General features: G+C 39.3%; 4 protein-coding genes and 1 long non-coding RNA gene across 5 annotated transcripts; 2 read left to right on the top strand and 3 right to left on the bottom strand.

Annotated features, from left to right (window-relative positions):
- Positions 1 to 2309: 2309 nt before the first annotated feature.
- pacs1 (phosphofurin acidic cluster sorting protein 1) lies at positions 2310 to 64406 on the bottom strand. Its single transcript, XM_032582746.1, has 24 exons — positions 63835 to 64406; positions 25638 to 25725; positions 24804 to 24893; positions 23960 to 24085; positions 18803 to 18947; positions 18603 to 18694; positions 16244 to 16321; positions 14163 to 14222; positions 13313 to 13473; positions 12340 to 12433; positions 11614 to 11697; positions 11427 to 11548; positions 11118 to 11256; positions 10675 to 10776; positions 10481 to 10587; positions 9776 to 9930; positions 9566 to 9676; positions 9378 to 9480; positions 9233 to 9275; positions 8885 to 8927; positions 8647 to 8788; positions 8196 to 8434; positions 7043 to 7162; positions 2310 to 6965 (listed from the first exon to the last, which is right to left on the bottom strand). Exons 1-24 carry the CDS (start codon positions 63987 to 63989, stop codon positions 6847 to 6849), a joined length of 2718 nt encoding a protein of 905 aa, XP_032438637.1. The 5' UTR covers positions 63990 to 64406; the 3' UTR covers positions 2310 to 6846.
- A 471-nt stretch (positions 64407 to 64877) lies between these two features.
- LOC116733502 (uncharacterized) lies at positions 64878 to 65629 on the top strand. Its single transcript, XR_004342036.1, has 2 exons — positions 64878 to 65207; positions 65295 to 65629. It is a non-coding gene; the product is annotated as an uncharacterized LOC116733502 (long non-coding RNA).
- Positions 65630 to 67113: 1484 nt separating this feature from the next.
- sf3b2 (splicing factor 3b, subunit 2) lies at positions 67114 to 78906 on the bottom strand. The gene is made up of 21 exons (XM_032584352.1): positions 78777 to 78906; positions 78340 to 78386; positions 78146 to 78193; positions 76873 to 77106; positions 76661 to 76730; positions 76409 to 76509; positions 75979 to 76087; positions 74674 to 74765; positions 74338 to 74592; positions 74118 to 74243; positions 73956 to 74036; positions 73551 to 73778; positions 73310 to 73459; positions 72896 to 72985; positions 71096 to 71203; positions 70852 to 70959; positions 69714 to 69856; positions 69177 to 69278; positions 67936 to 68035; positions 67621 to 67806; positions 67114 to 67523 (listed from the first exon to the last, which is right to left on the bottom strand). Exons 1-21 carry the CDS (start codon positions 78904 to 78906, stop codon positions 67452 to 67454), a joined length of 2580 nt encoding a protein of 859 aa, XP_032440243.1. The 3' UTR covers positions 67114 to 67451.
- Positions 78907 to 79622: 716 nt separating this feature from the next.
- On the top strand, positions 79623 to 112452 carry capn1 (calpain 1). Its single transcript, XM_032584353.1, has 22 exons — positions 79623 to 79758; positions 85330 to 85977; positions 88865 to 88934; positions 91942 to 92060; positions 100427 to 100560; positions 102326 to 102494; positions 103575 to 103658; positions 104358 to 104443; positions 105364 to 105438; positions 105558 to 105718; positions 106220 to 106380; positions 106470 to 106481; positions 106645 to 106856; positions 107827 to 107866; positions 107950 to 108015; positions 108098 to 108155; positions 108274 to 108338; positions 108464 to 108532; positions 109330 to 109408; positions 109508 to 109624; positions 109798 to 109856; positions 109950 to 112452. Exons 2-22 carry the CDS (start codon positions 85720 to 85722, stop codon positions 109974 to 109976), a joined length of 2121 nt encoding a protein of 706 aa, XP_032440244.1. The 5' UTR covers positions 79623 to 79758; positions 85330 to 85719; the 3' UTR covers positions 109977 to 112452.
- A 1755-nt stretch (positions 112453 to 114207) lies between these two features.
- Positions 114208 to 117174, bottom strand: pnp5a (purine nucleoside phosphorylase 5a). Its single transcript, XM_032584354.1, has 6 exons — positions 116705 to 117174; positions 116042 to 116211; positions 115847 to 115950; positions 115571 to 115746; positions 115279 to 115469; positions 114208 to 114859 (listed from the first exon to the last, which is right to left on the bottom strand). Exons 1-6 carry the CDS (start codon positions 116725 to 116727, stop codon positions 114642 to 114644), a joined length of 882 nt encoding a protein of 293 aa, XP_032440245.1. The 5' UTR covers positions 116728 to 117174; the 3' UTR covers positions 114208 to 114641.
- Between the last annotated feature and the right edge of the window lie 255 nt (positions 117175 to 117429).

The raw sequence follows: 117429 nt of genomic DNA, 5'->3' as shown, positions 1-117429 counted from the left end.
GGTTATGAATACCAAGAGAAATAGCCGGCATTAGGAGAGCAAGCTGAGTAGTATAAAAGTTGAATGGTGAAAATAGAGCAAAGTATGCAGAAGAAGAAGTGAGGCGAAATTTACGGAGCAACCAGAAAAGTGGGACTCAATAGTGTGAATGAATGCCTACAGCATTCATTCACACTATTTTTATTTTTTTTATTAATAGTGTGAATGAATGCCTGCAGCTTTCATTCACTCTATTAATAAAAATGTGTAGGGGGGTAAAGTGGAGGGACCAATGGTTCCCTGGCCCAACCTGTTCTGGCGAAGCTGCCCAGGTCACTTCCAGTTCAGACTTGTGGGAAAAATGTATTTAATGCCCACAGATTAATTTTTTTCATAAGCTCACTGTGTGCTATTATTACCCCCTAGCAACAGTTGCCATGCTGCTGACAATGATGTCATCAGCATGACTTCAAAAGATGTCTGTGTCATGAGGCCCTTCTAAGGATGCCTTTGTGATGTCATAAAGTCCATGACATCACCAACTGATCAGTAAATTCTTAACTGATTGTTGTCAGTCAACAATTGTCAATTGTTGACTGACAATTTTGTTGTCAGTCAACAAAATTGTTGTTGACTGACAACAACAATTTTGTGTTGTCAGTCAACACAAAATTCATTTGGACATTTTGGACAGCGCAATAAAGATGAGTGACGAAAGCTCCAGGAGTGACGTTTATGTGAGATCTAAGCTCTCCTTTTGGAAAAAGGTAAAGAAGACTTGCTCCAACAAAGTTCGTAATAGTTGCGCCCCTGATTGGAACAATTTATATACATGACAAAAACACAAAAATATCACTTCCTTCATCAGAATATCCTATCCGTTTAAAATGAAAAGCTATCGCAGATGTTTGCGCTATTCCCTACCTTTTAAAAAATATTTTAATTACATAGGTGTTTGTAAGAATGAAACGGCATCAGAAAACTTATTTAATCCGATCCTTTATCTCAATTTAATGACTTGCTTACAATGCCCTAATAATAAAAAAAATTGTAATTAAAACCATGTTATATTATTCATGTTCCTGTTCGATAGTTTATTTGTTGCTAAAGAGCTAACAAATAAACTACATTGCATAGACAAAATGGTTACGAACTAACTCATAAGACGAGAAAAATCTACAGATGCATAATAGTAATAATGGCAATTTTAATAACAATCGGACATTGAGCCATAGAATAATTACCAACTCCTTGCCAATGTACACAGATAATTTCTTCTTAATTAGTGTTTAACCATTACTCTCTGGGATAAACAGTTAATTTTCCCTAGTTAGTGTGGACTTCTACAATACATACTATAATTACTAATTGCAGTTGTAAATTAAAAAGGTAAAAATTTGTTACTTTCATTCATGAATTATGATCCTTTGTGTCAGAATTTTTTTTCCATTTTTTAAATTTTTTTTCTTAAGGCATTAAAAAAGGTAGGAAATTTTTTTTGTAAAAATAATTTTTTTTTATTTTCTTTTTTTATGTGATCAATTGTAATTTTGTCCAAATACAAAGTTATTTGAAAAATACATCAGTAGTATTGTTCCTTAGGGGTTATCTGATGTCACAATATTTTTTTTACTTGCAAGAGTCGTCTACAGTAGAAGGAGGGACCGGGTCGGTTCTCGTGCTTTTTTGTCTGTCGGCCATATTGTATTTAACAAAAATAATTTCTTGCATTTGCAGCTGATGGCCAGCAGTTGATGGTATATTTTATGATGCATTAGTGTCCACTTCAGTGGTCTGTGTGCATTTATAACATAAAAATCCACAGGAAGCACAAGAAAATGGCTTTTAGATAGCTGTCCACTGTAGTGACCACTATGCATGAAAGGGTTAAATTAAAAACACTTTAAGGTTCCTAGATTTGCAGACTTGAAATCAAATTAATAAATTGTGTGAAAATGAAGTTGCCCCCAATGTTTATCTACAAAGTTTAACATTGTTAAGATTTAGCCACCAGTGGTTATCGTTAAGTCTGATGTTTAACATTCAGTGTTATCGCGGCTGTTTAATGCTGTCTGGGATGTTTAACTTTATATTTTTATAATAATTTAGAGAAACCGCAAAATTTTACATTTATTTTTTTATACTGAAGATTTTTATTTTTTTTTTAATTTTCAAAATGTAAATTTTTTTCTAAGAACTAATACAGTTTTAGAAATAAATTGAGAAACCCTAAAACTATACGAGGGATAAACTTGCTTTTTATATTTTCATAGCTTAATACCAAACTGCTGCTCCAGTATGAATAAAAAAAAAATAAAAAATTACACAGCTACAAACGAGGAATATCTTTATTTAAAAAAACAAAACAAACATAATGAGCACTTTCACTGTTGACCCCACATCTGTTCTACCGACAGACGCAATCATGGAAAAAAAAGCAGTACTACAAAACATGTAGAATGAACAAAAACATAACTAAACAAAAATATATATCAAGTACTATCTTGTATCTACAAGCATAATAGTTGGTTTATCATAACTGCTGTTATAGGCAGAAGGCAAAAAAAAAAAAAAAAAAAAAATCGCTGCTGAAGAAAAATGGTATGTGCAAAATATTCTTCACAAGTCCACAAGCTCAGGAGGCTCTGCTCTCAGCAAAACCTCTTCAGGCAGAAATCGACTGCTTTGAACAAGCGAACCTCCTCCCCCGTTCCTCTGAGGACAGATGGGCGATTTACAAGTTGCGAAGGAACGGGGGACAGTGTGTTTTTCCCAGGGAGGTGAGCCTGTGGAGGCCTGGTGAAAAAGACATATCTGCTGATCACACAGAGAGAGAGAGAGAAAGAGAGATTACAGACACACGGAACGGCTCGTAATCTCCAACCACAGACGGAGGAACCACGGCGACAATCACTGGTTGACACAAACACAGAGGTACAGGTAAAGGAATCACTCGCAGCAACAAGTTGACGACTTACACACAGAACAACCAGCATCTCCAAGGAGACTGTAGGAAACATTAGGTGATGAGGCAATTTGCCGTTCGCTGAAATGATGGTAAACACTGTTTTGGACCAAATCCAAGAAAATATAACAAACAAACAAAAAAAAACAACCCTGAAAATATTACTATTATAATTAAAACGTTCATTTTTGAGCAGTATTCAGTGAGATATTTCCAATTTACATCGACCTCTGGCCTCCCTCTGGGGGTGCAAACAGAGGACTGATCAATAAATAAGAAAACTAAATTGTTGCAATGACCTCAACACAAAACATTTTTGACAAGAGTACAAATTGTTGCTCTCAACTGGGCTTTAGGTCATAAATCTCCAACGGTGATGCAAAAACACTGACAATTTCATTCCAAATGCACACATTTTGTCCCAATGTCTCAGATTTACTAAATCTTTAACAGCTTAATCTAGACTTGTAAGAAGTAGGAACAGAATTGGAGAAAGTTGTTAGAAGGCATAATGGTGTTCAAGTTTTAGGCTTCCCTGTTTTGGTGAATAATTCTCTCATGTTACCAAGAATTGACTGACCAGTTTGGGGCAGTGAGAAGCAAGCTGAATATTAGTTTTTAACAATTGTCTTGCTGTTGCTTTGTGAACATAAAAGATATCTGCATAATTTAAAAACTAACAGAGTGACAAAGTAAATAAAGGTACTAAGGAAGATGGGTTATGCAATTGAATGCTACTTCAAGCCTACCAGTTAATTTGGCTAATTTGGTTTAGCTAGTTTTAGCTCGTATAAGAAGAATTAAATTACTTTCTAGGACACGTTACAGCCAAAACTATTGTGGGTATATCAGCTTTTTGATGAGTAGAGCTTTAAAATCTATATAGTAGAGAATGAAGATGTCCTGATGTGGTTTTGATCAATGCTCCGCACTAAGTTCAACCCCCTACGCTGGTTGTTTGTGTGCCGTCCGTCGACTACAATTTGTTCAGCCACTTTTTAAAAATTGTGACCATGAACATTCAGGTGCTTTGAATCTTTTACAACGATGCTCACAGTGAAGAAGAAGAGACTGCACTGGCTGCTGCAGCTTCTTTTCGGTCTGCTCGTTGCATCTACAAGGATGTGGCTTCAGGGAAAACTCAGTAGAGAGCAGCTGAAACACCATTCATTAAAATGTGTGACGATCAAGGCAGAGCGCTCGGTTTCTAAAGCAGAAGGGTAACAGCTTTTCAGTATCGTTTTATGTGTAGACAATTAACTGGATTCACACTGAAAGATGTGACCAGCCAAGTCAAAGCAGATTACAGATGCTAACCTTAGCCTAGCCCTTCAGCAAACCCGCCTACAAAATCTGCAGAATCGTCTTTGGGGCAAAACATCTGTTGGCGTCAAGAAAACTGAATATTGCAGTTTATGACACTAAAGGACATCATATGGTGTGTTATTTTGCTGTACTTTAAAGTTACCCAGTTTTAAAGCCTGTACACAGCATAGAGTTTAATAAAGTGTTAGTTTGGTACTGTGTACAGCCGTAAACTTTTTCTTAAATGATTTAAAAAGATAATATTAAACAAAACACACACATTGCTTGAGTTCAGAGCTTGAGGATCCAAAACTTGTTTCCATTAATTTGCTGCAAACTTTAGATCTTGGTTATTATTATAATTTTTTTTAAATTTAATGTAGTTTTCCTTTGAAACAACACATCAGAGCCTAGTGTTTCTGCAGCTTCAAGTTCAGAATAAAACTTTGAGCTCAGGTTCAGTTTGAGCAACATCTAGGTCAAATCAACAGTACAACAATATCTGATGGACGACTAAAACCGAGCCGCTAACGTGCAACTCTCAATCAAAATGAAAAAAATAAAAAAATAAAATAAAATAAATAAAAAAAATCAAGTTCAGGAAGACTGGCTTGCCAAAATCATAGTCTGTGGGATATTTCATTTCTAAAACTCAGTGAAGAGCAACCAAAGAAGATACATTCAGATATGAAGAATAACTTATTAAAAATCGATCAGGAGGAGACAGAGTGTGATCTGTGAACTGAGAAGATTCATACATCAGGTGGCGCCAAACAAACAAACAAAAAAGACGCACGCTACCGACATCACAACTGTAACACTGTAACATCAACTCAGAGAAAAAAATATAATCCTCTCTATTGTCAAATAAACTATTTTAAATAAAGAGATCAGCGTTAACACTATTTTAAAAAACTATTTTCTGTAATACTTCAGTGGCGATGGAGAGTGTCACGCTGTAGACGACACAAGGCGATGTGTTTTTCCGAAACATGTCACAAGTCAATCATTTGAATAGATAATCATATTTGGAGAATTTCTATAGTTTATATTTGCTGGATTTATATTTATTCATTTTAAAAAAGGTCAACCCCAGCATTTTGCCTTGTGTGCAGCTACAACGTGAACAAGATGACCACTGCAGCTTCTGCAGCCCTAATCAGATAATCAGTGATATCGATAATCACCACATCACAAACACACACACTACACGTCTCCCAGCACATTATAGAAAACTGTTTATCACACTTTTTGATTACTGTTATTATCTTTTGAAACCTTTAGGTTTTTGACCATGTCGTGTTTTATTCGTCACGTACACATTTGTTACCTCTTACTGTACAGTCGAGTCACTAATTACCTCACGACGTCCTGGAGAAAACAGACCTGCACTGAAATAACTCAATGATTTCCCCCGATACGTTGTCATTAGGAAGTCTCAGGGGAAGTGGTGGATGCGCACAGACTGATATTTTCTTCAGGTCCATTTTGTTTTTTACTGTTGCCAAAAAAAACGTGGCATACTAAATCAAGCTGACATTTGTGCTTCTATCTAGAAACGGATACGGTAAAAAAATAAATAAAAGCACACTTTTTTTTTTTTTTTTTCTCCACATATTCCCGTCGATGCTGTCGAAGCATGCATTTTGTTCTTAGCAGTTGTACCTGCTGCATATTTCGTCAGGTTATTATGCTTTACCGCCAGCTGAAGTCATTCAAATGGTCCGTGTGTGTTCAGGAGTGCATAGCGATTGAAGATAAAGAAAAACGGCACGTCAGATTTACCACTACGCGTCACGATACGGTGTTAATAGGAGGGAAGGTTTTACTGGTTTTCACAAGAGCACTACTTTAAAATAAAAGACACGTCCCCCTTGTATCTATGTAGTTTTTTTTTCTTTCTTTTTTTTTTGGCATTTGAACATCTAAATAGTTTTTTGTTTTGCAGGAAAAAAAACTGCTAAATGGAAGCCCTTGAAATGGAAAAAAAAAAAGAAGTACATTAGTTGATAAATTTTTGTGTAGAAATGACTTTTTCATGCCTTTTGAGCGATGGAGCCTTCGTGGTTTGACTGCCCATGCAAACTGAAGCGGAAGTGAACGTTTCTGGCACGCAGGTTGTGTGTCGATCAGGTGGTGTGATGAGAGAGTTTAGGGCTTAAAGTGGGTTGTTTTTGTTTTTTGTTTTTTTTACATGCTGCTGCATTCCTTAAAACGGAAACATAAATGGCGGCTAGCTAATAAACTTGTGCTGTGATATCCTTGTAAACTCACGCATACACACACACACACACACACACACAAACATTATGTACATTCACGTGTGCATGCGCACCTAATCCGCACACACACACATAAAAAAAAGAGCATTAAAGTGACTTGTAACAGCGTTGCACTCCAGCACCCTCCTCCTCCTCCTCCATAGAGAAATAAGACGAATGTGACTTTTTTTTTTTCTTTTCTTTTTGGTGGAATTGAAGAAAGAAAAATGGTCCGGCTGCTTGCTCCCCGTCTTCTCTGCAGGTCTTTTGTGCAAAAAAAAAAATGGGGTGAGGGGAGAAGAAAGTCCGGCGAGGTGGAGGAGTTGAAGCTCGGTCCTACGACGGGGGCTTGCTGTAGCCGAAAAGTCCGACCGGTAGGTACTTGACGTGAGTGGGCCACTGCGCGGCCAGCTGGAAGAACTTGACGTCGTTCCACTCGACGCCATCTATGGACACTGGAGGCAAAAGCGGCGGGGAGTGAGTGAAATGCAGACGCAGATAAGCGACGGCAAACGCGGCGCGGTCGGGTCACCTTTCAAGATGGTCTGCTGCTGCTTCGCGGAGCAGATGAGGCGGCTGATGCCCTCGATCATCTGGCTCTTGGAGTCCATGTCCTTCTCCTTGGGCTTCTTTCCCAGGAAGATGGTGGGAACTGAAGGCAACGAGACGAAAGGTTTAAATGTGAACCTAAATGACCGTAATTACGTTACGTAATTTAATTGGTGAATAAGAAGTGTAGGGCTGAAACAATTAACCGGATTAATCGTGATGACTAGTCAGCTAATTTAGTAATCATTAACTGGAGCATACAGTCTCAAAAAAGGCAATTTGCTGACAGGACAACAAACTCAGAGCAGATATTCAGTAAAAACTGTACAAATTATATTTTCCATTTCAGATGAAAAACCTTCTTTGTCTGCAAATATGTTCTTCTCAGAAGTCCTCAAGTAGTTTCACCATGCATGAATTCTTAAAATAAAATAATCCTATTAAGCACTTTTCCTATCCAATTATTAATTGATTAGTAGAAAAAGAGAACAAAGATTAATCCTGCACCGTACTGATGCTAAATCAAGCAGAATGGGCTGAGATGTTGACGTCAGTATTTTTTTAGCTCCAGATGAATCCTTGCTACAAATGATCCAGAGTACATTAAAGAAATGCTGCTCTATCGCATTTAAGGCAATTAAATGTTTTTCTTTTTTAAAAAAGGAGTTGAATTTTTGGCTTATTTTCATCACTTAATGATTTTTCTAATATTGTTTAAAAAAATCTTAAGCTGTTAAACGAAAAATATGCAGAATGTGACAATTATTTATCTGATTATGAGATTAATCAAAGAAATAATCAATTACTAAGATAACTTTAGTTGCAGCCTTAAAGAAGTGTTTACTAATTATGACAGATGTGTATTTTTTCCTGATCCATCTACAGTATCTTCCCTGCATTTAGACTTTGTGCATTTTTCTTTCAGCCAGTGCTGTCAGCTTCAGCTCCAGCATCTGTGAAGATCAAACTTCTAATTCTGAATCCTTCATGTAAGAAATATTAAAATATTCACTTAGTTCACCTAGAATTTGAGACTCACCTTTTCCTGACTGCACAAGCTTTTAAAAAAATGATCCAGGTTCAGATATGATCATGCAAAAATGATTGTAAAATAGAAAACAAGAACCTCGGCTGACCTTTTTTGTTCTTTTCCTTGGTGACCACGGTCATGGCCATGGTGTTAACCAGGGTCTGTGGGTCGCTGCTGCCCCCTCCTGGTAGCCTGCAGACCTGCAGTGAGCGGAAGGCGCTCTTCAGCGTGTTCTTGCAGCCCGTGTCGCGTCGCTCGCCCTCCCGCCGCTTGTCCGCCAGCGAAGCCAGCCAGTAGTCCACCTGCAGGCCGATGGCGTCCACACCGTGAGGCATGCTGGGGCTCCTGGGAACAGAAAGACGTCATAAACGAAGACAGAAACCAACCTCACACAGCACCCTGCACATTTATCTGCTCTTCAATTTGAGGCACCACACTAGCTTTTGTTAATTTAATTTCTAGCCAATTCAAAGCCTGTTCTCTGGTTTAGAATATCTGATTTTAAATCCAAACAGTCGTCGGGTGAAATGAAGATTTAATCAGATTAATCGTCTTACCCTTGTACTGTGAGGACGCTGCCCATGGACGGGGACGAGGGGGGTGTGGCTGCCTCTTTGATCAGTCCTGAGGGGGAGCCGTGAGACGGCGGAGACGTCGACGGGACGGCCAAGCTGACTCCAACACCCTCCTCTGGATCTCCTGGAAGAAAAAAATATTAATCCCCGTAGACGTCAGCTGATTAGGGTCGAAGTGGATCGTCTCTGCACTCTTTCAAACTCTTTAACAAACCCTCACCTGTCGGAGAGCTCGCAGATTCGATGAGGCCGACCTTTACGACCTAGAAAACAACAGATTAGGATTAGGGCCGCAACTAATGATTATTTTAGTTGATTATTCTGATGATTAATTGATAAATCTGGTAAAAAATAAATTACACATTCTGTTGATTTTTCATTAATACTTTAGAAATCCATTAAAAGATGGAAATAAATAACTAAATGTGAATATGTTGGGGGTTTTTTTTAGTTTTTTGAGTTTTGACACTCCAGTTAATGATAAATTGGTTACAAAATTAGTTGACAATTATTTCAATAATCAATTAATCGTGTCAACTACAGTTTTAGCAGAAGATTAAAATCTCACCCCGATGAAGGGGATGAACTTCTGGTAAGATTCTTCTTCCCGCCTGAAGTAGAGATGAAAAAAAGAAGTCAGGTTATTTATGATAACCTGTGATGCTTCCAAGTTTTTTTATTTTAAATGTTTTTATTTTAGGACCTTCACTCACGTTTTGTGCTTGCAGGTCAGCATTGCTTCTGCGATGGGCAGCTGGTGAGTGACTGAGGCGCCGCTGATGTACTGACTGATTCTTCCAGAAATGTCCAACTGATCTGAAGGTCAAAGAAGAAGAATATTCAGGCGTGAGATCTGCCGGAAGGAGAGGCTCAATTTGAAGATCTAAGTAGCGGCTATTACCCGTCTGAGGCGGCTCAGAACGGCTGAACACGTCTCTCCACGCTCCGTCCAGGAAGGAGGAGCTGTAGCGGTTGTCAAGGGATCCGAGGTGTTTAGCGACTGGATGCGATCCTGAAAAAGAGAGACAAACAAACTGAGCACACAGAGTCACTTTTAAACCTTTTTCTCTGAACGTTTTAAGGCTCATACTGTTGGTTGAGCCTTCCTCACCCAGAGGAACCACCAGGAAGCGCATGTGGTTGAGCCAGTCGGAGGTTTTGTTCGCCAGCTGAGTGACGAAGAACTGCAGGATGGCTCCCAGGTAACTCTGGCTGCCCACGGCCACCACCTTCACCGCCCTGGGCATGGAGGAGTTACAGTTACAGCTGCAGGGAAACGGGAGACAGAGACAGAACGCCGTGTAAACTTCAACAGCTATTCAGTCTGATCAGCTTTAAAGTATGATTTCTGAAACGATTAATCGGATTAATAATGACTAATCATGATTAATCTATTAACAAAGTCAACTCATTTCGTAATTGATGAATTGCTAACTGGAGTATACTGACGCAAAAGGGGCCATTTGGTGAAAAATCTAAATATTCAGAACAGTACTTCAACTATAAACCTTTTGGATTTAAGGTAAAAACCCCTTTGCCTATAAATATGTTTTATCCAGAACTCCTCAATAGTTTTAGCTTCACTCACTTCAGCTTTACTAAAGAAATGCAATGAAATGTTTATTTTCATATTTAAATAAATGAATTAAATTGTTTATTTGCATATTTTTAACGTAGAAAAGCTTCGGTGGTTAAGTGAAAAACTAGCAGAATGCGCCATTTTTTATCAGAATAATCGACTAATCATCAGAATAATTAATAGATTGATTAATCGCTAGTTTCTGCCATGGACTAACAGATTTTATTTTAAACTCACAACTTCTGTATGCGTGTGAGCACAGCAGAAAGTACCGCCTGGATCTCAGCGGCTGAACACGTGCAGACCACCGGGTGTCTCTGTCCTTGAAGCTGCTCTGCAACAAACTGCACCAGAGAAACACAGAAAAGGTAAAGCTTGCAGTGGAAACAATGAGCACCATGTTGTTTTTTTAGGGGAACTCTGAAGGTTACCTGCCCTTGCCAATCTGTGGCGTTGACTAAGATGAGGCTCTCAGGAAGGGCAGAGTCTGATAAAATCTGGTTCAGCTGATCGTACACGACTTTCCTCAGAGCCTACACACACACACAGGCCCCCGCACACACACAAAGAGAAATATCACGGGTTTAAAATTCCCCCCACAGAACCACATTTACTCTTCAGATGATTCATCTGCACATGCATAATTTATTTCTGAGCTCCAAGGGATCCTGCATCAACAGACTGCCTGACTTTTCTTTACTTTTAGGAACGGTGCACTGGTAAAAAGAGGACAAAGAACAAAAGCAGTTGTTTTATGTGTAAACCCCACATGGGGACACATAAAGCCTGAGGGAATAATGCTGCCTACGATAAGAACCTGGAGAGAGAAAAAAGTCATTAAAATTCTGATGGGAGAGGAGAGCTAATCTTTTACCGCCGTGCTGTGTCCCAGCTCCGGGGATCGCTCCGAGTCGGAGCTGTTGGTGCGTTCGCTCAGAGGCTTGGACAGCTGCCTCTCCTTCATGGGCGTGTTGCTGCTGCGCTTCTGCCTGGGCGTGTGGCCTCCATCCAGTCTGAACACAAGAAATAATTAAAAAAAAGATAATAATAAACCAAAGCGGAATCAGAACCTGGGCAGATTAAATCACAGACAACAAGATCTACATATTTGTACACTTTTAACATTTTGCCAGGCTGAAACCACAAACGTCAATGTAGTTTAGTGGGTCGTTTTATAGGTTACCTTGGAGATGCTATAGGCTGCATTTCATTTTTGCTGCTTTTCAGGGGGGTACGGGGTTTCTCTGCCACAGACACTGTAATGCAAGGACCAACTTCGGCAAAAAGCTCCTGGTCTGTCAGCTCCTGCAAACGATTTTTAATTAATAAAGTTCTAAACACGACTAACAGAGGCGGGGAAGCGCTCGTACCAGTGTGTCCGTCTCTGATGGGATCTCGTCCAGATTGCGACTGCGGGAGGGTTTCATCTTCTCCAGGGGAGGCTGATCCCCCTGCTGGGAAAACGAGAGGAGCAGTCAGATCGGCTTAATGAAAAGTCAACACCGTAATGAAATAAACACACATTTATCATGCAACCAAGGTATTCTGCTTTAGGAAGAAAACATCATTAAAAAAGCAAGAGAACAGAGGGGATGTCTTGCAGGATCTTGAAATCAGAAGGAGGTAGGAAAGCCAAGTCTCCATTAATTAAAGTGAAAGCAGTTGTTTCTTTTTAGTGCATGTTGTATAAACAGGAACGCTGCAGTTGATGCTTTTCTACACCAATGTAAAAAGAGAGACTGCAGCACAGACAGCAGGGAGATGCTGAACTGAGACAGACAGACTGAATCCTTTCTATTAGGCAGATGGTGGCTGTCAAAAAGGCTTACTGGATTTCTGAGTCATAGAGAAAACACTGGAAGAACATTTCTCTCATTATTTATTCTAAAAAGGCTTTCTAAAAGCTTTGAAATGTGGATTTTCCCCCACATCAAGCCAAAGTTATGTTTTTGGGGGGTTTTTTCACGTTTTGAACTTCATGTGATTCTGGATTCTTATATTTAAATTTGAATATATAAAGAACATCAATCGAGCTTTGTTGTTGACTTCCTTTAAGCAAAAGTTTAAAACCAAACACAAGATGCTGGGGTACTTACTGGACTGAACGTATCTCGACCCAGACTGCCTTTACTGTTTAGACTGCCGATCTCCGTCTGCGAGCTGGACTGAGACATTCCTTCAAAGAACGGCCTAAACAAAGGAGACATGAAAAAAAAAGATATTTTGTTTCATTTTTCAAGATTATGGCAAAGAACCTGCAGACAGGAACTGAAATATTAATATGTTTTTTTTTTCTTCTTAGCGCAAGGACACCTACTGCAGACAGGATTCCTTAAATATTTCTTCAAATAAAACATGCCAACAGTGAAAAACCCTTACAGAATACGGATTACCTGCTGTCAAAAAATGATTGAAAAGGTTTCAACATTTGGTCCTGTTCCTTTCATCGCTCAATAAGGAATAATTATTGGGATTTGTCTCACAAACCCAATCTTTAGGATTAGACAACCAAACAATACATTTTAGGAAAGCAGATTTATTTCACGAATCTACCAAATCTGTTATATGATTTAATTTAATGTATATTAAATATTTTTCTCATGAAATTTGATCAGAGGTAACTGGTGCAGATCAGATAATCTCAGGCTTTTCACTATAAGTGCAAGTAGTGTTTTTCACCAACAGGGGGAGCTCTGAATTGCTACTGAAGGGTGAAAGTCAGAGTGTAGCTGGTGTTCAGTGTGGCTTCTGTTGAATCTATTCAGTTCTGTATTTGAGCCACATACATATATTGCGGTTTTGGAGGCCTACTGAGTTTGCACTAAATTTGCTCCAGGATTCTTGAGTACATTTCCTCCCAGTCCCTGACGTTGCGTAACACTTGCAAGTGACACTATGGGGGGAAAGTGGGTACTGGAGAAAATCTTTGGGAGCAAATATTACCTGAACAGGAAGAAAAAAAGAGCGAGCGGTTATTTTATACTCTTCCTGGCTTTCATTCTGTCGCAGTAATAATATCAACACAAAGACTTCCTCAGTCCCTCCTAAATATCGCGTCTCTCTTGTTACCTCAGCTTGGGTTTGGGTGTGCTGAGGATGCTGTCGGTCTCCTCCATCTCCGGCCCGCTGTCGCTGGGGTTGTACATCTCCAGGCTGTCGTAGAGCTCGTCCAGATCCTCCTCCACCTCCTGGATCTGCTCCCTCGACACGTGCTCCAAACCGAAACCAACCTGGACGAGACACACACGACACAGACACTCTCTCTGCAACGGACTTTTAACTTTTCATCGCATCGTATACCTCATATACTCACATCTATCGATAACACGCATACACAGAGAAGTGTTAAGGCTGTGAATGGACCGACTTCCATGAGAGATGAATTGCACATAAAGTGCTGAAAAAAAAAAAAGTGTGTAAATGCATAGACAATGCCGGTTTTGGATTTAAAGATGTATCCACATCTTTTTGATTGATGCTTAGTTGCTTATGTTGTTTAGTTGTTATGGTATAGCGACCTGATTTTTGAGAGAAATAGAAGATAATTTTTTCTTTCTTCCAATTACTTCTTTTAATTCAAAACTTTTGGTTTTATCAGCATGTGGCATGTTCATTTTAAACTGCAAATGAAATAAATTTTAAAAAGTACAGACACCAAAAACAACTTTGAGTACGATGCAAAACACACATTTGTCCATTTAGATGCATCTGGAACATGTAACGCGCTAAGCCAACACCCCTTTGTCCTGATAAGTTACTCTTTTGTCTTTTTTGTCCTTCCATCGATTTCTCACACATCCCTGCAAGTCAAAGATAAATTGAAAAACGCGCCGACTCTACAGCAAATTGCACCTATAAACCTTGCTGGAAAAAGCGCAAGAGGGCATAAAAGAGAAAAGAGCAGAGAAGAAGAACATACTTCATCGGAGACTTTAAACCTCTTCAGCAAGGCGACAAATTTCTGCTTGATGTTGGGTTGCTGCGAAGGAACATGAAAAACAAAGAGCAGAATAAGGCACTAAGGACATGTATGTTCGTTTTATGAGTGTACGAAGGAGTGAAAGAGAGAAAAGATAGAAACCGGCAACATCTAAGGTCACTTTTCATGCTTGACGACTCAAAGCAACACTTCATGGAAACAGCATATTTTAGAGGAGGACATTTCTGTGTCGGGTCTTATTAAAGTCAAACATTTTGGAGCGAGCAAATTATTGGGGTTATCTAGTTAACGCCTTTCGCCGCAGATGTTTTGGCTGAATTATTGCAAAGCATATTTTATTTATGTAACATTCAAAGCCATTTGGAAAAAAAGGGAGACATGGTTTATGTAATATTTAAAAGGAATGAGTCAGCAGCTTGGTTTTAACCCAAAAAACAGGCTTTTACTCAGACCCTGTTTAATTGTAAAAATAATAAAGATTTTCTCTTCATATTTGTATTTTTTTTCTTGTGACTTTTGCCACAGATATTTTTCAAAACATCTCTTTCAAGTATTTTTATTTAAAGAGGCAATGCACAATAATTAACACGAGGAAAAGGTTTTAAACTAATGTATAGTTCCTGACAGGTTGACGGGATAGGAACAAGATTTAGTCATTATAGTTTATGATCGTTAGATAACGAAATGACAAGAAATGTATCAAATAAGGGAAAATTCAAAATCAAAATAAGAAAAAAAAATACCACAATAGATTATTGCTCATCGAACACAGCATCTTAGATGCTCATTAAAACAGATTTCAGAGCACTGAGTGTTGGAAGTATTTTAGACTTTAGACCATTTTACAAGCCTAAAGCTTAACTATATTGCACTCTATAATGCATAAAACACACTCTGAGCTGTTTCGGCAAGCTTAAAAAAAATCAACTTCGCTTGTAAAAACACACTAGTCTGCAGACAGAAGTTGTCTAATTTAATAAAATGTTCATTTTAGCATATTTTAAAATTCATTTTCACAGTTTTGTGAAAATAATTTAAATTGAGGATGAATATGCACAAAATACAGTTTCATATTGTTACATAATGCCTAGTAGACTGTGTGGAACAACAAGAGGAAATCTGGCTGTTATTTTCATTCCCATTTCATAACAAAACTCCAGTCAACAAACATTCATGTTGATATTTATACTCATGAAAAACTATGACATCCCTGGCTTCAACTTTGCCTGAACTTAACCTTAAGCAGCCTTCACTTTTAATGTCTTAACCTTTTGTTGCAAAGCAGGACTAAAGGCTAAAAAAGGGACATCATTCAAACAGGTAGAAATGTAGCGATAACCTTTGGGTAAAAATGTTCAATCAGAACAGCAAAACTACATTAGCGTTAGAAGATTGAGTCAAACTAGGTTTCAGAGAACTGGAATATTTGAAAGGTTTTGTGCCAGCTTCCTGTGATGAAAAGACAATCAACTTTGTCTTAGAAAATGTGAGTTTTTTTTTATGAGTGCTTCAGAGGGTAGATGTGGCGTGCAGACAGTAAATTCAACATGTTCATGTTTTGTTATCGTTTGAGGTGTGTGAGCTTTTCATTATAAAACACTCTGATACTCCTGCTACAACGCACACACACTCAGAAAACAAAGCTTACTACTTCTTAAACTGCAAACAAGCGTTGTTTGTGCTAAAATCTGCGTGCTACGAGTATGCAAGACTGTACCCGCTCAACGCAGGATTTGATTATTGTTATAGGTTCTTCCTGTGATTTGTGTAAATCTGTTTTTATTGTTTTGTATGAAAATTGGCTGGAATGCCGAGCGTGGAGAAGGAGCGGACCTATGAATAAACCATGAAGGCGAGAGAGGCGAGATGAGTGAGCCGATACGAGTTAGGGCGGCAGGGGGGAGGAATAGTTTCGTGGAGTCAGTCAAGTCAAATCAGATTTGTTTGAAAAGGCTACTGCGCGAATCGGGTTAGCCGCAAATTGCTTTAGAGACAAAACAAGCCAGGAGACGGAGAACACGAGCGACAGGGGGCGGAAACGAGAGCGAGGTTCGTCTTACCCTGGTGCTGCCGGCGTTGGGAGGGAGCTTACGCCGCGGCTTCTTCTTCCTCACCTCGTCGTCTTCGTCATACAGATACTGAGGGCGAATCAGACAAGCAGAGGTTACTGCTAAAGGATCACATCGTCAGTACTTCCAGTCTTAAAATGTGCCGTCTTTCCCTTCTGAAAGTAATTTTAAATTGTCTTACTGGCAATGTAAGAAATGGTTCGCCTGCAGTCAATACCTTGTGCCAAAATGGTAGCACTAACTCTTCTTTAACATTTCTTAAGGTTGGAGAACACATAGTGAGGCATCTTTGACCTTTCCTCTTGGCACAGTCTCTCTACATTGCCCAGAGTCTTGGGTCTCCTCTTTTGATATCCTCTCTCTATTTCACCCCACAGGTTTTCACGAGAAAGGTTGTCTTGCGAACAGTTTCTGCGTAGCTACGTTTTGAATCATTATCCTGCCAAAACATCCGGATCTGTATTAAATATGTCCTGATATTTTAATGAGTTTATGTTGCCATGAACTCTAGCAAGGTTCCCAGAATCTTGGAATCAGGGATTCCCATGAACATGGTGTGCTTTTCCATATTTACTCTTCGTTTCTTGCCAAGCCCAACCAAGCACAGTTTTAGTTCCAGCTGACCAAAGCAGGCGGTTCTTACTAAAAACCCAGCAGAGGTCAGCAAACTTAGTTTCTGGGCATCATTCTCTAACAACTGGTTAGCGATTGGAAGCAACAAATGGTAGTTTGTAGACTTGCTCACCTTAAGGTGACTCTTTTTGCTGCAATTCTCAAACAGTGAACTTCGGGAATGTTTTACCTCCCTTACCATTCTGCTCACCGAGCCAGCAGGATGTGGCTTCTCATCCAGCAAAGCAGCCAGAGGCTAAAAGCCACGGGCCAGTAATTTTTACAGCCATGGATTACTAATTAGAAGTTAATAGGAAATTTTATCAACTAAAAAGTCACGTATGAATGAAAGACAAACATTCTGTCACGTTTATTTGATAGGATTTGTTTGGGATACCAACAATTGTGTCTGTTTTGAAAAAAATAAATAAATCAATAAATGTGTTAAAATAATACCTTAAGATAAGTCTAAAGAAACAACTACATTAGGTCTGTGAAAATAATCCTTTATGGGAACAGAAACTATTGTGATAATGAAAAAATGACAGCATGAACTACTTATTACTTCGTTTTCAGGTAACAGTTTGACTGTGGCTGAATAGCACAGCAATCAAAACGCCACAAACATAAATATTGCTACTAAAAAACATTCCAATTGTAATATGCTTCTTTAAGACATTAGTCACATACAGAAAAGTAATATATATCACTAAGCTGCACACAGTAATGGCATTTAATCATATTTTAGAAATTAATTGATATTTATTGATGATCTCATTGAACAAAGTGGACAAAATACCAAAAATCAACAATAGAAGGAGTTTTTCTTTGGAACTCAATAAATATAAAGTCCTTATTAGAAATGCATCATGATATATGATAAACAATATGATAAATGCAAATCCCTACATGAACTTAACCTTAATGATTAATGAATGTATTGTCCTGGTTATTTCTGATCTGGACACGTTGAGGGTTATTCCCATATAAACCCAGGAACCAAACGGAGGAGTTACCACTTAAAGGCAGCAAATCACACAGCAGGGATTTCATACAAAAGTGAATGCACCGCATTGTGGTTATGGTACCAGACCACATCCATCCACCTGCGGATGACTCAGCATCGATTGCTCACCATGTCTATCAAATCTTGCTTTATTTTTCTAAATGTTAGCTTAATTTCTGAATAGAAACCAGTCGTTTTCCCCCCTGGGACGGAGGTATAAAAACACCTGATATCTTCTGTAGTTTAACCCTTTTCCTCAGTCGCTCCTGAACATTTAATGTGCGTCTCACTCTGACACCCCCAAAGGATGAGGAGATGATGGAAAGGAAAGTATGCCGCTGCATAACTACCCCGCCCTCCATTCATCCTCTCGCTTCTCTCCATCCCTCTACCTATAGTCTTTTTAATTTGCCAATACAAAGCTGCACCGCTCCTGCCTGATCTCCCTCTGCTGTGTGTCTGGCCCCGATAGCCACAGATTCCCTCCACATAGTTCTCTGCCTCTTTGTTTAGCCGTTTTGTTTCGCTCTGAAATCCAATTGGGGTACATGTCTTTTTTTTTCTCTTTTTTTTTTGCATTGCATTTGCTTTGAGTGCTCAGACTTCAGAGTTGTTTTTGAACAAGAAATGAACGTACATAGTTCTGGTAATATATTGCTGAGCTTCTTGGTGAGCTACGGTTAGGATTTGTCAGAGTAAATATATATTTATTGTTTTTTTACTGAAACACACCTGCCCATGAATAGGGTCGTCGCTGCCCTCCTGCTCGGATGAGTAGCTCTCTTCCTCTTCTTCAGAATAATTGTCAATGTCTGGGGAGCGATCTAGAGAAAGCAGAACGGATTGTAACAGCAGCTGGAAGATGAGAGCAAAACGGCAGAGCTGTTTCAATTTCAAAAAAGGAACGACGAAGTTAAAACAAGCATCCGTACCAGACATCTTCGCTTTGGGTCCCTCATGGTCGATGGGCTGGCTGGACAGGGAGTAGACTCTGATCTCGGCGACGGGGACAGAAGCATCCTTCAGCTGGCTGTGGAGCCCCAAAACCTGGGCCCCCTCGCTGGGGTGCTGCATCACCTGCAGGGTGACGGAAGAGGGAAGAGAATGAACAACATTGTAGTTAGTTTGTGAGTTCCACCATTTATCACATTAAGCTTCTGCTTTTTTTGGTCAAAACACAACTTTGTTCTTTTACCAACAAAATGGAGGTCACAGTGTCTTGCAAACGTATTCACACGCCTTGAACGGTTCACCAATTTTGCTGCTTTGCAACTGCAAACTTAAATATGTTTTATTGGAATTCTATGTGGCTAGTAATGAAAACATTTAATCATTTGAATTGTGATTAATCGTTTATTGAAATAATCCTCAACTAATTTAGTAATTGATTAATTGTTAGTAGACTGACTAAAAAAAAGCTATTTGCTGAAATAACAATACTCAGGGCAGTTTGCAAAAATATCTAAATTTTTCATGCAATATAAAAAAATTAAAATCTTTGTAAATATGTTCCAACCCGGACTCCTCAAGTAACATAGTTTAAGCTTTTCCCAGTTCAAATTATGTAAAAATAAATAAATAAAACCAAAACAAACACACATAAACCCCCACAAACAAAATCCCTTTGGCTATCCATGCATAAATTGGTTAATCCTAAAACAGTCTGGCGGGAAGAACTGAACTTTTTGTGTTGATGTTTGAAGTAGTTTTTACCTGCAGATGCATCTTTTGCTGCAGATGATCATGCCAACACTAAGGAATAAAATGTTAGTTTTTTATTTTAAAAAAAGAGTTGAATTATTTGTTTATTTGTATTTTTATGCATTTCTAATCCTGTATAAAATGAGCTTAAATGGTTAAATTAAAAATCTGCAGTTGCAATTTTTATATGATTAATCGCCAATGTAATCAATAGAATATTCAACTGCTACAGTAATCTTTAGTTGGATCCCCAAATGCGATAAACAAACACAAAGGAGTGAATAATTGAAGCGGAAGCCAGAGACGCCATTAATTAGAGAAGCAGCTAAAAGGTGCATTCAACTTTAGAGGAACTGCAGAGATCCACTAAAGTGGATCATCTGTTGAAACTGAAATCTTTAGTCATGCATTCTGGAAATCTGGTCTTTACAGACAATAAATGCCCACTGTCCTCCATCCTCTAGCTGTGCCTCTGTTCCACTGATTCAGATTGCTGCATTGCAAAGCAGTCAAGGATTAATGCAAACCAAAACAAAAGTGGAGAAAACACAAACAAGCGATTCATAGATTTTCCGCATGTCTGCGGCCAACAGCGGCATTTCTTCCTTTCCGTTTGGGAGTGTGTGTGTACCGAATGACACCCCGTCTCTCTCAGCAGTCTGGTCACACTGACAGAGTTAATGAAGTCTGAGCAGCTTATTATGGAGACAGCCGTGGCCACAGATTAAAGAGAGACATCACAGCTATACATCCATCCGCTTGGCTCGCTGGGTGCCCTTCACATGTATCGAATGCTGCCAGGAGCTCGGAGAACCTTGCTGCTGTTGCTAATTTTAACCGGTTTTCCACGCCGAGGAACAAATTATGCAAATCTGACAAACCGCACAGATGCACAATGTGCATAGTTAATGAAAAATACTCCCAAACATCCGTCTGCTTTTGTTGCTGTTGTTGTTTTTAATTCACCGTCCAGAGGCCGGAGTCAGTGATGGATTTGCTGCAGGTTCGTTCTTTGAAAACGACGGCAGAGCCTCTTAAAAATCCATTAAATTTCCACCTCTGCCATGGCTGCTTTAGTCCATTACGCTGAACCGCAGCACGTAACAAATTCTCCCCTAAAATACACTTTTTATCCCGCCGATAATTGCGGCATTTAAAGTAAACCTCCCTCATTCTTTTTACTACTGGCACAGTGCTAATGGTGAAGAAAAAGCAGAACAAAACAGAGGCACAGATAGCCGAGGCTGCATGGAGCACGGCAATAAAGAACAACCTGAGCTTTGCGCGGCTGAAAACCCCTTAAAACTAGGCATAAAATAATCACTTTTGATATGATTTGAACTTAAATGGAGCAAGCAATTACAGATGTTTAGGGTAACTGAATTCTGAATTAGGTCAGTGATTGAGTGATCAAAATATTAAAATTATTTGAATGTGTGTATATGTATATATATATATATATATATATATATATATATATATTTCTTTGACGTTTTTCTATGCGTCTTCCTATAATGTAAATGACGCAGACATAAAAGGATTCTGAAATAAATTAAATATTTTCCTGCAATTTAAACAAAAATAATTCTTAAATGGCGGTTCTATTTAATTAAAATGGTATTTCATTGCAGCTATCAAAACCCAAATCAATGAGCTGTATCCATCGAACGGTGACTTGCAAACATTACAATCGCCAACTCTATTCATTTCATGAGGATTTTATTATTTAGAACTGAGAAGTGGGAGTAATCATGTGGAAGTCTGGGGGAGTCCAATTTAAAAGTTTGCCATTAAAGGGACACCATGAAGATTTGGAAGAAGGTGCTCTGGTCAAAAGACACCAACATTGAACTTTTTGGACAACATATAAAACCATGTGGGCATTACAAGAACCATATCATCTGTACAATGAAACATGGTGGTGGCAGGATTATGATGTGGGTTTACCTTCAGCAGGAAGAGGTTAGTCTTAATTGATAGAAAGATGGATGGAGCAATCCATCACAAGGCAATACTGGAAATAAACTTGATAGGAAATTACCAACGACTTGAGACTGGGGCATAGGCTTAATACAAGAGCATGCCACACTTTTCAGATTGTATTTGTACAAAGAGGTCGAAAACAATACTGTACATCCTTTTCGTCTCACTTCACAATTCTGCCTTATGTTGCGTAAAATCTCATTGGAGTTCATTTTTGTAGCGTAACACAATGTGGGAATGTTCCACAGGCTGTAAACATAATGAGTTCAAGCCTTTCTTGCAAAGCGAGTTCACATTTGTGGCTCTTGCCCTTTGTGGAACACTTTGCGGCCAACTTGTCAGTTGAAAGAGCTTCATGCAGAAAATTTGCCTTTATTTCATATGCAGAGACGACCGGAGGCAGAAAGCAGACAGTAGAGTAACCCTCCATTTAGGAGGGGGACGGCCTCCCATCTGAGCTGACAGTGGCATGTACGATCTGAGCTTATGCCACTCTTGTAGTTTCATGCACTTGAAAGAGTCTTGGCTAATTTTAGAGCACGTAAACATCCTCAGGAGCATATCTATTACCTGATGAAGTCTGCATTTTTCCTCTTTTCTGGGCTTTCTGAGCTGCGATCTGAGATATTACTATTTGTTCAGGAAATTTCCTGCAGTGAATAATTTTGACTTTTACTTTTACACCCGGCCTCTGAAAGCAACATCCAGACATTTATAGGAAATAATGAACCTCCAAACGCAAACACACATGTACACCCCAACACGCACACACACACCCTCACACACACACAGTAGATCCAATCCCTTTTGAAACAGCTTCACATTGCAGGAGGGAGACTACACAGGGAGCTATTGGCAGAGGAGACTTAAACCTAATTGGAAGTTTGATGTATGGTGACATTTGTTGAGGCCATAAAGAGACAGCCAGGCCAAAGATTGAAAACTGCCGTCTAATTTTTAGTGCACTAGCTTGAATTGAGTTACGACGAAGGTTAGCATTAAATAGGTTTCAAGAGGCCGGAGGTAATTGAAATTCTCCAAAGGTAGGAAGTGGAGAGAAGAAAGAAGTGGGTGTAGATGACAGTATAGCAGCAGCCTTTGCCGTGGCTTAACAGGGTTTCTGAAGGTTTCACTGACTCAAATGTAAGACTTTATAAGACCGCTAGGAATGAAAATTAAGATGTGTATCACGACTGAAATGTACAAAAGAAAACGGCATAATTTGTACTGTAGTTGTGTCGAACATTTTTGCACAGAATGAGAATGAATGTAAATGTAAGAACAAATGTAACATTGCATGGCTTGGCAACAGAAGTTTGCTAGCAGCTGTGATGGAACACAGCCAAGACGAATGTCGTTCAGCTAATTGGCGATGATGCAAAAATGCTAACCTGCTAGCCAACGCTTACTAGCAGCTAGTTAGCGTTAGCCTCAACAGCTTCCTGTGACAGAATGTAATGATGTCTTCGTGTGACTCAAACGTTTTGCTTGACAGAAAAGTCCTACAAGAAAAATAAACTAAATAGAATATATGTCCTGCGACGACAAAATATAAGACCTGTGATTAACGTATTCAAGGCCAACTTACATATTTTCTTATGAATGTAATACATTTTGAGGCCTTAGTTTTAGGTACATACACCCTGATTAAGTGTCCAAATTGACCAATGCTATGATGCAAATGTGAAATAAACAAATGTATTATTTTTAAGTTCAATTTTCAACAGCAAAGTTCAAAGAAATATTTATCCATCGGCATGACACTGCAAAAATCATTTTTTCAGACTCAAATCTCCAGTTTTCAATTATTTTTAGTAAATTTTATAACCACATAAAAAAACTAAATGTATAGAGAATTAATTTCTGATAATTCTACAGATATCAAGCTTGACATGTGGATGGTTAGATGGGCAGACTGATAAAACTGATACAGCTTTAATAAATGGAAAGAACTAAAATCATAAAGATAGATTTTTTTTCCAAATTGTGTATGAACTCTTTTATCAATGGAAAGCATCATAACATAATATTGACATCTGCCAGAAGCTCCACGCCAGTCAAGTATCATCTTTCAGATTGTTGGTGGAGCAAATATTTCAAAAACACTTCTCAGGAAAAATGTGATATTAAAAAAATACAGCACATGGCAGAAAATGTAAATATTGAAACTACAAGAAAATCTAAAAAAAAAATGTAACAAGTCAATGGACCATAAAAAATGATCAGCATTCCTGAGGCGCCTCTTCCTGAATGCTGGAAAGTGACACTTTCTAAAATGAGCGCTGAATGTTTTAGGGTACATCTTATACCCTAAAGATATAATAAAACAAATAAAAGTAAATAAAAGGAGTGAAAGAGCGAAAGAGGAGAATCAGAACTCTACTGTCTGATTTTGATTGTAATACCTCGGCCATGTTGATGAGCCCCAAAGCCAGGGTCTTGTAGCCCAGGATGGTCCGGTTCTTGTATCTCTTCCGCCGCTGCAGCATGATCTGAAGCTTGTTGGCATCCCTCTTCAAGAAATGTGGGTACTGCAGATACAAACACACACACACACACACACACAACTTACAGGTGAGCAGATTAACTGCTATATGGGTACATAGCGATAAAACAATTACACTGATGCCTGAATAATTAGATGGATCTTAATGGGTTGTTGCAGGAGACTTTATCACCTCCTGAATTTCTCCATGTTCTCCCCCAGCACCAAACCACTTAGTCACATCCAAACTATGACATAACCTGGCATTAAGGATCTCACCGGCTGAACTATAATTGGAACAAACTGGCTCCTGGAACAACGTTGAAAGCCATGACAAGACTCTGCTGCTCAGTTTTAATAGGCTTCTCCGCTGCTGCAGCGCCGCGGACGCTATAGCCGGTTTAATGTATAATGTATAATGTCTGGCTCAGTGCGCACGCCACAATCCACAGGGAGACACACTCTGACCTTTTCGCAGCGTTCAGCACCGGGAGAATAAGGATGGGATGATTTGGAGCAGAAGAAACGCTGCGGGGAAGTAGATTAACCGTTCTCTGTGTGAGTGCACAGAGTATATGTCAGAGAGAGGCAAATGTGCATGATCTCCATATAAATAACACCGGATTTTTTTTATTTATTTTTTTTAAGTTTGGAAAACCGCAGCAGACTGGTCACACTACTAGCAGGTGCTTTTTTTGTTTTCGATGAATAACCTAGTGGGGGCGCGGCGGTTCCCTGATCGGTGTGAGTGTTTGAGTCTATACCTGCAGGGAGAAGGTGAGCTGTAAGTCGGTCTCCGTCAGTCCTGCAGAGGAGAGCAGGATCTCATTGGAGCGCAAGATCCGTTTGGAGCCCTGATGAGGAGACGGAAAGAGGAGATGAGTGAATCTGAAGGAAACGACTTACTGCTGCACAGAGAAGGTCCTAAACTGCACAATAAAACTTAGTGGAGAGAAACAACGCTGGAAAACAGAATATATTGGCTTATAAAGATGGAAAATGAGGCAGACATCAACAAGAATATATCAAGTAGAGAAAAGTACAATGCTTTGAAAAAGTAAGACAGACAGAGATCATTTCTGATTTCATGTACGTTAACTTTACCTTCCTCCCTGTCTGAATCAGCGGCCAGCTAGAAGTAAGGGCTACACGCACTAAGAAACAAAGCCTTTCAGCTCTGCTATGTCTCTGGGTAATTTAAAGTAAGCGTCCTTGGCAGAGTGTCGGGGAGGAAATGCATCCAGACCCAATAACCTGCCTGGAAAAAAAACAATGAGAAACTTTCCAGAAGGAAAAAAATACGAAAACAGAATACTTTTTTTTTTGGTTTGTTCAGCAACTTGGGCTACTTTTTTTTTGGCTCTCTCAATAGAAGAGCTCAAGCCTTCTAGTCCTATAATTGGATTCTCCTGATTAAAGCGGCAGACATAATTGCTAAATGCAAGCTACAGTAAGTTAACTAAGGAGAACCTTGTTTGTAAGATTTACAAAAGACATGGCCATTTTTTTTCCCTCAGAGTTTTCGCCTGGTGAGAAGTTTGGAAGTAAACCGCAACACTTTCTTGGTTTCGACCCTGAAGCTGTTGTTGCCGTCGTACCTGCAGCTTGACGGCGATGACCACCGAAGTGAGATCTTTGTCCAGCTCCTTCAGCATGATCAGCTTCTTCAGGGTCAGGTTGAAGAGCCTGCAGGAACAACAACAACAACATGAGATCAAATCCAATATTCAGCGTACTCATGGCGGCTTAGCCTGAGTTCACAGCAAAAGCGAAAATGATCAACAAGCCAAAAGCGATCCATTTGTTCCCCACAGAGCCCAGCCCTTTGAAGAGGTTCTTTGCGAGAGAGATTAACCACTTTGATGCCACTTTTATCAGCCTCCCCTTAGATTTCTGTCTGGCTTATTGCTTCATTTATGCCAGCGGGCATCTTCTGACTGGAAAAGAAATTGCAGCATTTTCTGAAGTAAAAAAACAAAACAAAACAAAAACAAAACTGATGTACAAAAAGATGGATTCTTATTTATCAGATTATCTAGAATTGAAATAAGGACTAATTTTCAGGATGAGTTGCTCCAATCTTAAAATTGGGTCAGATTTTTTTTTTTTTACATTTACAATTTAGTTACAAACTTAGCAAAGATGCACCTTTAACAAGGTCTACATATACATATATTACAAAGCTATATAACCACTGAAAAAATACATCAATTGATTTTTATTATATTTACTTAAAAAAGAAACACAAAAAAAGCATAATTGCAAAGTGTAAAAAACAAAAAGTACAATGTTCTTTTTGCAATCATATGGGATGATTGGACTTTGACTAGACCATTCTAACATATGCATATGCTTTGATCTGAATCCTTCCACTGTAAACTTGCCTGTATGTTCAACATTGTCAGACATACATGAGAAAATTTGTCACTTTGGTTACTTGCCTTTTATTTCATAATTATGTGCTACTTCTTACATGGCGGTTAAATTCCACTAGTAATAATATTTTTAAAAATGTTTCTGGTTATAATCTGAACAAAGACACGCTACCACAGGTCAATTCAACCCCCATGTTACTGAGATTATGAGACATTTTTATCCTAAATACATGAAACTCACCAAAGTGAAGCCTTAAAGTCTATATCTGTTTAATTTCAGGGTGAAGTCTAACAAACTGTTCTGCTGCGGTGCGGAGATTTTAATTCCTCCCTCCGAAGAAGCACGTTTGACTCAAATGAAAACTGAAATTAAAAGGAGGCGTCGAAGGCGGCTCAGCAGTTTATCTGACGACAAGATTTTGCAAAGATTCTCTCCAGCCCACGACTCGGACTGAAAATAGTTTTGCTATTTTTGTTGGGAAGTTAAGTCTCTTTTATTTCCCCGACTGAAGATGATAATTAAGTCAGAACACCGAGAAACAAAACCCTCGGGTTGAAAGGAAATGAACTGAAGGCCAAAGCCAAGCTGAGACACTTGAACTGTTCAAAGGCACAAAGAGCGTCTTCTAAGATGTACTGTAAGAGCTGAAAGTGAATCAGACAAACCCGAGCTGAGGAGCCAGGGGGTCAACAGTGAGGAGCGAGACAGAAAAAATACACATAAAATCATAAAGAGAAAGACAGAAAATTTATTAGAGAAAAGATGGGGAAACCAAGAAGAAATAAAGAGGGAAGATTTTAATTTTAAGTATTATGTATTTATTGGTCTCTTTATTGTTCACTTTCTTAGTCTTGCTGGCACTTATATGTTTTTGATTGACAGGTTTTGTGTTTTTAACCTCCATTGGTTAAAGCATTGGAATTTCGCATCACACAGTTTAGATAAATATTAATCGCTGTTGTTTTTTTATTGTGATTTGCTGTAAAACTTAATTGCCCGTCGGGACATGAATAAAGATCTGAATATGAAGTCGTCAGACAAAGAGAGAACGAGACATCAAAACCAGGAGAGATAATAAAAGAAGGGGACGTGGCAATGATGGCTGACAGTCTGAACAATACGAGAAATAAAAAGGAGGGGAAAAAAATACTCCCTTTTCTTTTGCCTTAGAAGTAACAAAAACAACCAAAAGACCTACATGGATACATCACCCAGAGATGAAAAGGTCACATGATGACATATGTGGAGAACTTCTGAAACCCAAACACACGGAGTCAACATTAATAACCGCTATGAAGATTAAAGGCAGAGCGAGTGGACAGAAAACTCACTCTTTTTCATTCAAAACACATCTCTCCCAATCCTCCGCTGCCTCTCATCTCACCCAGACCTTCCAACAAATCCTCTCCGCTCACCCGCTTTCATCCCTCTCTAGGTGCTCGCGTTCCACGCGCTGGAAGGGGCAACTTTTCTTCGACCGCTGATGAAACCGCTGAGACGACTCAGCTGCGCACACTCTGAGCCTCTCTCCTTGAAGCCGAGGCTTTCCGGCTCACGATAAAAATGGACAACAAAAAAGGGGACTGAAGCTTTGAATACAATCAAGTCAAATCTTTGCTTACTGATGGAGACGGGGAGAGTTAAGTGTGTATCCAGCACCGGACTATCTTTAAGGTGCTTCAGTTGGGTTGTAGCACTGCATCATGGCTTATGGGCATTTCTTCCAACTCTCCATAAGCAAAACACCTTAAAACATCTTTGAAGATAGAAAAATAAAATAAAAATCACATATTTTAAAAACCTCAAAGCTATCTTTTACAGGGTTTCTGCAGGTTTCACCAACTTAAATTTAAGACTTTTTAAGACCATTATGGATAAAACTTAAGGCCTGTTTCACAACAGAAATGTACAAAAACACGGCACACTTTATATGGTAGCAGTGCCAAGCTTTTTTGCATTGAATGTCCCAGAGTAAAGACAAACATCATCCAGCTAACTGACGATAAATTTGAACTTACTCCTGATAGATGCAAAAACGCTAGCTAGCTAGCAGGGCTATGTTAACAGGTAGTTAGCGGTAGCATCAACGGCTTTGAGTAACGGAACAGAATGAAGATGTCTGGATGCGACTCAAACATTTTTCTGATAGCAAAGTCCAGTGAGAAAAATAAACTACATAGATTGCAGTTTGGAGCAAACTGTCCAGCAACAACAAATTTAGGATCTTTAATGTCTTAAATTACGTATTTAAAGCCAATTCACATTTTTTATGTAAGTGTCTTCAAGGCCTTGATTTCAGATATATGACTTAAAATTTCTTTGACGTTTTAAGGATACGTGGACACCCTGCTCAAGTATCAGGCTCCAAGGTGTAGATTAAACCCAGGATTGATGGCTTCCCGACAGACATCTGTTTAGGTGCAATAAATCTTCCAGTTAATATTATTGGCCTTATATCATTTCCATTTTGAGAGGCAGCAAATGTCGTCAGCGGAAGCTGCTCGGTAAGATTTTTTTTCATCAATCACAGCCCTGATGAGACAGTTCATGTTTACGAGACTGCGGGAAGCTTCATCAGGCTTCACAGCTGTGAGTTATCACCGCTGAAAGTTCCTGAAACTCCTTAAAAACTGGATGTTATTGCTGATGTTAAGCATCTGAAATGTTTGCTGAGTCAGGGATGGAGAACAATTTAAAATCTCTGAAGAACATCTTAATTTATTGCAACAATTCCAAGTGATGTTGCACATGATTACTCCAGCTATGAGTGCTTGGATGATGTAACGGCTGGTAGTTGGATAAAAAAAAAAAGGCACATTCTACAGATTTTACATTTAAGCCTTTTTTTATACAATATTAGAAATACAATAAATAAAACTCAAATAATCAAGTTATTGTTTATAATAAGAAAATAAACATCTTGTTGTCTAAAATGCAACAGCACAGCATTCTGAACCAGGTGATGCTAAAACTTGAAAAGTTTTGGTTATCTTAAATAGCCAAATAGAATATACTTATCTTAAATAAAAATTTATGTTTTCTTAGTTTTTAATGCTCTGAATATTATTTTGTTCTCAGCATACATACTCCAGTTAACGTTTAAACGATTACTAAATTAGCTGATGATTATTCCAATTATCGATTAATCACGATAAATTTGATTAATCGTTTCAGCCCTAAAGGCATGTCATCGAGTTAAATATAAATGTATTTTGAAAAATTCCAACTATGAGTTAAAATTGATTTCCAACTTCCCTTGGACTTTTTTTTCTTTCTCTGTTACTTAAATCTCTTCCCAGCCCCCACTGCCACACAATCGGAGTCTGGTCACCGAAGCCGCTGGAGGGGAATCGCATGGTAAAGGTCAAAACAGTCCGCCAACACTTCCTTTATGGTCCAGTTCTCACTTCTGGCTCGTCTCCTCAGGATCCCGTCACGGCGCCTCAGCGGCAGCCACTGCACATCATTATCAATCAGAGCAAAAGAAATGCCAAGGACAGCTGAGGATGACTCAAAGACAGATGAATCATTGTCTGATGACAACGGGAACAGGAGCACCATCCTCGCGTGTGGAGGGTTTTGACTAGAAAATGCGAACCCAGGTTCTTTTTCCTTTCTTCTGGCACCAACAATTACGAACCACCTCGTACACAGCAGCGATATAATTATAGGTTGCAGAGTGTAAATGGCGAAAAACAACAAACCCATTTGTCTTTGTGGGAGCAAAGCTAATCCAGGATTTTGATTAATTCCCAACAGGACTGAGCCCTGTCGGAGCCAAATCTATTTTTCATGCAGATAATTGGATCCCAGCCTTGGATACTGATGGTAAAATTCTGCACTTGTTGGTGTGCAGCAAATCTATTGTTGCCCTCTTCCAAGGTTCTTCTCTTTGTTTTCTCTCTTTCTTCATCTCCATCTGTTTTTTTGCTCTCAATTTTGTCACTCGGAACGGAAATTTGCCTACGCAAGACAACTGAAAAAAGTAAACAGAAAGGATTTTGGGTAGATTTCGGGTGCTGTCCAGGGACATAGAAGAGGAAGAACTATCTCTGTTTGGATCCACGTGATTTCTTGCATCTCATTGTTAGAACAACTGTCAACAATCTGATGGCCAAACCACAACTAAATGGGAACATAAACTTTTGCTGAAGTTCTTCTAATGGCTACTTGTTCGACTCCAAAAAAGTAAAATGCTTCCCCTGAAAATCGTGTGTTTACAGTTTTTCCTTAGAACACATTAGTTTCACTTCCTCTAATGACAATCGGGAGGATTTTGCAAGCTATAGTTCCAAAGAAACAGTAAACTAGAAGTACACTAGATTTGGAGAAGTTTATTAGGGAGAACAGTGGAGAATAAAATAGTTTATGCTCATCAAAAATAATTCCTTTTGATTAAATAATGTGGATACGAATTAGTTCTCTGGGGTTAAATCTGAAAATGAACGAATTGAAATTTCTAAGCTCTGAAGGGTTCATATATTGAGTTTTAGGTTTTTGCATCAATCAGACTTCTCCCTCTGAAAATAACTAGGGTACTGAGATTTTGTGCTGATTTGGTTGAGTAAGGTAAATCTGGGTGTCATGATGACTATGCCAATAATACAAAATATTGGAATAAAAACACTTGAGTTTACAGTAGATGCCAAGAATTTATTGATCAATAAATCAACCCGGTGCATCAGGTGTTAGTCCCTTCACTGTTGCAAGTCTTCAGCTTTTATCTTGTCAAACCAGGTCACTTTTTTTTACAGGCTGCACAATGAAAAGCAAGCACAAGGGAGAGAGCTTGCTGAAGAATCCATTAACTGTGTGTGTGTGTGTGTACGTTTATGTTTGTGTTGTTTACCGACTGAATACGTTTGTCGTAAAAAAAAAAAAAAAAAAAAGAAGAGAAAAACTCTCTATAAATCTATAGGACAGGCAGAAAAAAGGCCTCCCAAGTCTGAATCACTGCAGCTGAATAGATGCTTAATGCACCTTTGACAGATAACGCCTCGTATTTTCCCGGCAGTAGCTGATATTTGATTGTTTATTTGTTTAGAGAAAAAGGCCTGGGCAGATGAAACGAGGGGGCTGAAGGAGGCAGAGAACGGTTCGATAATGTCTGTGGGCAGACTGACCTATGATATTCTAGAAAGGCCCGTCTCTCGAGAAGCAAAAACAGCATGCCTGCCCAAGATGAAAAATCCAACACACACTCTCGAAAAGACAACAAATGACATCTAGTGTGTGTCATAAAAGTAAGACTTATTTAAATGATTTATTCTTTAGTCGTGGCATGTTTAAATAATGAACGAGAGTACCCCTGGTATAACAAGCTTCAAGATTAGCAATAGACTTAGTTTGTTTCTCTTATAATTTAATCAACTAGATGGAGAGGAAATGCTAATTTTAACTGATACGCTACATATTAGGTAGCTTTTCATGCCTAAATAATTCATAGAATAAGAAGGGAAGTGCTGTATCCTCCAAAAGTACTCTTGAACCTCTTCACATCTTTGTCAAGCTACAACAAATAAACTTACATATTATTAAACTCTAAAAAGTGTTCTTTGTATTTGTATTAAGTCCCATTCAAAGTCCAAAGCCCAACTTGATCTAGGACTTGATTGCTGTCCATCAAATCTGACTGAACTTTGATTATCTTGCAAAGAAGAAGGGGCATAAACTTCAGTCTCCAGATATGCAGAGCTAGTAGAGCCATACCCCAAAAATGAAAGGTGGTTCTACAAAGTACTGACTAAAAAGAGCTGAATACAAATCCATACCAGTCTGATGGACTGGTGACCCTAACCAACTTGTATAGTGCAAGGTCTTGCCCACTGACCACTAGAGGTAGGTACTCTACCTTGTTAGAATAAGTGCGTATAACAATGAACAGATTTTTTTTAGTCAACTTTATCTTTTTTTCTCCCTTCTATATTCTCCTTGCCTGTCATTTTTCTTCTTTACGGCCTGTATTTTCTATTATCGCACACCAGCCATCTTCCTCCTTTCCTTCCTTCACACTTGATCCAACTCTTGTCAACATAACTTCACCTCTTCCCTGACTTAAAGACTACAAGAAGACAACTGCTGTCCTCCCTCCCTTACATAACAGTAACTCTCCTTCCCCAAAGCGCCTGCTTCATGTCGTCTCCTAAAGTAACACGCCGTTCCCTCAGAGGTGCTGATCAATGGCGGTGTCGGGGCCCGTCACCGTCCAGCCTTCCCCTTTTTACGAGCTGCTTCGGTTCGTCTCCTTCAAACTCATTATTATTCCATCACATGGATTAGTCTGTACGGAACACAAAGCCGGGCCAAGGCCGTTTCTCATTCGGACAACAGAGCAACACACACTCACTTAGGTCCAATGTCTTACAGATGATAGAACGCACAAGTTGCAGGCCAGATAACAGAAAAAGAAGTCAAAGTCTTCAGCTTACACCAGTTAATTAAAGCAGTTTACATGAGTAACTCCAACGTACCACTAAAAGCAAGTAAGCTACATTAAGACAGACAAGTATTTACGTCAAGTTATACCAAGGCTTTGAAACAATGCATATTCAGAACAGATAACGTACTCAGTCATATCACTCCTGCATTTAAAATCCTTTAAATGAGGTACGAACGGAAGTGCTAATGTTAGTATAGTTTTCTCCAGATGCATGGACAAAAGAGTAACACAATGCTGCCCCTCCCCCACCCGTCACTGCACAATTAAATAAGTTAAATAAGGGGAAATTTCATGATCAAGGTCACTCACTGTTCTTGAAGAGCAAAGCATACATCATTTTTCCAACACCAATGAGTAAACATTAAACATTTCCTTCCCAATTCAGCCCTATCTACCACTGTTATTTCTATGAAATATAATAAAAAGGTACAAAACATTAATTTACTCTGCACAATAAATACCTGATTAAAATACTATAAAATTCAGCAAATGTTTATTTTATATATTTGCTGACAAGATCAAAATAAGAATAAATAAAAGGAAGTCAGCAGTGTTAATTTTAGTCTAATGATCAGTTTTGTTATCTTAGTAGTAGGAAAATGACTTTCTCTCGTGTTTTGACAAAAAATTGTCAAACCACATTATACAATTTTCATTTTTTTGTTAATACTGTACAAATCTGATATTACTTTAGGTTGACAAAGAAACTCATGTTTAATGCCCAGTTATTGCAGGTTTATAATTGTAGAAATGCATAAAGTTTGGCAATATGTTTTAGAATAATCCAGCGAAGCAGCAACTTCAACAGTATCTCTGATTACCATTTTAAACTTCACAGTTTGTTGATCAAGTTCTATAAACCCTTTAATGGGAAAAAAACAATTCATTATAGCTAATGTCCAGAAAAGAAAGAAACTTTAGAACAAGACGGGGGGGGGGGGGAAGACCTCCTTCAAAACCGTCATTTAGAGCGCTGATAAATAACTTCTGCTGCAGAGCACATTTGTACTGTAAGTTCGCCATGAACCTTGAGCAGACAAACATTTCATTTTACGACAAACTGATCCAACTCTCAAGGTGAGCATCATTGCTACAGGATAGAAGTTGTTTTCACCCCCAGACCAAACAGCATTCAGCTGTCTCTTAGGGAGAATGTGTGAATGTTGAAGAGTTTCATGAGGCTCCATGTCATAATTACACAGAACTCAGAAAACATTGTTTTTAGTCCAGTCCACATAATTATGGTTACCACTGGTTGGATGGTATGTGATGGTTTGTTGCTAAGAGAAATAAAAGTTACATTTATGGAAGATATTTTGGAGGTGTTGACTAACAGCTTGTGAAGTCTTAGTGATGCTCGAAGACATGATGCCCTTCCTTGCATGCTCAATTCAATTTTACTTTTGAACTACTGAAAAATTATATATAATCTTCAAATTTCACTGAATAAACCATTACGTGCATGTGCTTGTATATGCAATATGACTGACTTTTTTACTTTTATGCAAAAAACAGTAACCGCTTTTGTTTAACCAGGTTTAAAAATGGAACATTTATTTCAACCCTGCGGCTCGCACACAATCGAAAACTCCTAACACATTAATTGCAAGAGCTGCCCTTATTAAAAAAGATCAATGACTTAATAATATTCATATTAGACTGTATGCGGTGTGGGATCTGTGTAAACACCTTTTTACTCACTCTGCCTGTGCTTCACCTCGATTGAAAACAAGCTAAAGGCGTTAAAAGCAAAGAAAATTTCTGTTTCACTAATTACCATGACAAAATCTGCCAAACACATGCAGACAGACACTAAAACAGCAGGTAAACCAACACTGACAGAAAGCATAGTTTAGGCTTTGATCCTCGGCTGCTGTGCGTTTGTCTTTGAAAGTGGATGTGTGTGTGTGTGTGTGTGTAAAGCTTAAAGTGAGAGTCAGAGCTTATGTGGCTCAAAAACCTCTAATGGGCAGCTTTTGATCCTTGAGGGCATCAATAAGTTCATCGGCAGTCTCCACAACAAAAGTGAACACACAAGGACTCATATAAATTAACCTGCCCATTAAATCCAGAAAGCACTCCGACAAAGAGAAACACTTTAATCAAGGCAGCGACAGAAAAGAAAACAAAACCAAAAAGAGTTTCGACCGAGTACAAAAGGAATAAAAACTACGACAGAATAAACATCTAGAGTGGATGCTTACAGGCAGCCAAAATAACGAGCACTTGGTTCATCACAAACATTCCTAAAATAGCTCCAGGCTGAGTGGATCCAGCCTCTAAAGATGTCAACATAGCTGGGCAGAATGCATTTCCCTCGCTGACTTTTATAAGACGTTTTTATATCAGACGACATAACTTATGCCAGGCTCTCAGTCTGTATTATAACCAAGTAGCATGAGGAGTAGGACTTGAGTCTCTAAAACATAAACAGATTCTGTAGCTGCTAGCTTGAACCGCAGATTGCTCATTTAGCCAGAAAGGATTCTGCAACTAAGGTAATAACTTAGATGAAATTCTGAATAGCTGCGAGTCCACGAGAGCAGAAAATAGGGCCCTGTTCCTGTCATAAAACTTAATGTTCCCGTTGGTTTTTCCAATTTGTTTTCTTCATTTAGCTTTTTAATATTAGACAACCTATCAAAGGATGTTAAAATACAGAATACAAAACAACTTGTCTGTGGCGATCAGTGTTGAGGACATGCTGAGGACAGAATTAGCTTTAAAAGCAGAGGGAGAATTAGGGCGCAATACACACTGTTCAAAACACCAAACAGCAAAAACATGCTCTCCAAATAACTAATTTATATAAATTAACAGTGCATTACAAGCAAACATGGTAACTTTTTAGCTTGGGTGGACATTTAATCATATTGTTTATCATTTATCATGATAAATTTCCTGTCAGGATAAGAATCTTGACTTACGGTCACAATAAATTCCGATTAATGTTTTAAAAACCAAAACTTTGTTGCCAGGATTGTTTTTCACACTGTTTGTTCATTGAGAGTATTAATAAATACCAATAAATTTTATGTGACTGGTGTCTTAAGGAAGAGTATTATAAACCGGTATGTTTTTTCAAGAGTAGTATTTGTTTGTGGGGATTTACAATCCAGTCATGCAGTTACCTATAGGCAAAGTAATGCAGAGATATTAATGCCATGTTTATTGTTACCACAAAATACCATGCTAAAACTCTAAATCCATATTGTACACCCCTATTGTTTAGGTCTATGAGATTTTTGAATGATCTTATCTTGAGTGTGAGAAAAAACCTCAGATAATCGTACATTTCAAGAGAGAATAAAGTCAAACATTACAAGTTTTGGGAATTCCTCTAAAACCTCTGGAGATCATTGGGCAAAGAAGGACTCTTCATAAAATATATCTCATAAAACTGAGTATCCTCCTCATAAGATAGTTTTAAATGTCGTCAATCAGGAGCTTCTTCTAAATCGCTGTAATACAGGCGGCTACAAAAGATCCTCCCTTCCAACAACCACAACCATAAGCCTCTACAACAAGTCTTTGAAGAAACTTCCTTCCTTTGTTTCAATTCAGTATGGATCTCGTTTTTAAAGCCACGGTTCAGTGCTTATCCGTCAAGGTCAACAAAGAGGTGGGCGATGAAATCTATTTTTCGATGCACTGACATTTTGACATGGACAATTTTGAATCCTTTAACATTTTTAAATATTTCTAAATGAGCTGTTGCAGAATGTAGCAGACAAATGGCAGATCAGTGGAGAGATTTAGCTTTAGTTACAGAAGAAGTGAAAGTACAAATTCCTTTCAATCCCTCTTCTCTGAACAACGGGACGCAGCCAAATTATTCTACATTGGCAGCAGGGTGAATGTAAGTAACTGTGTCTTTTCTTGTCTAAATTGAATGTTCGACCCCTTTTATTCCTATCCTCAATGTCAGCTAGGACAGACTCCCCACTTTTGCAATCTTTCACAAGATGAAGTGTTTACAGATAATGGACATACGAACAAGTAAATCAATGAAGTGCCATCATTAAAGGCAAGGATAAGCGCTCTCCTGTATATGGTAGGATAATCTGCATTTTCAGCATCAATACATGCCTGGAAAACACTAAAAACACTTTGCGGAACAGGACAGGATGGACATTCTGTTACAGTTCGGGACCCCGGGATGGCCTTCCTTCATCCGAAGCCCTCTCTGATGAAATCCAGCCAGGCTGCAGAACAGAATGAGTCAGAAAGCTTGGCAGTCTGCTCTGCTTCTCTTCCACAAGCCCCTGACAGTTTTGTGACAAACAATGAGCTTCAGGAGGAGGCCAGGGACTGGGGGAGGTTTTCTGCATATCAGATACTTGTGACACGGGGGGGCGAGAATCTGTGAGGCTCAGGCATGGAGCATTTGGCAAAGGTGATTGCACATCGTCGGGCTTGGAGTGTACGTGCAAGTGCAGGTGTTACAGCCTGAGCAGGTGATTGGGATGCTGGTCACATCAGCATTCAGACTCCAGTGAGGCTCAGGCTGCCCTCCATCCTCACTCGGAGTGGTGCAGCAGATTAATGCTGGAGTATCAGGAGCATTCTCCTATTTATGAAGACACTTTTTATAATATCTTCTCATGGTTAATTTGCCAGTAGTCACTTAATTTCCTCATGTATGTCTTCACTTAGCTTTGTATATTTCAACTTTAACTGTATTGCACAGCCAGGTGAAGGATTACATATGTGTTGGTCCAGCCTAGATATGTATTATTTAGGCTGAAATGATTAATCGCGATTATTCAGCATAACTGTGCTTAATTCGTTTAATTGTGATTAACCGATTATTGAAATAACCATCACCTAACTTAGTAATTGATCAACTGTCAACTGGAGTATAGACTTATGAAAAGGTGTACAAAATCTATACTTCTCACTTTTAAGATAATAAGAAGAACATCTTTGTATATAAACATAAACCACCCAATAATAGTGTAGTTTTAGCTTCACTCCATTCTAGTAGACACTTTTTGTTATTCAATTATTCAATTATCCAAAAGATAAACAGATTAGCTATGTTATTGCATTTTAGGCAATATAATGTTTATTTTCTTATCTTAAAAAGCAATTTAATTATTTGTTTGGCATTTCTCAAAGTGTTTCTGATATCGTTTAAAAAGACCATAGTTGTTAAATGAAATATCTGCAGAATGTGCCAATCTTTTAGTCCAATTAATTGATTACTAAAATAATGGTCAGTTGAAGCCCTAATCCAAAGAGAAGTTTACATTCAACAACTGTGACTCAGTGTGGAATAGAAAATGAATCATAAGACAGACTGGGCATTAGTGCCACATCTGGCTGGGCTCGTTTATTAAATAGCTCATTGTTATTAAAAAGTTATATTCAGAAACGCAAATGTCAGGCACAGGTGGGAAGAATCCATTCAGAATGGTCTCTGACGCATAAAGTCAGAGATATTGAGGTAATGTTTGATAAACTGATTTGTTGCCAAAAGAACCACAGCTCTTTTTTATTCTTCTTTAACCAACCTACTGAAATCAGATGGAAATGTACAATTTTGTGTCACATATCTGCCCCCAGAAAATGTTTAATTAAATCTGTTGAATTAAATGCAAGTCATTCCCGATTAGAGAACAAGCTGTTGCTGTTTCGACAACTCCTTTAAAGAATTCAGCACCATAAAAATCGATTCAAAGCAACATTAGATTGAAGTCGGATAGTAAGGGTTGTCTTCTCAAAAAAAAAATTTTATGTGATTGTTGAATCTTTAACCTTCAGGATACTCAAACTATAGTTAGAGAAAATAATTTTGGATCTTTTCCTTTTTATAGACGTATCTGATCAAATTCCTCCCACAGCTTTTGAGACAGACTTCAAAATCAATCAGCACAGTCTTGAAGCATTGAAGGTCAAAAGTTATCAAAGGATTTTTCGTACATCAAAGCGTGTGGGCGTGGCTTAGTGTCAAAGTCTGACTATTTGCCATAAAACATCAATAACTTCTACATACAAGGTCACAGCTGTATCAGACTTTCTATGTCTCACTACAGACCAGTCCTGATCACATTCACATGGTCAGTTGGTGACATCACCTTAGCCCCGCCCACTTCCAATGGGAAGTCACCTGTTTTTTCTGCTGGATGTCTTACTTTTACGCTTTGATTCATATAGGTTTAAACCTGTAAACCCTAACCTAATCATATAATGACATGATGAATTCTGTTATCGGAACAGTGTGGGCGTGGCCAAATGGCGAATTTCAACAGCTTGCCGTACGCATACGGGTGTCTCTAAATCGTACATGTGTCATCGGCTTTGCACCAAGCGTTTTTGATTGACTTTTGTGAACCTCTAACGTGTCCAGTAGCTTTAAACTGTAATTTGCCTCCACTGTGACCCACTGTTATTCCATCGGCTATATCTCCTTACTACATCAGTTGTTCTGCACCAGAATTTTTGTGCATCATCAGGGAGTACTACTGAACACTTCGATGTGCACCGCCTAGAAGACAGGTTCAGGAACTGCATAAGAGCATCGGCGGTGGCGAGCGGATGGCATTGCTGAACCTCCGGCGGTCGCAGTGAGTTCCGAGCGGAGCTGAGCTGCGAGGGCCGTACGAGGCTGCTTGCAGCTTTAATTCTCTGTTTATTTTATATAACAGCTATGGTTTAAAAGTTTTACACCAACTCCAAACTGTGTGAAAATGCAGAGGTAGAATGGATTTTTTTATGAAACTGCCTCGATCTCGACTCCTGACCGCAGGAAGAAAGGAAAGAAAAGAGCAGCAGCTCCAATCCTGACATAATTTATGACCATTTTAAAGCGGTTTGGCTCTAAAGCTGAATTTAAATCACTCCTTACTCTAAGGAAATCTATATGAATTAAGCGAGATGTGTTTCATTTAAATTAACCATGTGGATACAAACAGCCGTGGTGTGTCTGCCTCATTCAGACTTAAAATCAGCCACCCTGGACAGAAGCATTTGCTTTAATCTCCATCTCAGAACATAAATACTGACAGATATTTTAGCATTAGTGGTAAAATTCTGTTAAAAAGGATTTGACAAATATATATAAGGACTGTCTCTCTCCTGTGAAGATGCAGAACGAAGTCGTCCATGCTTCCTTTGATTGAGGACTTAAATAAAGATTGGTGGGTTTTATTATTTGAATGCAAACTCAGTAAAAACACTAAAATGCAACTGAAGTGTGTTTGACAAAAAACTATCACACAGGATTGAGCAGTGTGTTGTTATCACAATAACATTGTACACAATATGCATTTAGCAAAGAACTGCTTTGCAATTAATCAGTTGCTAGCATTAATTATGGTAGTTTTAGCCAAAACCATAGCAAATCATATGTTTTCAGAGTATTGTGCCTCCCAACTGACATGTAATTTAACAGAAAATATTAACTACAGAGTATAAATTGGAGGATTAATGGATATATACAATACTGAGGATACTGAACCAATGAGAAATGCTTAGCATCCTCCCACAAAAATGCTCTACATTTAGTTCAGATCATCTGAAAACTTCTGCTTCCTGTAGTGGATACACAGGGGGAAGGAAAAACTCCCCCCAAAAAGTCCTCCCTAGCAGTGGAAACGTACCCAATATGTTCAAGCAGCTTAGCAGCATTAGGATTATTTAATGCGCTCCTGTTTTAAAAAAAGCTGTTTTTATTTTTTCACATAAAGACCATAAAGCCGAATGTTTTATCCAAGGTTATCACACTGAGAATCTCAAAGCAACACAACCCAGCATGCAGCTAATCATTTTGGGTCTCCCAGTTTAATATCTGATCCTAACTTCCTACTTAGCTTCTAAAACTCTAAATCCCTGAGCAATATCAGCATCCTGATGCAACCGCACTCAGCAGAAGCTGCTTTATGAGGCAAACCCAGTGGATGATATCAACATGCGGCCACATCGCAGCAGCATTAGCAGCGACAGCCCATTGGCATGATATCGCTCCCCCGTCACGGTGCTGTCCCAGTTCGCGTCTGAGCAATGTTCATGCAAACAGTGCACAGCCTCTAGTCCTGCTGACACACATTGAAGACTGATAGCGCTGCCTGCTCATCACTCACTACGAGGGGAAGCAAACATCCACGCTGAGTCGCAGCTTATTATGGTGCAGGTGATCAATATTTATGAATGGTTTGGAATTATCTCAGAGGCTGACAGTGGAAAGGGAAATTAGAGGAAAGAAGCAGAGCATCAGTGTATGGCAACCCAGTCCTAATCCAGCAGCTTTTAATATAGTGCGTATTGATCCAAGCTGCGTCCCTCCATGTTGTGAAGCTGCAGTCTGTCTGACTGAATGTCTGCTGGTTAGGTTAATATCAGGGATTCCTCTACATGTAATTATTCGGCAAAATAAAAGCCACCACATTGTTAGAATTAGGTGTACAAAACATATACGTTAAGACAACGTAAATATCTGAGATCTACATATCTATGTAGCCTATATTTGAGCACTTATTCTAGTCATAATCAGAGTTTGAAATTAATTTAAATATCCCAGCCCAACCCCACCAGCTCCTGACTGGCTGTGACGCTGGCTACTGTGAGCTGCGTTGCTCCCAGGAATGAAGTAAAACTAGGGAGAACAATTTTACTGAGCAAAAAGCAAAAGAAATGTACCTAAGGAAGGTAAAGTTAAATGCATTTTAGTTCAAGCCTGTGAAAACTACCCTAATATTAAAGTACGTTGCATTTGAAGAACTGTAAGTAGCTAATTAATATAGTTTGGCCTTCATGCATAATGTTTCAGGTATGTTTTGAAAGCTCCCCGATTACGATATTTAGTCTGGAGTCATGCCTGAGAGAAAACCTTGAACATTGCAGATAAATAACAGTGAAGGTTCCAATCCATGTTCAGGAGCTAATAAACCCTTTGGCTTTTGGGAATATTGAGACATAAAACAACCACTTTCTGACTCCATCATATTAGGATCCCACTAGCTGCTGCTGTTATTGAGGCTTGTAAAAGAAAAACTGCTTAATGTTAATAAAAATGCAGGTGGCTTTGATCAGTCATAAATAACAGTGGAAATTTGATGTGATGTTAGCTGTTGCTCATTATGAGAATATGTTCATTTTGCATTTTGCACGTAGGCCAAAATGTTTGGTTTTGGTACAATCTGACCAAAGCACCTTTTACTACAAGTTTGCTCAGTCTCCTCCATTGCTTGTGGCAAATCTCTTATGGCCTTCTTTCATATAATTGTTTTCTTCTTGCTACATTTCTGTAAAGGCTAAATTTGTGGAGAGCATGACTAAATAGATTAATAGTTTTCTTGTCGACTTTTTAGCTCCACCAGAGTTACTCTTAATGCTCTCCTAAATCACAATAAATTACACTTAAGTTTCTGGTTGGCGCATGCCAAAATGTGTAAGAGGCTACTGGCCGTACCATCTATTAAAAGGTTTAGGAAAGAATTATTCTGTTTGTTTTCAATATGAATAAACTACATTATATGGAAAATCTGAACATTCATGCCAACCAAGTCCATCATTCTGGGGATTAAAGGGATAAAGATGATGCATGGAACAGGCAAACTGTGCTCAGGTGTTCATATTTCCCTAACCCTGATATCATAAGAGGACTTTTAATAGGGCCTCCTGGGATTAATTTGGATGCGTTCATTTACAAACATTAATGTGTCCTAGAGTTTCCACACACTTCTAAATGGCTCCACCGGTGTGGGTGTGTGTGTTTATGTCGTACCTTAAGGAGCAATCGGGCGGATTTTGACGTATAAATTTTAAAATCACATACGGCTTAAACATCAAAACTCATGTTTGTAGCTAATTAGAGACGATAATTCATCATGTCTGTTAATGTGTTTTATTTATATAAAATTAAATTAGTGGAAGCAACGTCTCAAAAGCAGAATAACTAAAAAATAAAAAAAATACCTTCCTGTTTAAGTAACCAGCATTTGTTTGAGTTAAAATGGGGTTTCGATGTAAATGAGTGTCCTCTTGTGATTAAACCTACAAATCCCAAGGCGGACAAATAATAATAGATGCAAGTATCACCTTGATACAGAAGGTGAGTTCTTTTATACAAACAGCAGACAGTGATTACATGAAATGTCTTTTCATTAGCTAATGGAACCGGTCCTAATCTTTCAAACCACATCTGCTTTTTGTCGTTTTGATTTTTTAGACGTCAGCTTTGAGGACAATCCAGTAAAAGTGCATCGTAACTTACCGACTATAAATAAACGAGCTGTGTGACATGAGTGTCAAGCAGCAACTGGGGCCTTGGTTGTTTATCAGAGACTCTTGTCATTTAGTTTTTTTTATTATTATTATTTTCAGACATGAACTGAAGCCCTCTGTCATCATGAAAGGCTTTTTCTCCAGCTCTGTGGCATTTCACTTTTTCAGTGTCTTTGTGCTTGGATGTGAAGGCGGGAGTCAACATTTGCAAGTCGGATCTAATAATAAATCAGCCAGCTAGAGGCTGACATTAAGTCTTTCTATGCGTGTTGGAAATTCACTAAACAAATGATTCCCTGAGAAGCAAATTCATGCACATTACGGTTCCTTAAAACAACGGCACAATTTTCAACAATACAAAACTCCTGTAAGTGTCTTTCTAGTGTGCTTCTTGCTGTGCCGTTTCCCTTTTTTTGTCTTTTTTTTTTTAAACTCTCTCAAGCTGTCCACCACTGTCTGCCAACAAAAAGCAGAGCTAGCTGTACCCCTGGCTGTCATCTCATGCCCACTCCCTGCCACCTATTCAAGGCCTGTTCCAGTTTTCCTCTGGCTATCCACAAATCTCCATCTGTCTCTTCTGATAGCACCACTGTTTTCCCTCCAACCCAAAGCCCTGCTCTCCCTTCTGCTTCTCGTTACTTTTTTAAGTCAACTTTTAGTTTCGGTTTGATGTCGAACGTACCAGTTGCAAATGTGTGCAGTCTAATGCAGTCCATCAACAATGTGTCCTGAATTAGGGCTGCAACTAAGGGTTATTTTAGCAATCGATTATTCTGACGATTAATCGTACATAGTACATAGGAATAAAAAGACAGGAAAAGCCATCTGTGGAATAATGCATTGTGCAGACTAGAGTGTAAATTATGTTTTCTGTCGAGCCCTCATCTAGGGAAACGTGATCTGAGTCAAACTGAACAAACTGATTTAAGAATCCAGCTGGGGGAGTGAAATGCAGCCTACAGAGATGGAAGAATAATCTGAAAACTACCCAGCAAAAAAAAAAAAGCAACATGCACACACTACACGTGATAAATGGACACTTCTGCAGTGATTCTATGATTGGTGCAGGAGGTCCTTTGTGCTTACAATGAACTGGTAGAGTAAGCTGGAGTGCCTTCCTGAAATAAAAAAAAACACTGAGTGGGGCTGCACAATGGCGCAGTTGGTAGCACTGTTGCCTTGCAACAAGAAGGTCTTTCTGCATGGAGTTTGCATGGTCTCCCTGTGCATGCGTGGGTTCTCTCCGGGTACTCCGGCTTCCTCCCACAGTCCAAAAACATGACTGTCAGGTTAATTGGTCTTTCTAAATTCTCCCCAGGTGTGAGTGTGTGTGTGCATGGTTGTTTGTCCTGTCTGTCTCTGTGTTGCCCTGTGACAGACTGGCGACCTGTCCAGGGTGACCCCGTCTCTCGCCCGGAACGTTAGCTGGAGATAGGTACCAACACACCTCCTGACCCCACTAGGGACAAGGGTGTTAGAAAATGGATGGATGAATAGAAATGAATGTTGATATTTTACAACAACTCTGATCTAATCCACCATGGCTTCACTTTGAGTAATTTTTGACATTCCCAATATTAAATAATTTATTTTAACTTCTGTAAGTTTCACCAACAGTACTAACAATGCTATTATCGATTTAAAAAATGACCAAAAAACGGAATCCATGGACACAATATATTGGACACAATATACAGTACAGACCAAAAGTTTGGACACACCTTTTAATTCAATGAGTTTCCTTTATTTTCTTGACTATTGACATTGTAGATTCACACTGAAGGCACCAAACTATGAATAACACATGTGGAAATATGCACTAAACAAAAAAGTGTAAAACAACTGAAAATACCCCTTATATTCCAGTTTCTTCAAAGTAGCAACCTTTTGCTGTGATTATTGCTTTGCACACACTCTGCATTTTCTTGATGAGCTTCAAGAGGTAGTCACCTGAAATGGTTTTCACTTCATAGGTGTGCCCTGTCAGGTTAATAAGTGAGATTTCTTACCTTATAAATAGTCATGAAAATAAAGAAAACCCATTGAATTAGAAAGGTGTGTCCAAACTTTTGGTCTGTACTGTACATCACAACCGACTGGCTTCAACAAATGTCTGCCTCTGTGCCAAAAACACTTTAAACTCTGATCGCAGTACTGTTACTGCGGATAAAGAGTCAAAGTTGGGTATTTTCAGTATCGCAAGCCATATTTGTTAGAAGATTTAAGAAAGTATTTAAAGATAAGACAAAAGTGTATTTTCTACAATTCACTGGGGCTGTGAAAGGGTAAGAAAGAGCAAGACTTCAGCAAATAAGATGGACAGCTAGTTACATCTTACAAGACAAACAAACAGCTGTTTTTAAAGCTGCACTAATCAGGCTAATTGTTAATTAAACAGTTTCCACTTTGTGTATTAATGTATATTATGCTGTATTTGGTGTTTAAACGAATAAAATAGCACATGTAAGCATTTTTAGAGGAATCTTGAGTATTCAATAGGGGCGCACTGATTGTAATTTTTTGGCTTATCGCCGATTCACGTGTAAAAATCAACCAATAACCGATCTCCAAAAATGAAGGAAATCGGTGACGATAGATCGACTGTCTGATAAATCGGTGCACCCCTAGTATTCAAGCATTTTACCTATTTGGGGACAGCTGTAGCCTCTAGCAACCCCCACAGACACTGAATAGTCACTGTATCTTACATTATTCTTCCAAAAGGAAAATCTAAATTTGCAGAAATTGTCTTGGATGGTAAAATCTGACAGGTAGCTCTTCCTTGTAAAAGGAAGAGCTACGGATGGTCATCGTTTATTGACAACAGTACTTATAAATGCAAGCAGAAGAAGAAGAACAACTACTAGAACATCATCACAACAAATGCAGTTAGGTCAGATGTGAGGCTATTCTCAGATTCAAGTTCTAACTGACAGGTTGGAGGGGAAAGAAATACAGTCTTGCATAACATTTATACTACTATAGCCCGGATAATATTCCATCAAGGTAATTCTTTGCGACTGCAGAGCGGCACACACTGAAACTGTGATGCCGATTGTGATTTGATCTGGCGGACAGTTCCACTTGACCAATGACAAAACTCCTCCAAACAGAAAGTTGCAGCTTCTGATTCATCTGTGGAAAGTTTATTTTCCCTGTTTTTTGAAATGCCACCACAGTCGATAACTTCAAACATCAAAGGTGTGAAGATTCCCAGACTGTGTCGAGATATCTGAGCGGCGACCGCACAAAATCCCCAAGACTTTTTACCCTCTGAGCAGCTGGGCTTGCGTGTACACACACACACACACACACACCCCTCTGCTCTCAGAGCTGCTTGTGCCTGCTTAGCATTCGGTGATCTCCTACGCAAGCATGTGTGTGTTCATCGATGAATAAGCACATCAGTCTGCCAGCACATGCGTGTGGGTGCTTCAGTGAAAAAGAGTGTAAATGTATGTGTCAGTCTGAGAGCGTGGGTGAAACAGACAGAGAAACAGAGTGGGTGATTGAACACTGGCATAAGTAGGTTACAGGTTGTACATAACGTAGTTGAGGTCTCCATTCGTGCCACTCAACCACATGAACAATGTGCGCTATACGGGCTGCTGAATGTGGCTTTCCTGTGCAGCTACATGTGTGTTTTCCAGTGACTCATACATAACAGCAGAAGTTAAAACAGATGAACTGAGTGTGTGTGTTTCTTTGCAACATGTGTAGACTTGAACTCTGCCGTGGCTCTCCACTGTGTGCTTTTGCCCACAGCAGGGGGGAACTATTTGAGCATGCGACTGCGTGTAGGTGGCCGCCCGATTCAGTTTTTGATGTTTTTATACGGGGATATCTAGTACGCGCATTTCTGTACGTGGGCGGGAGCTGATGCTGGGTTCTGAAAGAGATAGGAGTTAACTGTGCTCGCGAGTGAGCGTCTTTTGGGAGATGTCAGCTGACAGTCGAATCCAAGGAGAAAGAACTTGGGATGGAGGGAAAAACGAGGGGGTCGTTGTAGAGTGATAAAAGAAAAAGTAAACATCGGTAATTGGTATCCAGGAAGGGAAACCTTGCAGAAGAAGAAAGGGAGGAGACAAAAGAAAGCACAAGTTTTGAAAAAGAATCTTGAGCAAAGTGAATGTGTTGAGTCACAGCTCATGAATATAATGGTGGTGAGTCAGTGAACAGGAAGAATGGAGCAGAAATTGAGCAGAGAGAATATATGAAGATGAATATGTTTGCACACTTACCCCAGAGGGTATTGGAAGCATATGTACACTTAACATGTAGCTTTGATCTACTTCTGGACTGGGAAATAGAAAAAAACCAAACAAAAACAGAATCTCCAATCACAGCTCCACTACACACTTACACAAAGCAAACAAGGAACCCTTTTCTGCAATAAACAGAAAAGGGTTCCTTTGAGCAATAACGACATATTGCAGCGAATGGCCTGAACTCAACCTGTGGAACAGCAAAGTAGGATAACCCAAAATGACACAGACCTCATGTTGTGTTTAAGGGCATGTGTTTCCTGTTCATTTGAGGAAAAGAGGACAAAAAAAAGTCTAACAATGTGCTGACAAGAAGCCAGCTTTTTCATTCTGCCTCTGCTCAGTGTAGCCACGAGGCTGAAAGATGATAAAGTTACATTTTCAAACACTTTCTACACAGAAAGATTATCAATAACAATAATAGACCTTATACTGAAATCTTGATTTGCTGGATTTTCTTTATAATAGAAAAATCAAAAAATCTAAAAGATAAACCAACCTTAACCATACTATAGGAAACAGTTCATGGACCGGCACCATGAAGCTAGACTAGTGACTTTTGTTGTTGTAAATTCCAGTTTCGAAAAGCCAGTTCACTTTCTGTCTGTCACCATGGTCTGTTACCACTGTCTGTCTGTTACCACTATGATGGTAACCTAACTTGCTCCAGAGCAGGTCAGAAAATACAAGATGTCAACAACTTACATGCATAAGAAAATAAAAAATAAATAAAAGTGGTGTCTGAGCGGTTTCTCTTCTTATCTTCCCCTCATTGAGCTAAACTTGAACTTTTCACTGTCAGCTGAAAAACTTTGAGAGAGACCTGTCAGCAGAATTGATATTATGTACCCACAGAGACTGATTACACTTAAGTTTGTTCCTGTTTGTAACATTGATTGGAAGTCAATGCTAATTACATTTCCTAATGAAAATGCCAACCTATTAAAAGATAGATTCACTTCTCAAGAGTCAAAGTGCAGAGTGCATCAGACTCTGAAGGAGGACTTCTATTGTCCCTCGTGAGCAAAGTTTATTATACGTTTATCGAATATCTGGATCAGTGGCTATATATGGGCAGATGCCCAGAGCAGCATCAGAAAGGGTCTTGCACTCAACAACTAAAAAAATAAATAAATAAATAAATGTGCACGATATATGCAATACAGATGCAATTAAAAGTCTAGGTGCACATGAACCAATCTGTCTATGATTGCATGAAACAAAATGTTGAAGTATAACCCGAAATCACTGTTACTTTTTCATTATAATTGAAAAACAAAAAGTAAAAGTCTTTGAGAGAGTTGCCTTCAGCGTGTCCAATCATTAACTGGAGGTTGGTTTGAAGTAGTGGAGGCACAGAGTCCACCAATAGGAAACATCCACCGTCATCTTTAATATCACATGGTTTTTCTGGCCGTTTGCAAACTGAGACTGAAAGAAAAAAAAGAGAGAAAAAAGGAGGATGCTAAATAGAAAAAGGAAAGCGTTGGGCATCTCCTCTGTTTTTGTTATCTCGAGAGTGAGCGTACTGTTAATTGTCTGCTTTGTTTCACTGATATTCAAGAACTCCTACGTATATCATATTAGCTTGTGAAATCCTTCCTCACAAAAGCAGAAATAGCTGCTGCATTGTTGTCCTCGGCTCTCTGATAATTATGTTTTTGGCAGACGCATGTGACAAAGATTTGTTTCTCCTTTGAACCGAAAGAAGTCATTTCAATAATAACAGTGTATTTTTTGTGTTATTGGGTGTAACGGGCGAATTGACACTTTGATTTAGTAAAGGTCCAGAGCATTGTGTTGATTTACTGTGGCCTAAAGAGGCAAGGCCATGAAGCAGCAGATCTGGGAAGGAAGCCATGACTAAGTCTATGATAACGGATGAAGCTGCAGCAGCTCAGAGATCCAAAAATTGACTGTAAGAAGACAACAGCAGCAGCCACAAAAGTGCTCTTAGAGGCGGAACCATTGTATCTGTAGGAACCATAAAGGTGCCTTTGAGAGGGAGAAAGACCAGGAGGGAATGATTGGAGAATAGGGTTTATGTCAAATTTAAGACTTTTCAAGACCATGATGAAAAACAGTTAAGACATACATGTATATCATGACAGAGACATACAAAATTAAATCAGAAAACCAAAACTGTAACATTTCTGGGGTCTTTTTGTGGCTCTTGGCAGCCACTTTGTGCTCTCTGGCTAGCTAACTAGCAAGAAAGTAAGCATTAGCAACTCGTTAACAATAGCCTTAACCACCTTTAGACAAAGATGGCTGCGCACAACTAAAACTTTCAGCCAATAGAATGGTCCCACTAGAAAAAAAACCCTACATAAAATGATAATAAAAATCCTACCACAAGAGTTAAGACCTGTGATTAGAGTCGTTAAGGCTAGCTCCATTTTCTTTAATGAATTTAAGACATTTTAAGGATGCGTGGACACCCTGTGAGAAGGTGGACAGAGCACAAGACAAATTGCCTAGATTTAGCTTCCTGCTGACATCATCAGCAACATATGTTCCTATTGCAAGGGAGAGATAAAGGAGAGAGGTAGAAAATTGAAAACAAACGGAAGCAGGCAGGAGAAAGGTGATGAAGTGCGCTCAAGAGGGAAAATTAATGGTGTGAAGGAAAAAAGAGCACTTGGCGCAAAGCTAATTTCTCCATCAGCTCATGTGTCTCTGCCCCAGCTGCTCCCCAAACCTTCGCTAAATCATCCTTTGATGTGCTCCCTTTCCGTTAAACCCACTATTTTTTTCTCTCTCACCTTCATTCAATCCGACCCATCCTCGCTCCTCCTCATAGACTAATACTATTCTCTCCTCTCACACCATCTTGGCTCTCCCACCCTCCCCCCAGACTTCTCACTACATGCCCTCCTCACCCACCTCCATCTGTCTAGCTTCATGATCCATGGATGATTTACACAGATTTTCTTTGCCTTCCACTCATTCAGACTGAATATCCATTTGGTGAAAGCGCCATCATTCAGTGTAAAATAACCCTCTCTTTAGCCATAACTAATCACTTTTAACTAATGCCTCGTATGATTTTCAGCTGTGTTAGCCAGTAAGCTAAATGCCAAATAAATATGTAAATCTTCTTTATCATATACAACATGATCTCTTGGATGGATTTTGTCCACTATAAAAAGGGGGAAAATTGATGATTGATGGTAAAATAAGTTAAGCACAGCTCAAACGTCTTTTTTTTATTTTTTATTTTATTTTGGAGCAGTGATCTCCAATGTCTGATCTCTAGGATTAAAGTCCTGCATGTTTTTGGTGTTTCTAAACACACCGCAATCAAATGATTGGTTAATTAGCAGGCCTCTGCAGACCTCGATGACAGACTGAGGAGGTAATTCAGAACCAGCTGTGTTGGAGCAGAGACACGTCTCATTGGGTGAATAGGACCATTCCACTAAAATGAGGTTAGTGCTTAACCAGTTCAAGTGAATGTTTGATTCTCCTGCTGATGAATTATGAAAAGTTGATAGATAATAGTAAAGAAAATTAGAATATGTTGGTGAAAAGGGGAAAATATGACGATCTGCGTCTAGCAATAATAGCCCTAGAGGTGATCGTTGATTGGTAACAGTCTTGCAAACTGGAATTACCGGTACACAAATCACACTACCTTCTGATATTAAAGGGGCCAAAAACATACAGTCTAAAATGTCAAGTGGAGGAGATGAAATTAGCTGGTAAGATGATTTGTGTTTATACATAAAAACAGACACAAAAATTAATTATTTGTCTTCTGGAAGATTTATTTAAAAATACCTGACCTCGCCCCTACTTAATTACATAACTGTCTTTGCACGCTAGCACTGACACAATCATCTGTGGTGAATTGCTTGTGCCGTTCTCAAAGCCAAGCTCAAAATTAGTCTGTTGTCGTCACCGAAAGTCAAACCACTCCTTCTGACTGAGCCGATTCTCGAAACCAACATCAATTAACTGGGACAAGGCCGAGCCTTTTTGGAAGTCCCTGACAAATCTGAAGTGAGGGCAACCTCTCAGACGTCTTGAACTCAACCGACCCTTCACTTCATCATCTCTCGTCCCCTGAAGATCTATGTTCCCTCTGTTCCCATTTCCTTCTTGCTCGAGTCGTTCTTTGCCGAGTTTCTGCAGAGAGTAGAAAAGTCACTCAGCTGACATGAGCTGACACATCGCCTGAAGCAGGGACGCCATGGCAGGACGCACGGAAAGAGAAAAGTTAGGCATGATTCAATAGAGGCTGCAATGGAGAGAGTAAAACATAGGAAATGTAATACTATGGCATCAATGAGTGACAACATGCAAACCAACTAACACACAAGCTCAACCACTTTCCGATCCAAGTGTGCATGACCTAATTGAACGACACAGGTGAGCAATTCTCTGGATGGTTGTTCTCGGAAGCGAACACAGACCAACACGAAACTTTATACAGTTTTTATTTCCAAAACAAATGTACAGCAGAACCCTGACTCAACATCTGAACAGGCAATATTTACTTTCCAGTGCCATGAAAAGTGTGTTTCCTATAACATATTCCTACTACATCACAGTATTGCAGTTGGATTTTGATAAAGCCACTCCAAAACCTTCATTCTGGTTTTTTACAGCCGTTCAGTGATACATTTTCAGGTGTGCTTTGGATCATTGCCCTGCCTCTAGGATTTTCTACTCAATGACAATTTATCCTTCCATCAATTACAAGTCTCAGGTTCCAAAGCAGCCGTAGAACATTAGCCTACCACCACCGTGTTTAACAGGCGCAACCAACACAGCATCTTTTTCCGGAGATGCTGTGTTGGTTCTACTTCAGATGCAACAGGAAGGACTCTTCCTAAAAAGGTCTATTTTTATTTGTAGTCCACAGAATATATTTGTTCTTTTGTGACTCGTTTGTCTTCACTGAGTCTTTGATGCACTATGTGGAACAGCCATCAATGTTTTTGTCTTGCTTTATAACCTGTGATGAGTCTGTCTGAATTTGTGTCAAACTCAAAAGCTCATACTGCCATTTCTGCTCTTTCAGCCTTCTTTATGTTGGCCAACAGGTTCTAAAGTACCTTCTTGGTTCTATAGGTCTAGCAGTAGTAAGAGTTGTGCATGGCTAGTGAAATTGAACCTAAATTGTGATAAATCCTACTTGTTCAGTAATATAACAAAGGGAGCAATTATTAGTTCACATACAGCCATGGAGGTTTGGACAGTCTTTTTTCCTTAATAAATTAAATTGTCACTTGAAAAGTACTTTTGTGTTTACTTAGGTTTTATTTGTGTGACAAATCTGATGATCTGAAACAACTAAGTCTGGATTTTTTTTTCTTTTCTTAAAAAAAAGCAGTTTGTGGTCACTTGATAAAATTATTTTTAGAGTAAATTAAGAAACTGGAAAAAACAGGAAGAAAAAAAATCTGCACTGTTGAGAGGTTTCTCTGACACCATAAAAAAAACCAAAAAAACAACTAAGCAGCCACCCAGCAGTTTGTGCAGTTGTGCTTACAGCCCATAAACAGAACAAAACAAACAGCTATGCCTGTTTTATCAATATAGTGCAGCGCTGATGGTGGGTCAGAAAAGAAGGTGACTGTTATCTACAAATATTGTACAAAATTCAACAAACATTATTGTAGTTCTTAAATATAGGTGATGACAGAAATTGCAATAAAAGCATGTGCACATTTTTCCATCTGCACAGAACAACTCTGCATGGCGAGCAGAACTAATTTGACAGAAACTCAATGCAACATGTGAGAGAGAGAGAGAGTACTTATTGCATCAAACATGTAGTATCACAACACCTTTATTTGCAGAAAGCAGCTGAGGGAGCACAGACGCAGATCCAAACACAGCGAGGTGGTTTGTTTTGACTTCTGTATTCATGGAGCGTTCCGCTCTAAGAGCTGTCAGCCTACATAAACATACAGGATACAGAATATTTAATTCATAAATGGAAATTGTTTTGAAACGGACCCAAACATGTGATTGTGGGGTGAATTGAGAAACCCACAGAGCTTTTTTTTTTCTCCTTTTCCTCAACAACACACTCTGTCCTCCTTCCTGTTTCTAAGATACTTAGTGTCTTGGGAAATCACTTAATATGGCTGCATAAATCACCACAAAGAAAGGCTTGGTTTTGTCATTTAGAGTAATTTAGAAGCTCAGAGAAAGTTTTATCATGTGAAGAACTGCCCTGAGAGAAATGTGTTTAGCTAGTACGAGTTTTTGACAGTTCAACTCCCTGCAGCTGTGGCTTGGTTGGCAATAGTTTGGCCTGTTGAGTGCACTAAACCGAAACTCTTCTATAATGTTAAAAGAAACTAACACCCAAAAATAGCTTGTCTCCCAAAACGAGTACTGTCTCTATAACAAAATCGACCAATTCCTGTCTTTGAGCACTGCTGTCCTACATGTTCAACTGAATAGCTGAATTATCTCCTCAGTCTGTCATTACGCTGTCAGAGAGTTTTTGCTAATGACCCATTCATTGAAATCAGGTTACTTCAAGAAGGGAAGCATGTAAAACACGCAGGACGTCGGCCCCGAGGACTGGAACTGCAGACCCATGCTCTACAATGCATCTCTGTGAGGAAGTCCAACGCGATACAACCCTCCCATTACACTCGGCCCAAAGTGTGTTGTTTGATACAAGAGCAAAATGTTGCACTTTAGCTTAGCATTTATGCAAACTTTACCTCGCTCCATTCCTCCCTTGTTTTGCAGCCTGTTTCCGTCTGTCGTCTCCCTCCGCCGCGCTCTACTTCCCACAGCCACAGGCAAGGACACACTGTGGCTTCCAAAGGAGGGCAACCTATGCATACACATTTACTCCAACACATATGTTGCATATTTAACCCTGTCAAAGCTCATTAGGTCAGTCTGCGAGAATTAACCAAACGGATCCAAGAATTTAAAGTGAGCATGTACTCTATTCTATTTGTGTTTTTTACATTTGCATTTTCTCATTCATGTCGGGTTTTTGTGTCAAGTGTTTACGGTATAAGAAAGAAAAAAATGGCCCACCAGCAGGCCTGTTCTAGTTTGTTGATAGTGAAAATAAAACATTCTTTGATAAGATCTCATTCCAGGAATGTCGGACAGAACCCCCTCTTTGCTATCACACATACACACACACACACGTGCACACTACTACCCTTCATTAAAGCGATTACAGATTAATGAGCACACCGCCTGCCTAATTTAGTTTATCTTGAGACGGTGAAGTGATGCCATCGTGGCTCGATGCTCGCTGGCCTGCAAAGCAGCGTTCAGCTGCGCTCCCGCTGGGTTGATCATATTAGGTTGTCAACCAATCAATCACAGCTGTTCCTGCCCAGATACAGCCATCATAAGAGGCAGAGAGATCAGACTGGCATTATGAGAGGAGCTTGGCTTCTTCCTAAACAAACTTCTCTTTCTTTCACCGACCCCAACGATCGACAGATGAACTGTCACAGAAAGGCATTGCAAATATACACATCACCAGTAATACTTGGACGAATGCACTGTGTCAAGGTCAATCTGTGTTAAATGCATTACAAGCTTGTGTTAGCATCTAGGGGGAACCATATGTAAGCTGAGCTGAAGAGGATTAAAGCATATGCATGCATTATCTGCATGCACCACATGTACAGCAGCAGCAGCACTACGGTAAAGCCTGCTGCAACATTTCTGGAAAGCTGCACAACTTAAAAAAACAAAACAAAAAGAAACAACAAAGCTTTGCAGCAAGATTAGAGTCTAACCAGTCCGGCTTGTTGTTTTCAAGCTTTCATCTGCAACAAGCTCAAGTTTAAAAAGGAGGAGAATTTTTCAAACGTTATCCGCTCTCGGTGTGTGTGAGATCATCCATCTTTTGTCAATATGTTCTTTTATGTAACTCTATGTCACTGTACCCTTAAGTCTTAACACATTACATGAAAATGAGGTGAATGTAAGTGACATTGCCCATGAACATGAGTCACAACACCTTGGAAATGATATTATTCAATGTGTGTGTGTTTAAGCTGCCATATGGGAAGCTATAACCCTCCCCTCTTAAGCAGTGTGACCTCTCCAAGAAGGAAAAAAAGCAGTGCAGCTCTCAAATATGCAAACCCATATTAGAATACCGCAACAAAGGCCTGCTCAGACCACAGCGTTTTCATGACCCCGATCAAGTCCAACCTCTACAGCTCAGCAGCATGAAAACAACTCTGCTAAATTACATTCTCAGCTGCTTTTTCTTTTTAACTCTGTGGACAAGAAACAGAAAGCAGCCATAAAGCCAAACAACCTCTGTTTGAGTCCAGCTGGTTTCTTAAACTCAGCAGCTGTCAAAATGTCCCTTTTTGCTCAGAATTTACATTAAAGATCTAGTAATGTATTGCAACTTGAAAAAAAAAAATGTCTAAGGGTTTTGAGTATTCTCTAGCCCAAACTCAAAAATCCAATATTCTTTTGATCATTAAATGCACCGTGTGTAAGCGCCATCAGGCCATACTTACAGCAACCTGACGGTCCTGGCATTAACATTGCCACATTAATCGCTACTGTAAGATGATCAAGACAGTTGAAAATGTCAACTCTGTAATGGGAGGTAATCGGAAATATAGAACGCTGTTCTTATATTATTCTTGCATGCAGCAAGAAAAAAAAGACATACCTCAGTTTTACAGTCATCCTTATAAAAAGGCTGAAACTCTTTGTCATGGATGAAACCTAACTGAAATTTTACCAAGATGCCCAAGACATGGTGGGGTTTTATCCGGTCACATACATATTGCATACATACAAAATAAACAGCCTGAAGAATCTCTCCACATAAAATTAATTTAATTACTGAAAACTATGACGGCATAAGTAATTTTAGAAGGAACAACAAAGGTATTTCTGTTGCCAAATAATTAAAATTCATTGAAATATACTAATGACTAAAGGGGCAATATAAAGCTCAAAAAGTGGATTTCACATAATACTGCCCCTTTAAATTGTAACACATCATTATAATTTTGTTGTAATGCCTTGTTCTTGCTTAAGGCAGCACCACTGGATCTCCATAGAAGCCTGTGACTCCAGCAGAGAAACTCAACACTGTATTTTTTATCTTTGGATCTGAGAGCAAAGAATAAGAGAGGAATGTAAAGACATGAAGCTAAGTTGTTCGCCCAAGTCAAGAGTGTAGAGGTTGTGCTCCATTGGGCTATAAAACCACTCTGAGTAGTGTGTTAGAAATGTTTTTCCCCCTCACCTCTCTCTGACTTTACCACCTTGAACATTTCAGTTCTAGAGAGGTCCATGAAATTGCTCTCATTTGGGAGTTCTTGCACAGATAAGCATACCAGTAAAACCCTTTAGTGTGTGATGGCAGGGTTTACAACGACAAGGAGTTGACAGGCATCTGTGACTGTTTTCACACGCGTCCGTTTAGGATTGCTGGAGACAATTTGCTTTCTGGAGAAGCAGCATTCAGCTTTATGCACCACAAATCTGGAACAAACTTCCAGAAAACTGCAAAACACCTGAAGCACTGAGTTCCTCTAAATCAAAGCTAATAACCCATCTGATGCAGCTGCCTTTGATTAGTAGCAGGTGGACAAACATCAATATATTTTATGTGTATTTGCTTGATGATGGCTTTTGACAAAAAGTAATGTTTATTGCTCATTTCATAATTGGTTACTTATGCTTTTATGGCGTAAAGCACTTTGAACTGCCTTGGTGCTGAAATGTGCTAGTCAAAGAAACTTGACTTTTACTGGTTAGGTGTTTCAACTGCAACAAATTTAGAACTGAAGGGACAGATGAACTCCTCCGGCCAAGGGATAAACGGATGATAAATGTCAATAATGTTCTCAAATTAATATTACGTTTCCCTGAGGACTGACTCTGAAAGGTTGCGAATAAAAACAGTAGAAGACAGAGAAGAAGAGAAGATTTTATATGCTGCAACACTTCAGGCTAAGGCACATAGCAAAACTCAGAACTCAGTTGAGTACACGAACAAGCAGAAATGAGGCAAGTGGCACAGCAAGCGTTTCTTAATGATCAACCCTCCCTGAGCGAGTATGCATGTGTGTGTGTCTATATTCTTGCATAAATGCAACAGCCTGCTGCTGCTCTTTCCATCTCTTTCCATTTGTGTGCGCACACAGAAGACCGTGTTTTTGGGGGTAATGCGATGCTGACACTCGAGAAGCGATGCGTGACCACCAGCTATTGTGTGGCAGAGCAATTACTGCAAACCAGTCAAACAAATGCACGATGTATAATTCAGAACATCCTGCATTACAGCACAGCGTTTCCTCACGCCAGCAGTATTCCTTACCAAAGCTCTGGACTCATTTTCAAAGCATTCAACGGCGATGTCTTAAGTCCAAGGCTTTCAGCTTATCCTAACTATTTAAACTACTGGTGTTATGAGGCACAAATGTAAGAATTCAAACATAACTTATTTTTTAAATGAACGAGCTAAAAATAGCAACGCATTCTCTACAAAAATTCAAAAACAGTAGAGTCAATTAAATCAATTGGAAAAGGTCTTAGACTTTGGGAACCAGCGAACCGAAGCGAGAGCCGTAATCCACAACTGGAGAAAAAACATTCAGCAGTGGTGAACCTTCCTCCCAAGGGAGGCTGGTCAACCAAAATTATTCTGGTGATTCCACCAATAGGTCACATGACCACCCAGAACATCATCTCCCAGCGCCGCAGACCTCACTAGCCTCCGTTTAAGGTCCAGCATTCAAGATCTAACAATAAGAAAGAGAGACTGCGTAAAAATGGCATCCGAGGCCAAAACCGCTGCTGACCAAAAATAACATACAGGCCCGTCTCCCGTTTGCCAAACAACATCTTGTTGAGTCCCAAGACTTTGGGGAAATTGTTCTGTTGATTCACAAGACAAAAGTGGACCTTGTAGGAAGGTGTGTGCCATGTTACATCTGACCTAAAATTAACAAAGCATTTCAGAAACAAGCCATCAAACAAAAAGTCAAACATAGTGTTGGTTTTGTGACTGTTGGATTCCTAAAGACTGAAGGAATTGGTGGAATTATGAATTTTGCTCTTTAGAAAATGAAATCATCACTTGAAAACTGCCTTTTGTACATAGTCAGGCTATCTTTATCCAAAACTATAAGTTGCTTGGTAATCTGAGACATTTTAAAGCAAATACAGAAGAAATCTATAGGGGAGTAAACACTGTCGCAGCACTCTACATCCAATCCCCAAGGTGCGTGTACTGAGTGTATCCAAGAAACCTTGCTCCATTTGTGTCACAACCAGTGTTACTTTTGCAATGATATGTTGGGTAAGACTGGCAAGCTCATGTAATATTACGTAACACACCTTTAAAAGCAGACACTTGAATAAAGTGTCAAATTCTTGGTCAAGCATGTATTTTTCAAAAAATGCTAAGAAACTACTTCATAAAGAAGATTAAACTAAGTTGCTTCATCATTTTTTAAATACACCCAAACTTAGCTGGTTCATTTCTTCTATCAGATCCCAGTCTGAAAGGGCTGAACCACTGATTCCAATGTCTGAGGAGGTATGGGCCAGTGTGAGACTCATAACATAATTAAAAGAAAAGGTTTTACTGCAAATCTACAATAGTAAACGTGCTTATCTCTAATTAATACAATAAAGCAACAATTATTCCATCTGATGATGGAACATATTAATAGTAAATCTACGTTAGAAGATCTTGATGCGCACAGGTTGCACCTTTTTACTGCTCTTCATAGAGCAACACTAGGAGTGTATGGTAATAGCTGGATAAATTAACAGGCATTCTGTTCAGCTGGACACGGCTGCCTAACAGACATGTTCGTTGTAGTATTTGAAAACATTTTCATCTTAATAACACTGAAGGGGAGATGCTGCTGCTGTAGTTTTTCCAGCATGAATGTCTGTGTTCTTTATTTTTCTTAGACCAGAAATATTTCCCAACAGCTGAATTTGTCCTTCTTGTAAATGACTGTCTTTCAGTCAGGAGACAGGAAGTGTGTAGCAACATTATAGCAGAAGGCGCCTTACAGTATTGAATGTTTTAAACAGACAGAAAGAAATGTAATCTTTCTGGCACTTTCTCTGGCATCTCATTAGAAAGATTTCAAATTGTAGCTTGGAAAATGTAAAAAGTTTTGAACCAACAACTGTTGTTGAGTCCATACCAAAAATGTTTCTTCCTGAACTATTTTAGGGCAAGAAATAAGTGCGTAAATTAGCTTCCTTTTTATCTGAAATGCAAAATTCTTGTCTTACTGGCCACCAAATGGTTAAACAACAAAACAAAGATTCAGTTTCCACCTCAGGATTTGACTCGTGGGAATCTTCCTTCATCTTGTTTTTTGTTGTTGCTCAGGAACCATCTTTAAAGATGGAGGGTTTTGAGTTCTGCTCCTGGGTTCATTCCTGACATACCCGATGCAGAGCAGCAGCCACAGAGCTAAAGTAAACGCTGCTGGATTCAGGAATCCGAACCATGTGGCAACGACTGCTACGGTCGACATTCCGCATGACAGGAAGCACATCCGAAAAACTACTAATCTTTGCTCTCTCTATATTTGTGAGGTGAAGTGTCAAACGAGGGAGCAGAGTTTCTCTGCTCATCCCTTGGATTATTTGGCTGCAAAAAATTCACCGCCTGAGGTGAGGGATGCGAACCAATGAGCTGAGTAGGGAAGAAGGATGCCAAGCACTACTTGCGAGAGTGTGTGCTTGTGACACTGCAGAATGGAAAAGCAGACACCAAGAAGAAGAATCGCCCATCACTTCTCTAAGAATTAGCGAATGTGGAGCCAGAGAAACAATCCCATCTGCTGTTTGGGGAGACAGAAAAACAAGGTTGGGGCTTCTGATCGGGGAAATGACCTCGGATTGAGTTGTGTTGTAATAATCGTTTCTAGATCACCTGCAAAACAAACACTTGAGGTTTGCTCGTGCTTCGTGGAAGGATGATATTATCTCCCGCTGTCTGATATTTCCTGTTGATTGACAAAAGGCAAAAAAAAAAAAAAAAAAACAATAAAAGAAAAACATTTATGTGTAGATATTCTTTGCTGTTTCTTTTCCCCCTGTTTCTTTTATGAGTGTGGATTTGGAGGAGGCAGCTGAATACATGTTTGTGCCTGTGAGGGAAATTTCAGCCTACAGCACAGCGTAAACAACATACCAAGTGGCATTTTGGGTAGGCAGGAAGAGGTTTGAGCAACAACACCTCGACCGAATAGGAGGGGAGCTGTCAGTACTTGCTGCAGTAGCAAAGAAAAAGCGACGAGAAAGTTAAAATGCTTACAGAAATGTATCACAACATCTGATTTGGATGAGTGTTATTTCAACGCTGGCAGCAATGTTTCTGTAGTCATTTCTGCAGCCCATGTCTGTGAGAAATCCTATTTAAATGCAGATGACAGAGACTGCTTCTCCTCCCATCCCTGTCTCCATTTCTCTCCAAACCCCATTTTCTTTTTTTTTCTGACTGAGTGTCTGTGTAGCTGCAACTGCAGCCGAATCGAAGTTATTTGACGGACCGTGGCGACTGCGGGGAAAAGCTCCCAAAAAACAAAAAACAAAACAACATTTTGTAATCCAGTTTTAGGGCACGACATATTCCAAGCCAGCTGTGTGCATTTGCACATCTACTTAAAGGATAAACCGTCTACAAAAAGAAAATAGGTGAGGAAGTAGGATGTTTAAAATGCACATAGAATGATGCGTGATTTATTCACGTGTGTACAACGTAGCCACAAACACACGCATTTTGCTAAAAAGCAAAAACACACCCTTGAGGCTGTGTCTCAAACACACTAATGGCTCAAAGCAAGCTAAAGAAGCAACATTAACAAGTCAGCTTTACCCTTTAGGGTGATAATGAATGCAGTGCATTTAAATGCCGTCGGTATTCCCACTTGACTTTCAGTTCACTCCAATAACCTAAACATCAGGGCCTGCCTCCACATGTGATGTTCCACCGAAAGAGGAACATTTTGTGAAGGAAATATGTGCTAGTGGGAGTTTGAAGAGCTGCTGTACTACAGTAAATTATCCGGACAATTTTGAACTTGCCCAGACAATCAGAAACTCAAACATCCAATCTTTATCACCCATCAGTAAAGTCAATGCAGCTAAAAGCTAACAGGTTGCACTGAGAGCAACACTGGTTTTTTTGATGTGGAAGTTGGTTCTGGGGGAAGAAAACCAACAATACGAGACCGATGTTTAAAATTAGTAATGCTAACCGCACTACCTGCTACTGTAAGATGCTTAAACGCCTTAAAATGTCAACTCCACTATTATTTTACCTTTGATGTCAAACTGTAAAACTTCCTGTTTACAGAATCTGCTCTCTCTCACACACACAGTGTGATGTCGCCTCCTCTCTTTGTGTAAACAACAAATGACAGGAAGGATGGAAACAAACGTTTCCAGTGCTGTTGATTAAAAATGCAAAGATCAGGCTCTTCCGGTTTTTTGACGAGGGAAGATCCACAGATTACCGTTTTGATCCATCACCGACTGAGTCATAAAAATAAGAGAATAAAAGTGCACAAATGTAGTGGTTATGTCGTACAGTAAATCCAGAAGACTTAAAAAAAACAAAAACTCAAAATAAGCCTACCATTAAGGCTGTTGTAATAAGATATAAAGCAATTAATTGCATGATAAATTAAAATGGGCTTCATAATTTTAATTTGCCTGATTGTTTTTCTCATGCCTCTTCTTCTACCAAGAACTGGGCGACAAAGTTTTCAGACTGGTCTCAATTAGCTCCTTTGCTAAAGGGCCATTTTGTTTTGAGACTTCAGTATCCATTTTATTTTTGTTTCAGTTATGTTGTTAATTTACATGGGATATTTAAGATCCCAGATTTAGTGATAATAGCTCATTAGATATTCTGTCGCAATGAACAAGAAATCAATTGATTGCACAGTAAATTAAAATGGGCTGAATAATTTCTATTTGCATGATTTATCATTTTTCTCCGTTCACTCACTCCTTCCACTAAAACTGACCTTCAGTTCGGTGCGTTGGTCTCAACTAGCCCACTTTTTGAAGGACAACTTTATTTACTTCACAATTCACTTCATTTGTTGTTTTGTTTATTTACTTTGGATATGAACTTAAAGTTTATTGATTTTTGAGAATGTATTCCTGCATTATTACACCATTACCATTATATTACTTGAAAATTATCTCAGAACAACAACATTATCGTTAATCGCGATAACGTCTGGGCCAATTTATCGTCCAGCAGATACGTATCAGAGTTCATTCTGCTCTATGGCATGTTGATGAAATGGAAATACTAGAATTTTTCATTCATTGTGACGAATTTAACAAAAACAAAACGCTGTTTTCATCAGCGCTCATATAGGAAAAACTGGCCAGTTCCTATCTCTGCCCCATTGACTGGGGCATCTGTGCTGTTATCAGCAGTCAAAGTAACACACAAAACGTAGATTGGTGATCAGTGCTTCAATAGTATAGATTTTCACAAATCTATAGATAATTTATTATGAGCTTGTATGTGCATTAAAGTTTGAAGATGACATGAAATCCATAACCGTCTGTCCACCAACAGCACAGCAGCGTTTCCATTACACAGCACCTTAGACCTGGAATTAAATCCCAATTTGTGGTGCAAGGCTATCGATGAGGCATTGTAAATATGGGTCAAACCACAGAGCATCAATCTGATGCATCTTTTTACAGCTCACACAAGAAAGTGCAAAAGCAGAAGATTTCCATTGAGAGCCGGACTCTGGACCGCGTTCCCACAAACAAAGCAACACAATTCAGTCTGTTGTCTGGGAGTGAGCTTAGGTGGGAGAAGGTGTCTCGCCTCCAGTGTGACCTTGCTGCATTGCCCTTATGGACACACACACACACACACAAAAATCAAATAGAGCCACCACTGCCTATAATCAGCATGTGGTAGAAGACAGCAGATAATCTGTAGAAAACATAGCATCTCAAAACGTTTTAGTTCTCCTTTGTTTACCAGAAGCCACCAGTCTGTGTATTTACTGCCTCTGAACAGTTGCACAGCGAAGAAGTCTTCATTTCTTTTGTGTCTGCAGGGATCAAACGTGTGGCAAACTGAAGAGTGGCTCAGAAGAAGAAAAAAAAACCTTTGCAGCTGCCCCCACTGCACAATCATATTGAGATAAAAGATAGGCAGGAAACATGCCTGTTCATGTTATCTTTAGCAATGAGGCTGTAAATGCTACCGGGCATGTGATTATTATTTTTTTTATTAGATTTGGTGGTCGCCAGGTACATTAGAAAGTGCAGGAGTGGTTTCCTTTTAATGTGAGCCGAAAGGTTAACTCTACACAACAGCAACAGCCATAAATCCAAAACGGTGGCTCTCTAAACTAGGCAACCCCTGGTGTGTTTGTGTATTTGCAACCTTCCAGTGTAAACACAGACTGGGTCATTTCCCATTCACAGCCAGCGCAGAAAACGACAAGTCATTGCCCCCCCACCGCCCCCTTTTTCGCATACCTCGGCACGCAGCTGGGCGAGGATCGGTCGACCTCCCAGGTGGCGTAGAGGTTCATATGGACGGGCCGGTTGGAGGTGATGCTGACCGGCTTGGAGGGCTGCATGTGCGGCGAAGGGACGCCCCCAGTCCGCGGGAGCCCTCCTCGCTCCGACATCCTGGAGGCTGAAAAATTGGGGGTCTTTCAGTCGTATATAACGATAGCGGTGGGGTATGAGTCGTCCTTCTTGAGAGTGTCGGTCCTTCTCTCCTTTGTAGGGTCTTAAAATGATCTAACCTCCAACTGCAGCAGACGTGTTAACGCTCGCGAGCGCTAACGGAAAGTTGTTCCGTGTGGCGCTAATCAACGGCAAACAGCGTAAAACATGCCCGACGTTTCTGGCGGAGTTTGTACCCGAAAAGCGGGGTCGAGCGAAAGCCTGTCGTCTCCGTCCTCGCTTAAACTTCGCGTCGGCTCTTGTGTGTGCTCGGCTCCGGGTGTTTATCGGTGCAGGAAGCGGAAATTTGTGACGGTGGAGTCGCAGAGTGAGCGAAAACCAAGAGGAACAACGCCTCTTCAGTCTGGGGAAGGAGCGCGGCTGTCAGAGCACGAGCCCCACTACAGATGAACTGACCAATAGAAAGCCTGCATGGTGTTATTGTCTGACTAAACTACCCGCCTCATATATATATATATATATATATATATATATATATATATATATATATATATATATATATATATATATATATATAATATTCATATAAATATATATATAAATATATTCATATATATATATATATATATATATATATATATATATATATATATATATATATATATATAATATAATATACAGGTTACAGGTTTATATATTATATATATAAACCTGTAACTGTATCAGCTGTTGTCGCTTTTACAGGGATTGGAGCTGTAAAATGAACTTACACATACAGTGTAAATTCTTTAAAAATTATATATATATATATATATATATATATATATATATATATATATATATATATATATATATATAGATCCGCAGACTGCTTATTAGACAAACTACTTTGGTTGTATGCAACAAATAATACAACCGGGGCTATGTTATTAAACGTAAACCACAAGAAGAAAAGAAACACTTTAGCCTTTTCATTTTGATCAGTATGGGGAAACAGTTCTACTGTAGGCCTTAATTGCTCACTCGCTTTAGTGTTGCTGGGAAGATCTCCTTTAGTCATACAGTGAGCTCTAAGTAAGCTGGCCCACACAAAGGTGCAAAACCGGTTAGTTAAAGACGTGCTGTGCTTGCAGGTCGTTTCAAAGCTGTGCTGTAGTTCCCTATTGGCTATCAGATGTGACATCAAGACGTGAAGGGAACTCCATACTTGTGGACAGGTAGGGGAAAATTTAGCTGGACTCTTACTGGTCAATCAACATAAAAGAAAAAAAAACAACTCACACACTGCTTCTTTTTCCCCCCAGAATTACCTGCTCAGCCCCGCGCAGCTTTAAAATCAGGTGCAGCATTTCAGCCCTCAGGTGACAAAGGCGCGGCTCTGACTACAACCTCAGAATCTGATTATGAATCAGAAGGTGACCTAATGACAACGTCGCAGGCTACGTCACATGTGGCCGTCTGCCATCGGCTCAGCAGATTATCACAGCTGTGATCAGAGAGCTTACATCAGCCTCATGTGTGTGTTTCTGGCAGCCCGGGGATGCAGTCATAAGAGGGGTCTAATGAAGGCCTGACAACCATATGCTGCATATTTAAACACCAAAAACAATATAAAGGAAGATGATTGCAAATTGTTAAACATCTACTTTAAATTTATTATTTATTAGTATAATAATGCAAAGATCAATTATGTTTTTCTTTTCTGCAAATGACCCATTATGTGTTGTTCGGTGTTAAATTATTAAATTTGCAATTTAACACTAACATGTCCTCAAAAATGCCTTACAAATAGGTTATACATACTTTATTACACATTAAATGCCAAACTTAATCCAGGTAAATTCAACTGTTTGAGTTTCGCTCAGTAAACAAAACATAAGCCTTTTGATTTTGGTATGTTTGAAGGTGATATGAATGAGCTTAAGCACATTCTTCCCGCTGCTCTTTTTAACATGCTTTTCTTACTACTAGAAGTGGCTGCCACTGATAAGCAGATTAGACTCAAGCAGATTAAAACATGGTCACGGGATAATCCTGGGCCAAATTATACGCAGCGCTCCAAATCTGCACGGTCATCAAGTGAAAGTACACAGAGTAAATATACATCTTTGCTGTGTCTTATCCAACAAAGTAACACTTTTAAAAAATATGAAAAATCATGCAGTTGGAATACAGAGTATTGATAGGGGTGGCTGGATTTCTTTTGGTGTTGGTGCAAATAATGCACCAATACAATTTGAGTTTCAGTCACAAATCTGAAACATGCACCTGTCAAGTGCATCAAGTAACATTTTACAGCTCCAATCCCTGTAAAAGCGACAACAGCTGATACAGTTACAGTTATAATCCATCAGCTACACTGTTTTGGCACTATGGGGAAATGTCGCAGCCCATTTCAGGATGGTGCAAAGCGTTGGTTTCTGAGCAAGGCTGATGCTCTGCGTGTGTGCGTTTGTACCAGTGACCGAGTCAACATGCAGCTGCTCCACTTATGTAGGTCACTGTGCTTCCCAGGCTGGGGCACGTGACCGCCATATTCAGAGTCCTCTGCTGCCACCCGGCGGAGGGAGCAAACACTGCATGCAGCTTGCGGCAACTTCTGTGAAAAGGTCATTTCAGAGTTTTCCTCTCTGACTTTCAGATGCTGTTTTTCACAGCGATTCCACACTAGCCCTAATGAATTTATTAACCTGTAATCAGGTATTATGTTAGAGATAAGCAATTATTATATTTGCTCCCCTTACAGATTTGATCTTATTTTCTCTTAGAAGAAACCATAGAAGCTTTAGGTAAATAGTTATAATCGCAACACTAAGCTACAATGACACTGATCTTAAAAACCCCCCATAAAATAAGCAAAACTTAGGTTCTTCTTAAGGTAGCAAAGTTGCTTTGAATATTAACATTAAGTCCCTCCTCCCCATACAGTGCAAGTTCTTTAAAAACTATTGTAAATAATTATAAAAAAGATAAGTTATCTGTTTTCAAACGGTTATGTAACGTGTGGCTTTAAAATTTTATTTAGTTGGATTGAGGGCATAAATGTCAAAAAATAAGATTAAAAGTAAGGATTGTAAAGGCTAAACATACAAAATATATCCCAAAATAAGGATTACTGAAATGTCGATGTTTGTGACATCACATCATTTATTTACAAAAAAAAAAACTGAAGGAAAAAAAAAAACCCAAAATGGTGGAAAAATAGCCCAATAGACCTAAAAAGTACAAGTTAAACAGGAAATGCACATGACACCAATTACATGACATGTTGCCAGACGACATTGTTGATGCAAAAAAAAAAAAAAAAAAAAAAAAAAAGGGGGAACAAAAAGTCGGTACTGATCTAAACAGTCGATTGGTGCTGTTGTGTACATCCTCCGAAACTGAAACCGGAGCACGTCTCTCTCCGTTTCGCATCCTGCTGCGGCCGGCTCGGTGCGGTGCCTGCTGTTGGAGTTTCTCTAGAACTTGAACTCTTTGTACTTCTTGGCACCGCCTCGCGTGTCCTGCGGCTGGGCCTTCCGCTTTTTTTGCTGTTTCGAAACAAAACGAGGCGAGAGCGGAAGAAGGGGGCTATTAATCAAAGTCCACCGTGATGTAAAAATAAATAAAATAAAACAGTTTATGAACCTTCTGCTTGGCGGCGTGCTCGGCCACCATGTCGCTGAAGTCCTCCTTCTCCACCTGGGCCTGCTGCTCTCTGACATGCTCCTCGTATTTCTGAGTCATGGCCATCGGGTCCAGCTCCAACTCTTCAGGGGCCAGGGCCACCTCCACACCCTGCGACTCCTGCCCTCCACCGGTTTTGCGTCCAGCCTGGAAGCAGCAGAAAGTAAGATTTTTTTTTTTTTTTGTCCCCAAAAAGAAAATGACATAAGGTGAATTTCTCAACCAAATAAGGCGGGAGGACATTTTGATTTTGTTCTGAAATCCATGGCGTCTCACCCCTGTCATGTCGTAGATGTGCGTCGAGGCCATCATGGCCGCTCCTACAGCCCCAGTTCGTCTCTCTGGTAGAACGGTGAAAAGCTGCGGTGTCTCGTTTCTACAAAACAAAACAGGTTTTTTTACTTATTGTTGTGACTTGCAAAAACATTCAACTCTTAAAACTTTCCTCCCCTTCGTCATGATACAGTCAAACTAGGATACATTTTTATTAGAATTTCTCATTTGGCCTCAGATAGGCAACGTTTGACGTTTAAGTAACGTTTTGTATTCTGCCCCCCTTATTTGGGGCGGGGGGGGGGGGGGGGGGGGGGGGGGGGATACAAAAGCAAGCCACACTTTTCAGAATTTCATGTATAAAAAGCAAACATTTTACTTACATTCTAACAAAATGAATCACTTTATGCAGACATTAAAACACAATAAAGTTTGTAGTTACGACGTGTTAGAAAACTAACACTAAACATCACCCAACACGGTGATGGCAGTGTTATGCTGTGGGGACGCTTTGCCATCTATTTGTCTTTCCAGTTCACAAATATGCGCTACTTTTATGTTGGTCCATCAATAAAGAACATTAAAGTTTGTGGTTGTGAAGTGAAACTTTGCAAAATAGTTCAAGGTATAGTTAAGGCATTGTAATAACTAATTAAATTACAACTTTAAAAAATATTTTCCTAAGATATTCTATTTTTATATGGTGAATACAAAAATGCTTTTAGAAGATTTAATGCTACATAGAACAGTGTAATGGAAAAAGATGAATCAGCTGCTGATGTGACTAATGTATAACAAGTCATTTCAGTTCACAAAAAAATATATTGAAAAATAATTATTTGTAATGCGAATTGTCAAAATAGTACATATATGAAGGCAGCACAGAGTGATCTACCAGCTAGGAGTTGTTTTTAATGCAGAAAGTCAGGGATACCATTCAGTATTTATTTTAAGTCACGTTATTCTTATAGTGTTCATTACAACTCAACATTATCGCATATCGCACTTTATGCTAATATCGTGCAGCCCCATTAATCCCCAATAAATCTCAAAGGGCCAGTTTATTCTTTAGTTTGGGACACTTTAAAAACCAAGCAGCGAAACGTTGTTTACCCTGAGCAAGACGACTTTACCTCTGGAAATGCATCCATAAGAACAAATGTGTCTAATTTCTGACAAAATCTCATCAAAAAAATGGAAAAGGTGACACGAAATTAAAACAGCAGCGTAGCAGCGACACTCACCCATCCATGGCTTCCTCGATCTTCTTCTTCCTCAGCTCGATCAGCTCTGGAGTCTCCATGCCGGCTGGTACTGAGGAGATGCCTCCGGGAGTGATTAAGCCACTGGAACGCACAAAACCAGACAAACGGATTAGCTCAGTGTATCCGTCTACAGGCCAGTGGGGGTTTTTTTTATGCTGGGATTAACCAAAGAGATCTCAGAAACTCCTCCAGATAAACAATAAAGCCACAGGTCATTCATTTAGGCGGTAAAATCTGCTTGTTATTTGAAAGGTCAACTCTGTGATAAAGACAGTAAGAGAAACAAAAAAACTGGCTTCGAATTTCACAGCTTGCTGTTAAGAATCATCTAAAATGTCAAAATGATACACAGCAAAACAAAAACATGTTGTTTCAGCGCGTTAACACTTCCATGCTTCAGAATTTCCTCCCAAGAAACAGCGAAGCGCATATTTACATCTGAAATCCCCTCAACACTCCTCGAGAATCAGGCGTTCGCACTTCGCCGATACTTGATTACATTTGCATGCTGAGCACCTGTCTGCTGGTGTGAAGAATCCGGTTTCATCTGGCTTCTCTTCGTCGCTCTCCTCCTCCTCTTCCTCCTCCGACGACTCCTCATCCGAAGGCTCCAGCTCCCCCCACGGCGTGTGGTCCACCTCTTCCTCCTCCGCCTTAGCCTGGACGCAAAAATCACACTTGCCTGTTAGCCTGTGCATGAAATTTTCAACAGAAACTGCAAATATTACATATATGCAGTAAAAACTTCCATTTTATGTATAAAACAAAAAGATAAGCAGTCAGCATGTGTTCATATAATTAAATTTAAACCAGGAATTCTAGATATTGACATCAACATTGAGCCCTCAGGCAGTACTTTATTACTCTTTGTCGTAAAGGACAAACATTTGAATTCTTGAAAAAAAAAAGGAATATCTCAAAATTATTTCAGAACAGATGTCTTAAGTTTGATTACTTGATGCAACGGTTAACAAAAAGACAATATAATAAATGGCTGGATGGATTAAAAAAGTCTATTATGCAACAAATTCATCTAAATATAGCCTTTTATGGATTCTTGTGTCTGTGTAATATCTCATTTAAAGTTCAACTCTTTAAGGAAATCAATCTTCACTTTAATTTTTCCTTTGATTTTCATTAGTCTTGGTTAAACTAACAATGAAAAGTTATCAGGATTTTAACCTATAGAATGACAATTTGATTAGTGACACTAATGTTTAAGTTAAAATACATATTTTCCATATAAGACGTGATGGCTAAATAGTTTTTTTTTCTATTTTAGTTTTTAATAATTCTTGATACTTTAAAAATATGATACTTATTTAGCAGCTGATTTAAAATCAGATGCTACAAAAAATATTTGCATGCAAATAATGCTACTGATTTAAAGTCTGTTATAAACCTTTCATTTGAATTGTGAATACTTTCAAAAGGGTTTGTTTCTTTGACTAAAATGAACATAATGACACCAGGTGGTTAGGATGTAAAACAACAAGATTCTACAAAGGCCACCGTAAACAGATTTTGTCCTTATTTACTTTTTAATGTTAACATTTCTGCTCTATTTTGGAATAGGTTTTCTTTCACTAGGGTATGTATAAAAAAAGAAGAACCAAAGCAGATGAGGGTGTTCTTTTCAGTTCGTAGCTCTGACCTGGAAATCTGTTGCATTGGTCCCAAACACGTCGCCGTACAGAGGTTTGCCCATCTCGTCTACTGGGGGCTTCCCCCACCCACCGGCGTGGTAACCGAACGTGCAGTTCTGACCAACAGAGACAAGACACACAGCACATATCAATAACCACAATCATTTTTGGGGGAAAAAAAAAAAATTGCATTCTTGCAATTTTTATATTTTGACCAAAATGTTGAGCATCCAGCATGTTTTTTTTTTTTACCTCTGGGATTGGGGAGTTGAGTCCGGGGATCTTGAGGTTGGGGTAGGAGGGAGGGGGTCCGTACCTCTGCATGGCGATCAACCAGGGAGGCGGCACCTTGTGAGCGTTCTGGCAATAAACGGGCGAAGGCAACAAATTATCACAGAGTAAAACGTGTTTGCTCAGTCAACAGTAAAACAGGCTCTCTGTTTGCGGGACCCGCTGAAGGGGATAAAAATATGAAGCGATAATCATTTTCACTGGCTATAAAATTAGCTACACGAGTAAATATTTACTGGGCTTTATTAACAGTTATCTTGCGATGTTCCTTGTTAGCGTGTTGGTGTGAACACGCCGTGCCGCGTCTGGGGAAACAACATGCATTCTTACTGCCTGCACATTAATTGGAGCAGCAAACAGACAGAATGACACATAAACACAACAGTGTGTCACATCTAATAAGTGTTACGCCTCTCATCTACCACCACTTAACTACGAAAATCCCTTGTAAATTTTGTTACTTTACTACAACAAGCTCCAATGCGTCCAAGTTGGGATTTTCCCTTCGAATCCATAGAATAATAAGAAAGTTTGCCCCCATAACCTGAACACATCTACTGAGTGAAATGTTCATCAAGTCAGAGTTGATAGAAAGATGGATGGAGCGACAGTTGCACCCAAACTTATGCACACAGAGGTAGATTTAAAGTAAACGTTTATTTTACCAACAGGTTTCTGCTGACAGGAAGTAATAATAACATTTAGATTTTTGCTTAAGCAGCAACCCAAATTGAACATAAAAGAGAATCTGCAGAGGAAGCTAACTTCAAACGATTAATCGACTATTGAAATAATTGTCAACTAATTTAGTAATCAATTTATTGTTAACCAATTACTCGGCAACAGCAGTAATTGAACCAAAACTATACCAAAAATTAAAAAAAATATATACATGTTTTGTATTTAAGATGAAGACCCTTCTTTGTCTGTAAATCTGTTCTGCCCAGAACTCAAGTGGCATTCTTAGCTTTACCCCGATTGAAATTCTGTAAAAGAAATCTCCCATTAAGCACCTTTTGAAATCCAATTGTTAATACAAAAAAGAAACGCATTAGTAGGCAGCATTTTTTTTTGCGGCAGATTCATCCTTTGCTACAAATGATCAACTGTTCACTAAAGGAATCCTTTATTGCCTTTTAAATAATACTATTTTATTCTCGTATTCCAAAAAGTAAAGTATTTAAATAATTGGCATCTTTTAATGAGTTTCTAATGGCGTAAAAAGTCTTAAATGGTGAAATGAAAAATACGCAGAATCGACCACTAAAGTAAGCGTTAGTTGCAGCCCTAAAACATTAGGGTGATGGCAGGGAGCTTTTCTATCCTAGATAAATCTTCAAAATACTGGCGAAAACATCCAAAAAGGGTCTCAGCAATAAGACGTTGCTGACCGCTGTAATGTCGGCAGTTTGATTGCTACAATAATTAGTGAGAAGGGAATGAATAATTTTATATTTTTTAATTAAAACAAAAACAGTTTTTATTTTTAAAAATTATGTTTTAAAAACTTCTGAGCGATGCATGTCTCATTTCCTATCAAAGACTATGTTTTGATAAAAAAAAATAAATATTAGAACGAAATCTGCCAAGAATGTCTAATTTTGGATTTAACTATAAAGAAAACCAAATTATTTAGCAAAGTGTGTAATTTTATCCAAATCTACCTCTCATGCTTGCAGGGTGATTTGTGTGCAAAATTTCCACTTTCACTTTAAACTTGTGCTGATCTCTAAGTTTTTGCTGTAATGTTTCTGAGCTTACAGGTCCAACTGGCATGCCCAGAGCAATCCGCAGCTCATCTGACAAATCTCCTGGCTTTTTCTCTTTCAGGCGGGTTTCAAACTCTTTACCCTAAAAAAAAACAAACAAGAAAAACACAATTAGTAGTAATTGCCGGCCCAACATAATGACAAATATAAAAAAGAAAACGCTAACTTTCAACCTGATAACCATTCAAATTTCCAAATACCACTGCTTAGTTTATTTATTTATTTTTTAAATAAAAATTTCACATCTCCAACATGCCAGTGTTTTTTTCATATGGTGTCCTCTACTGTATAGTTATTAGAAATAAAATACAATCAGACAAAAATCTCTTAAAAAAACACCCATCCTGGAATCAGTGCATTTCTAACGTCCTCAGTTCATCCCTGAAGGAAGAAAACTGTGTTGTACCTCGTAGTAAAGGTCTCCATGGATGGTGAGTTTAGGTTTGATTTGCCATTTGAAGAAAGCATCGTGGAGCTTCTGGTAGTCGATGTCAATCTTCCCCATCTTGGGTCGTACCTTCTCCCTCATTTTGGTTTTCATGGATTTGGCATCCTCCTAAATAGACGTTCACGAAACTTTAACGCCGTTAACAACTCGACGCACTCTCAGCTAAATCCTTTCTCCAAGAGCGCCGAGGGCCACCCACCTTCTCTTGCAGGGCCTCCCTCATCTCCTGGATTCCTGTCCTCCGGATGAACTCCGGCAGCTCAAACGGAGGCTTCTCGATACCTCTCTTTCCCTGCAGGTACTTTCTTTTGAAGCACCAATGGCGCGGCACTGGCACCGTGTTCCTGGTGGCCTTTAAGTGGACCAGCAGCTTGGGCTCCTGCGCCGTCACATCATGCATCTCCACCACGTCTGGACGGGCCACCAACTGTGGAAAGCATCAGGAAAACCAACAGAGATAAACGTAGGATCGTTTTATTCCTACAAGTAAATAGATCCAAAGCATTCCCACAAAACAGGGATGAAAGTGTTCAAGCAGACGTCTAGTCACAGATTCAAGTCACAGTCGTTATGAGTTCATTTAAAAACACAGGTTGGGATTCACCTGTTTGAGTTCAGCCACCGTCAGCCTGTTCATCCTCCTCAGCTTCTTCTTGGACAGTTTTGGTACATCTGGTTTGGCATCCTGCAGGTAAAACACGGTCCAGATGTTCAAAACAAGCAAACATAAATAAATCACTTTTCCGCCATTGGACAGTGTCCGTACATCATCGCTGTCGTCGCTGTCCTTCCTCTCCAATTCGAAGCCTTTTTTCCGCAACATTCCGACCGCCTCCTGCTTTTCAGCCTTCTCTGGCTCCTTTTCTTTCTCCTTCTTCACGTCGTCAGTCAGCTACATATAAGGAAAGAGAGGATAACTGCTATATAAATTAAACACTAAAAAGTAATTCAACTTCTAGTCTAAATTATGAAGCTGTTGCAGTCACCTTAAACGCTTCGAAGATCCTCTTGAAGAAGATGAAGTTTGGGTCGTAGATCTCCGGCTCTTCGGTGACGTACTCGATCTCCACCTCTGGGTCTTTTCCTTTGTCTTTATCTTTGTCCTTCTCTTTCTCCTTCTCGCTGCCTTCCTTCTTCTTCTGCTGCTGCTGCTGTTGTTGTTGTTGTTCAGCTTGCTCCTTCTTTTCCAGCGCTCGCTTCTTCTTGCTCTTCTTTTTGCGGTTCCTGCGTTTGCGGTTTTTCTAGTGAAAACATTTAGTTTGTAAATTTTTTTTTTTTATTGCTATTCAGAAGAGCAGATTGTGAAGGTTAAAAAAACTCACATCTTTTTTAGACATCTGGCCGTCTTCCGTTTCAGACATCGCTTGAGCGGAGGAATTGTTAGCATCCATCTCTCCATCATCGTCATCCTCCTCTGGAGCAACAGAGGGTAGATGATGACATTTAGATATTTTAAAACGGTTATGTGTTCAAATGTTTTAAACCAGATTAAGTGTTGCCGTATCTCCCAAATACAGCCTGGCTGTGGTATAGTCTTTTCTTTAATTATGTTTATTTACGTATCTCCACCATGTATCTAGAGAACATAATCACTGAGAAAATAAGATTATATACATATATATACATATATATTTGTTTTTCTTTTAAATCAGGACTTGATCATCTACCAGCAAGATTACAACTTTCAACGCCTTCATTAAAAAAAAAATCTCCAGATTTCATTTTTAATGTGATTTTAAAGACACGCAGAAAAATAATCCAGATTCAGCCACTATACTGTTTCATACGACAGAGTACCGTATTAGACATAAGATAAAGTTGCAATAATAGGAGAATAAAACAATTTGAGAATAAAGTTGAAATATGGAAATAGTCGTGTTACGAAAATAGTCATAATATTATGACTTTATTCTTGCATTATAACCGTATAAAGGTGTTCTTGAAACATTACAACTTTATTCTGTTTTTTATTTTCTTAATACAGCCCTAATACTCTGTCGTACTTTGAATGCGTCACTTATTAGTTTTAGATAAATGATCCCATTTGTTTTGAAATGTTTTGTTAAATCAAAATAAAGGAGCAAACATCCATCCGCTCAAGCATCATCATCATCCTAACCAACCAGCTTCCCTCAAACACAGAAACAGCAACACACAAGCTCCTTTAGATCAAACAACCTGCTCTCACCACGCAACCAACATCCAGCCCAACTAAGGTTGCAGTCATTTAATAGTTTAGTTTATTATCTATCAAATAATTCCTGGATTCATCAATTAAGCGGATAAACCGGTGCTTTTTTCGTCTGTTGAAGATTTCTTCCATGATGGTAGAACAAAAAGATTTTTAAATCTGCCAAGGGTATGAATAATTTTTGAGCTCAACTATAAATGTGGTCTGATCGGCTCAGAAGAGAACTTGGTACTAGGCTTGAACAGTCACGGAAAAATCCAGAATCCGATGTATCGTACTTGCTTTAATGACCCAGATGTAAAAGAGATACATCCCAGATTTAAAAGATTTGAGCTGTAGCGACCGAGCCAATTATTCAGAAGGAATATCCAGCAACAAGGATAAGAGAATCTCTTTAATCAGCGTTTCTCTTTCAGCAGCAGATAGCTGTGCTGACCTGGTGCGTCAGTGAGCTGCTCCTGCCTGATCTCCTTCAGCTGGAGGATCTTCTCCAGGACCTGGGGGATTTTAGGCCCGCCGACACTTACTTCCTCATTCTGCCAGAGCTGGAAGGGTTTAGATTCAGAGACTTTAATCAAGATAAAGATAAATCACAGACTCCACTTTCAACCAGCAGGCTGACGAGTTCTCCCAAATGAACAGAGAAGTTTTTAGTTCTGATAAACAACTTTTAGAGTAAAAAAAAAGGTAATAATTTGAAGAAGAAGATATCTAAAAATTAGCATCCAATATAAAGATAAAATCCAAAGGAATGCCTTTTTTAGCAAACAGAGGATTCATTTAGAACCAAACCAGCTATAAAAGTTTTTGAATTTGTTGTAAAAAAAAAAAAAAAGACCTCATACAGGAGGAAATGATGCGTTTACCTCCTTGTTATCTTCTCCTGGAGGAGGCGGCACCCTCTGCTTCTGAGGGGGCAGCATGGTGACACCAGGAGGAAGCGGACCTCGAGGATCCAAGATTGAAACTTCACACAGAGATCACAAGGAAACATTCAAACATGATCATTACATTCTGGACTTTGAGACGGCGTCTTACAAAACTACCGATATCTCTTTTTATACATTGTAACCTAAAAGCGACAAAACAAACAAAAAAAAACAACAAGCAAAACACACCCGTGGGCAGGGATCTGGTCTGCATCTTGACCATCTCCTGCTGCCGCTCCTGCTCCAACATCACCGCAGCCTGACCAAGGACGAGATTAAAAGATAGAGAGGAAAAGCAGCAAATGAAGAGGTGCATGTGATCGTGACAGATTTGAAACGGTTACATTATGTCTGGCGTTCTAAAAGGTTCCAGTGGGCTACAAACGGTCAGTCAAGTTCACCTGCTGCTTGGCCCGTTCCTCCTGCTGTAGAACCATGGCGGCTCTCTGCTGAGCCATCTTCAGCTGGTCGTCCTGGGACAGGCCCGGAGGCGGCAGGGGAGCGTGCTCCAGGCCCATGGGGATGCCGGGCGGAGGGGGGGCTCCCGGGGGCATCATGGGCAGAGGCTGGAGCATGCTCATGCCTGGAGGCATTGGCGGCATGGGCATGGGGGGCATGGGTGGAATCACAGACATCTGAAGGGAGGAAAGATATGGAAAATGAGAAAAATACATTTATTATATAGAAGTTGCTTGATTATTTTTTTAAAATTTGACTTGTTTTTTTTTTTAAGTAGATAAACAGCCCTGTAGCTGAAAATGCTAAACAGGCCTGAAACGATTAATCGAATGAATTGTGATGAATCAAACATTAAAATAACTGTCAACTAATTTAGTAACCGATTAATCGTTAACTGGAGAATATACAGACTCTGAAAATGGCTATTTGCTGAAAGAACATCACACACAGAGCAGTAATTAAGCCAAAACTGTACAAAAATAGAAACCTTTTGCATTTCAGACAAAAAAAAAACAACATTCCTTGTCTGTAGATCTTTTCTCTACCCAGAATCCGTCAAGCAGCATTTTTTGCTTCACCTCTTAAATACTTTAAAGAAATCACCCATTAAGCCATCTTTTGCTATCCAACTATATTAATCAAAAAAATAATAAACAGATTAAAAGACAGTATGTGTTTCAGTTGCAAATACATCCTTTGCTACAAATGGTAGACTAAAGGAATGGTTATGTTACTGCATTTTAGGCAGTAAATATTTTTATTTATTCAAAGATCTAATTGAATTATTTCCTAATGAGAATCTTTTAATTAGTTTCTAATAATGTGTAAAAAGACTTAAGTGGTTAACTGAGTGGTGCCAGTTTTTAAATTTTTTTTTATCCGATTAATTGATTAGTCGCCAGAATAATCATTACTAAAAATGTATTTAGTGGAAGCCCTAGTGCTACAAATGACCAGATGACATAATAGCATATGCTGTTGTTACTTATAATTTATGCATTAATATTTATTCTAAAAAGTAGTCAAAGTAAAAACACTGCAAGTCAATATCAGACCAAACTGTGTTTTAGAGTGAACAGGTAGTCTATTAACAGGATGTACACAAAGACTAAATCAGTGTTTGTCCAATCCTGGACATTTTGAACATGCAACACGTTTCCAACCCATCATAGCCAAATAAATGAACCACCACATTCCCTCATGTAAAGAACTCACCTGAGAAGCCATTTTGTCATCATTTGGTTTTGTAAGGATGATTCCAGTCTGCAGATTCAAACAAGCACAAGGAATAACTTATGTCAGACACCAAATGACTAAATGAAGAGGAGAATTTAAATGTGTGTTGCAACAAACCCCACAAAACAACCGGAGGCCATCATTTCTTGTTTAAAGGTTGACGGTTTGCTCACCTGGATCATGTAACTTTTCAGCCTGTCAATGAGCTCCTCCCGAGGACCTGGACGAGAGAAAATTTATATCATCCACCAGATAACGTCTGTGTAACGAAGACGTAAATAATCATTACAAAAACCGCGCGACTAATCCATTCAACAACTACTCCTGAAAGTTAGCAAATGCGCACAAATTAAAGTGGATGCTTCACCAAAAACTATCATATTGGCTCAGCTTGTGCTTTAATCATCCCAAATTGGTTCGGAAAAATGATATATATTCTAACTACTACGAATAATGCGTTCAAGTTGATGTAAACACTCTGCAGGCCTGGAGGCAGCCCACCTCAACGGAAGTAGTGCGTTTCAGTAGTGCTTGCTGCGGCTAGCAACTGGCTAGCCAGAAATGAGCTAAACACGCTGCTGATAAAGCTCCATCTCCGCGTCTTTCTTACCCATGTTTGGTGCTCCGAGCTCGGCCAGCTTGGCCTGGAGGTCCGGGTTGCTCCATGTGTTCAAAGCCGCGATGGCGTTCCCCAATTCAGACGGGAGAGCCTCCGCTACCGGTGTTCCGTCGGATGCCATGTTGAGCTTCTCTCAGTGGAACAACGGCGGCAGCTGAGATAACGCGAGAACTCGAGAGAAGCCCGCTGGGACATGGAGTTTGAAAGCGACAGGTGACGTATGATGTTAAGCCGCTAGATGTCAGTGTGGTGCATCATTTTAGCTTCAGATTTTTAAGCAAACGCTATCAGGTTTCCATTCTAAAGCTCAAAGAAGTTGTGCTGTTATGCACTCTGAGAAGTTGGGCATTATAGATTTCTCCCTGCGCTTAATAGAGGTAATAAGATGCTTTTCAGATACATATGATTTGTTTTATACCTGGAATATTTGTTGCTGAAAATCTCATATCCAGATACATTTTCATTATTACTATTATTATTATCCATTTGCTTTTACTTAGGCTTATTGTAGGCTACCTATTTGGGTGGTAGATACCAGAAAACAACAGAAAAGCAGCTAATAATAAAATTGCAAAAAAAAAAAAGTAGAAAAAAAATAGACGCACATTTGGTTGTTTACAAATATCAAAATGGATTTATTTTTTGCAGTGTTTTATCTCTTCACACAGTCGACTGGCCTTACTTTCGATAAAACAAGCAGAAGGAAGAAGTGGACCAGCACAAAGAGGCTGTTTATCTATCTGGCTTTATGAAAGTGAATTCCTCTGAGCTGTTTTATGAGCGTGCAGTGCGCAGGCGCAGTGCAGAGGGGGCCGCTCCGGGGCATGGGAGAGGCTGCAGGGCGTTGCTAAAAACGCAGGGCTACAGATATTTAAGAAAGCGGCGTAAGCCACGCAAAACATGGACAGGAACAGAAAGCGTCAAGTGGCCAACTGAAAGCTAACAACTGTACTTTAAGGAAACGGGCTGAAAGGTAAGCTTAGCACGAATTTTCTGAATCTGGGCGCTGCAGTTGCATTTTATTGAGGTGCGACGATTAACGGGCTGCTTTTTGCCCGAACTTTCTTTACAGGAAGATGTTGAAGTTTATGGAACGAATTTGAAAACTTCAAAACTATCTTGTGCTGCAAGAGCAACATTTGCTTCCAATTGTTTTTTTTATTAAAAACTTTACGAGCAAAATAAATAAATAAAAAAATAGTCCGAACATATTTCCGGGGTTGTTTCCTTCTATGTCATGACTTGTTTTCTTGCGCACCTCAAATGAGCCACGGATGTTTATTTTGATGACACTGAAACAAACAGGATTATCTTAAGAGTTTGATTAGAACTTTTGGACATGTCCTCTTCCGGGACCCTTACTTATCTATGCGAGCCATATGTTTGCTTAAAAAAAAAAAAAAAAAGTTAAACAAATAACAAAACCGGCTTTAAAGCAGCTGCAAGCGAGCAGAAGGAAGTTTTTTTTTTTTTTTTTTTTTGTACTTTGCAAGACCAGTTCGCACACTCTTATCTTCTGATTAGATAAAGATAACAATCTCTCTGGATACTCTGAGTGTCTGGTTTCTCTGCAGGTCTATTTTCTCCAAAGCATTTCATAGATGTATCAGTTCACTGTAAGCAGTGTTTGGAATATGAGCTCTGCATGCAGAAATACCCCGCGGGCGGTCAGAGAGCTCATTCATTGCTCAGACCCCTCGTCACATTCATACAGTGTTTATGTGCATGCTGCCCCTGGCTTTGCGGTGGGAAGGAGGAGGATGCCTGTTGGACTCTTGACATGCATCAGCAGAAAAGTAGCGTCATGCTGTATTTTGATGACTGCGGTTGGCCTTGGAGGACTTTAAGCTGCTCCTCACACAATAGTTCCTCCACAAAACTATCTGTATCACGGTATGTAGAAAATACAGCCTCCTCTAATTACTCTTAACTGGCTTCAGACTGCAGATGGCACCCGGGGAAGGCAGAGTAGTTTATCGTACTGTCACAACACGGTGACATTTTTTAAAATAAAAGTGACATATTACAATGTTAATCTCCAAAATGTTACTATTTTATAAGGATGCACTGATTCACTTTTTTACATTTCCGATACCGATGCAGATATCTGAGGTTTAGTATCGACCGATACCGATCCGATACAAAAAAAAACACATCACTGAATTGACTTGGAATGTTTCTGCTTTTAAACGTGGGAATAAATGTACTGAATTGCAAATTTATTTGCTAACTCTGCGCCAGTGCAGCACACTTTAATACACCGATGAGCTTCACGAGCTTGGTCAAACATGTAAAAAAAAAACAACACAACTTTTAATTTGTTTGGTCATTGAATAAATAATAAAGAATGAGAGCAATTGGTTGACTACTTTGGTCCAACATGTAAAGATAAACTGTAACAAACCCTTTTCAAATGGTTCAAACAGTGCAATTGGGAGTGCCAAATATAATGCAAATTAAATACTAAAGCATGTCGTTGTTCAGAGAACGAAGCATAGAATTAGACTGGATAGATTTGCCTTTATGGGTCCCGATACTGACATTTTTTTTCAATATTGGGGAAAAAAAGGAGCAGGAGTTTCCTAAAGAGACGGAGGCCAATTTCAAGGCGTTAAATTGAGAATTTAAATTTCTATTAAGTTATGTTTTATATATATCATTTTTATAACAATTGTTCCTAGATTGCTATAACATGGTGCAATGTGCCTGGACTATACGTAATGCTGCCCCTTTAAGGTGAGGATAAATCTTTCTTTAGGGAAGAAAAGGTCACTCAAAATTTGGCTGAATCTCTTCAATATTCCCTATGTTTTACTAAGATTGCTACTGAAATGTTGAAAATCATGGTTGGACCTTTGTGCTGTTTGGAGTGCAGCACGTCCTTGTTTTGACTAACTAGGCCCACTAACTGAAAGTCCTTTGTTTCTCTCCCAGTACAACCACAAACAATTTGGTTTCCTTCAGGGGGATTCTCGTTTCCACCCAGCTTTGTTTGACTCTAGTTGCATTCATGCGTTAATATGTCACTATCATGTTGTCACTTCCCATAAATCACACCATGCGCAGTGAGGTGTGACACTGTAGCTTTTATGGGAGAGGAAATAAAATATTCATGATATCCATATTTAACTTATGCTGGGCAGAGGTCATGTTGATAACATGCAGCGGATATAAAATCCTCTGCATGTCCTAGCCTGGTCCTTTATATTATAATATTCCGATTTGTTCCTGATTTTTTATTTATTTATTTATTTTTTCATTATTGTCACTGTCAGGCTTTAAAACGATCACACAGACGACTTCTTCTCTGTTCAGACAGCAGCACTGACATATCTTCTGCATATTAAACACCCTGAATCTACTAGCTGCTGCTGCTGAAGAACAGCCTCAATTTTCAGCTCTGTTGTGTTTTCACATCTCTGCGCTGCTGGGGTGACATTTATGATTATGATTTGCATGATTAATTTAGTTTCTCAAGACGGGTTACAATAAAATATTTAGAATGTTCGAGTGTATAGGGAACTCTTTATGTCGTCTTGTTTTTCTACGTTTTAGACCGGGAGTATTTAAAATGGAGGTTTGTTTTTGTGAATCGTCCTGATTTGCTTGGTAGATTGACGACCGTAAGATAAAGAGCAAACTTTTCCATCTTGCCTTTAAGTTGTATTTGCAGAGAATATGTTGTCCTAAGAAAGATCCTTCCTCCTGGGCTCACGGTCTGCTGCGTCCGCTGTAAAGAGTGCTTATTCTGCTAAGTGTTGGTGTGTTATCACCCGAGCGCTGTAAGTGCCGTCCTATAGCCTTATGCGCTCTTAAATTATTTATGGATGACACACATAAAATGAACAGCATACCTGCCAGTGCCGTTTACTGTAGGGACAGGAATGAAACGACCGGATGGCTTGTAGTAGCACCAGTCGGGATGAAAAAATTCCCAGAGCCGATGTTTACTAAAAGTAAAAACCGATGCCAGATTTTTCTTTTCCTTGTTGTTGCGTTTAGAAATGCCATTGCTTACTTTCAAATAACACCAATAGGTCGTATTCTGGTGTTTACTAAAATAAACACCAGATATTTCTGCAGTATTCTGGTGTTTACTAAATTCTTCAGATATTTTAAATCCAGCATGAAGTGTCTGCAATACACTGGGAGTCGAGAGCTTGTAGGTTTACCTTTAAGAAGAACAAACTTCACGTCTCTTGAAGTCATCATGGAAGAATTTTGGGGCTGTTTTTTATGACGGCGTTTTTTTCACTCTAGTAAAGTTTGCAGACACTCTTTTGATGCTCCGCTCCCCATTACTGCCTTTCAGTCAAGGCAGATGTTTTCCCCTTAATTATAAAACTTCTGCACAGTGGCGCAGTTGGTAGCACTGTTGCCTTGCAGCAAGAAGGTCCTGGGTTCGATTCCCGGCCAGGGTCTTTCTGCATGGAGTTTGCATGTTCTCCCTGTGCATGCGTGGGTTCTCTCCGGGTACTCCGGCTTCCTCCCACAGTCCAAAAACATGACTGTTAGGTTAATTGGTCTATCTAAATTCTCCCTAGGGGTGTGTGTGTGTGTGAATGGTTGTTTGTCCTGTATGTCTTTGTGTTGCCCTGCGACAGACTGGCGACCTGTCCAGGGTGTACCCCGCCTCCCGCCTGGAACGTAGCTGGAGATGGGCACCAGCAACCCTCCCGACCCCATTAGGGACAAAGGGTGAACAGAAAATGGATGGATGGATGGATGGATATAAAACTTCCTTGTATTTATCAGTCACACTGCTGCATAGTTGCTGTTATGTTTGTGAGCACTAATTCTGCAGGATGACTCAACTATGTTAGCCCACTTGATATTTACCACTTGAATGCTTCAGTCATTTGGCTACAAAACAAGCCAAAATTATCAGGCTTGACAGACGTCAAGCATGAGGTGTTTTGTCCTTTGACAAACACAGTGCTGTGTATTATGACCAAACGCATCTACTTTGACCTCATTTCACCAAAGGGCAGAGTCTTATTGCTAAGTCAGACGCAACTTTGAAAAAAATCCTCATGAATACTTTCCATAAAGTATATTCATTCTCATGGTTACCCTTCCAAACAAGCTACACTTGAGCTTTAACACGCTACAGAAGATATGTAAAGTCGGAGGTATAATTCTTGCTTTTCTTGCGTGATTTCTTTAACCATCGTATAGTTTGTTGTCACAAATTTGTTAGCAACGTCTCACTGAAGAATAATTAACTTTAAATGGTTTAGAAACAGATTTATAAAACTTCCAAGATTGATAGCTAGGTGCTGTTGACCTCCTGCTTATTGCTGTTTTCTTGTTTTCTGACACTGAATATCTTCTAGACCAGTAAACAATACGGATGGTCATTTAGCATATAGTGAAAACTGCATTATTTTTGACTTACTGTCACAACAATTTCCTGTAATGTTTAAAATTATATAAATATATATATATATATTTTACTGTTTGTTCCATGAGAGCGTCAGTAAATTTGATAATATAATAAATAAATAAATGTAAATCCCTGCATCTTAGTAATGCAAAACACACTTCTTCTTTCTGTGACTAGTGTGCTGAAGAAGCCAAATAAAATGGGCATGCTTTTTATGGGCAACATTTGAGTTTGTGGGGCTATGATAGCAATTACCTAAAAAGATTTAAAAGAAGTTATAGTTTTTATCATTATTACTAAAGTATTATAAAATCTGGTGATAAAGTTTTAGTCTATTTCACCCACCCCCAGTAAACAATCCTGTCCCGATTTATAAAACTCTAGAATTGCTGTCTTCCCATGAGTATAGGTGTAGCACTGATGCTAGCTGTTGTTTATTTCTACCAACAGTTGTAGAGGAGGAGCGTTCTCCTTTCTGTTTGGACTCACGGGAACCTGTCACTGAAGCGGGTCACTGAAATGGGTGTGGCTCACAGCGGAAACTGTTACAAAGTTGAAGAAGCTTTGCATTAGCCAATGGTATCTGCTTTAAGCTAAGCTGCTGCTGTGCCTGCAAGGTAAATGTTGAAACAGGAAGTGGTGCTGGAGAGTTACAAAAACAAACAAGCGTGGAGTTAAAAATAAATGGCCGCTTCTTTTGTCGCTGTGTTTTCGGCAGCTCCAGTTCTGTCAAAATGTTCTGGAGCGCTTTTGACACTTCATGGTTCTGCTTGTTTAAAGATTCTGAGAGAGCTTTTGCTTGTTCTGGTGCCATGCACAGTTCTCACAACAAGCACATCTCTAAGCCTCTTGCACACTTCAGACACTCCCCACAGAGCGGCTGATCTAATTCTCGATGCAAGTTGTTTCTGATGTTTTGTCCACGTTCAGCGCTGCTCCACAGGAGTAGCACAGATTTGTTTTTTGTGTCTTATCTCTTCTGGAAGGCAAGCAGTGGTTAGCTGGAAAGCAAACTGATCTGACTTGAAAAAGAAAAATCCCCTGCATGTTTCAGAGAAGCTGTTTTAGCTGCTGCCTTAGGAGATGTACATGTACTTGTTTCTCTGCATTCTTTCTGAGATTCTTGTGTGTTTTATTTATTTATTTTTCTTATTCCAGGTTTTAGCAGCTGGTGCTAAAGGGCCAACCTGACACCCGGTCAACACACATCCTGTTGCTGCTCCCGTTCACTGGGGTCTGATGTGAGGACGCCTCTCCCATCAAAAGCTTTGTCAGTCAGAGATCCTCCGTTTGTGGTTGCACAATCCTCCACTCATCAATACTTAATAGCTTCCTAATGGCAACTTGTGCTTCCTTTTAATTTATGATTTGGGCTCAAAGCGATCACAGCGCCTCATCACATTTACACAAGTGCTGCCTGAGTGCTTTTTATAAAAGGCTGTTGGTGCAATAGATTACAGCTGCCTCCTGAATAATTGGTTGCTTATTATCGCCCTATTTTCATTTTTAAACAACCGTCATAAAAAAGAGTTATAGTCAGCCGTCAAGATGGTGGAGGCCCCCATTTTTGCCACAGGCATGGCCGCCAAGCTCAGGAATCAGTGGGATCGCGACGGCGGCCTCGGACAGAACAACAACGCGGTGAAGTTTCTGGGTCAGGACTACGAGTTTCTCAAAGCGCAGTGCCTCCAGAGCGGGACGCTGTTTGAGGACAATCTGTTCCCCTGCGCCACATCGTCTCTGGGATACAACGAGCTCGGCCCCAGATCCTCCAAGACCAGCGGCGTCCGCTGGATGAGGCCCTCGGTAAGAAAGGGGGGAACCTCTGGGTGGATCTGTACTGTGTTGTTGTAGATGCATTAAGGGATGGGATGGTTAGTGTTATTCGTGCTGAATTTGAAGAATGTTGGAAATGGAGACACAAGTTTGAGTGATATATTACTTTTCTGAGGTGGTCAAAAGTCAACTCTGAGCTCAACAGTGTCCAAAAGAAGTTTCACTCCTTCAGCTTTTTGTCATGGTACAACCACAAACCTTAAAAATATATTAAATTCAATGAAAATGAATCAAATGTATATCTGACAAATCCACTGGTATTTAGCCCCTTGAGTCAATACTTTGAAGAACCACCCGTCACTGCTGTTAGAGCTGCAAGTCATTTTTGAAGTACGTCTGATTTCTGCCAGTTCTTCCAATTTCAGACATAAATGTAAGGCCTTTATGAATATAAATGTTCAAATATTGCTTCAAATACTCATTTGGATTTAGATCTGGCCCGTTCTCTAACGCATGATACTGCTTTAATAAACGATTACGTTCTGGTTGAATGTTGACGGTTGACTTGCCTCAGTCTGTAGACATTTGCAGCCTTTAACCAGTTTTCTTCCAAAGAGTCTATAAATTTATTTCCGTCCCCATTACTTAATGCTGTTCTGTAGACTTATGAGATCTTCAGCTGGATTAATACTGAGATTAAGTTGCAAAAAGGGGGATTCTACACACTAACTTGGTAACTTCTGAAGTCAATAGTTGCATGGCAGACGTTTTAGGTTGCCATTGTGTCCAGTTATCACATAATAGCCCAATTAAAGACATTGAGAAATGTATGTGAATAAATAGGAAGGCTTTTTACATAAGGTCATCACCTTAAATGCTTATGATGTCGACTGCCTGATCACATCTTCTTCAGTAACAAATGGCTGTTTGCATTTTTCTGGCACCTCTTAGTTTCAGTGGATGTGCCGTGGTTTAAGACATAAACTCTTTGCTTAAACTAAAAACTTTTTTATCCAGCAATTATTGAGCAATGTAAGGAAATAACTGCTTTAATCCGTGCTCGCTGTATTGCCCAGTATGAAAAATAAAACTGTTTTTGAAAAGCTTAATGTCCAATCCCAACCTCAACAAAAACAGAGATGTGGAAAATTTTTTTGTGTGAGAGCAGATAATGACTTTGTAGGAGTTTTGCGAAGTCTTCCCCAGGATTATTTGATTACCCCCTGAAGCAAACTTTGCCCATAGTCATGACTTTCATCTGTTGCCAGGCAACTACACTTTCAGAGCCGAGTGATTGGGGGTTCTTTCCTCCAGTTTAGTGAGTCTGCAGCAATTTTCTCCTCCTTTTTTCCTCCTTTGCTCCGTTCCTGCCTCCCGTCTCTGATTAACTCCTCATAAATACGCCAGAGCTCTCACTGTATTCGAGTATTTCAAGAGAGCTCAGTGTGATCACAGAAGCCCTGAAGACGGCGCGCTCGTCACCATTTTCTCTCCCCACGAATCGTGACAATCTTTCAGTTTTACTGAGCCAAGAACTGTGATCCGATTCCCCCAGGGTCGTGATCGTCTTCGTGACTGCAGCCTTTTATCGCCTCCTGCAGCTTTCGTTTCAGTAGGCTGACCAAGAGTTTATGTCCATAAATATGTCATGGATCTATCCGAGGCTGTCGTCTCTAAGGCGTATCATGATCTCAACTATGTAGAAACTTCAGTGTTTCTTAATATGTTATGTGGTCTGTAATATTTACTCCGTGTTAACTGGGTCAGGGTCGTCACACATCGCCCCAAAAACGATTTTAATGTGTGATGGTGGTGCGTTTTCTTGAATCCTTGGGTGGGTTAAAAACTAGTGTTGTCAATCAATTTAAAAGATTTAATCAGATTAGTCACACTGTAGCATTGCAGTTAATCATGATTAATCACTATACTTGACTTTGTAAGCTTGGACTGTGGAAAAAACGGCAAGTTTAAAAAAAATCGTCTCAAATCAAACATCTCAACTTTCTAAGTTTTTATATTCGGTAAGGTTTAAAAGAAGTCGATCTGTTTCAAGTGTAAATTTAAAATGTTAACTATAAACTGCTTCAGTGGATAATTCACCGTTGCAATAAGTAGGCTACATACCGCTTTGGTTTTACCAAACTTCCATCTCGGTGGTTTTTAAAGCGAAACTTGCCTCCGACTCTCCTTGCCCATCGTTTCACTCTCATTTGAGACTCTTCACGGCTGACCGCAGCACAAGACCGTGTAACGCGCTGCTTTGAACTTAAGAGGCTTTTGAGTCAAAATAGTTCATATGATAAATCTGCATTATGTAATATTAACTTAAACATTGTTAGATTAATCGCACGTGTTGAGGTGTTAACGGTAACGGCACCGGTAAAAACAAACATTTTCCAAATCCCGCATGTTTCACAACAGACTAAAGTTGAAAGCTCAAAAGGACTTAAAGCAGCTACTGGAATATTTCTAAAAATGTAATTTTTTATTACATTTATTGTTTTGCCTTTCTTTATGTTACTATTCACCACACAGAAATGGCTGATGTGCATTAGTACCAATTGAGGCTACTTTTCATGTAGTAGGCTGCATGAATTTACATGTTCAAAAAGGCAATAAAAATTTCCATCCATCCATTTTCTAACATCCTTGTCCCCAGTGGGGTCAGGAGGTGCTGGTTCCTATCTCCAGCTCACGTTCCGGGCGAGAAGGCGGGTCACCCTGGACAGGTCGCCAGTCTGTCGCAGCAAAAAAAAAAAAAAAAGTGTTATTATTATTATTTTTTTACATTGTAATAATGAAGAAACCACCTGTTTTGGCTTTGATTTGCTATTGGCAGGGTCATGAGAATAAGACAAGTTGCTTTACTTTAAAAATGAGTTACTAAAATCATTTCTGCTTTGTGTTTTCCCAACAGGAGTTGTGCAAGCGGCCGGAGTTCATTGTGGACGGAGCGACTCGCACAGACATCTGTCAGGGATCCCTGGGTGAGTCCTGGTGGGACAGCCACTGTTTCACCCACATACTTCCACATACCTAGAGAAGAATAGTAGAAATTTACATTATTTCTCACTGTGTCAGATAAATATTCCTCAAAAAGACTCATGTCTCCTGAACAACTGGTTCAAGTGTACTTTCTATTGGAAAGAAAAATAAAAAGCACACAGTTGGCTGCAGAAGTCCAGGGTGAAGACAAGTCAGCACTGACCCACAAGTTCCTACTATGGGAAAGACAACAAACAGTAACCAGAGTTAATAGCAGCAGCAATCCCATCAGTGACTGAAGGCATGGGGGTGTGGTTGTTCCTCTCTGGATCGCTGGGAAGAAATTGTGTTTTCTTGTTTTATCTTTTTATCTGCTGCTACGTGTTTTCCCCCTACATCTGCAGTGTGAGAGTTTAAATTAACTGCACCAGTACTAGTTGTGTTTTTGTTCTTTTCTTCTTTTAAATCTGCGTCATCTGATCCCTCAGCGTAGAAACTTACCAGCCCCACATGAAATTTTGCTTTACAGAATTTCAAGCTCCTGGTCGGTCAATGTTTACCTATAACGTGTCAGCTATGGAGTTCCTTTTCTCTTCTTTTAGCGAGGACATAGATGGAAAAACTTCCGTTCTCAGCAGGGATTCCACTTTATTCGGAACCAGAAATTACTGAAAGCTATACTTTCTCAAAAATATTTTGTATTTATTTATCCTTCCTTCCTTCCCCTGTATATTCTTATACTTTTTCAACTGTTGTGTCACTTTCTCCTTTCTCTTTCTAGTTTCCTTCCTCCTTACCTTTTGTCTTTACCCTTCCTCTTTTTTATTTCCTGCTGTCATTCCCTGCTCTTTTTTTAAACTCCTCTAGTGTTTGCCTCTCCTTCCTTCCTCTTTATTATCTTGTACCTTACTTCCTGTTTCTAGTGTTTGTCCTTCCTTCAAGTTCTAATTTTGGCTTGTTCGATATACAAAAATCCACAATAGTTTGTATTTTGTAATTTAAAACTTTATAAAGTGAGGGACACTTACGTTTTATATTTAGCTTTATTTACTGTAACGGTGGCTTATCAAATAGCTGTGAACACCACCAGGTGATGTTTCTGACCACGTCCTGACTGGGCTGATGTGATCTGAATCACCTGCCCTTCAGACAGCATGTCACAGAAAACGGATCTTCCCCATTCTAACTTTGAACTGACACGCTCAACTCAACTTTATCTAATCATCATGTTTATTTCAGTTTTTCTTCAGTGTTATTGTTCCCCTCCCAATGTCTTAAAAAGGTCAGGCCGGTGTGAGAAGCGACGCCGACCATTTCCTCATGAAGCCGTTTCGTTAAAGCCCCTTTCAGCAGAAACAGAAATAGAAACAAAATTATGACCACAAAAATGTATCTGCTTGGAACACATTAATAATTAAGCACAGAAACTTTAAGAGCTGTTTTCTTTTCCAATGCCGGGGTATTGTTGTGCTTCTGTCAGTGGTTCTTTGTTGAATAAAAGGAAAATATTACCAGCACAGCTTGTTATTTCTACATGAACAGCTCTTAGTTTAAAAAAAAAAAAAAATGCAATCAAGTTGTAGATTTAACTCCAGCTACAGCAAAGCAAATGGAGACGCTAGTCGAGGCATGTGATGCAGATGTAAAGGTGTTTGAAATCCAGATAATAGCTGATGTTTAAAAAGAAGAGCTGTTCTGCAACATGTCGGAGGCTGAATAAAAGCTTGAGCTGCCATGTGTTTCGATATGAAAAGTGTCAGTCAGGGTTTTCCTTCTCTTGAATTATAAAGAAACTGTTGCATGACGATTGAGCAGAAGTGGCTTCTGTAGCTGAAGCCACATTGTGATTCTTGCTATTGCTTCTGAGTTTCAGTGCTAATTCGAAGCACAGAACCGCAACTGTTTATAGAAAGTTTTTTTCTTTTTTAGTAATTCTGCAGTGACTCACTAAATTATTCACACACCCTAAGTTTCAGATTAGAATCGATGTACTTTTAGCATAATTATACAAAATGCATACACAGCCGAGTTTGTGTGTTTTTGTTGCCCCTCTTTTAATCAGCTACTTCTAAATCGTCCAGTTCAACAAGCTGCTTTCAGAAATCCTCTAATTTATAAATTACCTGGGGAAAAAAAAACTGTTGGGTGCTGTAAAAAATGGTCACAGGTTGTCCACCGATACCACAGCCAGAAAGGTTCAGCCCCACATGCAACAAACAGGTTAAGATCAAATCATATTTAGCCCAAAGACTTGCAGGAAGAGGTGCAGCTAAAGGTGCATCTACAGTTTTATGATACAAAGGTAGGCCTGTCACAATAAACATTAAATCAATGAATCGCATAATAAATTAAAATAATCTCGATAATTCCCATGTGCATGTTTTATCGTTTTTCTTTTTCCTCTTTCTTTCTACCAAAATTGGTCTTCAGTTTGATGCTTTGGTCTCAATTAGATGCTTTTTTTTTTGAAGGACAATTTAGTTTCTAGAATCTTCATGGTTCATCTTATTTGCTGTTTTGTCTATTATTTTGTATATTTAAAATGTCTTTAATGTTAATTAGAATTTAAAGCTTATTGATCTTTGAGAATGTGCTCTTGTGTTATCGTGCCCTCACCATTATATGACTGGAAGGTGGTTTCAAAACGACAACAATATTATCGTTTATCGCAATGACTTCTGGGACAATTTATCGGCCATCAAAATCTGTAATCGTGACAGGCCAGATCAGAGGCGGCTGAATGCAAACGGACAAAACTCTTTTCTGAATTTTGATTGTAAAACATTTATTTTAAGACTGCAGTTTTCCTTCTACTTCCTGGTTATGCACTGCTTTGTCAGTCTAGCACAAAAAAGAGAAAAATTTTGTGGTTGTAACAAAACGTGAGAACAATCCACAAATATACTTTTAGAAGACGTGAAGTTGAACTGAGCCAGTTGTAAGTGTATCGGCTTCATCCATCACTGGAGGAAGGTGAATTGATGATTTTTTACTGTTGTCGGTTTGCAGGAGACTGCTGGCTGCTGGCGGCCATCGCCTCACTGACGCTGAACGATAACCTCCTCCACCGGGTGGTTCCTCATGGACAGACCTTTCAGCAGGGTTATGCTGGCATCTTCCACTTTCAGGTAACGGCTCCACTTCCTGTGTTTACAGAAGGAGCGTAGACGACCCCTCCATTTGTCTGTCGCAGACCTGTCTTAGTATTTGATCAATCTTTCCCTGTGTACCTTCAGAGCAGCACAAAAATATTTTGCCGCCAACAGCTTTCCCTGTTTCCATGTTCTACTGTGCCGATTTTCTATTTTAAGACACTTTTCTCCCGCTGGGATAAAAATACTAGGGAGGATAAATGTGGAACATTTCTGACAGAAGGCATAAAATAATATTTATATCTCCCACATTTTATTGAAGGTTTTAAATGTGATCAGAATAATTCCAGTATAATTCCCAGAAGCCATGGGAGCTTCTTCGGTTTTGAAGGCGGTGGCTGACTCAACCGGATTCCCCTGCTCAGCGGAGCGTGTGGGAACTCTGGTTTAAGCTTTTCATGGAAATATTTGCCAGGCAGGTAAAATGGCTTCCAGGAAATCTTGAGGTTGTGAAAGCTGTTTCATATTCTCCTTCACAACAGGATTAGCACTTCTTCTAGAAATCCAGCCTTGTTGAAAACTGTTCCAAAGGTCATAGGTCAAACCTGATTTAAGTGTGAAGGTAGCCAGAAAGCTGCGACTCCCTTAAATGCAAATATTTTTTTCAGTTTTTGTCTTTCTGAGCTGAGTTTCAGCAAGATTATCTTGAGCATGCCGCACCTTTTTACACTCACTGGCACTTGTGGTAACTGTATCTTAAAAGCATTGACATGAATTTATCTGTTGCAGTAGCAGAATGTCACACTGATTATCAATAACATAAAAGCAAACCTTTAACTTGCATCCATTTACTAAATGAGGGGAAAATCCCGAATAAGGAAATTATTGCAAATAATCAGTGTCACACTTATTGCCAGCGCTAACAATCCTTTTAAAGTATATTTACATGAATAGTGAACTTTTCTTGTCATTGAGAACACCCAAAAGCTCTAACAAGTGATGTCATTTTTTTATGTTTCTCTGTGCAAGTGGCAACAATCTGAGTATGACGCTCTGAGTTAAATAACTTTGAGTTAAATTGTAATTTAATCAACGGGACGATGTAAGTTCACAACATGCAAAGAGGAAGTTGGTGAAGGAACTGTGTCGTTTGAGTTGTCGGACCGGACGGCATCGATTTTTAATCTCAGGGGTTTTGAGTTTCCAGAATGTTTTATATTGGTGTGAATTAGAGATTATTTGACTTTGTGGGTGTGTTCAGCTTCAATTGTTCAGAGCCGTGCTTAGAGATCTGATGTCCGTTCTCCGTGATTCAACAAGCAAAATAGCACAGGACTCAGAAGAACTGTCTCACCTGTTTTTGTTACATTTTTTTTAGTCCATTTTAATTGGACAGACATCTTTGAATTATTGCCTACAGTTACCCATATTTATAGTCTAAATAAGGCTTAAAAACGTTAAAAGAACTGAAACTGCAAGCAATTTAGATTATATTTCTGTAAAGACTGATTTATGTATTTATTTTTTTCATTGATAATTTGGCACAGCAATATTAGCATGCTAGCAGACTAGCTGGTCATCCTGGGAACACAGTCTGCTCCCTATTAGTTTAAGCTAGAATGGCAGTTCCCAGACTTATTTTAGCATGTGCAAAGCATCTCTTGGGAGTTTATGGAGATCTGTCTTAGTGGTGGCAGGGTAATGGTGTCTTGTGTGCTCTGTGTATTACAACAACTAGGCCTGTACATAGCTTTTCAAGGTTTACTGTATATTTTCACACCAGCTGCAGCATGAATTGTGAGAATCATGGTTAGAGGTGTGTGTTGCTCTGCTCTCGTGTTGCCAAGATCATTGAAGTGCTGGTGGGATTTCCTCCTCCTCCTCCTCCTCTGCAGCAAGATTGAAATCGGTAATTGTTCAGAAACGTCCCACATGAATGAATGAGAGGAATTCAACAGAACGTTTGGAACCATTCAAGCACAGAGGTGATGATTCTGGTGGCCGTAGCAGAGAGGTTACGACTGTCAGGAAGGCTGCAGTGGAAGAAAACCATTGAGCAACTACTACAGAGCAGCGGCTACATGTTAGCTTTGATATTAAAATCTATTTTCTTCATTCAATCACGGAGGATAGCGTTAATCCTCGTGTGAAGACTCCTTTAGAGCATCTTCATTTACCTCAGTTTTTTTTTTTATTTGATTGAACACGGTGGGCAAATCTTTCCATTAACCTCTACCTGCTCAGAAAAAGACGCAACTCTGATTGAGTCTTTTAGCAACTTTGATTAATTAAACCACTGAGGACACTCCTGTTGTTTCTACAGAATTACAGTGTGTAGATCAGATCGTTGAAATCTAAACCTCAAAATTGACCCTGAAAGGTATATTTTAAATAAAGGTTTTCACTCGGTTTCAGTTCTTTTACATTTAATGCCTAACTGGGCGATTATGGGGTCTTTGACTAAAAAACACATCTCAAGCACAGATATGAACAACAGTACATGGCCAAAATAAACAAAACAAAATGACGAAGCAGGGAATAAGAAACCAGAACGCACCTAGTCTCTCAATAGGATTTAAAACTTAATTTCTAAATCAACAACTCTGGGCGAAGTCGAATGAACTCTGAGCAAATCTTAAGGATGAAAAATACATTTTAATAGATGTTTTTGCAGTGGGAGTGGGAGATTAGTTATTAATACAAACAGTAGGTGTTTGATTAAAAGTTTGTAAAATCACTAACACCTGTCTGAGATCTGTGAAAAATATAAATTTGAAATGGTGTTTCAGCAAGCCTTACTGAAAAACAAGTTAGTGTAGCGAACAATTGTAACAAGACGTGGACAAAGATACAGTTTTTTTTTTATTTTATTATTTTTTAGGATGTGTAATCATAAGATGTGGTTTAATCTGTGAAAGAAAAACCATAAAAGCACATTTCCGATTTGTTCTCAGAGTGCGATCTGATCCTGTCAACCAACTTTTATTTATTTTTTTGCTCTTTTTTTGACAGATCTAAGAGTTCAAAGCGCAGCTTTTATGTCTCTGCCTCCTATTTTTACTTTCCAAATCACTGAAGATAAGCAGCCTCTCTCTTCCACACCCAGGCAGTCAGACAGTGATAATTGCCACCTGTAATTAAATTGCTGTTTCATAAATAATAGAAACTGTTAAATGTTGAAAGATGTTTTTTTTTTTTTATGTGGTGCACTTCTGCAGGATCTTTCAAGCTGATCCTTCCTTCTCTCTCTGACCCGGTCATGCTGCTTTGCAACATAATTAACGAATCTGTTCTGCGGTTACGCATGGATGCAGCCGTTGGGAGGTGACTGCAGCTTATCAGCTGAACTTTGCTTTATTGTGTGCAACAACAATTACATGTAAACTGCAACAAGAAGGCATCCGTAGCACTGACACAGATCTGGGCTTGGTTTAAAAGGTCTTATCTTCAGAAAGCTAACAGGAAGCTAGCACATGGTCAGTCCAACATGGAGTTTTATTATAGCAGAGGTTTACTCCGTTTCCATATGTAAGATATGACTGGTGCCCTTCTTTGTCTGACAGATTATTTGAATAAGCTTGTAGTTTATTATTATTTGCATGTTTTATAACTAATGATTGTAACCACAGCCTGCATTAAAGGAGTTGTTTTGCAAATAGAGAAGCGTCATTAAGTAACAAATATCTGGTTGCTTTACTTCACTTTTGTGCTAAAAGTGCTTAGAAGTACTGCAAATTTGACTCTTTAAAAAACACAACACTTTTATTGTCAGTTTTGTGTTTAAGAGTCAAAGTCACAAATGAAAGCTACAGTTTACAAACTCCAAGATAAATAAAGATTAACCAGACTTAAACTGTGGGTTTGCACTTTGTACTTTATGATGATTTTGCATCAAAGTTGAAGTGATTCTAAGGCGCTAACTGAGAGCAAAGCAGATGCAGAATGATTGCTTTATTGTGAAATGAAAAACTGACACAAACTGCAGCTTTAGAAAGAGGTTTCTCACCGTAACTGCATGTCCTGTACATTACGCCAACGTTTGGCTGACGCGCATCCAAAAATACCTTTTAGAATTATGGCCAAAAAGTTGATCTTGCTCTTTTGGGAGACTTCAAATGTCTTTTTGCAACATTTAACTTGGTTTAGCCATCTTGCCAGCTTAGTCCACAGCCACAACATACAAAGAATACTAAAGATTATCTCATATACTACACAGCCAGCACTTGTTGAAAATTTCTGCAGCTCATCAAATGTTGCTGTAGGCCTTCACTTCATCCACTTAACCAGTTTTTGTCACCTTTCCTTCAGTTTTGGAGGTTTGTTCAGTTCTTGCTAATGTCTCTGCTGCGCCAGATAATCTCTACTTGATTATGACTGTCTGAACAGTGTTCCATGGTGTTGGTAATGCCTGGAAAATATATATATTTTACCCTTCTCCTACCTAATGCCTTTTGCCAATGTGATCCCACTGATTTGGAAGGCGTCTCTGATGTTTTACTAAGATTAAGTAAATGACAGGAAGAGTCTGCTGGAACAAACTATTACTTTATGTGGGATTAATCAAATGACATAATGTGTCTGTTGAGGCCTACTTTACATTAGAGTGTGAAGGTTAATTCTGAATAAAATTAGATCCCCAGCTTAAAGAGGGTGTACACACTTATGCAGCTACATTATGTTCAATGTATTTTTTCCTCTTTAAAATAGTTGAGTTTTGACTTTAAGTTAGAAGTTGTAGCTTCCGATTTTGAAGTTATTCCTTTTTAAGAACTATTGTAAACCAAAATTAAAAAAAAAAATCATGTAACATAGAAAAAGACTTGTAATATTTACAGGTGCATCAATACAAATGCAATGCACAGTAAATACGGCCACACCTGGAACCGTCCAAACTTAGCAACAGGGCTACTTCAGTCGTTATTTTGATCCGTTTTCAACCTGCTTCAGACAAAGTTGTGTCTCTTATGTCTTTATTTCTGAATTTGTTTCTCCGGCCATTTGTCCCTGTAGGACCAAAAGAGGTTTATTTTACACTTTGAAGAATCTACAATCTTCTGCCTCTTTAGACATGTTCTCTAAAAGTCTTTCTCTTCACAAAAAAAAGAAGAAATGAGACAGAGAAAATCTGGTTGTATCTTTTGTAATAACTCCATCATCTCAGCTCGCTGGGCCACTGAGCCCTTTCAAGATAATTAGACTTTTGATCCGGTGGGCGTTTTGCCAGCTGAGGGGAACAGAGCCATCCCGATGGAGAGACGACACACTCACTCATCAGTCGCATATAGCATGCACAGTCAGAGATTATGTCGAACGCGAAATAAAACAGAGATCCATCAGGGATCCCTTCTATCAGCCCGTTCAGTCATGAAAACCGTCGGAGCAGAAACGAGTAGACAAACAACCCAGCTGTCTCTGCACATTCCCTACGTAAGCCCACACGGTGCAGACAAACGTATAAAACAAGGCGGACTGTGGTCCTTAACACTTCAAAGTAAGTTTTAAATGTAGCTTTTAACGGTCAGAAAAAGGTGATTTTCTCTTTTCCCGGGTGTGCGGGAAAGATCAATAAAAATCATCACGAAGTGGCTCACAGCTGCTATTTTACACCTCCGGGACCAGACAGTGGTGCACTGCAGAAACTTGCTCGTGTATTCATTGTTGCTTTACTAAAGTGAGGGGGAATAATGCTCCAGCTTGCTCAAAATGTCCTGCAAATGCATGTTGCGCTAAATCTAAACACCGTACAAAAGCTGAAAGCTGAACACCATACAAATGCAAAAAAAAAAGCTTCATGTTTCGTAAAACCTGCTCTACTTCCATAATCCTTTCTTTGGACTTCTGCTGTATTTGTTACCAGGTCTTTGTTTTCTTCTGCATTTGTGCGCTGTCAGATCTGTCTTGGATTTTCCTTTTTGTGTAAGTTTGGATCCCTTAAGCCTGCGGATAAATTACCCTGAACTAAATGAGTCATCCCAAAACGTTACGAGTCCAAGCTGCAGGGAGTTGTAATCTGTTTTTTTCAGTGAGAAGGCAGAAAGGGGGAGAGAAAAAAATCAGAAACAAGGGGAGTCTCGGTCAGAAACAAAAATAAACTGGAGCAGAATCCTTTAAGATATTTGTAGCAATGCGCTTTTTGCACGGGAACGCCCATTGTTGAATAGTTCAGATTCTAAACTTCCTGCAAGTCACGACACTGATCTGGTTAGAGTTCGTTTTTTTTTTTTTTCTCACAGCGTGTTTATGGGTGGCGTTCACACTTGGCTGTTCCAGTCTGAAACTGCAGTGGGCCGCATTGTGGCACAGTTATTCCCAGAACTGATCTCAGCTTTGCATGCATGTTGTGGAAAGTTTCTGCTGCACATTAAAAACAGATGCTGACCAACAAAAGTGGGCTAAATGCTCCTGGATGCAACGTGATGCTGGTGCGCACTCATTAGCTCTGTGGTTAAGCTAAAAAGACGGTTCCCCAACCTCCTTCCTGTTTTCTTTGTCTCTTCCATTGGTCTAAACAATAAACGGAGTTTTTTTTTTCCTGGAAATGCTTCCATTATAAACGTATGCAGTTCAGATGTCAACACAGGCAGGGCTGACTTTACTTCATCTTATTCTGAGGTGTGTAGGTGACCGCACTGATAAATGACACACCTCTGCATGACGAATGCTTGAAGTGACTTTGGCTTCTTTGCTGTCTTATGAATTCAGAAAATAGGTTTTTTTTGTTTTGTTTTTTTGGCCAGTTGGGACACTCATTGCATTGAACTTTCATACCCAGATTCTCCCTTAATATTTTTTTTAATTTGGAAAAAATTTTAAATAAAAGGCGAATTTGTTCTGACAGCAGAAGTAGCTTGCTCTCTCCAGTTGTTGCTGAACATTTCATTTTTGCACCATTCCTCGTAATATGACGGCGGCACATCAAAAATGACATGCATGGCTGACTAATGCGACAGAACAAAGCACGGTTAATTTCTTTATGTCCATGTAAGATGTTTTTCGATGCTTGGTCATATATGGCAAGAAAGTAACATGTCTGACACCAGCCTAACCTTTTACTGCAGCTAGCTGCTACAAAGGAGGATGTATGTGCTGTTGGGAGTTTGTAGAGGTGTAGATTAGTGTTAACAGGAAAATCTTGTCAGAAAAAACTCCCAAGCTGCCAAAATCACAGGAGACAAAATTTGGGTTTACTGAAATGCAGTTTTTGCTGGAAACACTTCTTTATTCCTATATCAAGCTGTTGTGTTTTTAGCTTTTTAGATGGATAAATTTCTCATTTCTCATGTTTGTTGGGGCTTTTTTTTCTTAGTAGTTTTGTTTTTACTTGCCTTCATTTGGATACATGTTGGTGTATAATGACCAGCAGGATTCTAATCAGACTTGGATAGGATTTTTTAGTTTTTTTTTTTTTTTGTGAGTTGGTTTTTGTAGCTCCTTATCGAGTCTGTGGTGATTTACACTACGGTGAGACAGTCTTGCAGGCTTCATTTCTGATTTGCATCCACATGCTAATCTACCCAGCAGCTGAAGAGAAGTGTGTGTGAACTGGTGAAATTCCAGACATCGCTTTTATGCTTCTGTGTTTCTGCAATAAATCTGAAACAAATAATTTAACCTCTATGATTACTCCCTTTGTGAGGATAATTTTAATTTCACTATGTCACAACAACAAATACATTCAAGCAGAATGTTTGGGTCTGCATCATACTGACCCCTGCTGGACACCAGTCATTCAATTAGGTGTCTTTTCTCAGAAGTGAGCCTATTTGCATCTACCTGTAATGCTTTAATTAAAAAGAGGTGAAAACAAAACCAATGCCTGTTTGTTTTCCTGGAAAACAGGATCAGTCGTCTAAACACATCAGCCTCTAGGCAAACTATTTCAGAGAAATTGACTCTGCCCTCCTCTTTGGCATTTTACATGCAGCACAGAAACCTGTTTGATTTGTAAAATGATTGCTGTTACACACATACTACGAAAAGTTCTAACGGTTCCTAGTAAACATTAGTCATCTCGTTTGTGAACAGAGTGAGCAATGTTGTTTTCTTTAACTTGAGTTAAACCAGAATATTCTTTCTGTTTTTGTATTATTAATGCTTTGTATCAAAAACTGTAATCATTTTTGTTTTTTAAAACCTTTCTACACACAAAAATGCGAAACATTTATGTTGCTAATTTGGCTTAGTAGACTGACTTTGTGAAGTACTCACTCTAAGTAAGCTTTCTACAGATTCAGCAGAAGTATTAAAGGAAAACCTGCACGTTATTGTTGCAATGTTCTGGAACTGTGCAGATGTTTGAATGAGAATCTGTACAAACAGTCCAGACTCCTTTTAAAAGAACGTAAAATCTTTCTGCAGCGCTGTGTTTTCTAGAGCTCTCTGCTTCCTCTCTTGTAATGCAGTTCTGGCAGTTTGGAGAGTGGGTGGATGTGGTGATTGATGACCGTCTCCCTGCGAAGAATGGGAAGTTACTGTTTGTCCACTCCGCAGAGGGGACTGAATTCTGGAGCGCTCTGCTGGAAAAGGCCTACGCCAAGTAAGAACAAAGCTGACAAATCCACATGCTGATGCACAATCATACATTATTCCCTTTTCTTTTTTATACACTTACTTATCAGGTACAGCTTGCTAGTACTGGGTTGGGTCTCCTGTTACCTACAAGAGAAGCTTTCATGGCATTGATTCAACAAGGTGTTGGAAACATTTCACTGAGATTTTGATGGATTTGGATCCAATTCTCTCTACTCTCTAAATGTTGCTACTGAAATGGAGACTCATCGGACGAGGCAATGTTTAGCTGTGTGAATCGTAGTTTCTTGTTGTACCCACTGTGGTCTTCTGCTGCTGTAGCTCATCTACTTTAAGGTTCAATGTATCATGCGTTCAGAGATGTTATTCAGCATACCTTTATTGTAACAGGTTGCTTTAGTTATAGACAGCTTTCTTAAGCCACTCTCCTCTGACATTTGACATCAAAAACTAATTTTCACCCACACAACAAATTCTGACTGGATATTTTCTCACTTCAAGTCTATTCTATGTAAATCCAAGACTTTGTTTTACTGAGAAATCCCAGTAGATCAGTACATTCTGAAATATCCAGAGCAACAGCATAGTGCTGATGCTAGTGCCTCCTCCCCAACTCTTGTCCTCAGGGCTGAGCTTCTTGCATGTTTTGAATGTGACTCTGCTCTAACACACGTGATTGAAACGATTGTGTTGCCTCCCCTGCAATCCATCAGGTACTGCAGGAACCTGTTAATTACACAGTCTTTTACGTCAGGTGTCAACAAGGAAAGTCCTAAACCATGCAGAATTTTCTCTTTTTGGACCTCTAGTCCAAAAAACATATTTAAATGCATATATCTTGGAATTAATAGGTCGTTATTTGTATTGACAAGCAATTGAAAATCTCTACCAAATAAACTGGCTAGCAGCTAATCTTTGTGCTAGTACAAACTTTTGAGAATAATTGCTAAACTATGATTATTAGAACAATGCCCTATTTTTTAAAGTTGCAATCTACTTTTTTTTAAAGAAGTAAGATAATTTAAATATGTTTTATTTTAATCTAAGCAATTTTATGGTTCATAAGTCTTTAAGGAGAAAAAAAAGAGCAGACTTTGTTGTTTAGTATTTGCAAACTGACAGCAGCTTTAAAACTGCTCTAGTATGACACCTAGTGGTTGTCCAGCATAATAAATTGGTCATGATTGGTCCTTTTAATTAGCATCACAGGCTGCTTGGTTGATGATTCGTTTTTGTGTGTGTGGTTAAATTTGATATATTTAAGAATTAGTTTTTTTAAAGTGAAGCATGTTGTATTTAAATTTGGATTTCTTCAGTAGCCTTCAGCCAAACGGATTGTCTTATCAGGAATTTGAAGCATGATTAAAAAATTTATTTTCTCTTCTGGCTACAGTTTCAACCTCCTCCTTGAATATCTCAGGTCTGGGAACTGCCTGTTGACCAAACATGGTCCAGATGGTAAAATGTTTGATGAGACACTTGGCTCTTTCTAAAGGAGTTCAATGACCAAGAGCTGCAGCTGCTTCATTTGACAGCTGTGCTCTCAGCTGTACCACTGAGATGCAGTATTGTTCATATAAACACATGGCCGCCAAGTTTACACAAGTTCTCATATTAGTGCAATGTGAACATGAGACTGCAGCAGCAAAAACTGCAACTGTAGTTTTATTTAAACTTTAACATAAATAACGCAGCGTGAAGTGTTTCTACTGTTACCGCCACTCTTTTCCTTGGAGACCCAATTCATGCACCAGAACTGCTCTGGTCCGCAGGCTGAACGGCTGTTACGAGGCTCTGTCAGGCGGCAGCACATCAGAGGGCTTTGAGGACTTCACCGGAGGCGTGACGGAGATGTTTGAGCTGAAGAACGCCCCGCCGGACCTCTTCAGCATCATCAGCCGAGCCGTCGAGAGAGGATCCCTGCTCGGCTGCTCTATCGACGTCAGTACTGATCGTTGACTTGGGCTCAGATTCAAGATAATGTAGTTTTATCACAGATTCTGAAAGGGATTGAGTCTGTTTTCTCAAACCGTCTTCTAACACGTTTGTGTCAAACTCGAGAGCTGGGGGCCAAATCTGGCCCGCCATAAGTTTTTATGACTCTGGGATGACAAAGTAGATATGAAAATCATAAATTATGTACTTTTTTATTTTAATTTTTTTAAGAGGACACACATTGAGGGAAAGTAAAAAATTAATCCCCTGATTTTTTAAAACTTTTTACTTTATTTAGGCTGAATAAATATGAATCAGAGCTTGATATGGTGTCTTGTGTGTTTATATGCGTAGAGAGATAAAGAAAACAAACAAAAACCCAAGAGATTCATTTTTCACTTTTCCTCAGTGCAAGTTCCCTTTAAAAATGTTTTAAAAAACGTACAGAATTATGACCTCATAGTCTAAATATCTTCTTATAACCTATATTATGATATTGCAAGTGTTTGGGGTGGGAAGCAGATTTTAGTTGAAGCCACTAGAGGGCAGACACGCTTACACAACCGAAGCTGCCAGGAATCCAGTGAGTCAAAGGCTTTTGATCAGAACCTTTATTTGCAGACAGGGAGCACTGAACTCTGCAGCGAAGGACGTTCTGTCTGGTAAATTTGCCTTCCGATACTTTAGTTTGGGTATGACGAACCAGCAGTCTGACAGGTGAAAAAAAACGTTGGACCTTTCTCCAAACATGATGAAATGGTGAATCATTGATTATCAGAATGTTCTTTTGCACTGTTGCGATGCTGCAGTTGCATCACAGCAGACGTTTGCAGGTGTGAATAGTTCAGAAACGAGAGCTCCAGAAAACGCCTGCTGTAGTTATTGATTTTTTTTTATTTTTTAGTCGCCACAATAATAAATCTGAGCTTGTGTCTGCGTCTCACAAGACATCACATGCACTGCTGAGTCGTAGCTTGACCAAGCATTATGAGATTTCCCCGCTCTAGATAATGTGTCGACAGAGACAAATAAACCATCTCAGTGACATTTATTCACAATCCATGCGTTGCATTGTCTCTTTCACAGATCACCAGCTCAGTAGACATGGAGGCCGTCACATTCAAGAAGCTGGTGAAGGGCCACGCCTACTCTCTGACTGCTGTGAACGAGGTGAGCTGGAGGATGTGGGGGTCGGGATCAGGGATCTGTCACAATAACAAATGTCGCTGGACGATAAATTGTCCCAGAAGTTATTGCGCTAAACGATAATATTGTTGTTTTGAGACCATTTTCAAATAACATAATAGTAGAAATGTAAGAAAACATTCTCAAAGGTCAACAAATTTTAAATTCTAATGAACGTTTAACGCCGGAGGACATTTTAAATATCCAAACTAAATAAAGCAACAGGAATAAGAAATAAAATGAAGTGTGAAGCCTGTAAATAAAAATTATTCTTTAAAAAAGTGCTAATTAAGACCATGGATGAACATATAAACTGGAGTCTGTTCTGAAACTAATCCGGGACATCCAGCGGAGTTTTGAGCCACATACTGTAAAGTCTGGCTTATTGGGAGTTTAATTGACCTCATTAACTAATTTGAAATCTTGGCCTTTAGTCATTTATTAAAAACAAAGTGCAATCTGAGCTCTGGGTTCTGAACTCGCTGTGCAACAGATGTTTGTTCTGCAGCATCAGGGATTGCTTCGTGTAGCACGCACAGAGCAGCAGACTTCGGGTTGTGATGCAAACGGGTCGCTTCCTGTTTATGAAGGTTTTGTGGCTTGAATGCAGCTGTTCGTTTTAGGTGTATGTACTCTACCTGTGGCAACTCTAAAAATAAACACGAGCGATGTCTTTGCCTGAAGGTGGTGTACAGAGGAAACCCGACCAAGCTGGTCCGCATCAGGAACCCCTGGGGGGAGGTGGAATGGACCGGGGCCTGGAGTGACAAGTAAGGTCTTCCATAGACGGGTTTGTTTTTACTGCTTTGTACTTTTGTGGTGTAAAGCTTTTTTTTCCTCGGTTGAGATTTACAAATCTTGCTCCCAATCTGATAAATCTGCATGGTTGGGGGGGATGCAGATGGGAAATTAATGTCAATATTAAAGAAATCGCTTCTTTCTTAGTCGGGTAAATTGATGTTGATGTTTATTTTTATTTAGAGGCTGAACCAGTTCAAATATTTCCAGGAGTGTATACTGGGATAAATTTATGTTTGGCACATTTAGTTATTTATTGCTTGTAGATATCGAAAAGGTTAGCTGAGTAGTACAGGAGTTAGAAATGTTATTGGTAATCATCAATATCAATCGATATCGATAATTATCCAGTTTCCCGTCGATCTGTTGTGCTGATTTTCTCCCTTCACTCCGCAGCATTTTGATTTTAAGCGGTTACAAACTGCTTAAAATCTGCTGCGGCGCACGTTATTCAACAATTGTTGCTAGGTAACCAAAGGGCGAGCGAGTTAGTTAGTTGATGCCACCCGCCTTGTTTTGCTGGTTGTGACAATCTGAGTGGCTAAGACCTTACCTCTCTGCCTACATCCCCCAGAATACTACGCAGTTCTGGATCAAATTTCAAAGAAATTGATTATTCCATCAGATGTGTTTTCTATCGATATTGATCTCGAGTCAATAATGATGCATATTGTTGTTGATTCATTTCCCAGCTCTACTGAGTAGCATTTTGTCTCTTGAAAATCAACACACATAAGTGTTTTCTTGTCTTTCCCACTTTCCTAAGAGGAAGTGACTTCTGGGAACTAAATTTAAAAAACTTAATGGTTTATATATAATATCTGAGATGGATCTTAAGTAGAAAACTAAGCAGTGCCGTCTATTTATTCTCCGTTCTTTATAAACTCTTTAGCTCCAGAGAATGGGACTCCGTGGATAGCTCCGCCAGAAGTCGGCTTCAGAACTGCAGTGAAGACGGAGAGTTCTGGTGAGTCGAACAGAATAGAGACCCAGCCTCATAAATTATTTCAACGTTTACACCTGCGCTAAAACAACGTCCCACCTTTGGACAAGGTCATTTGAGCCAGACTTATTTCCGTCTTCCAGGATGTCCTTCACTGACTTCCTGCGGGAGTTCACCCGTCTGGAGATCTGCAACCTGACGGCGGACGCCCTGCAGGACGGCCGGATGAAGAAGTGGAGCACGTCGCTCTTCGGGGGCGAGTGGAGGAGAGGCAGCACCGCTGGAGGCTGCAGGAACTACCCAGGTACTGACCGACGAGGATGGAGACGACTGGAAGAGATGACATGGAACTGGGCCCAGAGATTGTAACTTGATTTTGTTGCCACATTTCGGGAAACAAAACGTTCATCCAAAAAAATCTCCCACGTCCCATGTCAAGAGTCTCATGGTGTCAAACTTGATTAATGGAAAATGCTAAATGGTTCTTTTATTTGTGTAAACTTTGTTATTTTGTTGAAAAGAAGCTGTTGTAGAGGGATGTGGGGAATATTTGGACTGTTGTCTGGAAGGAATGTGGACAAGTGACTCTTATTTAAACAATAATCAATGTCACAGTGCTCTCTTTCCAAAATATTTTTGGGAATTCAATTCATGCTTTTTTTTTTGTTGTTCTTACCATATTTTTCTCCTGATTTTAGAAATAAACATCTGAATTCTCATTTAAGATTTTACACATGAATAAATCATCATGAGTATTGACCTGCAGTTCTCGTGGAAGGCTGACATTTTGCCCTCTCGCCTGCAGCGACGTTTTGGCTGAATCCTCAGTATAAGATCATGCTGCAGCACCCCGACGCCCCCGGCAAATCGGACTGCAGCTTTTTGGTTGCGCTCATGCAAAAGGACCGCAGGAAGAAAAGACAAGAGGGCAAAGACATGGAGACCATCGGGTTTGCTCTATATGAGGTCAGCAGCGCTCTGTACAGATATCAATTTCATTTTACTTTCTGTCTTCATTTGAATAATCTTACTTTGTCTTCTGTCTCTTTTCACAGGTTCCAAAAGAGGTACTAGTCTACATATTTATTTTTCTCCAATGATTATTAGTGTTGAGGCCAGATTTCAACCTAGAAGTGAAACGTCAGATATGAAACTTCTCGCAGTCTCTGCGTGCATTTTTAAATGACGGCCATAAGAAAATGCTTTGCCGCCTCTGAACGTGTCTCTTAGTTCGTGGGGAGCTCGGGGGTCCACCTGAAGCGAGACTTCTTCCTCACTCACGCCTCCAGCGCTCGCTCGGAGCAGTTCATCAACCTGAGGGAGGTCAGCTCACGCCTGAAGTTGCCCGTCGGGGAGTACATCATCGTCCCCTCCACCTTTGAGCCAAACAATGAGGGCGACTTTGTCCTGAGAGTCTTCTCCGAGAAACCTGCCGGCTCTGAGTGAGTGACGCTACAGGTTGTGAAGAAATGATGCCAACATTGTGATAATTATTATGTTTTTATTTTTTATAGTTGAGCTCATGCAGAGCGAAATGTTAATCAAGGGTTTCCAAAAACACTCTTTAATGTCTATATAGAAAAACATACATTAATTTAAATTGGAATCATCGTGCACCAAGAAGAGTAAGATCATCTGAAGACAAAATACAAAATGTTGACCCCTTATTATTTACAGTTATGTAAAAAAGAAAGTAAACAATGCAGTGAAGCACTGCATACAATAGATGCAATAGTTAAATTTTGTTAGCTGCATTTAGCAAAATTTCCAGTCTGTGGTTTGTAGATTATTTTACTCAGCAGTGTGTGCGGTTCATTTGTAGCCATAATTATCACACTTGTTTCAAAAAAGATATAGCAACTCAAAGTGTTTTTATTACAATACTTGGTTCGTGTCGGTTTTGCATCAACAGGCGTTTCGGCTGTGACCAAAACAGAAGCAGTTTTATTCCAGTTTTATAAAATCAATTTTATAAAAAAAATACTGAAATATTTGAGGGGAAAATACTTAAGAAAATTTTTTATTTATTTATTTATTTTTTTTGACTGACAAAATATTTTCAGTCACTTTCTTTTGTAGTTCCTTTCTGCTCCTGTCCCAACTGTTTCTGGTATTCCTGTCATCAACATTAAGCTTTTTTTTTTTTTTTTATTAAATACTAATTTCAATATTTGATATATTTACCGGTTTCCAATAACAAAAGCATAAAGATCTTACCTAAAAACCAACTTACTGGATATCTTGATAAGAGGAAGATTCTACCATGATCCAATACTGAGAATAGTTTACTCATTATTGTTCGTTTCTGAAATTCTTTGGTTTCATTGTCACGTTTTGCATCTGTTGCTGTCTACTGAATAACGTCTTGCAAAAACCAAAAGGACATAACCTATTTTCTCTTCTGGCTGTCAGGGAGCTGGATGACAAAGTGGTTGCAGATATTCCACCAGAGGTGAGAGGAGGCGACTGATGCAATTAAACTACAAACTAAATTTACATTAAGAAAATGTCATTAACGTGTCTGTTGCGTTTCAGACTAAAGTTGATGAGAGCCAGATTGACGCAAGCTTCAAGAATCTCTTCAGGCAGCTGGCAGGCAATGTAGGCACCCTATAAAACCCAGTAACTGTGTTGAACTGGCAAAGTCGTAATTAATTCAGCTGAATTTTGTTCGGCCCAACAGGACATGGAGATCAGCATGACTGAGCTTCAGACTATACTGAACAGGATCATTGGCAAACGTTAGTCATTTGAGAAAACTACTCAATCTTTTTTGTTTTATTTAAATCTGTCTTGTCATTTCTCTAATATCGCTATACGGTTTGTTCACCAATAAATTTGCTTTTCTTCTACCACCAGACAAGGACCTGAAGACGGATGGCTTCTCTAAAGAAGCTTGCCGCAGTATGATAAACCTCATGGACGTATCCTTGAGAACGAGATGAAATGTGGACCAGAGTTTTTCCCTCTTCTGATTGAGCTGCCTGGATCTTTCATTTACTTTCCATGTTTTTTAAAATGTCGAATGTTCCTGAACTTTGTAACTCAGGCGGACGGGAGCGGGAAGCTGGGCCTGACAGAGTTCCACGTTCTCTGGGAAAAGATCAAACGATACCTGGTGAGATTCAGCGCTAAAGCCTCGGCCACTGAGCTCCAAACAACCTGAATTTAAATCCCTAATCCAGACTAGGTGGTTAGGAACACCATAACTGACCACTGCTATGGATCCAATTCCATGCTAAAGTATTTACCCACAAACTAGAATTTATTTTTAATTATTAATCTGATGTATCATCAGAAACATGACACATGCATGTGAAGCAGGATGAAAAGGAAAAAATGGTTTTCAAAACATAAAAAAAACATAAAACGTTTGGCTCAGCCAGTTAGGTTTCTGCCACAAGACATTTTGAAATCGTGTTTTGGTGAAAGTTGAATTTTTCAAATCTTAGTCCTTCACCCCTGACAATGACTTTCATCTTATTAGTAAAAAAATTTTTTTAAATTTTGGAGTACAAGACTAATAGATGTTGTCTCGATGTATAATCCATCCTGGGTTTTGGATCCCATAGTTACAGTGGTGACTTGGCTAATTCTCTGAGTAAAGCTTTCCTTCCCTGGTCACAATTATGCTGTACTTTTTATAGGTCTGTCATGTAAAAGCCCAATTAAATACTCTGAGATTTAAGGAAACATGACAAATTAAGAGGAACGTCAAAAGACTTTTCAACACTTGTCCCAGATTCAGGGTTTGCTGAAGCACTAACGACCAATTTCTAGCACAAACGTTCCCATTTTTTCTCAAAGTATTAAATGTGTATATCGACAACCCTTTTTAATAAAATTGAATGGTTTTATGTCTAACTGCTGTCTTTTCTTTTCTTCCTCTGTCTCTGTGTACTTCTACCTCATCAGACTATATTCAGACAGTTTGATTTGGACAAATCGGGCACCATGAACTCCTATGAGATGCGGATGGCACTTGAATCTGCAGGTACTTTTCTGTCTAAAACTGATAAAGGGGAAGAAAAAGATCAACTCTTGAGCTGAGAAGCATTTTAACCCTTTAGGACGGTTTTGTCCTCCTCACTAGGCTTCAAGCTGAACAACCATCTGTTCCAGCTGATCATCCTGCGGTACACAGAGGAAGACATGTCCATCGACTTTGACAACTTTGTCACCTGTTTGGTCCGGCTGGAGACGATGTTCAGTGAGATGCTTTTATTTTACCCCTTTAGTGACCCAAAGAAAAACCTAATATTGGTTGTATCCCATCTCTCTTTTGAAAGAAAACTACCCAGGAGGAAAATCTGCTCTGGTTTTAGTCTGTTTTTAACAGAAAATGTAAGATGCAAACGGTTTTCTACGCTTTTGTCTCAACAGAAACATTTAAAAACATGGACACGGATGGAGACGGTCAAATATCCCTCAACTTCTTTCAGGTAGAGCCTAAACTCTGAATGGCATTTTAATTCATCCTACAAACAAACTGTATACCTGTGTTGCATTCATTTCCTGCTCTCCTCGGTCCACAGTGGATTTCTCTGACCATGTTTGCCTAGAGATGAGTGGAGTCCATGAACCACATCCCACTGCAACTCCAGGCCCATTATTCCCAGATGGTTTTATTTTTTATTTTTTTTACATTTTTACCAGTGCCTTCACCGCTCTCTTCTCCTCCAGGATGCTCTCTGCTGAGGCCTTGTGTTGCTAAAACAGACACACTTTGTGATTCCAGTGCCTGTATCGGAAATGTGCCAATTCTTTATTTGTTGCATGTTGCCTAATGAACGGAGCTCTCTTGTTGTAGCCTTGGTCACTCTGGGTGCTAATGTTTTTGTTTTGCTTTTTTACCCTTAAGTAATGCTGATAAACTACATAGACATTGAAAAAAATTGTTGGTTGTGTCTAAGTGGGTGGACACAGGGTTGTGCTTTTGTAGCATTTTTTTAAAATTCACAAAATCTTTAATTTTTATCACCACACATCATGGTGTTTTCTTTCACTAAGACGAGGATGCTGCAGTCATTTGCTTTAGTTTGAAATGACCACCTGTGCAACTCGTGGCCATTTGGAAACTTTATAAAGTATTTTCTCTCTTCCTCGCCTTCTCTGATTCAGAAATATTAACGCTTCTGCTGCAATTCCTTGAAATTCAATAGTGCAAACATTGCTCTAAAACCTCAAATTTTAAATGTTAGCAATTATTGGTTGATATCTTTCTCTCATACTAATCCCATAAAATCTGTTTTTTGTTGTTGTTTTTTTACGTGGGCCACGGCCCAGTTTTTGATACACGTTGGTTAGCCATTTAGCTAATTAGCGCTTCCAGCCAGTTGATCACAGCTCTGCAATTCCTCAGTCACTTCTGACTGAAATGAACAGTTCAGATAATCCAGAACAGGGTACAATTAAATAAATATAAATGTTTTACATACGGTAGATAATTCCCTTGGCATCTTTGAGAAAACTCAGTTTTAGCGCTGACAGGTAGCTAGAGAGGGGCTAAGACCAAAGATTTAAATTCTTGGTCTAAACTTTTAAAGCATTTCATCTGAGCGCTATTACAAACCTTCTTTAGATGAGCTTTTACCACAAAGGCAGTGTTGGTGTGCAGTCAAAATGAACTATTTGAAATACTTTTTGCAAAGTAAAGCATGTTTACAGTTTTGCCAGACCTTCAGACATGCATGTGATTATCTCACACAAACAACGATAAAGACTTAGTGTTCATATAAATGGTCGACATTCTTCAGATTGGAGTTGTTTTAACTTGGCACACGTCCTGTTGGCATTATTTTTACTCTGGTTAGCTTGGAAATCTTGTTAACTTGGGGGGTGTGGGAAATGTTTTTATTTTTCACCAAAGCATAATCACTTCTCTGTTTCTTGCAAGATACTTGTAATGTCTGAACGGTAACGGCGTACTACTAAGTTCTAAACCGTTATGAACGTTTAAAAGTACTGAAACCTTTTTTTCATTTTCCTAAAATATTTTTTTACAATACTTAAGACCTGGGTATAAAGCTGCAAAACTCTTAGTTTTCCACCCTCTTAGTTGCAGTTCAAGTATATTTAATAGTGAATGATAAAAATCTGGACCAGCTGAGAGAAGAGTCTGTGTTAAACTTTGCTTTGCAACACCTCAGTCCGTTGATGCAAGCAACAGAAAATGAGAGCAAGCATCTAAAAATCATACCCAGCATTTAACCTGAACAAATATATGCAATATTATATTTTGGATGTTTGTAGCAGTGCTAATGGCCTGGCTTGTCAGTGTTGAGTTCTTGTGCCATACTTCCTCTACTCTCTTATCAGCTTTCCTGCAGCAGTACTGAGGTCTGGTGGTTTTCGCACTGTATCACAGAGAATGTTTTGACTTCAATATATCCGGTCCTGTTTAGCTTTTATTGTATACATGCTCATTGTTATGCATGGCATTTTGGACTGTTCTGCAATATCCTGGGGGGTGGGGCGACCTTTAACCTTTTTGTAACAGCTGGATTTTTATACTCTGGCAAAGGGATTATGTCAACGTATTTCATCATGAAGTGTGAGGTGAACTTGAACATTTTTGCAAAGCGGATGGATAATGTGTGCATGAAGTGTCAAATGTAAAAATGATCTGCTTTTAAGAATGTTTTTGTTTTTTTTATTACTACTACGATGGGAGCAAGATTTTGAGATCATGTTACAACATTAAGCCTTATTCAATATATACAGTATATCATATGGGGGTAAAAAAAAACAAAAACATGTTTGCCATTTAAAAAAACATTTTGTAAATGGAAGAACGGCAATTTGTGACCTGCGTCTTTAAATCGTTCAAACCAACCCCTTTATTTTTGCATCATTGCTGACGCTCTGACTTTTGCAGCATAATGCTTATGCAATGTTGTGTAAAGTTTACACGGGGTGATTTTCCTCCGGGTCACTTTGAACCCATCCATCATGCAATATTGTGGTTTACGTCGGTGCTTTCTGTCAACTCTCTACACACACTTTACAAATAAAAATGAGCCTTTGAATTCACCATCACTGAAGTGTTTTGTTTTCTTAAAGTTTGAAACGGAGATCACAATTATGAAAAAGAAAGGTCTTTAAATCTGTTGCAGTGCCAGTCAAGTTCATCTGTCATCAACTTTATTTATACAGGTCATTTTAGCAAAATAGCAATTCATAGTACTTTACATGATAAAAGTTTGTCACCAAAATATTACATTGCAGTGGTAAAATAAATAAAATAAAAAGTTGCAATCCAGACTAAAGCTAATGATGGTCCAGTTAGTAATCAAATGCATCTCTGAACAGGAGGTACTGAAACTCAAAGTTTCTGTATTTATTTATTTTTTTCAGTTTTCTGGATGTTTGTTCCAGGTTAGTTTTGCATAAAACTGAATTCTGCTTCTCCATGTGTGATTCAGATTCTGTAGACGACATGCACAGGCCTGAGTGGTCTTAAAGTTTTATGTGATAAATTATTAATGTATTTTGGTGCTTTCAGTTATTTGCAAACTAACAGAAGTGATTTTAAAGTTTATTCTTTGTGCGACAGTGAGGTCAGTAGGACAGAGGCGACGTCCCTATTTTCCTAGTTTTAGTAGAATGTGAGCAGCAGCGTTTGGATCAGCTGATTTTTTTTTTTTTTTAAGTCAGTTTGGCTGAATGTGAACACGTGGATTTGTTTCTCTACATCTAGTCCTTTAATCCTGGAAATGTAATTCACATGCTAGAAGGCCGACTTTGTAACTGTCTTTATGTGTCTCTGAATGTTCAGGTTTGACTCCATCACCACATCCAAATGTCGGTTTTGATCTCTAGTTTCTGGCCGTAATAACTGAAGCTGTGGGTTGACTCTAGATCATTCCTCTTTCGATCCAAAACTAATTACTTCAGTTTTGTTTGTTCAGCTGGAAAAACATCCACACGCTAGTTTTTATTTTTATTTTTATTTTCCAAGCATCCGTTCAGCGTTTGAATGGGGTTCATTGTCACCTGCGGACATTGCAACATAAAGCTGTGCATCTGCATCGCTATGGTAACTATTATTTGTTATCTGAGCTAGCGGGAGAATGTAAATATTAAATAGAAGGAGCCAGAGGATTGAACCTAGCGATCGTTAGAGCCTGAACCAGCCTGAACCCTTTGCTTCAATAAAATACCGTTGGACAGCAACATTTAACAGCAGGCATGAGCTGCTTTTACTGAAATTCATTCTTTTGACATCAACCCACAAGTGTGTTTGTTTTTTTACTTGGATCACTCCCATGGATGTTATCTTGGGCTTTAAGTTATGGAAGCTGATATTCCACTTTTTGCAGGATTTCTCTAACAAAGAGATTGGGAGAGTTTAACCTCAATCATCATCCTGTTGGCTATGAGAGACAGCAAGACGAACTGTCTGCATACAGCCTTGTTTGTCGCAGTTCAAGTTTTAAACTTTTTAAGTATAGCTCCTTTTGCATACATTAGCAACATGAAAGCTTGTTTTGTTTGCCTTGCTTGAAAGCCGGGTTCTCTTGTCTTTTACATTTTTAAGAATAGATGAGACAAAAAAACCAAACACGGGCTAATTAAAAGTTGAATTTAAAAAAAAAAAAGCATAAATTACAAACATTCTTCAGTTAACATTTATTTCAAAGGGATCGTTAAAACTATAAAACAGGTAATTTAGTAAAAACAGGGTTTTAAAAAATGTTTTTTTTAGGGCATTTGCTTTCCTTCTACTTCACAGATCTTTACCAGAAAGAAGGGACAAATGCAGCCACCATCCATACCCCAACTACCCGCATACACAAGCTGAACATTTTAATAAATAGCACTTTTAGTAGCAACAGTCGTTAAAAGAAAGAAAAAACAAAACAAGCAGTAAAATACCTGGTACAATATACACGTTTCAACCCAAAAAAAAAATATTAAGATCCGTACAGAAAATTTATAATCGTTAAGTTAAATTGTAGTTATTTTACAAGATGATCACATAAGTTAGAACAAATATGCCTTTTTAAAAAAAATACAAAACAGAACTGAGAAGTGACTTATTATCGAGCCACCCTTTAGGGGAATGTATGTCCTGTAGGCTCAGAGACACATGTTCATGTCATATTTACACAAAATCCCACAAAAAAAAAAAAAAAAAAGGAGTCTACTTTAGGGCAGGAAGTATTCTCCTTGGCATGACGACCTACAACCTCAGCCAGGTTTAAATGTCCTCAGGTGTTCCCCGTTCAGATGTAATTGTTGTTGGGCTCAATCCGGTTCACCACGGAGGAAACTAGCCGCTCCATCTGTTCCGCTCGCTGTTTGCCCGCCTGAAGGACTTCCTCGTGGTTGGCCTTCTCCTCGCTGTCATAGTCCGTCACCGCCAGGTTGGTGATCAAAGACAGGGCGAAGACGCGCATGCCGCAGTGGCGGGCGACGATCACCTCGTGGACGGTGCTCATACCTAATGATGATGATTAAAAGTGATCTTATTGGTTGGGAACCATAAGGCGATTGTAATCTGTCTGGAAGCTTTCAAAAGGTTAAGTTGAAACTATACGCCTCTCTAAAATTGCCCTTCCTTCCTGGAAATTGGGAAGTGTGATTACACTTATCGGCTACTTTGAGATGGTATCTTTTTATGCAGCTCAACTATCAGCAACCTTGCTTTAATAAATGCCAGCACAACTGAAGTTTATCAAGCTCTGCAGATACGACCCCAATAAAACTCCCAAGGAAGTCCTGAGAATTCCCAAATTGAAGGGTTTGTCGCGAGTAGAGGGCCCTTAGTTCTTCTAAACGTGCCGCTCAGGTGATCGTTGGAGTTAGTCACCTTTATTGGTGCCCTATAACCATCATTATCATTCACAAATATCTACTCACCAACCGCATCAACGCCCAGCAAGTGGAGCATTCGGCACTCTGCGATCGTCTCGAATGACGGGCCACCCAGCACGCAGTACACTCCCTCCTTCAAGAAGTCTCCGTACCCCAGCTCCTGTCCTACTTCCATGGCCAGCTGCTGCAGGTCTCGGTCATAGGCGTCAGACATGCAGGGGAACCGCACACCAAACCTGCGAAGGGAGGAGAAAAAAAAAAAAAAGGTGCACTGGTGAGCAACAACAGTCTGCAAACCATCCAGTGGCGAGTCAGTAGATGTAGGAGAGTTGTTTACCTTTCATCATTGGGTCCAACCAGTGGATTGTTGCCGGCGAACCCCGGCATGTTGATGTGGTCTTTGATGATCATGATGTCGCCCACCTTAAAGTCTTGGTTCAGGCCTCCGGCTGCGTTGGTGATTACCACCGTCTGGACGCCAAGCAGCTTGAAAATGCGCATAGGCAGAGTGATCTGGAAAAAAACCAAACCACAAACCTCTGTTTAAAGTTGGCTTGGATGCTTTTTAATCCAGATTCTACAAGAAATCCAAGTCGGAGCAGGACAAGCTTACCTTCTGGATCGGATAGCCTTCGTAGAGGTGGAAGCGGCCCTGCATGCAGACACAGGGTTTCCCCTTCATGGTGCCGAACACCAGCCTTCCCGCATGTCCGTGCACTGAGGAGAAACCACAACCGGCCCGTAAATAATCGAGCAGCACATGGCGGTCGGTGGCCTGTCTGTGGGGGTTTCATGTGACCCGACTCACCGGTGCTCTGAGGGAAGTTGGGGATGTCCTTGTAGTTGAAGGCCACCTGGTCCTTTAACAGATCGGCCAGCCCTCCGAGGCCCGAGCCGCACACGATGCCCACGGTGGGGCGCATGTCCGTCTGCGTCAGCAGCCAGTCAGCAGTGGCCTTGCAGTCCTCATAGCTCAAACTGGATGGGGTCGGCACAAAAAAAGCACGAGGAATGAGCATAAAGTCGACCAATGAAGGAAAATTGGACGGCTTCAGGCTGAAGGTTTAATCTGAGTGAAGCTATTTATAAATTCTGACCTTTTATGTTGTTGCTCACATCAGATCCACTGGGTAAAACATTACACCTAATTTTCTTATATTTATGTTACATATAAAATATCTGCTTAAAAATATTTCAACAATTTAGTATATTCCACTAAATTCTAACCTTGAGTATTTTTATTTCTATGGGGCTTCACTGGAGATTAAATTAAATGTATTAAATGTCTTTAAACTTCTAATTTCTTTGGCCCTGAACACATAAGCGCATGTCTGTCTCTCTGTGCCATCCCCCACTAATCATGCCCACACATTCCTGAACCCTATTTTTTGCTCCCCCTGTCGTGTCCAGTAAGGACCCACGTGTCCAGCAGAATAAGGAAAGCTTTTTTTTTTTTTAAATGATCACTCACCCCTTGTTTGACTCTGGAAACATTTCGGAAGATTGAATTAAAAGTCTGGTGAAAACAAAAAGGGAAAAAAGTGGACTGTGAGCTCCAAAACACGGGACAAGTGTTGATGAATAATCGATGAATCTTCAGTGTTTGAAAGTTTCCTTAAGCCTTGCGATCCCCTGGATGAGTTTTGAAGGTCTGTCCTGTTCCTGCTTCTCTCGCCGGGTTTATATTGCAGACAGACAGAGCGCTCCTCCCACGCCGTCAATCACGCCTGAAGAAGCTGCAGCGTCATTGGTCGAATAGACACACCTTCAAAATAATGTACGCTAAAAAAAAAAAAAAAGAGACAGAGAAAAAAAAATCGACCAAAAAATGTCCAACTTAGTTCAACCCTACCATACCCGACTCCCGTTTCAGCAGGAGCGCCAGCAGAAACATGTGCACCCCTCACCTTTAACAGGAAGTCGTTTCGCAACTTTCACCGCGTTGCTACGTGAATGATCAATCGGGTCTTTATCGACTTGGTGCGCGTTGTTTTTTCTCCGAGGCGGAACAAGAGAAGACGGGAGGATTCAGCAGCAGGACATGGGAAATGTTTTGTTTTCAGCAACACGTGGTTTCTGATTCGTGGTCGTGTTGTGAAAACATTTTGTGCTTTCGATGGAAAATGTTATTTTCCATTATTTTATTTTTGTATTATTTTATTTTATTTTTATTTATTTTTTTAAGACTTAGTGCTT

This window comes from Xiphophorus hellerii, chromosome 14, assembly GCF_003331165.1.
Source record: "Xiphophorus hellerii strain 12219 chromosome 14, Xiphophorus_hellerii-4.1, whole genome shotgun sequence".
Lineage (NCBI taxonomy): Eukaryota > Metazoa > Chordata > Actinopteri > Cyprinodontiformes > Poeciliidae > Xiphophorus > Xiphophorus hellerii.
The sequence above is the reverse complement of the archived record's forward strand: the minus strand, read 5'-3'. Positions and strand labels throughout refer to the sequence as shown.

Coding starts and splice junctions, on each gene's coding strand:
- pnp5a (XM_032584354.1), bottom strand. CDS start 116,727: ATGTTTCCAGAGTCAAACAAGGG. Junction 115,951..116,041: donor CAACTTCCCTCAGAGCACCG/GTGAGTCGGGTC, acceptor GTTTCTCCTCAG/TGCACGGACATGCGGGAAGG. Junction 115,747..115,846: donor AAGGCTATCCGATCCAGAAG/GTAAGCTTGTCC, acceptor GTTTTTTTCCAG/ATCACTCTGCCTATGCGCAT.
- capn1 (XM_032584353.1), top strand. CDS start 85,720: ATGGTGGAGGCCCCCATTTTTGCCACAGGCATGGCCGCCAAGCTCAGG. Junction 104,444..105,363: donor ACCGGGGCCTGGAGTGACAA/GTAAGGTCTTCC, acceptor TAAACTCTTTAG/CTCCAGAGAATGGGACTCCG. Junction 108,016..108,097: donor TCAGGCAGCTGGCAGGCAAT/GTAGGCACCCTA, acceptor TCGGCCCAACAG/GACATGGAGATCAGCATGAC.
- pacs1 (XM_032582746.1), bottom strand. CDS start 63,989: ATGTCGGAGCGAGGAGGGCTCCCGCGGACTGGGGGCGTCCCTTCGCCG. Junction 11,549..11,613: donor CATCAGAGACGGACACACTG/GTACGAGCGCTT, acceptor AATCGTTTGCAG/GAGCTGACAGACCAGGAGCT. Junction 7,163..8,195: donor CAAGGAAAAGAACAAAAAAG/GTCAGCCGAGGT, acceptor CGTTGCCTTCAG/TTCCCACCATCTTCCTGGGA.
- sf3b2 (XM_032584352.1), bottom strand. CDS start 78,906: ATGGCATCCGACGGAACACCGGTAGCGGAGGCTCTCCCGTCTGAATTG. Junction 73,779..73,955: donor CGGTGGCTGAACTCAAACAG/GTGAATCCCAAC, acceptor TGCTTTCCACAG/TTGGTGGCCCGTCCAGACGT. Junction 67,524..67,620: donor AGCACGCCGCCAAGCAGAAG/GTTCATAAACTG, acceptor GTTTCGAAACAG/CAAAAAAAGCGGAAGGCCCA.